The sequence below is a fragment of the Amblyraja radiata genome, chromosome 37 (assembly GCF_010909765.2).
Source record: "Amblyraja radiata isolate CabotCenter1 chromosome 37, sAmbRad1.1.pri, whole genome shotgun sequence".
Taxonomy (NCBI): Eukaryota; Metazoa; Chordata; class Chondrichthyes; order Rajiformes; family Rajidae; genus Amblyraja; species Amblyraja radiata.
This window is the reverse complement of record NC_045992.1, coordinates 20,141,603-20,270,062: the sequence shown is the minus strand read 5'-3', so window position 1 is coordinate 20,270,062 and position 128,460 is coordinate 20,141,603. Positions and strand designations below refer to the sequence as shown.

General features: G+C 46.9%; 1 long non-coding RNA gene and 9 other non-coding genes across 10 annotated transcripts; 8 read left to right on the top strand and 2 right to left on the bottom strand.

The window, feature by feature from the left end:
- Positions 1 to 19,408: 19,408 nt before the first annotated feature.
- On the top strand, positions 19,409 to 19,490 carry trnas-aga. Its single transcript has one exon. It is a non-coding gene; the product is annotated as a tRNA-Ser (tRNA).
- A 960-nt stretch (positions 19,491 to 20,450) lies between these two features.
- On the top strand, positions 20,451 to 20,524 carry trnan-guu. Its single transcript has one exon. It is a non-coding gene; the product is annotated as a tRNA-Asn (tRNA).
- A 2,896-nt stretch (positions 20,525 to 23,420) lies between these two features.
- trnan-guu lies at positions 23,421 to 23,494 on the top strand. Its single transcript has one exon. It is a non-coding gene; the product is annotated as a tRNA-Asn (tRNA).
- Positions 23,495 to 28,728: 5,234 nt separating this feature from the next.
- On the bottom strand, positions 28,729 to 28,800 carry trnag-ucc. The gene has a single exon. It is a non-coding gene; the product is annotated as a tRNA-Gly (tRNA).
- A 15,612-nt stretch (positions 28,801 to 44,412) lies between these two features.
- Positions 44,413 to 44,486, top strand: trnan-guu. The gene has a single exon. It is a non-coding gene; the product is annotated as a tRNA-Asn (tRNA).
- An 18,474-nt stretch (positions 44,487 to 62,960) lies between these two features.
- LOC116966464 lies at positions 62,961 to 81,319 on the bottom strand. The gene is made up of 3 exons (XR_004410031.1): positions 81,309 to 81,319; positions 78,793 to 78,796; positions 62,961 to 62,996 (listed from the first exon to the last, which is right to left on the bottom strand). It is a non-coding gene; the product is annotated as an uncharacterized LOC116966464 (long non-coding RNA).
- Positions 81,320 to 84,881: 3,562 nt separating this feature from the next.
- Positions 84,882 to 84,963, top strand: trnas-aga. The gene has a single exon. It is a non-coding gene; the product is annotated as a tRNA-Ser (tRNA).
- Positions 84,964 to 85,905: 942 nt separating this feature from the next.
- On the top strand, positions 85,906 to 85,979 carry trnan-guu. Its single transcript has one exon. It is a non-coding gene; the product is annotated as a tRNA-Asn (tRNA).
- Positions 85,980 to 92,839: 6,860 nt separating this feature from the next.
- trnas-aga lies at positions 92,840 to 92,921 on the top strand. The gene has a single exon. It is a non-coding gene; the product is annotated as a tRNA-Ser (tRNA).
- Positions 92,922 to 93,990: 1,069 nt separating this feature from the next.
- On the top strand, positions 93,991 to 94,064 carry trnan-guu. Its single transcript has one exon. It is a non-coding gene; the product is annotated as a tRNA-Asn (tRNA).
- Positions 94,065 to 128,460: the final 34,396 nt, after the last annotated feature.

Genomic DNA, 128,460 nt, shown 5'->3' with positions numbered 1-128,460 from the left:
GAAACCGCTGGTGATGGACTGACGTTACATGGTCTGAACAAGTCTTGTGGCGTAGAGGCACCAAACGTCGTGAATAAACGGTTTACTTTATTCAGGCATGATAGGCTAAAATCCATGCACGTTGGTCCCCTAACACAAAGTTGTTGTTGCCTGCTGCGAGACTGTTGCCACGTGGGCTCGAGTTGAGCTCTTGTTGAGATGGCAGGTCACTCACCCGAAGAGAGAAGAGAGCTGGTCAGCTCGAAGTGAGAGAGAGAGAGGTTGAGGGAGATGAGTAAATGGGCCGCCACAGAACCCCCGTCGAGCCGGAGGCAGGAAAACGAGCAGGCCGACAAAACGCGGCAGTCTGACCCGTAAACTTACAGGCAGTCGACAAAACGGGATGAAGCACGCTCACCTTCTACCGGAACGTGCGCAAGTATGGTCGAGGGCGGCTCCAGCTGTGGGCCGGGACCAGGGACATGCGGTCAGGGAGGAAAGGGAGGCAGAGCTTCATCTGTCATACACCAATGAAAATAGCTGGTACGAAAAGTTTAAAAAAATTATAATAAAATAATATAAATATAAAGATTTGCCACTGATCTGTTATAAATGTCATTTCCGTATGGATCCAGTCATTTTTATAGTCAAAATCGCCAAATTGCGGCGCTCCGCAGCAAAAACGGGGAGACGAGAAATGAGGCAGCGATATGCGGAGCCTTCCCCCTGATTGCGGAACCGCTCAGGAAACATAGAAACATAGAAATTAGGTGCAGGAGTAGGCCATTCGGCCCTTCGAGCCTGCACCGCCATTCAATATGATCATGGCTGATCATCCAACTCAGTATCCCGTACCTGCCTTCTCTCCATACCCTCTGATCCCCTTAGCCACAAGGGCCACATCTAACTCCCTCTTAAATATAGCCAATGAACTGGCCTCGACTACCCTCTGTGGCAGGGAGTTCCAGAGATTCACCACTCTCTGTGTGAAAAAAGTTCTTCTCATCTCGGTTTTAAAGGATTTCCCCCTTATCCTTAAGCTGTGACCCCTTGTCCTGGACTTCCCCAACATCGGGAGCAATCTTCCTGCATCTAGCCTGTCCAACCCCTTAAGAATTTTGTAAGTTTCTATAAGATCCCCTCTCAATCTCCTAAATTCTAGAGAGTATAAACTAAGTCTATCCAGTCTTTCTTCATAAGACAGTCCTGACATCCCAGGAATCAGTCTGGTGAACCTTCTCTGCACTCCCTCTATGGCAATAATGTCTTTCCTCCGATTTGGAGACCAAAACTGTACGCAATACTCCAGATGTGGTCTCACCAAGACCCTGTACAACTGCAGTAGAACGTCCCTGCTCCTATACTCAAATCCTTTTGCTATGAAAGCTAACATACCATTCGCTTTCTTCACTGCCTGCTGCACCTGCATGCCCACTTTCAATGACTGGTGTACCATGACACCCAGGTCTCGCTGCATCTCCCCTTTTCCTAGTCGGCCACCATTTAGATAATAGTCTGCTTTCCTGTTTTTGCCACCAAAATGGAGAACCTCACATTTATCCACATTATACTGCATCTGCCAAACATTTGCCCACTCACCCAGCCTATCCAAGTCACCTTGCAGTCTCCTAGCATCCTCCTCACAGCTAACACTGCCCCCCAGCTTAGTGTCATCCGCAAACTTGGAGATATTGCCTTCAATTCCCTCATCCAGATCATTAATATATATTGTAAATAGCTGGGGTCCCAGCACTGAGCCTTGCGGTACCCCACTAGTCACTGCCTGCCATTGTGAAAAGGACCCGTTTACTCCTACTCTTTGCTTCCTGTTTGCCAGCCAGTTCTCTATCCACATCAATACTGAACCCCCAATGCCGTGTGCTTTAAGTTTGTAAACTAATCTCTTATGTGGGACCTTGTCGAAAGCCTTCTGGAAGTCCAGATACACCACATCCACTGGTTCTCCCCTATCCACGCTACTAGTTACATCCTCAAAAAATTCTATAAGATTCGTCAGACATGATTTACCTTTTGTAAATCCATGCTGACTTTGTCCAATGATTTCACCACTTTCCAAATGTGCTGCTATCCCATCTTTAATAACTGACTCTAGCAGTTTCCCCACTACCGATGTTAGACTAACTGGTCTGTAATTCCCCGTTTTCTCTCTCCCTCCCTTCTTAAAAGTGGGGTTACGTTTGCTACCAGCCAATCCTCAGTAACTACTCCAGAATCTAAATAGTTTTGAAAGATTATTACTAATGCATCCACTATTTCTGGAGCTACTCTGGGATGCAGCCTATCTGGCCCTGGGGATTTATCGGCCTTTAATCCATTTAATTTACCCAACACCACTTCCCGGCTAACCTGGATTTCACTCTATTCCTCCAACTACTTTGACCCGCGATCCCCTGCTATTTCCGGCAGATTATTTATGTCTTCCTTAATGAAGACGTAACCAAAGTAGTTATTCAATTGGTCCGCCATATCCTTGTTCCCCATGATCAACTCACCTGTTTCTGACTGCAAGGGACCTACATTTGTTTTAACTAATCTCTTTCTTTTCACATATCTATAAAAACCTTTGCAGTCAGTTTTTATGTTCCCTGCCAGTTTTCTTTCATAATCTATTTTTCCTTTGCTAATTAAGCCCTTTGTCCTCCTCTGCTGGTCTCTGAATTTCTCCCAGTCCTCCGGTATGCTGCCTTTTCTGGCTAATTTGTACGCATCATCCTTCGCTTTGATACTATCCCTGATTTCCCTTGTTATCCACGGATGCACTATCTTTTCTGATTTATTCTTTTGCCAAACTGTGATGAACAATTTTTGTAGTTCATCCATGCAGTCTTTAAATGTCTTCCATTGCATATCCACCGTCAACCCTTTTAGAATTAATTGCCAGTCAATCTTGGTCAATTCACGTCTCATACCCTCAAAGTTACCTTTCTTTAAGTTCAGAACCATTGTTTCTGAATTAACAATGTCACTGTCCATCCTAATGAAGAACTCAACCATATTAGGGTCCCTCTTGCCCAAGTGGGCACGTATAACAAGACTGCTAACTAACCCTTCCTCATTACTCAATACCCAGTCTAAAATAGCCTGCTCTCTCGTTGGTTCCTCTACATGTTGATTTAGATAACTATCCCGCATACATTCCAAAAAATCCTCTTCCTCAGCACCCCTGCCAATTTGATTCACCCAATCTATATGTAGATTGAAGTCACCCATTATAACGGTTTTGCCTTTGTCGCACGCATTTCTAATTTCCTGTTTGATACCATCTCCAACTTCACTACTACTGTTAGATGGCCTGTACACAACACCCACCAGCGTTTTATGCCCCTTAGTGTTTCGCAGCTCTACCCATACCGATTCCACATCCTGCAAACTAATGTCCTTCCTTTCCATTGCGTTAATCTCCTCTCTAATCAGCAACGCTCGCCACCTCCTTTTCCTTTCTCTCTATCCCTCCTGAATATTGAATATCCCTGGATGTTCAGCTCCCAGCCTTGGTCACCCTGGAGCCATGTCTCCGTGATCCCAACTATATCATAGTCATTAATAGCTATCTGCACATTCAACTCATCCACCTTATTACGAATGCTCCATGCATTCAGACACAAAGCCTTCAGGCTTGTTTTTACAACACTCTTACCCCTTATACAATTTTGTTGAAAATTGGCCCTTTTGGGTGGAGCGCGCGCAATAAGCGTGTGCCTGTTACTATCTCTCTGTATGTCACAAATGTAATGTTTGTAGACCCCTTCGTTCCATGTCCTCGCCTTCCATAGTGCCGGTAACTTATTTTACGTATAAATATATTACATTTAGTCTCGCTGGTCTCGTCATAAAACTGCAATGATAAAGCGCCAGGGGAGGCAGCGATCACATCTGCCTCCCTGAGGGAGGCGTGTCTTGAGCCCAGAGGAGGGAGAGCGAACATCAATTACGTAGGCTCAGCCCACGTAATTGACGCTGCCTCGTTCTTCCTCCATGTTAGCGAGCATCAGCAGCGGCGCCGCAATACTTGATTCCACCACTGGCGGCGCTGATTTTCCAGCCGCGGGCGGCGCTGACCTTAACATCGCAGAGCCTAGGATTTCTTGCCGAGGTCGGCAGCGTTTAATCTCCGCCCAGCGTTGAACCTCAAGTCAAGTCAAATCGATAGAGTTTATTGTCATGTGTCCCAGATATGACAATGAAATTCTTGCTTTGCTTCAGCACAACAGAATATAGTAGGCATGAATACAGAACATATCAGTGAGTCCATAATACCATTATATAACTATATACACACATCAATAAATAAGCAGTTAAAGTGCAAATTAACAGATAATGGCATATTAATGTTCAGAGATTTGTTACAATTGAGTTTAATAGCATGATGGCTGTGGAGAAGAAGCTGTTCGTGAACCTGGGCGTTGTAGTCTTCAGGCTCCTGTACCTTCTACATGAAGGCAGCGGGGAGATGAGTGAGTGGCCAGGATGGTGTGGGTCCTTGATGATGCTGCCAGCCTTTTTGAGGCAGCGACTGCGATAGATCCCCTCGATGGAAGGGAGTTCAGAGCCGATGGGGCAGTGTTTACTACTTTTTGTAGTATTTTCCGCTCCTGGGCGCTCAAGATGCCGAACCAAGCCACGATGCAACCGGTTGATGTAAACGGGACTGTGGGTCCGCATCCCACTCGTTCCAAAGTCCACAATCAGTTCCTTGGTTTTGCTGGTGTTGGGGACAAGGTTATTGTGCTGCCACCATAGAATCATAGAATCATAGAAAGTAGGTGCGAGAGTAGACCACCAGGTCCGTCGAGCCCGCACCGCCATTCACTCATGGCTGAACACCAAACAGACACACTTACCCACAAACAGTAGACACAAGACACAGAACACAAGACACTACCCTCCCCTTTATACCGCTATCACCCCTCTCCACCCCAAGAACCGCGTGATCTCCTGGGGGAGGCAAAAAACCGGATAAAAACCCAGGTCCAATTCGGGAAAAAAATCCGGGAAATTCCTCTCCGACCCCAATCCAGGCGATCGACATTTGTCCAGGAGATCACTCAGGTCTACTATACTAACCATACCTAGGTCCATATCCCTGCCCTCTCCCCGTAGCCCCTTATCCCCTTGGCAGCTAAAAAAACATCTATTTTCGACTTAAATATATTTAACGTTTCTGCTTCCACTGCTCCCTGGGGCAGTGAATTCCACAAACTAACCACTCTCTGGGTGAAGAAGTTCTTCCTCATCTCAGTTTTAAAAGAGCCCCCCCCTCACTCTGCAACTATGTCCCCTAGTTCTAGCCTCCCCGATCATTGGGAACATCCTCGGTGCATCCACCCGATCAAGGCCCCTCACGATCTTATACGTTTCAATGAGATCGCCTCTCATTCTTCTAAACTCCAAAGAGTAGAGTCCCAGCTTACTTAACCTTTCCTCATATGTCAATCCCCTCATTGCAGGAATTAATCTTGTAAACCTTCGCTGCACTGCCTCCAGGGCTAGTACATCCTTTCTTAAGTATGGACCCCAGAACTGTACACAGTATTCCAAATGTGGTCTCACCAATACCGTGTACAGCTGCAGCAAGACCTCCGTGTTTTTATACTCAATCCCCCTAGCAATAAAGGCCAAAACTCCATTGGCCTTCCTGATTGCTTGCTGCACCTGCATACTGACTTTTAGTGATTCATGTACTAATACCCCTAGATCCCTTTGCGTTGCATTACAACGCAGCTCCTCCTCATTTAGAAAATAACTTGCCCTATCATTTTTTTCCCCAAAGTGAATGACTTCACATTTATTAGTATTAAATTTCATCTGCCAAGTTGTTGCCCACTCACCTAGCTTATCTATATCCTTTTGCAGACTCTTCCTATCCTCCTCATCCCATACTTTCCCTCCCATTTTCGTATCGTCCGCAAATTTTGATATATTACACTTGGTTCCCTCCTCCAAATCATTTATATAAATCGTGAACAACTGGGGTCCCAGCACCGACCCTTGCGGAACCCCGCTAGTTACCGGTTGCCATCCCGAGTATGAACCATTTATCCCCACTCTCTGCTTCCTATTCGTTAGCCAATCCTCTACCCATGCTAATATATTACCCCCAATCCCATAATTTTTCATTTTTAGCAATAGTCTCTTATGTGGCACCTTGTCAAAAGCCTTTTGGAAGTCCAAGTATACCACATCCACCGGTTCCCCTTTATCCACCCGAGTTGTTACTTCCTCAAAGAATTCGAGCAGATTCGTTAAACACGATTTCCCCTTCACAAAACCATGCTGGTTCTGTCTGATGAAGTCATGTTTATCCAAGTGGCCCGTTAGCGTTTCTTTAATAATTGTCTCCAACATTTTACCCACCACCGATGTTAGACTAACCGGTCTATAGTTACCCGCCTTCTGTTTACTTCCTTTTTTAAATATAGGTGTTACATTGGCCATTTTCCAATCCACTGGGACCGTTCCTGCCTCCAGGGAGTTTTGGAAAATTATCACCAATGCATCCACAATCCCCACTGCTATCTCCCTCAAGACCCTTGGATGTAATCCATCAGGCCCAGGGGATTTATCCTCTTTCAGTCTCATTAATTTCCCTAATACCACCTCCTTGGTGATCTTAATAGTATTTAGCTCCTCCATTCCTACCGCCTCCTGTTTATCCAGCGTTGGAATATTTTTTGTGTCTTCTATGGTGAAGACTGATACAAAATACTCGTTTAATGCCTTTGCCATTTCCATGTTCCCCACCAACAACTCTCCAGTCTCACCCTCCAATGGACCAACGTTCACCTTGGCCACCCTTTTTCTTCTTATATAGCTATAAAAACTCTTACTATTAGTTTTTATGTTGTTCGCTAAATTCCTTTCATAGCCTATTTTCCCCGTCTTAATTAATCTCTTAGTTACTTTTTGCTGACCTTTAAATGCTTCCCAATCCTCTACCCTCCCACTACTTCTGGCTACCTTATATGCCCTTGCCTTCAGCCGAATACTATCCTTTATAGTTTTACTGAGCCATGGCTGACTGTTCTTACCCTTACCCCTTTTTTTCTTCATAGGAATAAATTTTTCTTGAAGGTTATACAGTAGATCCTTAAACGTACACCACTGCTCATGTACCGTCTTATTCTTGAGTCTGCTATCCCAGTCAACTTTGATCAGCTCAGTCCTCATACCTTCATAATCCCCCTTATTTAGACTAAGCACCCTAGCCTGAGTTTCAACCTGCTCCCCTTCTATTTGAATATGGAATTCGAATTTGGTCAGTCGGTCGATCTCTCTTCTATACTCTGACTCGCCGCCATCAGTGATACGTCCGACAACAATGGTGTCGTGCGCGAACTTGATGATAGAGTTCGCACTATGACCAGCTACACAGTCATGCGTATAGAGTGAGTACAGCAGGGGGCTGAGCACGCAGCCTTGGGGTGCTCTTGTGCTGATTGTTATCGAGGCTGACACATTTCCAACAATACGAACAGACGGTGGTCTGTGAATGAGGAAGTCGAGGATCCAATTGCAAAGAGATGCGCAGAGATCCAGATCTGAGAGCTTGTTAACCAGCTTGGAGGGGATGATTGTAGTAAATGACCAGCTGTAATCAATGACTAACAGCCTGGCATATGAGTTTTTGTTGTCCAAGTGGTCCAGAACGGAGAGGAGAGCCAGCGAGATCGCATCCACCGTGGATCTGTTGTGGCGGTAGGCTAACTGGTGGGTCCAGGTTTTTGTCAATGTAGGAGTTGATTTGCGCCATGATCAACCTCTCAAACAACTTCATCACCACCGACGTTATTGAATTGAATTGAATTGAATCCCTTTATTGCCATTCAGACCTTACGGTCTGAACGAAATTTCGTGCCTACAGTCATACATACATCGTACAATAATAAACAACAGTAAACACAAATTAACGTCCACCACAGTGTAGCCACCAATCACCTCCTCACTGTGGTGGAGGCAAAAACATCTTAGGGTGACTGTCTCTTTCCTCCTCTTGTCCCTCTGCGCTGAGGCGATTCCCCACCGGGCGATGGCACAACAGTCCCGCGGCTCACCAAACCCCGCAACGGGCCGGTTCAAACACCGCGGCCCGGGGGTGGTCGAAGCTGCCGCCCTCCAGTCCAGCATACGCAGCCGCTGGCCCGCGGCTGAACCCAGGACTCAGGTCAACGCCGCCAGAACGCCGTCCCAGCCACCGGATCACCGTTCCAGCCCCGAGCCTGATCGCCCTCACGTGAGTGCCGTTCCTCCCTCGAGCTGGGCCACTCCGACGGGAGTGCCGTTCCTCCTTCGGGTTAGTGCCACTGGTCGATTGGCGTTGAGGCACGTCACCGTGTTCTTCTTGGGCACCGGTATAATTGATGCCCTTTTATAGCAGGTGGGAACCTCAGACCACAGAGGTGAGAGGTTGAACATGTCCGTAAAACCTCCAGCCAGTTCGTCCGCACAGGTCTTTAGAACACGACCTGGAATACCATCAGGAGGTGATTGCATTCAGGCCCCGCCACAACTGCCGATCATCTGTCTCAACCTCCAGCTTGGAGCAGAAGTCCCTTTTGGCCTTTTTGATGGCCATACCCAGGTCTCCTCAGATACTAGCCAGTGCCGCCCTAGCCATTGACTTCATCGCACGTCGGAACGAAGCGGCCCACGGGCGCAGTCGACCCTCCGGCTGTGTGCCATCCCGAGTAATGCCGATGCAAGGAGACCAACGTAAAAGCCACAGAACGGACGAGGTACAGATCAGTCACGTCGACCAGCATGGGATCGTATCCTGAGAAAGACTTCGGCAACAATGCAAATACAACAACACAGAAATATCAATAAACTAATATCAATATTAAGTTTGGTGATTACACTATACAATGAAAGAAAAAAACTACATGCAGCAAAGTCAAAAGTGGTCAGATGCCGAAAGTTCTATGGTTCAAATCAAACTGGGTAGGACAGGAAACCAAGGTTCGAATTGTCCAATGTAGGATAATGAGCTGTGCTTAAAACTGGAGGATGAAGTGACGCCATCCGAAGTGAGGTGGCGTTGTTGGCGTCCGTCGGGCTGCAGAGACATCATCCAGCCGGAAGGTGGCGCTGTTGACCGCGTGCGTCGCTTCCGGTCGGCCGCGGCTGCCATTTTTGCAGTCCATATGGCGGCAATGCGGGATTAGGCCGCGGCGGCCCTTTTGGCAGCCGATCGAGGCGGCGTTGACAGGCGGACAACCTAGGCGCTTCCCGGATGACGGGCCTCGCCCCACCGCAGCAGGTAGGGAATCCACCCACCGTCGCTGGTGTCGTCGGAGACCGGCTGCGCTGCCGCGCCCCCGGCGGAGACAGGAAGCTGCCGAGGAATTCGTCGCGGGACCGCCGATGCACGGGGATCGTCGAGGTCAGCAGCCGGGGATCGTCGAGGTATGCGCCGGTGAGGAGCAGAAGGATGTCTTCGGGCATCCGCACCAGGTAGGCCCGCTCCATATCGGGAGGCTAAGCATTGAGCAGCGGCCGGCCGAGTGTCGGGTAGCTGACGGCCGGTGGTCGGTGGGCGGCTCCGGGCGGGCTGTGCCGGAGAGAAAGCGAGGGTCGTTCCCTCTCCGTTCCCGGGGCCGGCGGGCGGCGGTGTAAGTGATACTGGGAGCTCCGGTTGGTAGCAGCTGGAGGGGGAGCGGCGACAGCCGCGGCTTTTCAGCCCCGGTAGTCGGCTCCGGGCTGGCCATGCGGGAGAGATTGACGGCCGTCAAACAAGGCCGGGAACGCGCCCATTGACCCGGGTGGCCTGCGGCTGCTGAGACCAGGCACAGGCGGGAAGCGAGCGGCCGACCGCGGCGGCGGGACCCAAAGCCAGGTGACTGGCGGGAGTCGGCGCCCCGATCCCGGCGGCGGGACAAAAGACTGCTTCCAAGCAGTTCCGGTTACATCCGTTTAGAACAGGGAAAAGCCCCTCTTATGAAATAATTCAACACGTGTATATAGTTGAATAAGTCAATGGATCGCAAAAGAGTCCGAGAGCACGTGAGGAGTCTGAAGAAAGGGTTCGGCCCGAAACGTTGCCTATTTTCTTCGCTCCATAGATGCTGCTACAACCGCTGAGATTCTCCAGCATTTTTGTGTACCTTCGATTTTCCAGCATCTGCAGTTCCTTCATAAAAAGACAGTGAGAAGTGAATGCCTGAAACGTGCAGGTTTCCATTCTAAAGAAAGCAAACAGCATGTACATTGAATTCTCCAAATTTAGGTGACTGACCTACAAACAATTCCCATCACACCCTCAGCCTGTGCCCAGCTGGACTCGCACCCATTACTCCTTCTCCCCCTCCCATTCCACCTACATTCCTTGCTCTGCATCACAATGCTGAGGCCACAACGGTTCCTTGTCTGTATAGTGGTTAGTGGTTAGCATCTCCGCCTGCCAGGTGGGAAACCGTGGTTTAATTCCCAGATGTGGAGACGGTTTACCTCTTTCTAAATTCAATCGGAATCCCAGGTGCTATTTTGGACCTTTGATTTATCAATGGTAACAACAACAAATAATTCAATTAACATTTGGTGTGAGTGCAAAATAGTGCTGCCCAGGTGCAGGCCATATCAGTATGGAACATGATGTCAAATTTATCAAATGTCCTTAGTGGCATCAGCCTCCATCACTACCACGAGCAGCGTGTTCCCGGCAACCACAGCTCTATATGTAACAAACATGTCCCAACATATCTCTAAACCTCTGTTGCCCCCCACCCCGAAATCATCCACGTCGTTAGTTTAAAGGAGATACCAGAACTGAACGCGAGACTCAAAATGAGGCCTAACTAAAGTTTTCGAGACTTCCATAATCTTATATTCAATGTCCCAACCAACGAAGTCTTGCAAACTATATGACTTAGCACCACTCTGGTTTCTTCCGTTGCCACTTTCAGGCAGCTATGGACGGACCCCAGGACCTCTCTGCACATCAATGCTGGGAAACATTTGCCTTTGACTGCATAGTTTCTGTCAAGGCCACTTGGTTGTTTTGCATGTCATTGATGACGGAAAGTGTCTTTAAATTTTAGAATACCCGTTATATGGTGGGTGGGATTTATGGCGTATTATTGGGCGTGCTTGGAGCTATGTCTCTTGCGCAGAAGCTTAGTTTTTAGTTTAGTTTGGAACGAGCATGGAGAAGGTTCAACCTTCGACCATGCGAAGTGTAACGGAGACACGAGGAGCTTTCTAATGTTTGAAGCGATAAGGTGGAGTTCGATGAAGATTATAGTAACGACTTCGAAGAAGTTTGGATGTACCTTATTGTTTTCAGCCACCGACTGTGTTTTGGAAGACTTATCTGTGAAGACGCTCTGAAGGTCTCTGATGCTGTGCTCGCATGCGTACGGAGACTTTCCCCTTAACCATGCTATTAATTTAGTGGCTAGAGGGATTAATCTCTTGAACGATACACTACAGTTTTCGCTTTCATTGGACCTTTCAAAGTGCATCACTTCACACTTGCTCGGATTAACGTCCATCCGCCATTTCACCGCCCATTTCTGTAGATAATATATATCCAGTTGAATGCTTATGCATCCATCCTTACTGGCTGCAACTAAACCAATCCTACTGTCTCTGCAAATTTATCACCAACACATCTATACTTATGTTCAAATAATGTATATATATTGAATATTATGGCGCAGTCCCGACTGCAGTGAGCTCGAAACGCGAGAGTCGCCAGAGAAAAGGCACGTTGTGATCGGAATCTTCCCGAATATCCCCTCAGCATGGCTGTATCTCCGCGCCGTTAGCAGTTAAATTCAGTGACCGAGTCCGTTACTCCGAGTGCATTAAACCGGGACTGTGGCCGTCAGAGTTCCAGCAATATGCCGTCTCCCCCAGAGTGACTACGGCATTGTGTGTGGACGAATTAAACACTTTCAGAGAATGATCTCAGATTGGCCAGATTGACAGAAATGTACGGGAATGGGAAGGGGAGTTATACCTCTGCGGTTCGAGAATTGCATCCAATGATAAGGAACACCCTTCCTTTCCCCTCCCTCAATCCAGACCCAGTACTCCAGCGGGGTGCGCTCCCATTTTTCCCCACTAACTCCCCGCAGAATTACCATTCTTTTCCCCTCCTGCTGCGCTCATTTCCCAGCCCTGAGTCCCCCAGTTTATCACCCCCCCCCCCTTCCATTCCCCTTGTCACCCATCTACATTCCACCACCCGTTTTACATTTCACTTCTTATCTCATTCCCTTCTACATCTTTTTATTTACCTCCTGTAGAATATATCTATCTCTGCCTTAAAAATACCAACTGACTTGGCTTCCACAGCCGTCAGAATGCTACAGAATCACGACCCTCTGACTAAATAAATTTCTCCTCAGCTTCCAAATACGATGTCCTTTAAATCTGCGGCTATGAACTCTAGTCCTAAACTCTCCCGTGGAAACATCCTCTCCACATCCACTCTATCCAATCCTTTCACTATTCTGCATGCTTCTATAATATTCCACTCATTCTTCCAAACTCCAGCGAGTACAGGCCCAGTGCCAACAAACGATCTTGATAGATTAACCTATTCATTCCTGGGATCATTCTTGTAAATGTCCTCTGGGCCCTCTCCAGGGACACGATATTTGTCCTCAACTATGGTGCCCACAATTGCTCAAAATATTCCAATTGAGGCTTTACCAGCACCTTACGGAGTGGCGGCGCGGCCCTGGCTGCAGCGGCTCACCGGAAGTCCCATTTGTTTGTGTTTTTTGTGTTGTTTATTTTGTTTTCGTTAGTCTAGTTTTTGGTTCTTAGTTTGTGTTTTGGTGTGGGGGGGGGGGGGTTAAAACGGGGTTTGCCGTCTCTCCCTGCGGGGGAATGCGACTTTTTTGTCGTATTCCCCTTCTCTGCCTCCGTCTGCGCTGAGGCCTAATGGAGCTAACGACCTCGAGGCTCCGGAGGCAGAGCCCGTCAGGACTCGCCCTGAGCTCGCTCCCGTGAGGACGGTCCGGCTCAGGCTGGAACAGTGCTCCCGTGAGAGGCTGTGACGCTCCCGTGAGGGCGGCCAGCCCGAGGGAGGAACGAGGCTCCCGTCGGAGCGGCCGAGTTCCGCGAGGTGCGGCGCTCGCAGCCCGAGGGAGGTTCGGCGCCCAAGTCGGGGCGGCCCGGCCAGAGGGAGAAGCGACGCCCAAGTCGGGGCGGCCCGGCCAGAGGGAGAAGCGACGACCAAGTCGGGGCGGCCCGGCCAGAGAGAGAAGCGACGCCCAAGTCGGGGCAGCCCGGCCAGAGGGAGAAGAACGCCCAAGTCGGGGCGGCCCGGCCGGGGGGAGAAGCGACGCGCAAGCCGGGGCAGCCCGGCCAGAGGGAGAAGCGATGCCCAAGTCGGGGCGGCCGGGCCAGAGGGAGAAGCGACGACCAAGTTGGGGCGGCCTGGCCAGAGAGAGAAGCGACGCCCAAGTCGGGGCAGCCCGGCCAGAGGGTGAAGCGACGCCCAGGTCGTGGCGGCCCGGCCAGGGGGAGAAGCGATGCGCAAGTCGGGGCAGCCCGGCCAGAGGGAGAAGCGACGCCCAAGTCGGGGCGGCCCGGCCCGGGGAAGAAGCGACGCCCATGTCGGGGCGGCCCGGCCCGGGGGAGGTTCGGCGCCCATGTCAGGGGCGGCCCAGCCCGAGGCTGAAGACGGTACGGTACTCACGTGAGGGTGGCTGGGACGGTGTTCTGGTGGTGGTGGCCTGAGTCCGGGGTTCGGCCGCGGGCCAGCGGCTGCGTCTGCAGGACTGGTGGGCGGCAGCTTCTACCACCCCGGGCCGCGGTGTTTGAGCCGCGGGACTGATTTATAACATCGCCCGGGTGGTATCGCCTGAGCGCAGAGGGAGAAGAGGAGGGAAGAGACTGCAGACCTAAGACTTTTGCCTCCATCACAGTGAGGAGATGCTGGGTGGACTCCCTGTGGTGGATGTTAATATGTGTTTATTGTTGTTTTTATTGTATTATATGTATGGCTGCTGCAATTTCGTTCAGACTTCGGTCTGAATGACAATAAAGGCTATCTATCTATCTATCTATCTATCTAAAAGAGCCTCAACATTGCACCCCTGTTTTTATAGACAAGCCTTTTGAAAACAAATATTTATTTACAACCGATTCGACTTGCAGATTCACTCTTTTGGAATCCTGCACCAGCACCCCAAGTCCTTTTGCATCTCCGATTTATGGAAGAATCCCCGCCTTCACCTGCCGGGGACTTATGTGCCTCCCGCCTACACTAATTTGGTTGTCTAATGCGATCCAGCAAGCCCGTTGGACGGAGGATAGTGAACGCGGTTCGGCCGGTCAGCCTGCAGAATAACCAATCGCCATCACTGCCCGGGCACCGGGTCACGATCCTGGAGTTCCGTCACTGAGAGCCCGGCGGGAGCTCCCTTACCGCATGTAGCGCGCAGGTCCGAGCAGGCGGCCCGTCCCCACATTGTCCAGGGCATTTGGGGAGCGGTAATATCCACCGTCACTACTGCTGCTGCACATATTCAGAGACTGAGTATAAAATGAGTGATTTAGGAATTGTGTGGCGATATGAGGACGTCGTCCGTCCATCTGCCGCCCGGAGTCCAGGTTGAAAGAGCATAGATCTGAAACATAGAAACATAGAAAACAGCAATAAAGGTGCAGGAGGAGGCCTTTTGGCCCATCGAGCAAGCAGCGCCATTCATTGTGATCAAGGCTGATCATCCACAATTTGTAACCCGTGCCTATCTTCTCCACATATCCATTGATTCCGCTTGCCCCTAGAGCGTCCACTGCCTTCTGTAGCAGAAATTCCACAAATTCAGAACTCACTGGGTGAAAAAGATTTTTCTCATCTCAATTTTAAATGGCCTCCCTCTATTTTTCGATTATGGCCCCCTGGTTCTGGACTCACCCAACATGGGGAACATTTTTCCTGCATCTAGTTTGACCAGTCCTTTTATAATTGTACAAGAAGGAACTGCAGATGCTGGAAAATCGAAGGTACAACAAAATGCTGGAGATGCTGCTGCACACGATGAGTGTCTCCAGCATTGTTGTGTACCTTTTATAATTGTATATGTCTCTCCAAGATTCCCTCACATCCTACTGAATTGCAGTGAATACAAGCCCAGTCTTTCCACATATGACAGTCCCGGATTCACGGGGATTAACCTCGTGAACCTACGCCTCAATAGCAAGGATGTCCTTCCTGTTGTAGCTGCAGGTTTACATTCAGTGACTGGTGTACAAGGTCACCCAGGTCCCGCTGCACTTCCCTTTTTCCTAATAGATAATCGACCACACAATAGGTGCAGGAGTGGGCCAAACGGCCATTTGCACCAACACCGCCATTCACTGTGATCATGGCATCCACAATCAATACCCCATTCATGCCTTCTCCCCGCATCCCCTATCTCCGCTATCTTTAAGAGCTCTATCAAACTCTCTCCTGAAAACATCCAGAGAATTAGCCTCCACTGCCTTCTGAGGCAGAGAATTCCACAGATTCACAACCTTCGTGTGAAAATGTTTTTCCTCGTCTACGTTCGAAATGGTTTACCCACTGTTCTTAAACTATGGCCCCTGGTTCCGAACTACCCCAACATCTAGCGTGTCCAACCCCTTAATAATCTTATATGTTTCAATAAGATCCCCTCGCATTATTCTAAATTCCAGAGTGTACAAAACTAGCCGCTCCATTCTATCAACATATGACCGTCTCGCCATCCCGGGAATTAACCTCGTGAACCTACGCTGCACTCCTTCAATAGCAAGAATTTCCTTTCTCAGATTTGGATACCAAAATTGCACACATTACTCCAGGTGTGGTCTCAGTAGTGCCAAGTACAACTGCAGAAGGAAATGTTTGCTCCTATACTCAACTCCTCTTGTTATGAAAGACAACGTGCCATTCGCTTTCTTCACTGCCTGCTGCACCTGCATGTTTAATTTAATTGACTGATGAACATGGACTCCCACATCTCGTCGTCCTTCCCTTTTCCCAACTTGACACCATTCATATAATAAGCGGCCTTCCTGTTTTTGCTCCCAAAGTGGATAACCTCACATGTATCCACATTGAACTGCACTTTCCATGCATCTGCCCACTCACCCAACCTGTTAAAGTCATCCGGCATCGTCATAGCATCCTCCTGCCAATTTACACTGCCAGCCAACTTTGTGTCACCTGCAAATGTGCTCATTTTACGTGTAATCCCTTCATCTAAATCATTAATGTATATTGTAAATAGCTGCAGCCCCAGCACCGAGCCTTGCGGTACCCCACTAGTCACTGCCTGCCATTCTGAAAGGGACCCGTTAATCCCTACCCTTAGCATCCTGTCTGCCAACCAATTTTCTATCCATGTCAGTACCCTACCCCCAATATCATATGCTCTCATTATGCCCACTAATCTCCTATGTGGGACCTTATCAAATGCTTTCTGAAAGTCCAGATACATTACATCCACTGGCCATCCCTTGCCCATGTACCTAGTTACATCCTCAAAAAATTCCAGAAGATTAGTCAAGTATGATTTCCTCTCCGTAAATCCATGCTGACTCGGACCAATCTTGGTACTGCTATCCAAATGTGCCGGTATTTCATCTTATTTAATTGACCCCAGCATGTGATAATAATCTGACACTTTTGTGACAATAATCTGCCTGCTTGTTCTTGCCGCCAAAATGGATAACGTCACATTCACCTACATTATACTGCATCAGCCATGCATCTGCCCACTCACTCAACCTGTCCGCTTCACCTTGCATCCTCCTAGCATCCTCTTCGCAATTCACAGTGCCACCCATGTCTGTGTCGTCTGCAAATTTGCTCGTGTTACTTTTAATCCCATCATCTAAATCATTAATATATATTGCAAATAGTTGCGGCCCCATAACCGAGCCTTGCACCACTCCACTCGCCACCGCCTGCAATTCTGACAGGGATCCGTTTATTCCTACTCTTTGTTTCCTGTCTGCCAAACAATTATCTATCCATTTCAATATCATATGCTCTAGTTTTGCTCAGTAATCCCCTGTGGTACCTTATCAAAGGTTTTCTGAAATTCCAGATACGGTACACCCACTGGCTTTCCTTCATCCATTTTACTTGACACATCCTCAGAAATGCCATAAGATTAGTCAAGCTCTGACTTGGACCAATATGCGCGCGCGGCCGCCAAGAAATTGTATCCCCCAATGTTTTGATAGCGATTTCCGTGCATGCTTCGTGAAGACAGAACCAACGTACCTGTTCAACTCTTCTGCCATTTCCTTGTTCCCGATAATAATTTCACACGTTTCTGCCTTCAAGGGACCATAATTTGTATTTACTTAGCTTTTCTCTTAACATACATAAAGAAGCTTTCACTATCCTTCTTTATATTCTTGGCCAGCTTGCCTTCGTATTTCATCTATTCACCCCGTATTGCCCATTTTCTTACCTCGTGTTGTCTTTTGAAAGTTACCCAATCCTCTGGCTTCCCGCTGCTCTTTGCTATGTTATTCACCTATTATTTTAGTATTATTCAATCCCTATCTTCTCTTGTCAACCAGGGTTGCCTCTTGCTCCCCTTAGAATACTTCTTCCTCTTTGGAATGAAATGATTCTGTATCTTCTGGATGGTGCCCAGACATTCCTGCCATTGCTGTTCCACCGTCATTATTGCAGGGATCCTTTACCAGTCGACCTTCGCCAGCTCCTCTCTCATGCCTTCATAGTCCGTTTGATCAACTGCAACACTGACACTTTTGATTTAACTTTCTGCCTCTCAAATTGCAGATTAAAACTTATCATATTATGGTCACCACCACCTCGCGGTTCCTTTACCTTGAGTTCCCTTATTAAATCTGATTAATTAGACAACACCTAATCCAGAATTGCCTTCACTCTGGTAGGCTCCAGTACAACTTGCTCTAAGAATCCATCTCGGACGCACTCTACAAACTCCCTTTATTGGGGTCCAGAACCAACTTGATTTTCCCAGTCTACCTGCATATTGAAATGTCCCTAACCACAGTGGCATTACCTTTGTTATATGCCAATTTTAACTCATGCTGCAACGTGCACCCTATATCCAGGTTACTGTTTGGGGGGCTGTAGATAATTCCCATTTGTGTATTTTCATCTTTACAATTCCTCATTCCTATCCACATCGACTACATCGGCCGTCCATATGTCACCCCTCGCAAGGAACTGAATTTAATCCCTCACCAAAAGTGCCACCGCACTTACTCGGCCCACCTGCCTGTCCTTTCTATAGGATGTATAACCCTGAATATTCAGTTCCCTGTCCTGACCCACCTGCAGCCGTGTCTCTGTAATCCCCACAATGTCAAATCTACCAATCCCTAACAGAGCCTCAAACTCATCCAATTTACTTCTAATAATAATAATAATAATAATAACAATAATAACAATAATAATAATGATAATAATAATATATTTTATTGTCATTTCACATAAGCGCAATACTTCTAATACTTCTAATAATAATTCTAATAATGCTTCACGCATCCATATATAATAAATGTAATCCATTACTCACCTCACCTTTTACATCGATTCCTATTTCACTTGGCCATACTCTCCTATCCCTTTGTGAGCTTTCTGACCGTTAATTCGGGTGTCTTTATTAACTTTTCCTATACCCTCTTTCCCATCGTTGCATTTCCAATTTGTGTCCTGCCTCCACTATTTAGTTTACTTCCACCCGTGTAGCAAACTTTGACTGATTGGTGTGGGGGGGGGGGGGGGGGACTGAAGGTATTCACGAATAATTTCTTAAAGCTGTCTGATGCGGGTACAATTACCATTTGAACTAATTGGATGTATTGGTGGATGGGAAAGATTTAAACGGGTATCGGATTTAAAGTGGTCAGCTCATTAAGGGCTCAGGTCGAAAGGGTTTCCTGGCTGGCTTGCAGGTAAGTCCCTCATTCACGGTTATTCGCGTTATTTAGTATGTGTTTTCCCCATCTCTCTCTGTCTCTCCCCTCCAAGGTTGGTTCCTCTGTTTGCCTGTATTGGCTTCAATTGAATTTGTTTCAGTGTTATTTATCACATTGTAGCTTTTCAATGATTCAAGTGGGTATCAGCCGATTTCTAAGGGTTGAATCGGCCCGTTCGCGGGACCTTTCATCGCCCGATGCAGCTTAAAATCAAACTGCTGCGTCGAGGCGATCGAGGCTCCCGATGTTGAAGCCCTGCGCGGGCACCAAGAAAGTGAGTCCCTCCCCCCAAATTGTGTCTCCCCTCTCCCCATGTTTTGATAGCGATGTTCAACTAATCTGCCTAGCCTGTTGTGTGTTCCCGGCGCTCTCCAGCTTTGGTTTAGGATCAGTACTACTGCCGTGACACTGCAATCAGCGCAGTCTCAGTTTGTCCCAGGACTCACCGATTATTTCTGGTGAATTATCTTCTTCGAGCGCAGACATTTGGAGGGCAGTGGTCGTGGCCGAGTGGTTAAGGCGATGGACTAGAAATCCATTGGGGTTTCCCCGCGCAGGTTCGAATCCTGCCGATTACGGCGGTAGCAGGTCCGATCGTTTGAACCGACCTGTGCATAATTTTGAAGGGATGTTCACTAACTGCTGTCAGAATTAATATATTCCGCAGAAATAGGTAAGTAAATATGTCCGTAGCCAAAGATTTTGGTCACGCCGTTAAGTCGATTGATTATCTGCTGCGACATGGAACAAATGGCTCCGTTACTCAGCTGTATATTTTCCTAGTTGGCTCCGGTCCTGAATACTGCGGCCCAGAGTATGTGCGGAGCGATAATTCACCTCTCATTCACTGAACGCCCGAGAGTGTCGGCCCACTATGCCACACCTGTGCTTACTGGACATACCCGGTGAATTGTTGCGGCACCCCCGATCACATGTGAAGTTCTCCTCCTCTCTCCGCTGAGAGTACTACAACAACCTCTCCCGCTGCTCCTCCTCTCTGATTATCTGGTGTTTTCACACCTTACATTCTTGTCCAACCCTTCAACATCTCGAGCTTCCCTCACCCCTGACTATCAGTATGAAGAAGGGTCTCTACCCAAAACGTCACCCATTCCTTCTCTCCAGAAATGTTGCCTGTCCCGCACAGTTCCTGCAGCATTTTGTGTCGACCACATGCGCACTCTTTCTCGGGTTGGGGGCGGATCTGTACACAGGAAGCTAAGTGTTTCCATAATGTTCTGCTTGATGAGGACCGTGACTTCCAGCCCAAGTGAACGTTAAGGGGGCTTGGTATAAGGATATTTTATCCACAGAATATAAAACAAATTACTGTATGTGTAAGCGTTGAGAATGTTGGAAGTGATAATGTAATATATGGGGGGTGGGGGGGGGGGGGGGGGCTGAATAACATGTATTTTAGAAAAAATCTTTCTGGCCCAAAACTTTGATGCCGTTTATGAAAAGCAGTGTCCCAACCCTGTCCCTGGTCACCGCTTCCCAGCCCGGGAATCGTCCGTTTATTCACTTTCCGTCCAGATGTCTCTGTGGCGCAATCGGTCAGCGCGTTCGGCTGTTAACCGAAAGGTTGGTGGTTCGAGCCCACCCAGGGACGCTGGCGATCGGATATTTATTTCTGTGCATGCCCTTGGCAGCTGAGCAAATCTGCTCTCTCCAGAGGCTGGCGCTCTCTGCTGTCGCCTCAATCCGCTGATTGGGTATCTCCCTGCGGCGTCTCGTTTCCATTCATTCAAATATTCCTCTTTTCAATAAACAACATCCCAGGAACTGAAGAAGGCTCTTGACTCGTAACGTCGCATATTCCTTCTCTCGAGAGATGCTGCCTGTCTCGCTGAGTTATTCGAGCTTTTTGTGTCTATCCCTGGAACTAGCGGATTGGATTCGCTGCTGAACTGCCGCTGGACAGTTTTAAAAAGTTACAGCGAGACGTTTGGACACAAAAGGCGTCGAGAGATTTGGGGTGGGAGGGGAACAGTGGACTGTGTTGGGATGATCAGCTCAGATCATGTTGAATGGTGGTGGAAATTCGAGTGGCCGCGTGGCGTGCTCCAGATATTTTCAATATCGATGTTGTTCTCACGGAGTCGGGATGCAGCTCTGCAGAAGGGCGCACGTTGTGCATGTTTAAGGCCCCGGGTTCAATTCCCATCACTTCCACGTGGTGACTTTACTAAAGTTGGGGAAATCGCACAAACGGTGTCTGAAGAAATTCTGAATTTAAAATGCAGACTCGATTTTTACCTGGAATCCTAGAGATTAGATTAGATTAGATTAGATTAGATTCGGTTTATTGTCATTCAGACCTTTCGGTCTGAACGAAATTTTGTTTCCCTGCAGTCATACATATAATTTAACAAGTGGCAAAAACACACAATCAACACAAATTTAACAACCACCACAGTGAGTTCACCAAACACCTCCTCACTGTGGTGGAAGGCAAAATCTTAAAGTCTCTGTCTCTTCCCTCTTTGTTCTCCCTCTGCGCCGAGGCGACGGTTCAAACTCCGCTGCTGTTGCTGCCTCCGCCACAACTCCAGGGCCGAGTCGGGTCCCCGCCGCCGCCGCTGCCGCTGCCGCCGCCACAGCTTCGGTGCCGAGTCAGGTCTCCGCTGCTGCCGCTGCCGCCGCCACAACTCCAGGGCCGAGCCGGGCCTCCGCTGCTGCCGCTGCCGCCGCCACAGCTCCAGGGCCGAGCCGGGTCCCCGCCGCTGCCGCTGCCGCCGCCACAGCTTCGGTGCCGAGCCGGATCTCCTCCGCCGCCGCTGCCGCCGCCACAGCTCCAGGGCCGAGCCGGGTCCCCGCTGCCGCCGCTGCCGCCGCCACAGCTTCGGTGCCGAGTCAGGTCTCCGCTGCCGCTGCTGCTACAGCTTCGGTGCCGCCAGCTCCGCCATTAGGCCTCAGCGCAGCCGGAGACGGGGAATACGACCGAAGAAAAAGTCGCATCCCCCCGAAGGAAGAGACCAAAGCATGTTTCTCCCACCCCACCCACACACATACACAACTTAATAAAACAAAATTAACTAAGACATGACAAAGAACAAAACGAAAAAAAAAAACAAAAACAGACGGACTGCAGGTGGGCCGCAGCTGTTAAGCCAGCGCCGCCACTTCCGGAGGACTGGGTAAGTGAAGTTTCGGAGGTACAAACCCCAGTCGATTTGCCCGTTTATATTTTATTTCGTTCAATGTCAGGACCTGGGAACCGCGAGCAAGTATACGCGATAGCAGTGAGCACAAGGATATTAACCCAGGTGCAGAAACCTGGGAACATGGCGAAGTAGTGAGACAGGGATAACAACACTGATGAGCACTCGAAGAAAATGAAGAAAGACAGTGAGAAAGACAACATGGGAAGGGAGCACTCCCTCCCCCTCCTCTTCATCCTCCCTCTTCTTTCCTTCCTGCTCCTCCCCTCTCCAATCCCTCCCTCATCTATTTATCCTTCTCCTTTCCATTACCCTCTCTCCCTCCCTCCCTCCAAAACTCCTCTCCCCTCCTATATCTCTCTACCCCCCACTCCTCACCTCCCCCTATACCCCCACTATCCCTCCTGACCTTCCCCACTGCCCTCCTCTCCCTATAATCCCCACTCCCTACCTCCCCACTACCCCTCCTCTCCCTCTATCACCACTCCTACCCACTCTCCATCCTCATCTCCCTCTTCTTTCCCCTCTCCTCCTCCCCTCCTCCAATCCATCACCTATCGCTCCCTCTCCTTTCCCTTACCCTCAGTCATTCCCTTCCTCCCTCCATAACTCCTCTCCCCTCCCTAATCTCCTCCTATCCTTCCATACCCCCACCTCCCACAATCCTCACCTTCCACCCCCCACCTCCCACACTCACCTTCCTATTCACCACACCTTCCCTCCCCCCCCACCACTATCCAATAGTGAACAATGAGAAACACACCCCTCACCCCCTCCCTCCCACGCCCACACACACCCCTCCTCCTACAGCCCACCCTTGCCCGGCCACACACACCCTCCCCCAAAACCCCCGCCCATACAGCCCTCACCCCCATAACCCCCCCCCCACCGCCCACACAACCCCTTCCCCAACAAACCCCTCCCCTCCCTCACAACTTCCGCCCTACACATCGCCACTCCCGCCCACACACACCACTTCCCCAACAACCTCCCTGCCTTTACACACACCCTCCCCCCACAACCCCCAGGCCCCACACCTCTGATTTATGAGGTTCGTGACAATCTGGCCACATGAGTGGTAAGTAGGCTTGATCTGAATAGACATTGTGAACTGTAGCGGAATATACACCAAATAAATATCTGTATAAACGCTGCAAATGTCGGAAGGGTGCTTGCACTGCTTTGTATATATTTGTCATTTTTCTGAATAAAGTATATTTTTGAAAAAAACAACTCTTTGGCCAAAACCATTGATGCCGCTTGTAAAAAGCTGTTTCTCAGCTATCTCCCAGGTCATCCCTTCCCAACCCGGGAATGCATAATTTCTTACCGCTCTGTCAGGTTGTCTCTGTGGCGCAATCGGTCCGCGCGTTCGGCTGTTAACGGAAAGGTCGGTGGTTCGAGCCCACCCAGGGACGCTCGTGACATTTTGCTATGCATGTCGTTGATAGCTCTGTAACTGCTCTCTGCGGAGACGGGACTGCCTGCTGCCGCCTCACTCTGACCATTGGGAGCCTTCCTGCGGTGCAACTGGAGTAACTCTGCCGGACAGGCAGAATCTATGGAGACACGGAATGCGTGACGTTTCGTGTCGAGAACATTTTTCAAACTTGTCAAGGGAAAGGGGAACGTAAAATACGGACAGTAGTGTCGAACGATATAGAACAAATGAATGAAAGATATCCAAAACAGGAACGACGATGAGGGAAACAGGCCATTGTTATCTGGTGTTGGCTTTTTGTAGTAGGTTGGTTGTGTGAAGGCTAGATCTGAGACAATAGGTATGGAATGGGGAAGGAGATGTGGTTTGACTGATTGATAGATGTTACCTAAAATTTAAGAATTCAAACTTTAAACCTTGTGTCTCACCGATGTTCAAGAGGCCACAATGGGAACAGAGCCTGCAGTAGGCGAGTTAGAGGAGGTGCACATAAACATTAGCCTCACTTGGAAGGACTATTGAGGTCCCTGGATGGAGGCGAGGGCGGAGGTATTGGGGCAGATGTTACACATCCCGTATGTGCAAATAAATGTACCCCCGGAAGGGATGGTGTGGGTGGGAATGGATGAACCGATGAGTTGCTGTGAGCGTCTCTGTGAAGGGCGGGAATATGTGGAGATGGTGGGTTCACTTTGTAGGTGAGGGAAATGACGGAGGATTGGTTTGGACACTTGGTCGGAGGTAGTGTCATCCGGTACACTCTAGAAGTCGGTAGGTATAGAGTAGGCGCCAGTCGATAGTCTGTCATCTGTGGTAGAGATAGAGAGATCATGAAAGGGGAGGGGAGTACTGGAGATAGTATAAATGAGTAGTGGATGCTCGTAATTGCTATGATGTGCCTGCTTCTGTTATGTAGGACTATATTCCATCTATCAGTACAGAGGAATGTGGCGAAGTCCATGCCAGAATGGAGGACGAGAGAGTAGAGGTTTGCCACGGTAAAGCAGAGAACTTGTGGTGATGGACTGACGTCGCGTAGTCTGAACAACTCATGTGGGCATGTCGGGATGCGTCGGAGCTTGATGTGGGAAAATTGAATAGAGTGAGCAGGAGATTGCACTGATCCAGTTGTACATTTACCCGGAAAACTATGAGGGAAAATAATTCCATCCATGATCCATCGAACAGCTCATAATGAACAAAAATTAATGAAAAGGTGATGGCATCTCGCTCAAAAGAAATTATCAAACTCAAGTGGATTCAGGCAGTTGGACGACAATTTGCCTGAGTGGATCAATCGCCCCCACGAGTTCTGTAAGATGTTGGCAATTCCAACATTATGAAATTGAACTCCATTGACTCACAGCCTGAAGAAATCGCGACACGAAACGTCACCTCTTCCTTTTATGCAGAATTGTACACACTATGTTACTCTAGCTTTTTGTCCAACCTTCAGGAAATCGAAATTGATCAAACTGCGCCTTTGCCTGCTCCAGCCCCATTGACCTCATCTCTACACGCCCCGATTCCACTCAATCTCGCTTGTTCAGCCCCACCCACATACACCCGAGACATCACACAAGCCCTTCAACCTCTTCATTAAATTTAAATTTCTCTGCCCCTATTGTCTCAGGTCTACGATGGACGGAGTCTGCCAAAGGATCATCCTGAATCGAAACGTCGCCTTTCCATGTTCTCCAGAGATGCAGCCTGAACCGCGGAGTTGCACCAGCACTTGGTTTCATTTTCTGACTGTAAATGTTGTTTCGAACAACAGGCAGTTGAGCCCAAATGGTATACCTGACCCTGGCCAGTCATTGAACTATATTGGTCTATGAAACGTAAAATAAAATCCAAAACCCCTCCTGTCACACGTTGAACGGGGTATCTGAAAGGTATCTGAAAGGTATCTGCATAATTGATAACGGTTCCTCGTTAATCATGTATTATCTTTCCACTGATTGGTTGGCTCGTAGGGAAAGCTTTTCACATTTCAAAAAACTAAATTAAATGCTACTTAATAGAATGCTAACAAATAATCACAAGTAAGCAATGAGATTAGATTAACTTGGCATTATGTTCGGCATTGAAGTGGGCCGAATGGCCTCTAACTCTGCCGTGCCGTATTAGGTTCGTAACGGATGTTTACAGAAACGATCCCTTGAACAACTAATTATCTGTTCCTATCACCATTTATTAATCACAATGTTCAAAATAGGACCTGAAATTCCGGTGGCATTTAGTAAAAGAAAAACGTCTCTCCGTCGGGGAATTTGACCCCGGTCTCCCGCGTGGCGGGCAGGTATAGTAACCATTATACTGACACGGAACCTTTGGGCATGCGGCATTGTGAAATAGAATAAGGAATGTAGGTGGAAGGGGGGAGGGACATGGAGAAATATGTGTGTGTCCAGGTGGGGCATGGAGAGAGGGGGGAGGGGGGGGCGATAAGGATTGTCTGTAGGATAGTTACTTAGAATTGGAGAATTCAAAATCCATGCCATTACATTTTCTTTAACCGAAAACATACAACTTTCAGCCATTCAATTCTCATTGTCTAACGTGTGCTGTCGGCCTCTTCCGCGATCCAGTCACTTGTTTAAGTACATGCTCGTGTTGAATAGGTTCATAGGGATGCGCTTTGCGTGAGACGGGAACTGCGAGTCCTCTGATGATTTTGCTGTCAAAAAAGCAGCAGCGGATTTGTGGGCGAGCCAAAGAGTCACACCGCACGGGAGACAGTTCCGTTCCTAATTCGCTGGTGGAACAAGGTGCTCAAATGGTGACCACGTCTGCCTTCGGCCTGAACAAGGTCCGCACCCGAAACGTTACCAGAGATCTTGCCCGACCCGTTTAATTACTTCTGGACGATGTGCCTATCTTTGGTATAAACTGGCATCTGCAGTTCTTTGTTTCTACATTTCGTCTGGTTGATGCGGATTCCATTCCCGCCCATCGCTCCAATCGTAATTCTGATGTCCGCACATCCAAACCTCTGGAAATTAATCTGTGAAAGAACGCGGCGTGTGCCGAACTCGATGGACCGAATGCCCTACCCAGCCGCATTCTTCAATTCTTTCACTTCGGTGATTCTCGGTGAGTGTGAAGAGAGATGTATTCAATTATTGTTGGCTATATGGTTAAATGGATCAAGCGTCTGCGGCAAGGAGGCTACAGTTATCCGGTTGTGTGTTTAATTTAATTTAAAATTTGAAACTTCTTGACGTAATGGCAGGAATATTACTGCAGTACGTTTGCTGCAGGTTGGGGCACTGACTACCCGACCTGTGGGAACTGTGTCCAGATGCAGCTCCGCCTGGACGAGCTGGATGACCTGCGGAAGACGAATACTGTAACTCAAACCCTGGTGCTGAGGCTCGACCTGCTCGACCGACTACAGGCAGCCATAGACGACAGGTGGCGCAATGGGCTAAGTGTTCAGCTGGCAACCGGAAGGTAGCCGGTTCGAATCTCGCTTGGAGTGCATACTGTCGTTGTGTCCTTGGGCAAGACACTTCACCACCCTTTGCCTGTGTGTGAATGTGTGTGAGTGATTGGTGGTGGTCGGAGGGGCCGTAGGCGCAGATTGGCAGCCACGCTTCCGTCAGTCTGCCCCAGGGCAGCTGTGGCTACAGAAGTAGCTTACCACCACCGAGTGTGACTGAGGAGCGAATGAATAATGCGATGTAAAGCGCCTTGAGTATTAGAAAGGCGCTATATAAATCTCATCCATTATTATTATTAATATGACTCCATTGTCAGAGGTGCGGACAGGAGCTTCTGTGGCGACAGGCGGAACTCGGAGAAGGTGAGTTGCCTCCCTGGTGCCAGGGCCCATGATGTATCAGACCGACTTAAGAACATCCTCCAGAGGAAAGGTCAACAGCCGGAGGTAGTTTTGGATGTAGGACGTGGATGCGCATGCGTGCAGTTAACGTGAAAGAGAGTGTGGCAATGATCACACCACCCGCTCAGAAAATATAAAAGTTTCTAAAAACGAACTCTTTACACAAAGGTGGTGTTTTGGAATCTGGATCCTTTCGTATGTGATTGCAAGTACTTTCACAATGCCGATTATACTCAGATTCGTTTTGAACGGTGTTGAAGTATACCGACCGCACTGTTCGTGATTAGTATAGACAAATAGAAGGAAGCAACTGCAGATTCTGGTTTACAAAAAAATACACAAAATACTGAGTAACTCCGCGAGTCGAGCAGCAACCCGGGCGCGGTTTCGGGCCGGGACAATTCTTCAGACGGATGTGGCGGGGGTGGGGAGCAGGAGGAGATGAGGGGCAGGTAATACGTGAACACGGATGAGGGGAGCTTATGACAGCCAAATGGTTGCACAGAAGCCAGAGGGTAGGACAAATGCCAGAGCTGACACAAAAGGTGTGAGTCAAAGGCATTGAAGAGCTGCGAATGTATTACAGAGGAAGACATGTGGGCGAAGGAAAGAAATAGGTTCGAGTCCAGCTGCTGCACCTAGGAGGATCGGGGGGAAGAAAGGGGTGTGGAGTGAAGGAGAAGGGGGTTGGGGGATTGTTTGATGTTACCTGACATTAGACAATGCAACGTGCAACAGAAATTGTGGGAAGGATGTTGCGGATTTGAAAGAGGCACACCAGTCGTAATTATAGTCTAGGTAACACGGGAAGTCTATAAGGTTGTAGTAGTCGTCAGTCGATAGTCTGTATTGGAGACAGAGAGATCCAGAAAGGGAAGAAATGTGTATAGATGGTACAGGGGAATAGGCGAAGATCGGTATGGACATGAGGTGTCTGTTTCTGTTCCCTATGACAAAACTACATCTATCAGTGCTGACGAATAGAGCGAAGTCCACGTTCGGGGGAGGGGGTTGAGAGACTACACGGGTATCAAGAGATCCGTTGGTGATGGACTGACGTCATTTACTCTGAACAAGCCTTGTGGGCATGTTGTGATGTGTCCTAGTTTGATCTGGGCAAATGGAAAAAAAATGAGCAGCAGACATCAATTTACCGGGAAAATGACGAGGGAATGAATTCCTACACTGATCCATCCGCAAGTGAACAGGGAATACCAATTAACCAAAATGCGATGGCATCGCCATCCATGGAAATGATCTAACTCAAATGAATGTACGTCAAATTAGCGGAATAGACTTCTCGGCACTTCGAGTTCTGGAAGAGGTTGGTAGTTTCAACATCAGGAAATTAAAATTCTTCAAACTGCGATGGCCGAGAATCGAACCCGGGTCAACTGCTTGGAAGGCAGCTATGCTCACCACTATACCATCATCGCCGCATGATGCTGCGGGAGGTAAGGGAACTGGATAGTTTCTATTGCTGTAGCTCGATCATCAATCCCGGCGCTGATTCCCGAAGGAGCAGTTTTCGACCTCGGCCATTTCTGTCCATTTGATGTCCCCATTCGCCGGGGGACCGGAGTTGCACTGGACCTAGTGATTATTCAACCGGAATCCGACTGAAATGAGAGTCGACATCTGCAACAGATCTCTCTAAATCTGCCTCTCATGTCAGCGACCACGAAATTAAATAATGTTTATCAATGTTGCAACGAGGAACTACAGATGCTGGTTTACACAAAACGACACAACACATTGGAATAATTCAGCGAGTCGGGCAACATCTCCTGAGACAGCGTCAGTTGATGTTTCAGGTCGAGGCCTTCTTCGGACTGAGATTCTACATTCGAGACACGTAACACACACTTCCAAAATAACTATCACTTTCTAGCCCACCATTGCCGCACCTTTACCACGGTGCAACTCGATGATTCAGCCGCTCTTCCCATCCACAGTCTTTAACCTTATCTTCCCTAAGCCCCGCTTTGCCCGCTTCCATATCCTTCTTTGCCCGCTTCTATCTCCAACTTATTTGCCTCTTCCTGTCCAAATGAACCAATCTCCACATACTTCGATTCCACCTTGTCCCCTTGTCCAGTCCCTTACCGCAAACACCCGAGACATCTCTCACTCTTCAATAATTTACAAATGCTAAGATCCCATTGTCTCATCTTTACCATGAGCGGGATCTGTCTGAAGAAACGGTTCCGATGAAAAACGTCGCCTATCGGTTATCCAGAGATGCTTCCTGACTCGTGGAGTTACTCCTGCATTCTCTGTCCTTTTTCAATTATAAATGTTCTTTCGATAAACAGATTAACAGATGACAGAATGGACCCCGTATTCGGCTGGTACTTGATGACTATAAGTGAAAGGTAGATAAAAGGTACAGAGACTTCACGGTGCGGTGGATTTCTGATAGGCGAATGTTACTGTCAAAGCAGCCATGACATTGACATTGACATCTGAACGAGTGATTGCATTATTGATTACAGTTCTTCGCTAATAAAATGGACAGTATGTTGGCCTCTCACGTGGGAGGCACTGATTCAATTCCACGGCACGGAGGCGAGTTTCCTGCTTAACGGCATGCTTTATTTTAAACAGAAAATGGCGTAAAGCGACTATAACGTAGGAGGAAAGAGTTTGGTGTTCATCGGATATGCGAAGAAGGCTTTTCCCAGAATATCCCCTCAACGAATTTGTATCTCGGCGCCATTCGGGGTTTACACTGAGCTCGGCACTCGGAGCACATTAAACCCAGATTGCTGCTGACAGATATATAGCAACTGCCTCAAAGTCCCAACAATCACGACGACTCGCTCAATGCGTCTGCGGGAATGTGTGGGAGGAAAGTGTCGGGAACAGATGAAACACTTTATACGGAAAGATGCAATGCTGAGCTAGTGACGCGGTCGGGTCCAGGATTAACGGCCGCTCTGATCGTCCTTCTGACCTTCTCCGCGAGTGGACAAGGGGCAGAGATGAAATAGGAACAAAAGGGTGTCAGATAGGAGAGATGTGAAATGTGAAGTGACATGGTGGAAAGGTTTCGCGGTCTTGTTCAACTAGAATCTAATAGGATCTAGTGGCTGGATCTCACTCCAGCCACTGGGTCTCACTATAGTTCTCCATCCATGCACCGCCATGTAAAACGACATCTGCAGTTTCCTGTGCCTGTGTCTGCATTCATTCCAAATTATTCGCATGTGTGTCTATATCTATTCATATATCTATATCGTAGTCTGAAGAAGGTTTCGACCCGAATCGTCACCCATTCCTTCTCTCCGGAGATGCTGCCTGTCCCACTGAGTAGGTCCAGCATTTGTGTGTAGTTGGGATCGAAACTCCCGCGTCGGGGCGGTCGAAGCTCCTGCGGCTAGGCGCTCTCGAGGTCGGTCTCTGACTAGACGCCGCGAGGCCCATGATGTTAAAGTCCAAAGGCTCCCGCGGTGGTGCTCAGTGATCGATCCCTGACAAAAGGATCGCGGGCTCCACGACGGGAGGTCGCAGGCTCCCGCGGTGGAGCTACTGAAGTCTGTTTCCAGCAAAGGCCACCAACTACTCGACGTCAGGCCGCAGTGTCGACGGAGATACGGTACGACGGAGATACATTTAACTCACCCCAACAAACAAATAAGGAACGGACAGACAGACTGTTGGCAAGGAAGCCATTGCTAGCGCCAACCAGTCGAATACAAAGTCAAAGTCCTCCATTCTTTCCCTTTTTAGAGAACGAATGTCCAGTAGTTGAGTAAGTTTCGATCTCGGACACCACAAATACGCCAGCACAATGAGCTGGAATGGAACGCGCTCCGTGATACCAAAGTACGGCAAAAAGTGCTGGAGTAACTCAGCGGGTATGGCGGAATCTCTGAAGAAAAATAATGGGTGACGCTACGGCCAGGACCTGCTGCAGATGGAAGGAAGACGTGTTCAGGATTCCATTGGCAATTGGAGAACCGAACCGTCTACAGTGCAGTGTGACTCTGTGACTTGATCACCAGGCCCGCTGTTGCTTTCTAACATAAAAAGCACAATAGGACTCGTAGTTCCGTTTACACTCGTTTAAAAAAGAGAAACCACATCCTTAGGAAAGAATTCAACACGAGCATGTCCTTTAATGAGCGATGTTTCGATGAAGAGGCCGAGAGCAGATGAGTGAGACGGTGAGAAGTGAAAGTCTGAAAGGTGCAGGTTTTCGGTGAATAAAAAACTAAAGGCATGAACATGGAATTCTCACATTTTAGGTAACCAATCACGCCCCCACGCCCCCAACCTGTGCTCCATCTGGACTTGCACCAATTTCTTCCCGCTCGACCCCCCTCCCCTTGCACCTACTTTCCTTGCTCTGCTTCTCAAAACAGAGTGCACAACTTTTTCTCCTTCATAGTGTTTCGTATCCCCGCCTGTCACGCGGGAGACCGGGATTCAATTCCTTGATGAGGGAACAGTTTTTCTCTTTCTAAATATAACCGGTATTCCAGGCCGTGTTTTGAACATTTTGATTGAAAAATGGTGAGAGTCACAAGAATCTAGTTGTTGAGGTGATCGTTTGTTTGAACATTCATAATTAACTTAAAACAGAAAAAGTTTCTAAGGCCCACCATATCAATTTCGTACATTATGCCAAATTAATTTAATCTGTTAGCCTACCTGTTATCCATACCCCTCCATTCCGAGCATATCCATCTACATATATGCAATATTTGTCAACGCTACTATGTTATTTGTCTCCAACACCAGCCCTAGGAGTGCGTACCACAATTATGTGTTTAAAAAAACTGGCCGAATACATATCCATTATATTTTCCACCTCCCACTTCAAAGTGGTACCCTTTCGTCATTGAAACATCCACCCTGGGATAAAGGTTCTGAGTGTCGACAATATCTATATTCTCATAGCTGTATATACGTGTATCAGGACTCAACCTCCAACGATCAGATTAAACAATCCAAGTCTGTCACACCTTTGCATGTAGGCAATGCCCCTATTCCAAGCAGCATTGTAATAAACCTCTTCTGCGCCGCCTCCATAGCCTCCACATTGTTCCTGTAATGGAGCGACCAGAAGTGAACGCGAAACTCAAAATGAGGACCAATTAAAGTCTTCGCGGGCTGCATTGTGACATCCTCATTGTTATATTCAGTCACAACAAAACTATATGCCAACCAATCTATCTATTAGCGTTGCCATTTTCAGGCAGCTAAGTCCACAGGGTTGCTCCGCACATCAGTTATTGAAATTTTCCCGTACTGACACGTTCCACTTTAAATCGACATTCCAAAGTATAACTCACAGTTTCTCGGATTAAACTCCATCTGTCACCCCCTCCCACCCTCCTCCGTACCTGCAGATGATCCTTATCACGCTGAATGCTTTGACAGCTTCACTAGCGGCCACTGCACCAATCCCACTGTCGTCTGCAATCTCACTCACGAACTCATCTGTACAGATGTCAAATTAACTCATACATTGGGCAGTGCGGACTGTAGTGAGTTCGAGACGGTAGATTCTCCCAGTATCTTACCGCAGAATTCATACTCCTTTCCCCTCCTCCCGACACTAATTTCCCCATCTCCTCCCTGCTACCTTCCAACTATATCACCATCCCCCTGGTTTTACATTTCACTCCACTTTACCTGATCTGATTCCCTTTCTGAATCTTGTTTTTTTACCTCTAGTCTAGTTCATTTATTCCACCCGTCTGCCAGTTAAAGCCCCCGCAACTGCAGCCAGTTACCACCTGCCTGGCATATTGCACCCCTTCTTTTTTCCAGTTTTCCCTCCCTACCATAATCAATGTGAAGAAGGGTCACAATCCAAAACGCCTCCTGCCCATTCTCTCCACAGGTGTTGCCCGACACGCTGAGTTCGTGCAAAAGTTGTGTTTCGTCGAGATTCTAGCATCTGCAGTTGTTTGAGTTTCCATCGGTGTCAAAATTAGATCCAGAGATTGCTACCAGCTTCTCTTAATGCACTCCATTCGCTTCACTCCTTCCCCCCCCCCCCCCCCTGACAATATGGTGATAACCACAGCAATGCTACAACGTAGGGTGTGACAATATTTGTGAGCTTCAGTAATTGGCGTTCCGAGCCCCCACACCCCGCATTCGCCGCTACGGGCGGCCCGATGTTCGGGCCCTCTCGCCGATATGAACATCCTCAGCGGCTTCGACTCAGGATCCCCTTTCTACAGGAGTCCGCGTCTCCCGAAGTCCACAGGCCGAGCTGGGCGGAGATTCAACGCCGCGGCCCTCGGCAAAAGGTCCCAGAACTCCGCGATGTTGGTTAGCGCCTCCCGCGCTGGGAGCTCTCCAAACCACATCTCCGCGATGTTGATGCAGCAGGCGCAACACACCGGAGCTTCAAACGGCGATCCCAGGTAAGGCATCGCCCGCTCCGCGATGTATCCAACGCTGCGCCGCCGCTGCTGAAGCTCTGGTCCGATCCCCGGCAGCAAAGGCCGCGCCAATCCAGTTGGTAGGCCGCGAAGAGTGGGGCGAGGACGCGACTCGGAGAATAGTTGCATCCTCGCCAGGCAGTGACTGGGAAACGGTTGCCCCTTATCCAACACCCCTCCCACACATAAAATACTAAAAAGGAAGGTTGATAAGGGAAAGGCCAATGTCAACTGTTTACTGGTTAAGAACGAGAACCTGGATCGACGGTTGGGGGAGGGATGAAGAGAGAGGGAATAAATGGATTACGTGAAGTTAGAGAAATCACTATTCATACAACTAGGTTGTAGCTGCCCAAGCGGAATATGATATACTGTCCCTCTGATTTGCATTTAGCCTCACTCTGACAATAGGGGAGACCCAGGATGGGAAAAGTCAGCATTAGAATGGGAAGAGGAATGAATGAGATTGGCAACCAGCAGATCAGGTAGATCCAGGCGGACTGAGCGAAGGTGTTGAGCGAAACGATCGCCCATTCTCAGCTTGGGCTCGCCGATGTATATGAGTCCACACCTTGAATAACTCACACAGTAGATGAGCTTGGAGGAGGAGCAAGTGAACCTCTGCACTTCCTGTAAGTACTGTAGGGGGTTTTGGATTGAGCTGAAGGAGGTTGTACAGGAACAGTGGTTTCATCTCCTGCGGTGCAGAGGAATGTACCGGGAAATACTTAGTTTGGGAAGGAAAATTATGTTTTAACCAGCGAGGTGCGCAGGGACCGGTCTCTACTTAAGACAATTACTAAGAAATATTCAAATAAGCCCTCGAATTGGCATGGAGTTGAAATATATAGACCGCATTATTAAATAAATTACTATATATGTTTGGAACATATAATAAAATACACAAAGTGCTGCAGTAACTCCGCGGGTTCGCCAGCGTCCCTGGATAACATAGGTAGATGACGTTTCGGATTGGGACACTTCTTCAAACTGATTAGGGCGAGGGGGAGGGGGGGGGGGAGGGGGGGGGATGGAAGAGAGGAGAGACGGGACAAACGGTGAGCACAGGTTGTGGCTGCTTCAATACGTTGGTTTGACAAAGGCTATAGCCGAAACAATAGGTGTGGAATGGGGGAAAGCGATGGGGTTTCGGTGATTGATATATGTCACCTAAAATTTAAAAATTCAAAGTTTAAACCGCATGGTATCACCGATGCACAATAGGCTGTAATGGGAACAGCGCGTGCAGTAGGTGAGTCCGATGAGGTGCACATGAACGTTGGCCTCGCTTGGAAGGTCAGCTGGGGTCCATGAATGGAGGCGGGGGCGGAGGTGTAGGGACACGTGGTACACCTCCCGTAGTTGCAAATACATGGTGTGGATGGGAATGGATTAACCAACGAGTTGCAGTGAGCGTCTCTGTGGAGTGCGTGAATGGGGGGAGATGGAAGGTTCACTTTGTAGGTGGCGGAAGTGCCGAGGGATTGAAGTTGGTTTGGAAACTTAGTGGGAGGAAGTGTCATCCAGAACACACTGGAAGTCGTTAGGAATGCAGTAGGCGTCAGTCGTTGGTCCTGTCCCCCACCCCCCCCCCCCAACCACACAACGCACCCCCGCCCCAACACACCTCCGGCCCCTCACCCCTCCACCCGGCCCCACACCCATTCCCCAAGCCTCACACACCTCAAACCGCCGCCACACCCCTCCACCCGGCCTCACACCCCGTCCCCACACCCCTCCCCACCCCATACTCGTCCCCCTCCCTTCCACCCCATCCCCCCGCCCACACACCCTTTCCGCTCGCCCACACCAACCCCCCACCCCCCGCCCACACACCCCTTCTCCCGCCTACACACAACCCTCCACCACACAGCCCACTTCCCTCCACCCTCACCTTCCCTTCTCCCCACCCACAAATGAATAGGAGGTGGAGGGTGTGCTGGAGAAGGAGCGGAAGTGAGCCACGCCTGCGCACTTAGGGGCTATGGGTGAGTGTTGTAATATTGCGTTGGGGGAACGGGTGAATGGTGGAATATTACGATGGGGAATGGGTTGCGTTGGGGGACCAGTCCTCCCGTGTGACTGGGATACAACGGCCCCCCCTTAGTCTAGTAACATCTTAAAGTGGATGTGTTACTTCACTGTTCACGCTGCACCTGTGGGGAGAGGAACAGGGAAGTGACCGGTCACCGTTCTTTTACAACTGAGTGCACCTGCGCAGCCCCACCAATTCGCCTCAGCCGCTCCCATCCGCTGACTATTGGGGGCTGGGAGAAGACAACCCGCCGCACTCACCCGCTCGAGAGAGTAAGTGAATCCCGCCCATACAGACGTGGTCGCCCGGTGACAATCCTCAGAAGCCGGATTGATCAGCAATTAGGAAAGTAAACCCGGCCGCCCAGAGCGAACCACCCGGCGGAATCCCCGATCGCCATTATTACCTGGTGGCCGGATCATATAAAGATAGAAAAATAGGTGCTGGAGGAAGCCATTCGGCCCTTCGAGCCACACCGACATTCGTTGTGATCATGGCTGATCGTCCTCTATCAATAACCCGTTCCTGCCTTCTCCCCATATCCCTTGAATCCACCAGCCCGTAGAGCTCTATTTAACTCTCCCTTAAATCCATCCAGTGACTTGGCCTCCACTGCCCTCTGTGGCAGGGAATTCAATAAATTTACAATTCTTTGAGTTAAAACGTTTTTTCTCACTTCAGTCTTAAATGACCTCCCCGTTATTCTAAGACTGTGGCCCCTGGTTCTGGACTCGCCCCACATTGGGAATATTTTTTCCTGCATCTAGCTTGTCCAGTCCTTTGCTAATTTTATATGGTTATTTTTATTATTAATTATTAATATTTATAGATAGAAAAATAAAGACAGAAAGAAAGGAAATTAGAAAAATAGAATAAACTGTCAATAATACAACTTAGGAGATAGGTCCGTAGGTCAGATAACATAACTATTCATCTAGTCCTGGAATCAGGTTACAGTCAGGCTTCCGCGCCGGCCCAATCTACCCCTACAAATAATCTATAAATGGGGACCATATTCTAGTATATAATTCTGGTTTGTCAATTAAGACAAATCTAATGTTTTCCAAATGTAAGGTCTCCGTCATCTCCATAATCCACATCTTGATTGTGGGGATTGCTGGGTGTTTCCAAAATGTTAATATTAATTTTTTTCCAATTATTATACTGTAATCAATGACATTTCGTTGGTTTGTTGTAAGTTTTAGGTATTGTTCTGATGTGCCCAATATTATTAATTTAGGATCAGGATCCAGTTGGATATTAACAACTACAGAGATTATTTTAAAACATCCATCCAGTAATTTGTAATTGTTATACAATTTACAAAAGTATGGGTTAAATTAGCCGCGGAGTATTGGCATTTGTCACTGATAGGAGAGATATTAGGAACAGTTCTATTTAATTTTGTTTTAGAACAATGCAGTCTATGTAGTACTTTAAATTGTATTAAAGAATGTCTGGCATTTAACGAATATTGATGTATAGGTTGTAGGCTTTCGTCCCAAATATATTTTGTTATGGGTTGGGTTAATTCCTTTTCATATGCTAGTCTATATAATTCCGTCGACGGAATATCACTGTCTAAAAGAGTATTATAAATGTAAGATTGTGACGGCTCCCAAGGGACGTGCCATCATAGTGTCGAACCCCTCGGCACAGGAGTGGTTCAGTCCGGAGGCGGCCCTTAGCCAGAGGGTTTAAAGGCAGGGGTTCGGATGCCATCTTCCTCTCGTTTGGACTTCCCTACAACCAGGAGGAACATAATAAAAGGTGCCTCTCAAAACACTGTACTTCGTGCCTCCTTTTGAGACCCACGCACTACACTGGTGACCCCCGACGCTCCATTGGCGTCATGATGGAGAGAAGAGAAAGCCCTACCTCCTCACAGGCTGGCCCGGCCCTGTCTCTGGACGCGGTCTCCGTGAAACTGCACAACTTCTGGACCACCCGGCCGCTCATCTGGTCCCAGCAGGCGGAGGCCCAGTTCAACCTGCGGGGCATCACGGTCGATGCCACCCGCTTCTATTACCTGGTGGGGGCCCTCGACCAGGACACGGTTGAAGAGGTCACGGACTTCCTCGCAGCCCCCCCGGACACTGATAAGTATCTCGGCCTTAAGGAGCTCCTGCTCCAGATTTATGGACTAAGCAGAATGGAGCGTGCCGGTAGGATCCTGCATAAAGGGGGCCTGGGCGACCGACGGCCATCTACCCTCCTAAAGGAGATGGTGGCTCTGCTGGACTGGCACACGCCGTGCCTGTTGTTCGAGTATACCTACCTGCATCTGCTGCCGGCCTACATCCGTCTACAGCTCACAGACGTCTCCTTTGCCGACCTCAGGGCCCTCGGGAGGCGCGCCGACGAGCTGTGGATGGCGCGCCCTGATGACGTCAGCGCGCTGGCCGTCAGCAGAGACGGGGTCGCGCTGAGGCCGACGCGCCCTGATGACGTCAACGCGCTGGCCTCGGCAGGCGCGCCGATGACGTCACCCCGGCAGCTCCCGATTTCCTCCGATGGGGCGGGGGAGCTGTGGAAGGAGTGACAGCTCCAGCCCGACGGCCCGCACGATCGCCCCCAGCGGCAGTGAGGGGTACTGCACCTGCAGTCCAGCGCCAGCAAGCTGCAGGCACCACCAGCAGGAGCAAGCAAGCTCCAAATAGCACCAACACGAGGCGCTGGTGCTATTTCCATCACGCTGGGGTGCTGCAGCACGACAATGCCGCCAGCCGTGTACGTTCCCGGGAAACGCCTGGGCCGGCTGCCAATAGTCCCCGCGGCGGCCGGCCAAATTCACCGCCTTTTCGCCTGGGATCGGCGATCCGGGACCTGCTTCCTCGTGGATACTGGAGCGGAGCTCAGCGTCCTGCCCCCTTCGCTGGCCGACATTCGTTCCGGTAAGCGGGGGCCCGTCCTCACCGCGGCGAATGGCAGCCCCATCCGCACATATGGAGTGCGCATGGTTCCAATCGTGTTCGGCTCCTGCCATTTCTCGTGGCAGTTCACCATTGCCGACGTCTCCCAACCATTGCTCGGGGTCGATTTCCTCCGGGCGCATTCCCTCATGGTGGACGTCAGGCGTCAGCGTTTGGTCAACGCCGCTACGATGGAGCCGATCACGTTGCGTTTGGATCAACCGGTGGGACGGCCCCTGGCGTCCGTGGACTCCCGCTTCGCACGGATCTTGGCCGCGTTCCCAGACATTCTGACCCCACAGTTTCGATCATCGACCCCCAGCCACGGAGTGGTGCATTTTATCCTGACTACCGGCCCACCACTCCATGCACGAGCACGCCGACTGCCGCCGGATAAACTGCGTCTGGCACGGCGGGAATTCCGCACAATGGAGACCTTGGGGATCGTCCGCCCTTCGAGCAGCCCTTGGGCGTCCCCACTCCACATGGTCCCTAAATCGAGCGGGGGCTGGAGACCTTGCGGGGATTACCGACGGCTGAACGCCGCAACAACACCGGATCGATACCCGGTACCCCACATCCAGGACTTCACCGCCCATTTGGCTGGGGCCACACTTTTTTCAAAAGTGGATCTGGTACGGGGATATAACCAGATCCCGGTTCACCCGGATGACGTACCCAAGACGGCGATCATCACGCCATTCGGACTTTACGAGTTCATTCGGATGCCGCTCGGCCTCAAGAACGCTGCGCGGGCATTTCAGCGCCTAATGGACGGGGTTTGTCGCGACCTGGATTTCGTGTTTGTGTATCTGGACGACATGCTGGTGGCCAGCCGCTCGCACCAGGAGCACTGCGTCCACCTTCGGCAGCTCTGCCAGCGGCTCAGCGAGCATGGTTTGGCAATCAACCTAGACAAGTGCCGTTTTGGTGTAGCCGAGATTGACTTCCTCGGCCACCGCGTGACTGCGCAAAGGGCAGTTCCCCTGCCTGACAGGGTCGACGCCATCCGTCGGTTTCCCCGCCCACGCACGGTGCGTGGCCTGCAGGAGTGTGTCGGCATGGTGGCGTTTTATCATCGTTTCGTGCCATCCGCGGCCCATTTCAAGCGGCCTCTGTCTCAACCTCCGGCGGGTGGGCAGGACAAGAACGTTGAATGGACCCACGAGGCAGGGGCAGCTTTTGACGGCTCGAAGGAGGCCCTTGCTCGGGCCGTACTGCTGGTGCACCCGCGGGAAGATGCCCCGACCGCTCTCACGGTGGACGCCTCGGAGTCGGCGGTTGGTAATGTGCTGGAGCAACTGACGGGCGGAGGTTGGCGGCCCCTGGCCTTCTTCAGCCGGCACCTCACCCGTGCGCAGACAAAATACAGCGCGTTCGATCGCGAGCTCCTCGCTCTGTACCTGGCAGTGCGCCATTTTCGCTACTTCCTGGAGGGCCGCCCGTTCACCGCCTACACGGAACACAAGCCGCTCACTTTCGCCCTGGCGAAGGTTTCCGACCCCTGATCCGCACGACAGCAGCGGCAATTGGCCTACATATCGGAGTATACGACATCCATCCGCTACATCAAGGGGAAAGAGAACCGGGTGGCCGACGCATTGTCCCGCCCCGCTATCAACGCCGTGTTCGAGGTGGCGCCCGGAATTGACTAATCTGCACTGGCAGAGGCACAGCTCACGGACGATGAGGTGCCCGCCTACCGGACTGCCATCTCCGGCCTCCGCCTTGAGGATGTCCCTCTCGGTCCTGAGGGAGTGACAATCCTGTGCGATGTGTCGTCAGGGCAGCCGCGCCCCGTCGTCCCTGCCACCTGGTGCCGGAGGGTGTTCGAGGTGATCCGCGGACTGGCTCACCCATCAATCCGGGCGACAACGGCACTAGTGGCCACTCGTTTCATGTGGCACGGTCTGCGCAAGCAGGTTGGCCATTGGGCTCGCACCTGCATTCCGTGCCAGACGGCAAAAATCCAGCGCCATGTCCGTGCGCCTTTCCAGGAGTTTGGTTTACCGCACCGGCGATTCGACCATCTCCACATAGACATTGTAGGGCCTCTCCCGCCGTCCCGGGGCATCACCCACCTTCTGACAATGGTGGACCGCTTCACGCGGTGGCCGGAAGCCATTCCGTTGGCCGATACATCAACGGTTACGTGTGCTCGTGTGTTGTCCGCGCACTGGATTGCTCGCTTCGGGGTGCCGGCGCACATCTCCTCAGACCGGGGGCCACAGTTCCCCTCCGAGCTGTGGTCAGCCATGGCTCGCTTGCTGGCGGTGCGGCTACACCACACCACGGCTTACCACCCGCAAGCTAACGGTCTGGTGGAGAGGTTCCACCGGCAGCTAAAGGCAGCACTGAAGGCACGACTCTCCGTCCCGGACTGGATGGACGAGTTGCCGTGGGTCATGCTGGGCATCCGGACTGCTCCCAAAGAGGACTTGGCCTCATCATCGGCGGAGCTCGTGTACGGGTCGCCACTCACGGTGCCCGGGGAGTTCGTGCCGTCGGCGCCGGGGCAGCAGGGAACGCCCTCCTCCACCCTAAAGCGCCTTCGCGAGCAAGTTGGCAGGCTCGCACCCGTCCCGACATCCCGCCATGGGACACTTCGCCCACACGTGCCATCAGCCCTCAAGGACTGCCCTTACGTCATCCTGCGCCGTGATGCCCACCGGACGCCACTCCAGAGGCCGTACGAGGGCCCGTTCCGAGTGCTGGAACACGGGCAGTCGACCTTTGTCCTGGACATGGGGGGCCGACCGGAGGCAGTGTCAATTGACCGTTTGAAGCCGGCACACCTGGACATTGACCAGCCGGTGCTGGTTGCCCAACCTCGGCCTCGAGGGCGCCCCCCTTCACGGCTCCCTCCGCCTGTCACTCCACCTGTCCTCCAGCCGGTCCCTCGACCTGTCCCTCCACCTATGCCTCCGCAAGCCCCACGAGCGGTTGACTTCCGCACGCGGGCCGGCCGGGTCGTGCTCCCGCCAGTGCGTTTCGTGCCTCGGGTTCTGGCGGGGGGTCCTATGGCGGCTCCCAAGGGTCGTGCCATCATAGTGTCGAACCCCTCGGCACAGGAGTGGTTCAGTCCGGAGACGGCCCTTAGCCAGAGGGTTTAAAGGCAGGGGTTCAGGTGCCATCTTCCTCTCGTTTGGACTTCCCTACAACCAGGAGGAACATAATAAAAGGTGCCTCTCAAAACACTGTACTTCGTGCCTCCTTTTGAGACCCACGCACTACAAGATATTAATTTGACTGTGTTAGGGTGTTTATTGAAACATTCATCCAGAATCTCTGGTTCTCTAGTTCTGTATTCTTGTGTATGTGATTTAACATGATCTTTAAGTTGTAAATATCTAAAAAAAAATATTTGAATGTAATCCGTAATTCTGTTGTCACTCCTGAAACGAGAGAAAAATACCAATTCTATAAAGATGTCCCATCTGTTTAATTCCATGATTTTTCTATTGTACAAAACCTTGATCTAACACTGAGGGTTTAAATGAAGGATTATTTGCAATGGGGAGAGAAAGTGATAAATTATCCAATGTTATTATCTTTTTTAGTTGTTTCCAAATTCGAATACCGCTATATATTATATGGTTTTCACGATAGATTTTTTAATTCATTTGTGTCCGAGCTAATAGAAGCGGACCAATTTCAAAAGGCAACCAATCTACCTTTTCCATCGTTAACCAGTCTGGCTGTTGATCCGTATCTTCCAACCAAAAATTCATATTTTTGACATTGACTTTCCAAAAGTAAAATAAAAAATTGGTAAAACTAATCCTCCTTTGGTCTTCAATTTGCAGAAGTGTTTTTTGCTGATTCGATGGTTCTTATATTCCCAAATAAAACTTGTCACTATAGAATCAATTTTTTAAAATATTTTTTTGGGGAGATATATAGGAATTGATTGTAAAATGTATAGCAATTGCGGAAGGAAAATTATTTTTCTAGCATTAATTCTACCGAGCATTTAAATTAGAAGTGTTTTCCAATATTGAATATTCTTATGCAATTTATTAAGTGAAGGCATGAAATTTAATTTAAATAAAGAAGTATATTTCTTGGTCACATAAATTCCTCGAAATTTAAAATAGTCATGGACTATTCTAAAAGGTGATTGTTGCAATACGTATAAATAAGTTCCGTTATTGGCATAATCTTACTGTTATTCCAATTGCTATTTCCTGAAAATAAACCAAATTGAATTATAATATTTAACACGTTTGGAATGCTGATTTCTGGGTTTGTAATATATAGTAATACATCATCTGCATATAGAGAGATTTTATTAACTGTATTTTTAGTATTATACCCATATATTTCTAGATGTGCTCTAACATTTTCCGCTAGTGGTGCAATAGCAAGGGCGAATAATAACGAGGATAATTTTATAGGTTTCTATAAGTTCCTCCCTCATCCTTCTAAATTCCAGTGAATACAAGTCTAGTCTTTTCAATCTTTCCTCATATGAAGTCCCGCCATCCCCGGGATCAATCTCGTGAACCTACGCTGCACTGACTCAATCACAAGGATGGCCTTCCTCAAATTAGGAGACCAAAACTGTACAAAATACTCCAGATGTGGTCTCACCAGAGCCCTATACAACTGCAGAAGAACCTCTTTACTCCTATACTGAAATCCTCTTGTTATGAAGGCAGTATCCTGAGGCCCCATCAATGGCAGACCAACGGGAACTCTCTCACCGCACGGAGCGCAGAGCCTGGAGCAGGAAGCCTGTCCTAGCCTTGCATGATTGCATGTTTCCGGCACTTTCTCGCGTTAGGTCACGATAAGTCGTGCTTCCCCGAGCCTGGGATCAATACTGTCCTCGTCCCTCTTAGGACATACAGATCACATCCACTGCAATATGCCCTTGGTCGAGCGCGGTAGACGTGGGCCGAGTAAGGCGATCGGCATGAATTCCATTGGGGTCTCCCAGCGCAGGTGCGAAGCCTGACGACTACGGCAGTGGCAGTCCGCCATGCGAAACTGAGTTGCGCGTAATTTTGAAGGAGTCGTGATTGGGTGCAGCCTAAATGAATAATACGCGGAAATAAGTATGGGGGAAAAAAGTGACAATACAGCAAAGCTTTTGTTTACACTGAAAGGTCGGTGGATGATCTGCGGAGACAAGTAAAAATTGCCTCATTACTGATCTGTAAATTTGCCTCATGGCTCCGACCCCGAGTATTGCGGCCCAGATTGGGCACAGCGCGATGAGGCAACACTCATCCACTGAACGCCAAAGAATGTCGACACACGTTCCTTAACCGCTCCTCACTGCACAAACCTGGGGAGTCGATGCTGCACTAGCGCCATTACATGTGTATCCTTTCTTTAAGATGGTCCGGATCTGTACACAGGAGGCTGAGTGATTCCGGGATTTCCTGGTTTATGATGTCCGTGACAATCTGGACACGTGAGTGATGAGGGGGCTCGATATAAAAAGAGATTATGAACAGGAGCGGAATATACGCCGATGAATGTCTGTATAAACGCCGCAAATGTCGGAAGGGTGCTTGCACTGTTTGTATATATTTTTTGTCATTTTCCTCAATAAAGTTTATTTTGGAAAAAATACGACTGTCGGGCCAAATTCATTGGTGCCGTTTGTGAAAAGCCGTTTCCCAGCTATGTCCCAGGCCACCCATTCCCAACCCGGGAATGCATCATTTCTTGCCGCTCTGTCAGGTTGTCTCTGTGGCGCAATCGGTCAGCGCGTTCGGCTGTTAACCGAAAGGTTGGTGGTTCGAGCCCACCCAGGGACGCTCGTGATATTTTGCTATGCATGTCGTTGACAGCTAAGTAACAGCTCTCTACGGCTGCCGCCCCACTCTGCTCTTTGTGAGCCTTCCTGCGGTGTAACAGGTGTAACTATGCCGCACAGACAGCATCTTTGGAGAGAAGGAATGGGTGACGTTTCATGTCGAGACCATTCTTCAGACTTGGAAAGAGAAAGGGAAACGGGAGATATAGACATTAATGTAAAGGATATGGAAAAAATGATTGAAAATTAAGCAACAAAGGAACGATGATAATGGAAACAGGCCATTGTTAACGGTTAGCTAGTGAAGAACGAGAACTTGGTGCGAATTGTGTGGGGGAGATAAGAAGAGGGAGGGACTGCAGGGGTTATATGCAGTCGTCAATTTAACGGAGATAGAGTTCGGGGAAAGGGGCAGCAGGGATCGGGTACGTCGAACAGGGATTGTTCGACGTACCGGACAAAGAGGCAGGCATAGATGGGGTCCATGCGGGTGCCCATAGCTACGCCTTGGACTTAGAAGAAGTGGTAGGAGTCGAAGGAGAGGTTGTTAAGGGTGAGAACCAGCTTCGCAAGGCAGAGTAGAGTGTCCGTAGCGGGAATGGGTGGTTCTGCGGTCGAGGAAGAAACGGAGGGCTTTAAGGCCTTCCTGTAGGGGGGGTTAGAGTGACTGAACGTCCATAGTAAAGATGAGGGAGTAGAGACACGAAAAGTGGAACTCATTAAAGAGGCGAAGGGCGTGAGAGATAGCTTGGACGTAGGTCGGAAAAGATTGGACCAGGGGAATAGAGTGGAGTCGATGTACGTGGATATAATTTCAGTGGGACAGGAACAGGAAGAAACAATGGGTCTGCCATTGTTTATGAATTTTTGTTCATGGATTTTGGGGAAAAGATAAACCCGGGTTGTGCGGGACTAGTTGAAGATCGGAATGGACATGATATTCCTGCATCTGTTCTGCATGGCTATATTGCACATATCAGTGCATACGGACGGGGCAATTGCCAGACCGGAATGGAGGAGAAGTGAGGTGGGATATTCCACGGGGTAAAGAGGGGAAACTGCTGGTGATGGACTGACTTCTTGTGGTGTAGAAGCACTAAACATCGTAAATAAACGGTTTACTTTATTCAGGCATGATAGGCTCGAAATACATGCACGTTGGTCCTCTAACACAAAGTTGTTGTTGCCTGCCGCGGGACTGTTGCCACGTGGGCTCGAGTTGAGCTCTTGCTGAGATGGCAGGACACTCACCCGAAGAGAGAAGAGAGCTGGTCAGCTCGAAGTGAGAGAGAGAGGAAGAGGGAGATGAGTAAGTGGGCCGCCACAGAACCCGCGTCGAGCCGGAGGCAGGAACACGAGCAGGCAGACAAAACGCTGACTCGTAAACTTACAGGCAGTCGATAAAAGGGACGGAGCACGCTCACCTACTACCGGAATGTGCGCAAGTATGGTCGAGGCGGCTCCAGCTGGGGGTTGAGACCAGGTACGTGCGGTCAGGGGAGGCAGAGGAGGCAGAGCTTCATCTGTCATACACCAATGAAAATAGATGTAACGAAAAGTAAAAAAAATTATAATAAAATATTATAAATATAAAGATTTGCCACGGATCTCTGTTATAAATGTCATTTCTGTATGGAACCAGTCATTTTTATAGTCAAAATCGCCAAATTGCGGAGCTCCGCTGCGAAAACGGGGAGACGAGAGATGAGGCAGCGATATGCGGAGCCTACCCCCTGATTGCGGAACCGCTCAGGAACTGGGTGGAGCGCGGGCAATAAACGTGTGCCTATTACTATCTCTCTGTATGTCACAAATGTAATGTTTGTAGACCCCTTCGTTCCATGTCCTCGCCTTCCATAGTCCCGGTAACTTATTTTACGTATAAATATATTAAATTTAGTCTCGCTGGTCTCGTCATAAAACTGATATGATGAAGCGCAAGGGGAGGAAGCGATCACATCTGCCTCCCTGAGGGAGGCGTGTCTTGAGCCCAGAGGAGGGAGAGCGAACATCAATTACGTAGGCTCAGCCCACGGAATTGACGCTGCCTCGTTCTCCCTCCGTGTTATCGAGCTTCAGCAGCGGCGGCGCAATACTGGATTCCACCACTGGCGGCGCTGACTTTCCAGCCGCGGGCGGCGCTGACCTTAACATCGCAGAGCCTAGGATTTCTCGCCGAGGTCGGCAGCGTTTAATCTCCGCCCATCGTTGAATCTCGTCGTCAAATCGAGAGAGTTTATTGTCATGTGTCCCAGATATGACAATGAAATTCTTGCTTTGCTTCAGCACAACAGAATATAGTAGGCATGAATACAGAACTGATCAGTGAGTCCATAATACCATTATATAAATATATACGCACATCAATAAATATGCAGATACAGTGCAAATAAACAGATAATGGCATGTTAATGTTCAGAGATTTGTTACAATTGAGTTTAATAGCCTGATGGCTGTGGAGAAGAAGCTGTTCATGAACCTGGACGTTGTAGTCTTCAGGCTCCTGTACCTTCTAGCAGACGGCAGCGGGGAGATGAGTGAGTGGCCAGGATGGTGTGGGTCCTTGATGATGCTACCAGCCTTTTTGAGGCAGCGACTGCGATAGATCCCCTCGATGGAATGGAGTTCAGAGCCGATGGGGCAGTGTTTACTACTTTTTGTAAAATTTACCGCTCCTGGGCGCTCAAGTTGCCGAACCAAGCCACGATGTAACCGGTTGATGTAAACGGGAATGTGGGTCCCCATCCCACTCCTTTCAAAGTCCACAATCAGTTCCTTGGTTTTGCTGGTGTTGGGGACCAGGTTATTGTGCTGCCACCATTTGGTCAGTCGGTCGATCTCTCCTCTATACTCTGACTCGCCGCCATCAGTGATACGTCCCACAACAATGGTGTCGTCGGCGAACTTGATGATAGAGTTCGCACTATGACCAGCTACACAGTCATGAGTATAGAGTGAGTACAGCAGGGGGCTGAGCACGCAGCCTTGAGGTGCTCCTGTGCTGATTGTTATCGAGGCTGACACATTTCCACCAATACGAACAGATTGTGGTATGTGAATGAGGATGTCGAGGATCCAATTGCAGAGAGATGCGCAGAGATCCAGATCTGAGAGCTTGTTAACCAGCTTGGAGGGGATGATTGTATTAAATGCCGAGCTGTAATCAATTACTAACAGCCTGGCATATGAATTGTTGTTGTCCAAGTGGTCCAGAACGGAGAGGAGAGCCAGCGAGATCGCATCCACCGTTGATCTGTTGTGGCGGTAGGCTAACTGGTGGGTCCAGGTTTTTGTCAAGGTAGGAGATGATTTGCGCCATGATCAACCTCTCAAAGCACTTCATCACCACCGACTTTAGTGCCACTGGTCGAATGGCGTTGCGGCACGTCACCTTGTTCTTCTTGGTTACCGGTATAATGTATTCACTTTTATAGCAGGTGGGAACATCAGACCTCAGAATTGGGAGGTTGAATATGTCCGTAAAAACTCCAGCCAGTTGGTCCACACAGGTTTTTAGAACACGACCTGGAATACCATCAGGTCCAGCCGCGTTTCGAGGGCTCACCGCTCTGAACGATTTTCTGATGTCGGCCTCTGTGACTGAGACTGAAATACCATCACATCGAATGGGGGCTCGAGAAGGCACATCAGTGTTTCTCTCATCGAAGCGTGCGTAAAACGCATTGAGCTCATCAGGGAGTGATGTTTCACCGACATTCGAGCAACCTCTTCATTTTGCCTTGTAGGAGGTGATGGCATTCAGGCCCCGCCACAGCTGCCGAACATCTGTCTCATCCTCCAGCTTGGAGCAGAAGTCCCTTTTGGCCTTTTTGATGGCCATACCCAGGTCTCCTCAGATACTAGCCAGTGCCGCCCGAGCCATTGACCTCATCGCACGTGGGAACGAAGCGGCCCACGGGCGCAGTCGATTCTCCGGCAGTGTGCCATCCCGAGTAATGTTGATGGGTGGTAAGGAGACCAACGTAAAAGCCACAGAACGGACGAGGTACAGATCAATCACGTCGACCAGCATGCGATCGTATCCTGAGAAAGACGTCGGCAACAACGCAAATACAACAACACAGAAATATCAATAAACTAATATTGTGCTGGACCACATTCTGTTTACAGTTATTAATGCCACCTGCTGGATGTTCAGGTCCCTACAGCTTTGAGTTACCTTTCCTGTTAGGCAGGAAGTTGTCATAAACCAGGAAGCCCAGCCCAGGGAGAGTACCGCATGGTGTAGACTGTCATTCCTGTGCGTAATCTATTGCCTTCCTACCGCACCAGTTTGTTAGACGAATTGTCTGTGAGTAATTATGTTTGTGTAACAGCATCATTATACGTTATTGTGCAGGATTGCTATTATTAACACAGTTAAGAATGTTTCATGTGCCCTGGCTGTTTTCTGACATAACAACACTGTATTTAGTGGTGGCAACATAGTTTATGTTGCTATATCAAATGTATAACGTTACTAAATATGCGGTTTCCCTTTCTGCTTGTAAGTTACAATTACACAGTTGAATACAGTAAAGAATCAACGACATCTCGTGTCTACGGGTCTTTATTGGATTAATTATTTAACTTGCTAGATAGCTGGATAGGGACATTCAGCGAGTCCATTATAAATATCAATATTAAGTTTGGTGATTGCACTATACAATGGAAGAAAAAAAACTACAGTGAGCAAACATACAGCAAAGTCCAAAGTGGTCAGATGCCGAAAGTTCTATGGTTCAAATCAAGCTGGGTAGGACGGGAAACCAAGGTTCGAATTGTCCAATGTAGGATAATGAGCTGTGCTTAAAACTGAAGGCTGTAGTGACGACATCCGAAGTGAGGTGGCGTTGTTGACGGCCGTCGGGCTGCAGAGGCAGCATCCAGCCGGAAGGTAGCGCTGTTGACCGCGTGCGTCGCTTCCGGTCGGCCGCGGCTGCCATTTTTGCAGTCCATGTGGCGGCAATGTGGGAGTAGGCCGCGGCGGCCCTTTTGGCAGCCGATCGAGGCGGCGTTTACAGGCGGCCAACCTAGACGCTTCCCGGATGCGTACGGAGCGGTCGGCATCGACGGGCCTCGCCCCACCGCTGCAGGTAGGGAATCTACCCACCGTCGCCGGTGTCGTCGGAGACCGGCTGCGCTGCCGCGCCCCGGGCGGAGACTGGAAGCTGCCGAGGAATTCGGCGCGGGACCGCCGATGCACGACTGGCCGAGGCTTCACCCCGCTGCTGGGCTGACCACAGCCCGACTGGACAGGCAGCCAGCAGCCGGGGATCGTCGCGGTCCGCGGCGGTGAGGAGCAGAAGGATGTCTACGGGCAGCCGCTCCAGGTAGGCCCGCTCTACATCGGGAGGCTAAGCATTGAGCAGCGGCCGGCCGAGTGTCGGGTAGCTGACGGCCGGTGGTCGGTGGGCGGCTCCGGAGGGAAAGCGAGGGCCGTTCCCTCTCCGTTCCCGGGGCCTGCGGGCGGCGGTGTAAGTGATACTGGGAGCTCCGGTGGGTAGCAGCTGGAGGGGGAGCGACGACAAAGGCGGCTTTTCAGCCCCGGTAGGCGGCTCCGGGCTGGTCATGCGGGAGAGATTGGCGACCGTCAAACAAGGCCGGGAACGCGCCCATTGGCCCGGGTGGCCTGCGGCTGCTGAGACATATTTTTGACATTGACTGCCCAAAAGTAAAACAAAAAAATTGGTAAAACTAATCCTCCTTTGGTTTTCAATTTGCATAAGTGTTTTTTGCTTATTCTATGGTTCTTATAATCCCAAATAAAACTTGTCACTATAGAATCAACTTTTTAAAAGTTTTTTTGGGGAGACATATCGGTATTGATTGAAAAAGGTATACCAATTGCGGAAGGAAAATCATTTTTATAGCATTAATTCTACCGAGCATTGAAATGAGAAGTATTTTCCTATATTGAATATTCTTATGCAATTTATTAAGTAAAGGCATGAAATTTGATTTAAATAAACATAGAAACATATAAATTAGGTGCAGGAGTAGGCCATTCGGCCCTTCGAGCCTGCACCGCCATTCAATATGATCATGGCTGATCATCCAACTCAGTATCCCGTACCTGCCTTCTCTCCATACCCTCTGATCCCCCTAGCCACAAGGGCCACATCTAACTCCCTCTTAAATATAGCCAATGAACTGGCCTCGACTACCCTCTGTGGCAGGGAGTTCCAGAGATTCACCACTCTCTGTGTGAAAAAAGTTCTTGTCATCTCGGTTTTAAAGGATTTCCCCCTTATCATTAAGCTGTGACCCATTGTCCTGGACTTCCCCAACATCGGGAGCAATCTTCCTGCATCTAGCCTGTCCAACCCCTTAAGAATTTTGTAAGTTTCTATAAGATCCCCTCTCAATCTCCTAAATTCTAGAGAGTATAAACCAAGTCTATCCAGTCTTTCTTCATAAGACAGTCCTGACATCCCAGGAATCAGTCTGGTGAACCTTCTCTGCACTCCCTCTATGGCAATAATGTCCTTCCTCAGATTTGGAGACGAAAACTGTACGCAATACTCCAGGTGTGGTCTCACCAAGACCCTGTACAACTGCAGTAGAACCTCCCTGCTCCTATACTCAAATCCTTTTGCTATGAAAGCTAACATACCATTCGCTTTCTTCACTGCCTGCTGCACCTGCATGCCCACTTTCAATGACTGGTGTACCATGACACCCAGGTCTCGCTGCATCTCCCCTTTTCCTAGTCGGCCACCATTTAGATAATAGTCTGCTTTCCTGTTTTTGCCACCAAAATGGATAACCTCACATTTATCCACATTATACTGCATCTGCCAAACATTTGCCCACTCACCCAGCCTATCCAAGTCACCTTGCAGTCTCCTAGCATCCTCCTCACAGCTAACACTGCCCCCCAGCTTAGTGTCATCCGCAAACTTGGAGATATTGCCTTCAATTCCCTCATCCAGATCATTAATATATATTGTAAATAGCTGGGGTACCAGCACTGAGCCTTGCGGTATCCCACTAGTCACTGCCTGCCATTGTGAAAAGGACCCGTTTACTCCTACTCTTTGCTTCCTGTTTGCCAGCCAGTTCTCTATCCACATCAATACTGAACCCCCAATGCCGTGTGCTTTAAGTTTGTAAACTAATCTCTTATGTGGGACCTTGTCGAAAGCCTTCTGGAAGTCCAGATACACCACATCCACTGGTTCTCCCCTATCCACGCTACTAGTTACATCCTCGAAAAATTCTATAAGATTCGTCAGACATGATTTACCTTTTGTAAATCCATGCTGACTTTGTCCAATGATTTCACCACTTTCCAAATGTGCTGCTATCCCATCTTTAATAACCGACTCTAGCTGTTTCCCCACTACCGATGTTAGACTAACTGGTCTGTAATTCCCCGTTTTCTCTCTCCCTCCCTTCTTAAAAAGTGGGGTTACGTTTGCTACCCGCCAATCCTCAGGAACTACTCCAGAATCTAAAGAGTTTTGAAATATTATTACTAATGCATCCACTATTTCTGGAGCTACTTCCTTAAGTACTCTGGGATGCAGCCTATCTGGCCCTGGGGATTTATCGGCCTTTAATCCATTTAATTTACCCAACACCACTTCCCGGCTAACCTGGATTTCACTCAATTCCTCCAACTCCTTTGACCCGCGGTCCCCTGCTATTTCCGGCAGATTATTTATGTCTTCCTTAGTGAAGACGGAACCAAAGTAGTTATTCAATTGGTCCGCCATATCCTTGTTCCCCATGATCAACGCACCCGTTTCTGACTGCAAGGGACCTACATTTGTTTTAACTAATCTCTTTCTTTTCACATATCTATAAAAACTTTTGCAGTCAGTTTTTATGTTCCCTGCCAGTTTTCTTTCATAATCTATTTTTCCTTTCCTAATTAAGCCCTTTGTCCTCCTCTGCTGGTCTCTGAATTTCTCCCAGTCCTCCGGTATGCTGCTTTTTCTGGCTAATTTGTACGGATCATCCTTCGCTTTGATACTATCCCTGATTTCCCTTGTTATCCACGAATGCACTACCTTCCCTGATTTATTCTTTTGCCAAACTGGGATGAACAATTTTTGTAGTTCATCCATGCAGTATTTAAATGTCTTCCATTGCATATCCACCGTCAACCCTTTTAGAATTAATTGCCAGTCAATCTTGGCCAATTCACGTCTCATACCCTCAAAGTTACCTTAAGTTCAGAACCATTGTTTCTGAATTAACAATGTCACTCTCCATCCTAATGAAGAACTCAACCATATTATGGTCACTCTTGCCCAAGGGGGCGCGTACAACAAGACTGCTAACTAACCCTTCCTCATTACTCAATACCCAGTCTAAAATAGCCTGCTCTCTCGTTGGTTCCTCTACATGTTGATTTAGATAACTATCCCGCATACATTCCAAAAAATCATCTTCCTCAGCACCCCTGCCAATTTGATTCACCCAATCTATATGTAGATTGAAGTCACCCATTATAACGGTTTTGCCTTTGTCGCACGAATTTCTAATTTCCTGTTTGATACCATCTCCAACTTCACTACTACTGTTAGGTGGCCTGTACACAACACCCACCAGCGTTTTCTGCCCCTTAGTGTTTCGCAGCTCTACCCATACCGATTCCACATCCTGCAAACTAATGTCCTTCCTTTCCATTGCGTTAATCTCCTCTCTAATCAGCAACGCTTCCCCAACTCCTTTTCCTTTCTCTCTATCCCTCCTGAATATTGAATATCCATGGATGTTCAGCTCCCAGCCTTGGTCACCCTGGAGCCATGTCTCCGTGATCCCAACTATATCATAGTCATTAATAGCTATCTGCACATTCAACTCATCCACCTTATTACGAATGCTCCTTGCATTGAGACACAAAGCCTTCAGGCTTGTTTTTACAACACTCTTACCCCTTATACAATTTTGTTGAAAAGTGGCCCTTTTTGATTTTTGCCCTGGATTTTCCGGCCTGCCACTTTTACTTTTCACCTTGCTACCTATTGCTTCTACCCTCATTTTACACCCCTCTGTCTCTACGCTCACACATTTAAGAAACCCTTTCCCTTTAACTCCATCCTCCACTAGCCCATTCGACACCCCACCCCCCTTATTCAGTTTAAAACCACCCGTGTAGCAGTGGCAAATCTGCCTGCCAGAATGCTGGTCCCACACCTGTTAAGATGCAATCCGTCCCTTTTGTACAGTTCCCCCATACCCCAAAACAGATCCCAGTGATCTAAGAATCTAAATCCCTGTCCTGTGCACCAGTTCCTCAGCCACACGTTCAGGTCCCGTATCTCCCTGTTCCTGCTCTCGCCAGCACGAGGAACTGGAAGCAAACCGGAGATAACAACCCTGGAGATCCTGCTTTTCAGCATTTTTCCGAGCTCTCTAAAGTCACGCTGCAGAATATTCATCCCCTTCTTTCCGACATCGTTTGTGCCGACATGCACTACCACTTCCGGATGTTCACCTTCGCCCTTGAGGATTTTCTGCACTCTGTCCGTGACATCCTGGATCCTGGCACCAGGAAGGCAGCACACCATCATCGCATCCCGTCTGTTGCCGCAGAAACCCCTGTCCGTACCTCTCACAATGGAGTCTCCTACTACAATGGCGTTGCCTGCCTTAGGCCTTTTTGGTTTTGGCTCAACAGCCCTATTCGCATCACAAGCCAGTCCGCCGCCCAGTGTAAACACCTCTTCTGTCCCGACAGCTTCTAAGTGGGTGAACCTGTTCACAAGAGGTACAATACCCGGGGACGTTGGCATTCCATGCTTCCCTCCCGTTCTCACTGTCTCCCACCTTCTCTCTTCCAGTACCTTAGGTGTAACAATCGTACTGTAGGACTTGTCGAGGAACGACTCCGTTTCTCGGACGAACCGGAGGTCATCCACTTGCTTCTCCAGTTCCCCAACACGGCCCTTCAGGAGCTCTACCTGGATGCACTTTTCGCATTTGTAGCAGCCAGAGGCACCAGCGGTGTCCTTGACCTCCCACATACTGCAAGCATCACACTGAATAAGCTTGCCTGACATCTCATTCTTTCGTCTCTCCCTCTGCAGTGTTTTGCGTAGTCTCCTCTCCTCAGCCTCCTCTCCGAAGACTCTCGACCCAAAGACTCACACTTTTCTCACAGGGCACTTGACTCTCGAGCCAAAGACTCACACTTTTCTCACAGGGCACTTCCCTCACAAGACCGCTCACTCACTGCCGCTCCCTAAGAGCAGTCTTACTTAAATTGACTGATAAATTGCCTGATTTACCAATTTACAAACCAAATTCCTCAGTTTTCCCAGCACTGACTCACTTCTCTCCTCCCACTTGGGCTAGAGCCAATCAGTCGTATCTCTTGCTAAACTCCTCTTGCTGCTGCTGTTGTTGCTCCCAAAGCTACAGCAGTTACAGCTAAAGAAGTATATTTCCTGGTCACATAAATTCCTAAAAATGTAATTTTTTAATAGACTATTCTAAAAGGTGATTGTTGCAATATGTATAAATTAGGTTCCGTTATTGGCATAATCTCACATTTATTCCAATTAATTCTATATCCTGAAAATAAAACAAATTGAGTTATAAGATTTAACATGCTTGGAATGCTGATTTATGGGTTTGTAATATACAGTGATACATCATCTGCATATAGAGAGATTGTATTAACTGTATTTTTAGTATTATACCCATATATTTCTATATGTGCTCTAACACTTTCTGCTAGTGGTACAATAGCAAGGGCGAATAATAACGGGAATAATGTTATATGTTTCTATAAGATCCTCCCTCATCCTAAATTCCAGTGAATACAAGTCTAGTCTTTTCAATCTTTCCTCATATGAAGACCCGCCAATCCTGGGATCAATCTCGTGAACCTACGTCGCACTGACTCAATCACAAGGATGTCCTTCCTCAAATTAGGAGACCAAAACTGTACACAATACTCAAGATGTGGTCTCACCAGAGCCCTATACAACTGCAAAAGAACCTCGTTATTCCTCTTCTGAAATCCTCTTGTCAGGAAGGCAGTGTCCTGCAGCCCCGTCAATGGCAGACCGAAGGGAATTCTCTCACCGCACGGAGCGCACAGTCTCGAGCAGGACGCCTGTCCCCGCCTTGCATCGTGGTTGGTATTCAATTAGATATTAGGTATTGAATTAGGTATTCAATCAATACCTAATATTGCATGTTTCCGGCACTTTCTAGCATTAGATCACGATCAGTCGTCCTTCCCCGAGTCTGGGATCAATACTGTCCTCGTCCCTCTTAGGACATACGGATCACATCCACTGCAATATGCCCTTGGTCGAGCGCGGCAGTCGTGGACCGACATGAAATGCATTGGGGTCTCCCAGAGCAGGTGCTAATCCTGACGACTACGGCTGTATTAATCCGCGGAAATAAGTATTTATTTACACAAATTTCATAGTCACCAATGTCTCCAAAAAAAACTCACATTATCTTAACCATATAACAATGACAGCAATGAAACAGGCCACCTTGGCCCTTCTAGTCCTTGCGAACACTTACTCCCACCTAGTCCCATCTACCTGCACTCAGACCATAACCCCCCATTCCTTTCCCGTCCATATACCTATCCAATTTATTTTTAAATGATAAAATCGAACCTACCTCCACCACTTCCACTGGAAGCTCATTCCACACAGCTGCCACTTTCTCAGTAATGAATGAATCTCTTTATTGTCATTGCACATGGTACAACGAAATGTAAAAGCCAATCCCACGGTGCGATTCACAAGAGCAATTTTAAATGTATAAGAAAAGGTAAAAATATATACATATAAAAAAAATAAAAAATAAATAAAATAACAATTACAGATAAATAACAATATCAGCTGAGGTAGAACCATTCAGTTGAATGTGTGTGTTATTTCTTATTTTGCATTGTTAAGTTCACGTATGGCTATGGGGTAGTAGCTGTCTCTGAGTCTGTTTGTTCGAGTTTTGAAAGACCTGTACCGTCTGCCAGAGGGCAGCAGGTGGAACCGTTTGTGTCCAGGGTGGGAAGGGTTCTTCAGGATGTTGGCTGCCCTGCCAAGGCAGCGAGAGCTGAAGATGTCCTTCAGGGAGGGCAGTGGGCAGCCAGTGATTTTTTGTGCGGTGTTGCTGACCCTTTGAAGGGCTCTCCAGTCCGCTGTAGAGCAGCTGGCATACAACGTGGTTATACAGTACGCCTGCACACTCTCGATGGAGCAGCGGTAGAAGGACACCAGCAGCTTCTCCTCCAGGTTGTTTTTCCTGAGGATTCTCAGAAAATAGAGTCGCTGCTGGGCCTTCCTGACTGCCGTGTGGTGTTTGTAGTCCAGGAGAGATCCTCCGTAATTTGTGTGCCCATGAATCTGAAGTTTGAGACCCTTTCCACACAGTCCCCATTGATGAATAGGGGTTTGGTGGCTGCACTGTTCTTACGGAAGTCTATGATAATTTCCTTTGTTTTTGTGGTGTTTAGGATGAGGTTGTTGTCTGAACACCACGCTGCCAGTCTTTGGACTTCCTCCCTGTGGGCTGTCTCATCTCCTCCTGAGATACGTCCAACCACAGTCATGTCGTCCGCAAACTTGACGATGGTGTTGGTGGAGTGGGCGGGGGCACAATCGTGGGTGTAGAGGGCGTAGAGGAGGGGGCTCAACACACAGCCCTGTGGGGAGCCGGTGCTGAGTGTGATGGGGGTGGAGAGTTGATGGCCCAGTCTGACGGTCTGTGGGCGGTTAGTCCTTGACCCAGAGGCAGATGGGTTGGGAGAGTCCTGAATCCATGAGTTTGGTGCCCAATCTGCTGGGGATGATGGAATTGAAGGCGGAGCTAAAGTCAATGAAAAGCATCCTCACATAGCTCCCCTGGTGTTCGAGGTGGGTCAGTGTAGTGTGAAGCGCAGTGGCGATGGCATCCTCAGTGGACCTATTTGCTCTATAGGCAAACTGGTGTGGATCGAAGGTGGGCGGGAGGCTGGCTGTGATGTGCTGCTGGACCAGCCTCTCGAAACACTTCATGATGACTGGTGTGAGAGCGACCGGTCGGCAGTCGTTAAGGCCGCTGATAACAGGCTTTTTTGGTAGTGGGATGATTGTGGCAGACTTCAGGCACGGTGGGACGATGGATTTGGACAGGGACAGGTTGAAGATTTTCGTGAAGACCTCGGAGAGCTGGTCTGCACATTCCTTCAGAACCCTTCCTGTCACGCCATCCGGGCCGGCAGCCTTCCTCGGGTTCACCGCCCTGAGCACCCGCCTCACTTCATGCTCCTGCACAGTGAAGGTGTAGTTGTTGTTGTTAGGGGCTGGTGGGAGAATGGTGACGAGCTCTTCTGGTTTTGCCTCGAAGCGAGCAAAGAAGCAGTTCAACTCCTCTGCCAGTGAGGCGGCGCCGTCGGCCGTCGTGCTGTTGCTGGGCTTGTAGTTGGTGATGTGCTGGATGCCCTGCCACACCCGCCGTGAATCGTTGTTGTTAAAGTGGTCCTCTATCTTCCTCTTGTGGGCTGCCCTGGCATCCCTGATGTATTTCATCAGGTTGGCTCTAGCAGCGCTGTACAGGGCTCTGTCGCCAGACCTGAAGGCGGTGTTGCGGTCATTGAGGAGAGTTTGGACCTCTTTTGTCATCCACCGCTTCTGGTTGGGGTACACCCGGATGAGTTTGTCGACGGTGACGTTGTCAACACAGTTCTGGATGTAAAAGAGTACCGTGGATGTGTACTCCTCCAAGTCCTGATTTCCAAAAATGTCCCAGTTTCTCCTTTCAAATCAGTCCTGTAGCTGTGAGGAAGCTCCTTCAGGCCAAGTTTTAACAGTCCTGGTGGTGGGTTGAGCTTTTCTCCTGAGGGGGGTGTATGCTGGTGCTAAGTGACTGGATAGGTGATCCGACTGGCCGAAGTGTGGTAGTGGTGTGGCTCTAAACCCCTTCTTGATGTTTGAGTAGGCCTTGTCTGATGTATTTTCTCCCCTGGTTGCACATTTGATGTGTTGTTCAAACTTGGGGAGAGCTGATTTTAAGTGTGCGTGATTGAAATCACTAGCTATGATATGGGTTGCTTTGGGGTAGGTGTTCTCTTGTTTGCTGATAGCGCTATGGAGGTAGCCTAGGGCTATGCTAGCATTAGCATCCGGTGGGATATACACAGCTGTAACTATGACCACGGTAAACTCACGTGGAAGGTAGAAAGGCCTGCATCTAACTATCAGGTACTCCAAATCAGCAGAACAGTGTCTGTCTATGATTGTGGTATTTGTGCACCAGTTGTTGTGAACGTAGATGTATAACCCCCCTCCTTTGCTCTTACCGGAGTCTTTGTTTCTATCCCAGCGAAATGCTGTGCGGCCTGCTAGCTCAATGGCTCCGTCCGGTACAAGTGCGTGTAGCCACGTCTCTTTTATTAGCAGAATGCAACTGTCCGCGATGAATTTGTTTGCGGCGACCTGTAGTCTTAGTTCGTCCATTTTGTTGGTGATAGATCTGGCGTTGGCGAGAATGATGCTGGGTAGCGATGGTTTATGTGGTTGTTGCCTAGCCTAGCGAGTAGCCCGGACCGGCGACCACGCTTTTGCTTCCTGTGCCTCCTCCGTCTCCGGCGTTTGCTGGAGCCGACAACAATCCACGGAGAGCCCGGTGTCCTGGCTATCTCCTCCGGTATGTTGCGTGAATGCAGAAAACACACTTAACTGCCTGTTTACACTGTAATCCGATAATCAGAAGATCCTGTCGGATGAAGGTAAGATTCGCACTACAAAACGTAACATTGTCAAACAGACATACAAACTAAAACACACAAAAAAATGCACCGAAAGGGAGAGCTTCGAGCCGCTGCGACTGTGCGCGACGCCATCTTGGTGTTCAAGAAGTAAAGAAGTGCCCCTTCATGTTACCCCTAAACTTCCGTCCCTTAGATCTCAAATCATGTCCTCTTGTTTCAATCTTCCCTACTTTCAACGGAAAAACCTTATCTACGTCAACTCTGTCTATCCCTCGCATAATTTTAAACACCTCTATCAACCCCCCTTAACCTTCATCCTCTCCAAAGAATAAATACCAAACTTGTTCAACCTTTCTCTGTATCTTAGTTGCTGAAACCCTGCCAACATTCTAGTTAATCTCCTCTGTACTCTCTCTATTTTGTTGACATCTTTCCTATAATTTGCCTACCAAAATTATACACCATACTCCACAATTGACCTCACCAATGCCTTGTACAATTTTAACATTACAACCCAACTTCTACACACAATGCTCTGATTTATAAAGGCCAGCACATCAAAAGGTTTCCTTACCACCCTATCTACATGAGATTTCACCTTCAGGGAACAATGCACAATTATTCCTAGATCCCTCTATTTAACTGCATTCCTCAATTCGCTACAAATTACCATGTACGTCCTATTTTGATTTGTCCGTCCAAGATGTATCACCTCACACTTATCAACATTAAATCCATCTGTCATCTTTCAGCCCACTTTTCCAAATTACCTAAATCTCTCTGTAGACTTTTAAAATCTACTTCATTATTCACAACACCACCTATCTTAGTATCATCTACATACTTATTAATCCAATTTACCACACCAGCATCCAGATTATTGATGTACATGACAAACAATAGTGGACCCAACATACATCCCCGAGGTATCCCTCTAGTCACCGACCTCCAACCTGACAAACAGCCATCCACCATTATTCTCTGTCATCTTCCATACAGCCACTGTTTAAGCCATCTTTCTACTCCTTACTAAACATTCTTAAACAACCTTACTTCCTAATTGAACCTTGTCAAAGGCATTACTGAAATTCATCTAGACAACATCCACCACTTTATAATCAATGTCCCTAATAACCTTCAAAAAATTCAAGATTGGTCAAACATGACCTTCTAATCACAAATCCATGATAATTCTTCCTAATCCTACCCTATTTATCCAAATTCTTATATATATTATCTTTAAGTATCCTTTCCATTAATTTGCCCACCACTGATGTCAAACAACGTTCTTGTTAAAACTCTACTCTTTTCTCACTTCTTTGTCCTCCTGTTCACTTACCTCAGGGCTATTATCTATTCGTACCTGCGGGACAGCCCTCATGTAATGATTGAAATGGTACCAGGTATATCAACCTTCTACCTGGACATCGGTCGGTGGTTTGGACAACTCATACATACACGTTGTCTTGAGGTTTAAAGGGTCTTTCTTCCTGGTCCACCTCCAACTGCTTTTACTTTACCTGTTCATAAATAGACTTGTATATCATAATTAACTGTTGCATATACGTCTTAAATTCTATCTCTAATTGGTCCAAACTCGGTCCCTTGTAAGGACCTCTCCAGTGTGCCACCTACATAGGTCGGCCAATAAACATCTCATGTGGTGTTATGTGGGTTATTCGGTTAGTTTGCATGCAACATCTCTTCAGTGCCAATGGCAGGGCATCGGTCCAATTCAACTTTGTAATTACACAAATCTTATTTATATTAACCTTCAATGTTCCATTTATTATTTCCACCATGCCCGTGACTGCAGGTGTTACACACCCACATCTGTGTTTTACTCTTAGGGCCTGTATCGCCAACTTGACTACTCCCTAAATGAAAACAATCCGTTGTCACAGCTGATTTCTGTAGGTCTACCAAACCTCTTAATAAACCTTATTCATCATAAACGACACTACAGTGCTCATACCCAAATCTATACAAAGTTACCCTAGACGTAACAACAGCTTATCATCCTCCAGATGCTGTTCTGGCTGCTTCGTCTGCACTTTAATTTACCTTCTTATGTGCTTAATATTTAATGACAGCTAGTACCCCTGACTTCAATATTGCTCTTATCAGGTCTAACTTTACTGCTAACGTTTGGTTTCCGTTGCGTTTCTCAAAGCCTTTCTATTTCCCTACTACTCTAAACATAAGGCAAACTCCATAATCATATGCTTAGTCGGTATAAACTTCATCATTCTCACTTTCCCTCATGTCACATGCTTCTCTTAAAGCTTTAATTTCTGCCAACTGAGCTAAGCAAGGTTACAGGTTTCTAATTTAATTACCTTAAAGTCTAATTCATCCGTATACACCATTTCAAACCCTACATACTTGCTATTATGATCCCTTTTAACAATAAACATTCACAAACAAAGCCTTTTTGTCTCCATCATTCCAAAGTTCTAACTGTAAAACGTTCTTTAGGCTTGTTTGTCCTTCTTCCTTCATTATCTTTCTTCATGTCGTCACAATTTCAACATATTTTCCAATCTAGTCTGAACTATATCCTGCCTTTCCCAATGTCATCATCCTCTGTCCTACATTCTGAATTTTTTTAGACTTAAAATGTCTCTCCCTCGTACATTGCTTCTCACTTGTGGAACAAACCAACAAATCATGCACATCATCAAATACTTTCTAAGGGTACACTTTCCAACTCTGCCTTTATCATCTGATTAAAACATGGGGCTAGTATTCAAAACCCTACCTCATCCTAGCCTTTCTTGACATCCTCCTTTAAATCCCTCCCTTCCTTGGGGACCCCAGTCCTATTAGGGCTTATATCCTGATTAAATTCACTCCTGATAGGACATTTTGAGGAAACGCTCCCCCAAAGACATTTATTATTGGCATGTAATTCTCTGGACCTGCTTGGTTTTGTCATAGGACTCACTTGTGTCAGTTCATCACTTATTTCAGTCTTTTCAACCAGGTCCGTTGTTATTGACAACATTGTCTTTCTTTTTTCACGCACTTTCTTTTTTTCTTCATGCTTGTTTGCAAATCTTTTTCCTATCTTTGCGATATTTCTCGACCGCAGAGACCAACTGATCGCTGAATCGGGGGTGGGAAATAAATGACAATCCCACCACTTCCTCCAATCTACTTGACTTTAAGAGGAATGACATCCACCACAGTAGTTCATAATATAATGTTCATTAACTGGTTGCCTCCTATTTCTTGTTCATTTTCAACTCTCCACCTTTTCAGCTGGTTTTCCAGATAGGCTGCATGATAATTTGCCTCTCCCAGTGTATCTACCCTTTATTCATTGGGGTTCACCTTAAGTGGGTAACATTGTCTCAGGGCCTGCCATACCCTATGCCTGACTGTGTCAAACAGCATGCCATTGCTTATTACATTGTTCGCATCGTTTTATACCATCCAGCTTCCGTAGTCCTGTCAGTTTAGTGATTCCTTTCACTTTCACCAACAGTGCCTTCAAATCTCCCATAGCCAATGTCCCACGTTCTCCTCCTCCAAAGCCCTAATCCATTTCCTCCCCCATCAGGGATATAGCGTGGGGTATTTTTTAGCCCTCTCAGTTTATGGGTGCCCCAAGGGATAAAATGTGTCTGTCCTGCTCTTTTCTTTTTAAAGCAGGCTCATCAATTTATCCCTATGCTTCCCACCTTAATCCTTTCTGGTATGCCTTCTTTCTTATTCTAAATTCATTTTCTTGCTTCTCAAATATTCTAGCCTCCTTGCAAATGCATTCACCTTTCTTTTTAAATCTTCCACTGACTCCTCCTGCTTTATTACTTTCACACCTGTCGTTTCCTACTTCTGTTATCTCCTAACTGCCTCTCGCTCCTTTATTACTAAACTGCCTAAGTATATCTAATTCCTTTCCTTACCACTTTTACCACTTTTCCAACTTATCTGTGGCCATATAATTCATAATTAGCACTTTCATCTTGTCACACATTCACCTTAAAAATTCCTTCCTTACGTCACTTCCTCAAATCTCAGCAAATTCTTAAAATCTCAGCAAACAATCATTACCCTTCTCCAACCAGAATGTTTACCATAAAACAACAAACCATGAAAGCTGGTCATGTTTCATCAATTAACTTATTTCGAATTATTTCAATCCATTCTCACCACTATTTTAAATGTCCAATTCCTAGTACTAGCAACAATTTTCCAAATTAACTTTACTGAAAAGAAATCTAAAAGAAACATCAGAAAAAAACAAACAACCTACATTTTCCAACTTCCCCTTTTAGGTTACGAGGACACAAACAGCTACTCGTTATCTTACAGCTGTTCGTAACCTTCCCCCATTGCTTCCAATTTATTTAAAAGAACGTAAACCTACCCACAGTGGAAATATTTGATTCTGCTGTGGGGGGACGTTTGTGTTCAACTCTGTAATTTGTTGTGTTCCATGTTATTGTATTTATTTGTTTTAACCTTTTTCTCTGGTTGTTATGGAATGAGTATCTATTTATGTAAAACAATTTGGTGTCAATGCGAGTTGACTTAAAACGTGCTATATAAATAAGACGTACTTACTTACTTACTTAAGTGGCTTTTTCACGGGGCGACTTGACGCAAGAGTGAACCAGAGTTTAACATCGTGGGAACCTCGTGCGATAACAGTACGGCATTCGTGGACCACCGTGGACCACCGTGGCGCTAACGGCAGGTAGTCGTGTAACTTGGTCACTCGGGAGAAAATTCAAGAACGTTTGAATTTCTCCAAGAGTGACTTGTATACTTGTGGTTGAGCATTGCAACATTGGATGAACATAGTGGCCAGTGCGATATCCGTAATAACTCTCGCGGGTACCGTGGGAACCCCTGCTAACGGTGAGTAACTGAGCAGTTTGATTGTCAGTGCTTGTTTTACCTCATTGTTAAATAAATATATGTTTTACTATCAGATTGATGTCTGCAATTCTTCATTAACACATCACTACAAGATGAATGTCTCTAATGTTATAATCCCTCTCATGCTGAAACACAAAATAGTTGAAGGGAGGTGAAATAATCACATTTTCATTCTTTTTCATTTTTGAGTGTTCAGGTACCTCACTTGCTGAGCTATTTTACTCCAGCAGTTTGTGTCTCTTTTTGTCTAAAGCAGTTTCTAAGACTGTAGGAACTCCGCGGGCCAGGCAGCAACTACGGAGGGAAATGGACAGGCGTCTACATTTGAGCACTTATGTAACTGAACCATCCTAACACCAACCACAGAGCATTCCTGAACTACTACCTACCTCATTCGAGACCCTCGGACTATCTTAGATCGTATACTCACTGGCTTTATCGAGTTACAGTGTGGAAACCGGCCCTTCGGCTCAACTTGCCCATACCGGCCAAAATGTCCCATCGAAACTAGTCCCATCTGCCTGCGTCTGGTCCATATCCCTCCCAACCTGTCTTATCCATGTACCTGTCTAAATGTTTCTTAAATGTAGGGATGGATCCAGCCGCAACTACCTCCTCTGGCAGCTTGTTCCATACACCCACCACCCTTTGTGCGAAAATGTTACCCCTCACTCAGATTCCTATTAGATCTCCCCCCCCTCACCTTGAACCTATGCCCTCTGGTCCTCGAATCCCCTCTGTGGGCAAAGGACATATATTACCCTGGACTCTGTCTATTTCCCTGCCTGTTCGTCTCATGGATTTGTACACCCCTCAGCCTCTGTCCCCAGTGCGGAGTTAAGGGTTGTTTATGGGCGCCCTGGGCTGAGAACTCTGGAGGATGGGTTTTAGACTTTATCGGGAATCGAGATAGACCCCGTAATGCAGGAGCAAATAATCGCAGACGCTAATCTGCATTGGAAAGACACAATATGCGGGAGTAACTCAGCGCTGAAGAAGAATCCCGACCCGAAACATCATCTATCCATGTTGTCTAGCGATGCTGCCTGACGCGCTGAGTTGCTCCAGCGCTTTGTGTCTTTCCACTAGACCTGTAATAAGTCTCGGCTGGGTGTTTACTGGGATCTCTGGTGTTTAATAGACGTCCTGATGTTGTTTTTGATCGGGTTTACTACTGACAGTATTTAATCAGATCCATATTAAATCATTTCCCCTTTACCTTAAACCTATGTAATCTGGTCCTCGATTCGCCTACTCTGGGCAAGAGACTGTGCATCTACCCGATCGATTCCTCGCATGATTTTAAACATTATCTTGCACACAGCGTTGTTCCCTTCACCATGTATACACCATTTATGGCTCGATTGTAACTATTTATTGTCTGTCTACTGACTGGTTAAACGTTTGAAAGTTTCACCTCTCAGTAGATAATAAAATAAGACAACCATCACGGTCAATGTGAGACAAAGTCTTTATTCCTATTTGACAAAATAAAAAGACGACTTCTTGCACATATTGAGAGAAGGTGCATCACACCAAACAACATTTGTCTAAAAAAACCCAGATTATTCTTCAGCTCATTAAAGAGCTCGGGTGAAATTCTGACAAAGTTTGTGAATCCACTTTTATCCTCTTCGCACAGCACATTAAGCAGCTGATCATATTGTCCAAATTGAGATCTCCCTTGAAAGATGGGCTTCACCCAGTGAGACTTCCTCTTAATTCTCTTTTTAATTAATCTCACCCTTCTGCCTTCACGCAAGCGTTCTCGATGCACATAGAGGGCTGCTGCATACAGCGCGTCAATGAAAATAACCACCATCCTGTACTCGAAAATACTTAGTATAGGCATGTCTCCAAATGAGCCAATTCAACCAAGGGAGGAATATAGTGTGTGAAAAAACCAATATAGTGTGTGAAAACAAAGTAACATCATTTGTGCCACGTGATTAACAACACTACAGTTCACGATGTTCATTCAAGATTAACGGGAAAGCTCGGGAGACGGACAAGTCACTCGCACAAATAACAGAAATGCCGAGTACCGTGGGAACTCTTTATCTACCCCCCGTTATATCGTGCGAAACTCGTGCTGGACCACGACCACTTCACTCTGGTGACATCTTGCGTCAACTCGCCCCGTGAAAAAGCCCCATTACCCTTACAATATGGTCTACAAATACCGGAAGTGGCGGCGCTGTTGAACAGCTGCGGCTCGCCTGCAGTCCGTCTGTTTTTACTTTTTGTTGTTGTTTATTTTCTCTTGTTTTAGCTAAATTTTAGTTTATTAGGTTGTGTTATGGGGGGGGTGTGAAACATGTTTTTTTGTCTCTTCCTTCGGGGGAATGCGTCTTTTTACTTGTCGTATCACCCTCCTCTGCCTCCGTCTGCGCTGAGGCCTAATGGCGGAACTGGCGGTCTCCAACCTGCGACCGACCTCGAGGCTCCGGAGGCAGAGCCAGCCAGGACTTACAACGCGAGGCTGGCGGACTTCGAGGCTGAGGCGGCGGCGGCCCGACTCGCTGATGCGACGTTCCAGCTTTCGGCAGCGGCCCGGAGCTGAGGCTGCGGGGTTCTGAGCTGAGGCTGCGGGACTCGGAGCAGAGGCAGCGGGACTCGGAGCTGATGCAGCGGTGGCTCGACTCTCTGAGGCTGCGGGACTCGGAGCTGGGGCGGCGGGACTCGGAGCGGAGGCAGCGGTGGCCCGACTCGCTGAGGCAGCGGGACACGGAGCTGAGGCAGCGGGACTCGGAGAGGAGGCAGCGGGACTCGGAGCGGAGGCAGCTGGACTCGGACCGGAGGCATCGGTGGCCCGACTCGCTTAGGCGAAGTTCCAGCTTTCGGCAGCGGCCCGACTCGGAGCTGAGGCTGTGGCGGGCCGACTCGGAGCGGAGACGGCGTTCCGGCTTTCGGCAGCGGGGACATCACCACGGAGGTCCGCTGGACTGGAGGGCGGCATCTTCGGCCTGGATCGCCTCAGGAGAACAAGGAGGGAAGAGACAGAGACTAAGACTTTTGCATCCGTCACAGTGAGGAGGTGCTTGGTGAACTCACTGCGGTGGATGTTAATTTGTGTTTATTGTATGTTTTGTTATTTATTATTATTGTGTATGACTGCAGGCAACGAAATTTCGTTCAGACCGAAAGGTCTGAATGACAATAAAGGAATCAAATTCAAATTCAAATTCAAATACAATAAACAAAATAATTATCTAACCACACACCACTCCCATTAATTTCCAGACAAAGGAAACGCATTTATTTTCTGATCTCTCAGCTTAAAGAATGATGAAAGGTTTTCTCCACAAACAGTTAAGACACTCAGTCCTTAAACCATATACTATTATTATTGATATTCTACTTTCTGCTATTCTACAATATTCTATCACAGTGTACACCTTCTGCCACGCACCTACCCCAAATTCGTATTTTGCCCGGATGACCCCTGGTCACCCAAGGCGTTGTTCACACAATACTTGCCTCGCCCGTACAACCCCCTGATTACTCAGGGTGGTAACCACGAGGTCTTAATACCTGCCTCGCCCGTACAAACCCCTGATTTCTCAGGGTGGTAACCACGAGATCTTAATAAACTCTAAATACTATCACATTACTTTCTTATCACAACTATTATTACTCACCACGCACAGCGCGGCCTTCTTGGACAAACCACCCGGTCCTCCTCTTTAGAACAATTTAGTGCCAGATTCTTGGGTCGTAGAGACCTTCTAACTACCTAGGCACTTCTGTGTCCCCAATGGCTTATCATGAACAATAGATTATTAGTCCAAATGAAGCGGAAAACCGCATAGTTTTTAGGTGGCGACCTTTGTCCTGTTGTCCTTAAGAGCCACATTAGGGGCTGGGAAGACCCTGGGCTACTTATCTTTTAATTAATGGTCTCTTACCGACCATGCTCGCAGCGCCAATTTGTCGTGGTTTACCAGACTCAAATTAAAGATAAGATGACACAGACACGGTTAATTCTTCAAGAAGACGAGAAGCCTTTAATTTGCCCAAATCTGGGCCTGGAACATTCAGAGATAGTACAGCTCGGCCACTCTCCAAATGTTCTCTGATCCATAATTTCAAGCAGCATTTTATTATAATTTCAGTTCTTATCTTTGGCTGCTTAGCATGCATGTTTTTACTAACCTTAACCTCTCACGGTCCTTGCCCTTTATCTCCAATCTCTGAGTTACCATGGTGTTCTAACTGAGGCAAAATAAACTAAGCAATAACATGGTTTTGGGCCTTGACTTCTGGTCACATAAAAATAGCTGACATCTGCGAGCGTTACTAAATGTTTTTAAACATATCGGGTATATGTCTACACACAAAGATGCAAATGGTGCAGAAAGTAAAAGTGAGAAGTAACCTTTTTAATCTTCTATATTACTTCGATATAGTCTTCTATATAGATCGTCGCGGTCCGCGCCGGTGAGGAGCAGAAGGGTGTTTTCGGGCAGCCGCTCCAGGTAGGCCCGCTCTACATCGGGAGGCAAAGCATTGAGCAGCGGCCGGCCGAGTGTCGGGTAGCTGGCGGCCGTTGGTCGGTGGGTGGCTCCGGGCGGGCCGTGCCGGAGAGAAAGCGAGGGCCGTTCCCGGGGCAGGCGGGCGGCGGTGTAAGCGATACTGGGAGCTCCGGTGGGTAGCACCTGGAGGGACAGCGGCTCCTCAGTCCCGGTAGTCGGCTCCGGGCTGGTCATGCGGGAGAGATTGGCGGCCGTCAAACAAGGCCGGGGACGCGCCCATTGACCCGGGTGGCCTGACGCGCCCATTTGACCCGGGTGGCCTGCGGCTGCTGAGACCCGGCACAGGCGGAAAGCGAGCGGCCGACCGCGGCGGCGGGGCCCAAAGACAGGTAACTTGCGGGAGTCGAGGGCCCCGATCCCGGCGGCGGGACCAAAGACTGCGTCCAAGCAGTTCCGATTACATCCGTTTAGAAAAGGGAAAAGCCCCGCTTATGAAATAATTCAACACGTGTATATAGTTGAATAACTCACTGGATCGCAAAAGGGTCCGAGAGCACAAAAAACATCAGACAGTGAGGAGTCTGAAGAAGGGTTTCGGCCCGAAACGTTGTCTATTTCCTTCGCTCCTTAGATGCTGCTGCACCCGCTGAGTTTCTCCAGCATTTTTGTGTACCTTCGATTTTACAGCATCTGCAGTTCCTTCATAAACAGACAGTGAGAAGTGTAGGTGCAGGTTTCCATTCTAAAGAATCAAATTGAATTCTCCAAATTTAGGTAACTGACCGACAAACAATTCCCATCACACCCTCAGCCTGTGCCCCAGCTGGACTTGCACCCATTTCTCCTTCTCCCCCTCCCATCCCACCTACATTCCTTGTTCTGCATCACAATGCTGAGGCCACAACGGTTACTCGTCTGTATAGTGGTTAGCATCTCCGTCTGGCAGGTGGGAAACCGTACTTTAATTCCCTGACGTGGAGACGGTTTTCCTCTTTCTAAATGCAATCGGAATTCCAGGTGCTATTTTGGACCTTTGATTTATCAATGGTAACAACAACAAATAATTAAATGTGGAAGTGATAGTTTCAATTAACATTTGGTGTGAATGTAAAATAGTGCTGCACAGGTCCAGGCCATATCAGTACGGAACATGATGTCACATTTATCAAATCTCCTTAGTGGCATCAGCCTCCATCACTACCACGAACAGCGTGTTCCCGGCAACCACAGCTCTATATGCAACAAAAATGTCCCACACATCTCTAAAGAAATTACCGCAGAATTACCACTCCTGCTGCGCTCATTTCCCAGCCCTGAGTCCCCCAGTTTATCACCCCCTCCCCCCTTCCATTCTCCTTGTCACCCATCTACATTCCTCCACCCGTTTTACATTTCACTTCTTATCTCATTCCCTTCTACATCTTTTTATTTACCTCCTGTAATAAGGTCGTACGGAATAGGGGTCGAATCAGTCCATTCGTCGCTTGAAATCTACTCCGCAGTGCATTCATGGCTGATCCACATGACCACATTCCCCTGTCTTCTACCCATAACCTCTGACACCTGTACTAAACAAGAATATATCTATCTCTGCCTTAAAAATATCAACTGACTTGGCTTCCACAGCCGTCAGAATGCTACAGAATCACGACCCTCTGACTGAATACATTTCTCCTCACGATGTCCTTTAAATTTGCGGCTATGACGTCTAGTCCTAAACTTTCCCGTGCAAACATCCTCTCCACTCCCACTCTATCCCATCCTTTCACTATTTTGCATGCTTCTATGAGATCCCACTCATTCTTCCAAACTCCAGCGAGTACAGACCCAGTGCCAACAAACGATCCTGATAGATTAACCTATTCATTCCTGGGATCATTCTTGTAAATGTCCTCTGGACCCTCTCCAGGACCAGCACATTTTTCATCAACTATGGTCTGAGTATAGAAGCTGGGATGTAATGTTAAAATTGTACAAGGCATTGGTGAGACCAAATCTGGAGTATGGTGTACAATTTTGGTCGCCGAATTATAGGAAGGATGTCAACAAAATAGAAAGAGTACAGAGGAGATTTACTAGAACGTTGCCTGGGTTTCAGCAACAAAGTTACAGAGAAAGGTTGAATAAGTTAGGTCTTTATTCTCTTGAGCGCAGAAGGTTAAGGGGGAACTTAATAGAGGTCTTTAAAATGATGAGAGGGATAGACAGAATTGATGTGGCCAAGCTTTTCCCGTTGAGAATAGGGAAGATTCAAGAGGACATGACTTCAGAATTAAGGGACAGAAGTTTAGGGGTAACATGAGGGGGAACTTCTTTACTCAGAGAGTGGTAGTGGTGTGGAGTGAGCTTCAAGTGGAAGTGGTGGAGGCAGATTCGTTGGTATCATTTAAAAATAAATTGGATAGGCATATGGATGAGAAGGGAATGGATGGTTATGGCATGAGTGCAGGCAGGTGGGACTACGGGAAAATAATTGTTCGGCACGGACTTGTAGGGCCGAGATGGCCTGTTTCCGTGCTGTAATTGTTATATGGTTATATGGTTATATGGTGCCCACAATTGCTCAAAATATTCCATTTGAGGCTTTACCAGCGCTTAAAAGAGCCTCAAAATTGCATCCCTGTTTTTATAGACACGCCTTTTGAAAGAAATTATTTATTTACTACCGATTCGACTTGCAGATTCATTCTTTTCGAATCCTGCACCAGCACCCCAAGTCCCTTTGCATCTCCGATTTATGGAAGAACCCCCGCCTTCATCTGCCGGGGACTTATGTGCCTCCCGCCTACACTAATTTGGTTGTCTAAAGCGGTCCAGCAAGCCCGTCGGATGGAGAATAGTGAACGCGGTTCGGCCGGCCAGCCTGCAGAATCACCCATCGCCATCACTGCCCGGGCGCCGGGTCACGATCCTGGAGCTCCGTCACTGAGAGCCCGGCGAGAGCTCCATCCCCGCATGTAGCGCGGCGGTCCGAGCAGGCGGCCCGTCCCCTCCTTGTCCAGGGCATTTGGGGAGCGGTAATATCCGCCATTTCTCCTGCTGCTGCACATATTCAGAGACTGAGTATAAAATGAGTGATTTAGGAATTGGGTGGCGAGGTGAGGAACCATGCACGCCGTCCGTCCATCTGCCGCCCGGAGACCAGGTTGAAAGAGCATCGATCTGAAACATAGAAACATAGAAAACAGCAATAAAGGTGCAGGAGGCGGCCTTTAGGCCCTTCGAGCAAGCAGCGCCATTCATTGTGATCATGGTTGATCATCCACAATCTGTAACCCGTGCCTGTCTTCTTCCCATATCCATTGATTCCGCTAGCCCCTAGAGCGTCCACTGCCTTCTGCAGCAGAGAATTCCACAAATTCCGAACTCACTGCGTGAAAAAAAAAAATTATCATCTCAGTTTTAAATGGCCTCCCTCTATTCTTAGATTTTGCCCCCCCCCCCCCCCCCCTGGTTCTGGACTCATCCAAAATGGGGAACATTTTTCCTGCATCTAGATTTTCCAGTCCTTTTATAATTGTATATGTTTCTCCAAGATTCCCTCTCACCCTACTAAATTGCAGTGAATACAAGCCCAGTTTTTCCACAAATGACAGGCCCGGAATCCCGTGGATTAACCTCGTGAAACTACGGCTCAATAGCGTAGGTTCACGAGTTGTACCTGCAGGTTTTCATTCAGTGTCTGGTGTACAAGGCTACCCAGGTCCCGCTACATTTCTCTTTTTCCCAATAGATAATCGACCAGCAATAGGTGCAGGAGTAGGCCAATCGGCCATTTGCACCAACACCGCCATCCACTGTGATCAAGGCATCCACAATCAAGTTCATGCCTCCTCCCGGCATCCACTGGCTCCGCTATCTTTAAGAGCTATATCAAACTCTCTCCTGAAAATATCCAGAGAATTAGCCTCCACTGCCTGCTGAGGCAGAGAATTCCACAGATTCAACACCTTCTGTGTGAAAATCTTTTTCCTCGTCTCCGTTCCAAATGGTTTACCCAATATTCTTAAGCTGTGGCCCCTGGTTCCGAAATACCCCAACATCGGGAACGTTTTCTGCCTCTAGCGTGTCCAACCCCTTAATAATCTTATATGTTTCAATAAGATCCCCTCTCATTCTTTTAAATTCAAGAGTGTACAAAACTAGCCGCTCCATTCTATCAACATATGATCGTCCCGCCATCCCGGGAATTAACCTCGTGAACCTATGCTGCACTCCTTCAATAGCAACAATTTCCTTTCTCAAATGTGGATACCAAAATTGCACACATTACTCCAGGTGTGGTCTCACTAGTGCCATGTACAACTGCAGGAGGAAATGTTTGCTCCTATACTCAACTCCTCTTGTTATGAAAGACAACGTGCCATTCGCTTTCTTCACTGCCTGCTTCACCTGCATGTTTAATATCATTGACTGATGAAACCGCCCTCATTCGGTGCAAGCAGGCGCCCTGTCAGCAGCGTGTCTGTTTTTTTTCACTTTTTTTGTTTTTGTAGTATGTTTTCAAGTATGTTTTTAATGGTTCTGTGTGTGTTTTGTGTGGGGGTGGTGTGGGGGGTGAGGGGGAAACCGTTTCGGTCGCCTCCTCCACGGAGAGGCGACTTTTTCCAGGTCGCCTCCTCCGTGGCCTAACAACGAGGATCGGGCGGCCTTCCCCGGAGACGGGGCCGGGGCTTCAGCGGCGGGCGCAGCGTGGACTCTCGTCGTGGAGAGGGTGAGCCCTCGCTGGGGCTCGCTGGAGGGGAGCGCTCCGTTTCGCTGGCCCGCGGCAGCCGGCAGCTTGAAGCCGTGGTCTGCACAGCTCCAGCTGGCGCGGCGTCTGCAGCGCGGGATCCCTCGTGGGGGACCCGGGGGAAGAAGGAGCTTCCACCGCCGGCCCGCGGCCAACTTCTACCGTGGGCCCGACATGGACTTACCATCACCCCTGGAGGGGAGCTTCGACAGCCGGCCCTGTAGTCTGCGGTGCTTCTGGCTGCGGCGCGGCGGGGACTTTAAAACTTCGACCGCCGGCCTGCGGCCTACACCATCCTGAAGCCGCGGTCTCCGGCGGGGAAGAGCCGACTATGGACTGGCTCTGGACTCTGGTCCCGACCACAGGGGGAAATGGAGGAGCACGGGCCAATTGTTGTGCCTTCCACCACAGTGATGAATGCTATGGTGGTTGTTTGTGTTAAATTGTTATTGTGTATTGTGTGGTCTTTCTCATTGTTTCGCTGCTAACATAATCATTTCATTTGCACTGTATGTGCAATGTGACGAATAAACCCGTATTGTATTGTATGAACATGGACTCCCAGATCTCGTCGTCCTTCCCTTTTCCCAACTTGACACCATTCAGATAATAATCGGCCTTCCTGTTTTTGCTCCCAAAGTGGATAACCTCACATTTGTCCACATTAAATTGCACTTTCCATGCATCTGCCCACTCACCCAACCTGTCCAAGTGATCCTGCATCCTCATAGCATCCTCCTGACAGTTTAAACTGCCACCCAACTTTGTGTCACCCGCAAATGTGCTCATTTTACTTGTAATCCATTCATCTAAATCATTAATGTATATTGTAAATAGCTGCGGCCCCAGCACCGAGCCTTGCGGTACCCCACTAGTCACTGCCTTCCATTCTGAAAGGGACCCGTTAATCCCTACCCTTTATAACCATATAACCATATAACCATATAACAATTACAGCACGGAAAGAGGCCATCTCGGCCCTACAAGTCCGTGCCGAACAATTTTTTTCCCTTAGTCCCACATGCCTGCACTCATACCATAACGCTCCATTCCCTTCTAATCCATATGCCTATCCAATTCATTCTTAGATGACACCAACGAACCTGCCGCCACCATCCCACTGGAAGCTCATTCCACACCGCTACCACTCTCTGAGTAAAGAAGTTCCCCCTCATGTTACCCCTAAACTTATGTCCCTTAATTCTGAAGTCATGTCCTCTTGTTTGAATCTTCCCTATTCTCAAAGGGAAAAGCTTGATCACATCAACTCTGTCTATCCCTCTCATCATTTTAAAGACCTCTATCAAGTCCCCCCTTAACCTTCTGCGCTCCAGAGAATAAAGACCTAACTTATTCAACCTATCTCTGTAACTTAGTTGTTGAAACCCAGGCAACATTATAATAAATGTCCTCTGTACTCTCTCTATTTTGTTGACATCCTTCCTATAATTGGGCGACCAAAATTGTACACCATACTCCAGATTTGGTCTCACCAATGCCTTGTACAATTTTAACATTACATCCCAGCTTCTATACTCAATGCTCTGATTTATAAAGGCTAGCATACCAAAAGCTTTCTTTACCACCCTATCTATATGAGATTCCACCTTCAAGGAACTATGCACGGTTATTCCCAGATCCCTCTGTTCAACTGTATTCTTCAATTCCCTACCATTTATCATGTACGTCCTATTTTGATTTGTCCTACCAAGGTGTAACACCTCACATTTATCAGCATTAAACTCCATCTGCCATCTTTCAGCCCATTTTTACAAATGGCCTAAATCACTCTGTAGACTTTGGAAATCCTCTTCATTAACCACAACACCCCCTATCTTGGTATCATCTGCATACTTACTAATCCAATTTACCACCCCTTCATCCAGATCATTGATGTACATGACAAACAACAAAGGACCCAACACCGATCCCTGAGGCACCCCACTGGTCACCTGCCTCCAACCCGACAAACAACCATCCACCATTACCCTCTGGCTTCTCCCATTCAGCCACTGTTGAATCCATCTTGCTACTCCTGCATTTATACCCAACAGTTGAACCTTCTTAACCAACCTTCCGTGAGGAACCTTGTCAAAGGCCTTACTAAATTCCATATAGACAACATCCACTGCTTTACCCTCGTCAATTTCCCTAGTAACCTCTTCAAAAAATTCAAGAAGATTAGTCAAACATGACCTTCCAGGCACAAATCCATGCTGACTATTCCTAATCAGACCTTGTTTATCCAGATGCTTATATATATTATCTCTAAGTATCTTTTACATTAATTTGCCCACCACTGAAGTCAAACTAACAGGCCTATAATTGCTAGGTTTACTCTTAGAACCCTTTTTCAACAATGGAACAACATGCGCAGTACGCCAATCCTCGGGGACTATTCCCGTTTCTAATGACATTTGAAATATTTCTGTCATAGCCCCGGCTATTTCTACACTAACTTCCCTCAATGTCCTAGGGAATATCCTGTCAGGACCTGGATACTTATCCACTTTTATATTTTTCAAAAGTGTCAGTATTTCTTTTACTTTGAAACTCATAGTATCCATGGCTACTCTACTAGTTTCCCTTACCTCACATAATTCAATATCCTTCTCCTCGGTGAATACCGAAGAAAAGAAATTGTTCAATATCTCCCCCATCTCTTTTGGCTCTGCAGATAGCTGTCCACTCCGTCTCTCCAATGGACCAATTTTATCCCTCGTTATCCTTTTGCTATTAATATAGCTGTAGAAACCCTTTGGATTTACTTTCACCTTACTTGCCAAAGCAACCTCATGTCTTCTTTTAGCTTTTCTAATTTCTTTCTTAAGATTCTTTTTACATTCCTTATACTCCTCAAGCACGTCATTTACTTCATGCTGTCTATAATTATTGTAGATCTCCCTCTTTTTCCGAACAATATGTCCAATTTCCCTTGAAAACTAGGGCTCTTACCACTTTTTACTGTTTCCTTTCAACCGAACAGGAACATAAAGATTCTGTACTCTTAAAATGTCCCCTTTAAATGTCCACCATTTCTCTTCTACATCTTTCCCATAAAACAAAATGTCCCAGTCCACTCCTTTTAAATCATCTCGCATCTCATCAGTTAGCCTTTCTCCAATCAAAAATCTCAACCCTAGGTCCAGTTCTGAACCCGAAGTGGACCCGAAGTGCTCCCCTAACGCATACCTCCGCCACCTCCGCCACCTGTCCCGTCTCAGTTCCTAACAGGAGGTCCAGCACTGTCCCTCCTCTAGTAGGGGCAGTGCTGGACCTCCTGTTAGGAAATGAAATGAAATAACCTTTGCATCCTGTCTGCCAACCAATTTTCTATCCATGTCAGTACCCTACACCCAATACCATATGCTCTCATTATGCCCACTAATCTCCTATGTGGGACCTTATCAAATGCGTTCTGAAAGTCCAGATACATTACAATCACTGGCCATCCCTTGCCCATGTTCCTAGTTACATCCTCAAAAAATTCCAGAAGATTAGCCAAGCATGATTTACTCTTCGTAAATCCATGCTGACTCGGACCAATCTTGTTACTGCTGTCCAAATGTGCCGGTATTTCATCTTATTTCATCATTGACCCCAGCATGTGATACTAATCTGACACTTTTGTGACAATAATCTGCCTGCTTGTTCTTGCCGCCAAAATGGATAACGTCACATTACCTACATTAGACCGCATCAGCCATACATCTGCCCACACATTCAACCTGTCCAATTCACCCTGCAACCTCCTAGCAGCACCTTCGCAAGTCACACTGCCACCCATGTTTGTGTCGTCTGCAAATTTGCTCGTGTTACTTTTAATCCCATCATCTAAATCATTAATATATATTGCAAATAGTTGCGGCCCCATAACCGAGCCTTGAACCACTCCACTCGCCACCGCCTGCAATTCTGACAGGGATCCATTTATTCCTACTCTTTGTTTCCTGTATGCCAAACAATTCTCTATCCATTTCAATACCATATGCTCTAATTTTGCTCACTAATCTCCTGTGGTACCTTATCTAAGGTTTCCCGAAAGTCCAGATACAGTACGCCCACTGGTTTTCCTTCATCCATTTTACTTGACACATCCTCAGAAATTCCATAAGATTAGTCAAGCAGGATTTCCCCTTCATAAATCGATGCTGACTTGGACCAATCCTTTTGCTGCTGTCCAAATGCGCCGTTATTACTTATTTAATAATTGACTCCTGCATCTTCACCGCCACCGATGTCAGGCTAACAGGTCTATAATTACACGTTTCCACTCTTGCTCCTTTCTTGAAAAGTGGGATAACATTAGCTACCCTCCAATCCACAGGAACTGATCTTGAATCTATTGAACGTTGGAAAATGATCACCAAAACGTCCACCTAAAGCCATCTCCTTGAATACCCGGCATGCAGACCATCAGGCCCTGATGATTTATCAGCCTCCAGTCCCATCAGCCTACCCAATACCCACCTATTGCAAATTTATTTCAGTTCCTCTGTCTGTTTTGTAATCAGGACTTTCTCAGACGCTTTCTAAGCGCTGAATCGGCCTGTTCGCGGGCCTTTCAGCGCCCGGCGAGGCTTAAAATCAAACTGCTGATCGAGGCTCCCGAAGTTGAAACACCCGCCGGCCGTGAAAGGCCCCGCGAACGGGCCGATTCAAGCCCCATGATTCGGGGCAGACGAAGCTGCTGTTGCTGGAGTTCGGAGTCGGTCACCAACCAGGTCAGCTCCCGATGTTACCGTCCACATGGCCCACGCGTGTGTGTGTGTGCATATGCGCGCGCGGCCGCCAAGAAATTGTATCCCCCCATGTTTTGATAGCGATTTCCGTGCCTGCTACGTGAAGACAGAACCAAAGTACCTGTTCAACTCTTCTGCCATTTCCTTGTTCCCAATAATAATTTCACAAGTTTCTGCCTTCAAGGGACCCTCATTTGTATTTACTTAGCTTTTCTCTTAACATACCTAAAGAAGCTTTCACCATCCTTCTTTGTATTCTTGGCCAGCTTGCCCTCGTATTTCATCTCTTCACCCCGTATTGCCCATTTTCTTACCCCACGTTGTCCTTTGAAAGTTGTCCTCTGGCTTCCCGCTGCTCTTTGCAGGTATTATCCAATCCCTATCTTCTCTTGTCAGCCAGGGTTGCCCCTTACTCCCCTTAGAATACTTCTTACTCTTTGGAATGAAATGATTCTGCATCTTCTGGATGATGCCCAGAAATTCCTGACATTGCTGACCCACCGTCATTCTTGCAGGGATCCTTTACCAGTCTTCCTTATCAGCTCCTCTCTCATGCCAACATAGTCCGTTTGATCAACTGCAACACTGACACTTTTGATTTAACCTTCTCCCTCTCAAATTGCAGATTAAAATTTATCATATTATGGTCACTACCATCAGGCGTTTTTTTTTACCATGAGTTCCCTTATTAAATCTGATACACTAGACAACACCTAATCCAGAATTGCCTTCAATCTGGTAGTCTCCAGTACAATTTGCTCTAAGAATCCATCTTGGACGCACTCTGCAACCTCCCTTTCTTGGGGTCCAGAACCAACCTGGTTTTCCCACTTTACCTGCGTATTGAAATGCCCCTAACGACAGTGGCATTACCTTTGTTTTATGCAAATTTTACTTCGGAGTCACGCGAATGACTACGTGAAGAAGGCCCGTTCAACCGCACGTGCGTTATTACGTCAGAGACATTGGTGCAGACGACCGGTTGGGGAGCAGGGCTCCTCCAGTAGGCCGGGAAGGCTTCCCCCCGATATGAGTAGATCTGGAGTCGGGAGGGGGTTTCCCCTCCGACAATATAGAGGGCTTTTCCCTCCGATATGAAAGTTAATCCTGGGGTTCTCGTGGACGGGACCTCTAGTAGGACGGGATATAAATATATATGCCGTGTGTCGGGAGGTTTTTTCCCCGATATACATATAGAGGCTGGGGTTCCCGGATACGGGAATCCAGTAATTATGCGGGTTTCAGACCGCAGGGGTCCCCAGGGACGGGGTTAAACGGACCGGAATGGTCAGCCTGGGGCCGGTAGGGGTTTTCCCTCCGGTAATATACAAGGGTGCTGGGATTCCCGGGGGAGGGGAAATCCACCAGCTATGCGGTGCCTAGACCGCAGAGGTCCCCAAGATATGGGATAAATTGACCCAAGTGGTCAGTCCTGGTGCCGGGAGGGTTCCTTTCCGTTAAAAATAAATAATGTGGAAGTTGGCCTGGATGGAGCCTTATTGAGAGGAGGCTCAAGATAGATACCCCTAACATCAGGAGATATGGCAGTGTTGGGCAGATGGGGAGCCCTTGCCAGCAGCGCCTTGTAACAGGGCTGCATAATGGGGATGTCGAATATAAGGCAGCGCCGACCTATTGCTCTAAGCCGTGTCAGCAGCGCCTTGTATAGGGCTGTTTAAATGTATGGCTCACTCAACCCTCACGGTCCCTCAGATCCACATCAGCCGGTCTCCTCTCCATCCACAAGTCCAACCTCCGCAGTTTTGGGGACAGAGCCTTCTCCAGGGCAGCTCCCAGGCTCTGGAACTCCCTCCCTCAACTGATCCGCAATTCCGTGTCCCTCACCATCTTCCAGTCCCGCCTCAAGACCCATCTCTTCACCTCTGCCTATCCTTAGCCCCACGTCCCCGTCCCTTTTCATCTGTGCATTAATTGCCTCATACTGTGTTTTGTACTACTTTGTGTACTAGTCATGTCTCTACTATTTATTTCATTCCCCTTACATGTTTTTCCTCTACCTGCTCAATTTTTGTAAGGTGTCCTTGAGACTTTTGAAAGGCGCCCATAAATAAAATGTATTATTATTATTATTATTATTATGGCAGCAGCACCTGGAGAAGGGCTGCAATGATGTCTCCCTCATGGAGGAGGTGAGCTTACCGGGGCATTTTCTGACCCTGAAGGGTGGACCTGTTGGAGAGGTCATGCCAGCAGCGCCTTGTAGTAGGACTGCTTAATGTCTCCCTTATGGAAGAGGAGAACATGCCGGGTCAGTGTAATATGTTGCCTAGGCTGAGGGTATAGCGTGGAGCATACCTCAAGGAATGAAGGGCACATGTCAGAGGTACGATTCTGGCAGCAAGTTTGCCATTACAACAATGCAGTGAACACCGCTATCAGGGGAGTTAGAGCCACCCGCCGAATATTCTATTCAGGTGAGACATATTCCACAGGCAAAACCTGAAGGGCGAAGCACATAGTTTAGGGGGAAAACGCACCCCACGGCTTCATCGGCCGGAAGCGGTTCACTGAAGCTGGTAGCAGCATTAATCTGATCAGAGTTACTCTACAACTAAGTGACCACGAACAAGTTAGTAAGGTTTACAATTGGTTGGGCAACACACAAATAACTGAGACATTGTCATCTACTCAGAGGCATTTTAACCAGGTAACTGGACAATACTAGTATTCGAAGACGGTTGGAATTTGGCCAGAAGAGTGTTGAGCCAGGTCCAGTATTTTTAGCCAGGTTGCCTTCGAGACAGGCTCGGAGATATGGGGAATTGTCTTTCAAGGCAAGGTCAGAATTATGGCCAGAGTTGTATTGGGACATGTGAGAATTATCAGAACCGGGCCAGAGTTGTTGTCAGGGCAGACTCGAAATGATGGCAGATGTGGCCTGTTCATTAAGAAAGAAGGGTGATCAAACTGATTTCCTAGGGGGGTTTCCATGTACACAATGATCATCAGAGGTGTTTGAAGGCATTGTTATGATGAGGCAAGTTAAACAGTATGATAACAATAAATCATTCAAAGGACTACTCAGAGTTCAAAAACAATTGTGATATATTGTCTGGATTATATGTTGATGCTGTATTTGACTAAACTCCACTCAGTTGAGGAATTGGTTTCTCCTATCCAATAAATTAGGTTGCTATCAAATGGATAGTTGCCATGTGACTCCGCCCTTGGCAATATATTGGAATCAATAGAAACCTGGAACAGCCTTGTGGTTATAAAGGAGTTCATATTCATTAGACTAACTGCCAATGTAATAGATGCGATGCAGCTGTGCATTTGGGAGAACTGACAGCATGCTTAATGACAAACAATAAGGGCCATGAAGATCATTGATAATACAACTTGCTATTGTCACTGAAGCTAAGAAAGCCACTATGATGGACAAACAGTATTCAGCATTGTTCCAGTAGTTGATCAATAAATATGTCATTATATTGCAAAAAAGATGCTATGGCTTAAGGTGGGAACTTGCGAATGTCATCTCTAGTTGGAGGTGCAGGAAATTTGCAATGAGTTATTCACTCTTCAGTATTGGTATCAACTATCTATAGACCATGAGTGCATTATGGGTTAAAGAGTGATTGAGTGAATATGCATAGGTGCATGCTCAACTTCAGGTTGATACACTAAGATGTGGCATATGATAAGCACGAGGGTGCAATCAGGAAAAGGATCCTGTAAAAGGTACATCATCTAATTTGCCACTGGAGTAACATTAAATACAGATCAATGACAACACAGATGGGTGTTGGACCATGCAGTATTTATGAAATTCTAATTTAATGCAACACCAAATATAGATATATTGTTTTCATGCTAATTAAAGGTTGCAAAAAATGTGTGGCATAACAGTGGCGAAAGATACATTCTAGCTACAAGCATGAGGAATGGTCTTTATGTCTTCCTCCAATTTGCTTTATGAGTCGGGTCTTGAAATAGAGTCATCAAGAGTCGCTTTCGGTTCCAGCTGTGGTATTGGCCTATGCAGTTTGATTTCCGATTTGTCGGGAATAATAATAATGCAACATGATATGGTTATTTAAACGTAACTTGCTGGTCTAGCCTGCGGCTTGAAAATTCAGCAGTTGCATGATAAAATCAATATATGTTCTACATATTCTCAATAGACTGCTTACGGCTTGGGTTTGTCATGCCTATTTTTGTATGTATTCACAGTGCTGGAATGGTACCAAGAAATAGGTACTTTGCTGCTTCGGAGATGGGAAGCGTTCATGTTATATTTAAAATGGTACAGATTCTGAGTTTTTGCAGTTAATTTAAATGGTCTTTGACAATATTGAATTATAGGATCATTAGCTGTGCCAAGGAGCTTTCCATCAGACTTACTGCAGCTAACGAGGGCCAAGTTATTGGGTTCACCTCGTATATCGAGTTAGTAAAGGATATCTGTTACACAGGTTTCTCAGTACAAGTACAATGCAGTATGGGAGATTGACATTTTATAACACTATTTGAACGAAGAGGTTCCAGCTACATTCTTCGCTTTCATCGGACCTCATTAGGTAGTTATCCTCCTGGCCCTGATTAGCGCAACAGGTCACTCGCTACATTATTGTGACAGGAGAGGATGATTACATCTGCAAATATATGTACAGTATTTTATGCTATAACTAATTTAAGGAGAGCAGTAGGGGTGTCGGGTTTCAAAATAACTCAAGACATGCCCAGGGATTTTTCGTTATGTGGGGACACACATATACAACAATACGTCAAGGTCACCGAGAGTCTTTGAGACTCTGAGCTAACTATGATTGTTAATTACAAAATACGTTATAAGAACCTATCTGCTCAGATCTTGTCAAGTGTTAAAACGGAGTTGAGGTATGCAGAAGTAGATACTGATCTGGATCTCGCTCCACCAAGGCTGCTATAACAGCAGCAGCAAGGGTTAATTACGTTCCGCTGGACCGCATCATAACGGCTGGTGTGTGGTCAAACGAACAATATTTCAATCATGTTATAATAAACCGTTGCTAGACCAGAGGTATTCTCAATTTATTTTATGTTCTGTTATGGGTTCCATCCGGATGAGAGATGTGACTATTGTAATTGTTTATTTAACAGCATAAGCATGTTTAAATCTATGTCATGACTGTATGCATTATGAATGTTTTCCCTCATTTTGTCAATGAGGCAGTTGTGGTTGTGTAGACTTGTTTTCTCACGGCATGAAATCACAGAGCTTTGAAATCTCCACGTAGTCACTCACGTGACTCCGAAATAAAATAGTAAGATTAAACGAGAACTTACCAGTTTGAAGTTTGATCTTTATTTTATGAGGAGTTACCATGAGGGAATACGTGCCCTCCGCTCCCAACCCTCGTTAAACTCATCTGGTAGTTCTAATCTTCTTTCATCTTACTTTCATACTTCAGTCACTGTTATTATTATCTGTGATTTCACACCGCTGCTTTGAAGATTGACGCACGTGCGGCTGAACGGGCCTTCTTCACGTATTCCCTCATCGTAACTCCTCATAAAATAAAGATCAAAGTTCAAACTGGTAAATCACGTTTAATCTTACTATTTTAACTCATGCTGCAACTTGAACCCTATATCCAGGTTACTGTTTGGGGGCCTGTAGATAAATCGAATTAGTATATTTTTATCTTTACAATTCCTCATTTCTATCCACAGCGACTCTACATCGTCAGTCCATATGTCACCCCTCGCACGGAACTGAATTTCATCACTCACCAACGGAGCTACCGCACATACTCGGCCCACCTGCCTGTCCTTTCTATAGGATGTATAACCCTGAATATTCAGTTCCCTGTCCTGACCCACCTGCCTCCGTAATCCCCACAATGTCATATCTACCAATCCCTAACTGAGCCTCAAAAACATCCAATTTACTTATAATACTTCACGAATTCATATATAATAAATTTAATCCATTACTCACCTCATCTTTTACATCGATTCCTATTCCACTTGGCCATACTGTCCTATCCCTTCGTGAGCTTTCTGTGTCTTTATTAACTTTTCCTGTACTCTCTTTCCCATCCTTGCCATGTTTTGTAATCCGGATTTTTAAATTCGGTGGAAAATATTCTATTAAAATCTCCGCTTTCCGCGAGACAGTGGGGATGTCACGGTTAAGCGCTTGTTAAATGTCTCTATTACCATCGAATGTGTCATTAATTGTGTTGTGACCTACAAGTATTACTGAAGGTATTCACGAAGAATTTCGTAAAGCTGTCTGATGCGGGTACAGTTACCATTTGAACTAATTGGATGTATTGGTGGATGGGAAAGATTTAAACGGGTAACGGATTTAAACTGGTCAGCACATTAATGTCTCAGGTCGAACGGGTTTCCTGGCTGGCTTGCAGGTAAGTCCCTCATTTACGGTTATTCACGTTATTTAGTAGGGCTGTCCCCCATATATCTCTGTCTCCCCCCTCCAAGGTTGGCTCTTCCGTTTGCCTTTATTAGCTTCAGTTTAATTTGTTTAAGTGTAATTTATCACATTGTAGCTTTTGAAAGATTCAAGCGGGTGTCAGACGATTTCGGCCCGTTCGCGGGGCATCGCCCGCTGCAGCTTAAAATCAAACTGCTGCTTTGAGGCGATCGAGGCTCAAGATGTTGAAGCCCTGCGCGGATACCAAGAAAGTGAGTCCCTCCCCCCAAATTGTGTCTCCCCATCCCCCCACGTTTTGATAGCGATTTTCAACGAATCTGCCTGGTCAGTTGTGTGTTTCCGGCGCTATCCCGCTTTAGTTTAGAATCAGTACTACTGCCGTGACACTGCAATCAGTGCTGTTTCAGTTTGTCCCAGGACTCACCGATTATTTCTGGTGAATTATCTTCTTCGAGCGCACGGATTTGGAGCGCAGTGGTCGTGGCCGAATGGTTAAGGCGATGGACTAGAAATCCATTGGGGTTTCCCCGAGCAGGTTCGAATCCTGCCGATTACGGCGGTAGCAGGTCAGCTCGTTTGAACCGACCTGTGCTTAATTTTGACGGGATGTTCACTAACTGCTGTCAGAATTAATATTCTGCGGAAATAGGCAAATAAATATGGCCGTAGCGCAAAGATTTTCGACACACCGGTAAGTCGATTGATTATCTGCTGCGACATGGAACAGATGGCTTCGATACTCAGCTGTATATTTGCCTAGTTGGCTCCGGTCCAGAATACTGCGGCCCAGAGTATGTGCTGAGCGATAATTTACCTCTCATTCACTGAACGCCAGAGAGTGTCGACCCACACTGCTACACCTGTGCTCACTGGACATACCCGGTGAATTGTTGCGGCACCCCCGATCACAGGTGATGTTCTCCTCCTCTCTCCGCTGAGAGTACTACAACCTCTCCCGCTGCACCTCCTCTCTGATTATCTGTTGTTTTCACACCTTACATTCACTTTCAACCCTTCAGCATCTCGAGCTTCCCTCTCCCCTGATTCTCAGTCTGAAGAAGGGTCTCTATCCAAAATGTCACCCATTCCTTCTCTCCAGAAATGCTGCCTGTCCCGCACAGTTACTGCAGCATTTTATGTCGACCACATGTGTACCCTTTCTCGGGTTGGGGGCGGATCTGTACACAGGAAGCTAAGTGTTTCTAGAATTTTCTGCTTGATGATGACCGTGGCTTCCTGACCAAGTGAACGTTAAGGGGGCTTTGTTCAAGGATACTTTATCCACAGAATATAAAACAAATTACTGTATGTGTAAGCGTAGAGAATGTTGGATGTGATCCTGCACTATATTGAGGAAGTATGAATAACATTTATTATGGAAAAGATCTTTCCGGCCCAAATCTTTCTGGCCGTTTATGAAAAGCAGTGTCCCAACCGTGTCCCAGGTCACCGCTTCCCAGCTCGGGAATCGTCCGTATAATCCCATTTCCGTCCAGTTGTCTCTGTGGCGTAATCGGTCAGCGCGTTCGGCTGTTAACCGAAATGTTGGTGGTTCGAGCCCACCCAGGGACGCTGGCGATCGGATATTTTTTGCTGTGCATGTCCTTGGCAGCTGAGCCAATCTGCTCTCTCCAGAGGCTGGCGCTTCCTGCTGTCGCCGCAATCCGCTGATTGGGTGTCTCCCTGCGGCGTCTCGTTTCCTTTCATTCAAAAGGTCCTCTTTTCAATAAAGAACATCCCAGGAACAGAAGAACGGTCTCGACCCGAAACGTCGCCAGTTCCTTCTCGCCAGAGATGTTGTTCTCACGGAGTCCGGGATGTAGCTTTGCAGAAGGGCGCACGTTGTGCGTGTTTGAGGCTCCAGGTTCAATTCCCGTCACTTCCACCTGGTGACTTTACAAAAGTTGGGGGAAATCCCGCAAACGGTGTCTGACGAAATTATGACTTTAAAATGCAGACTCGACTTTGCCCCGAATCCTAGAGAACTGGGAAAGTGACATTTCGGAGGTATAAATCCCCGTCGATTTGCCCATTTACATGTTATTTCGTTCAATGTCAAGACCTGGGATCCGCGAGCAAGTATACGCGATAGCAGTGAGCACAAGGATATTAACCCAGGCGTAGAAACCTGGGAACATTGCGAAGTACTGAGACAGGGATAACAACACTGATGAGCACACTAAGAAAATGAAGAAATACAGTGAGGAAGAAAACAACCCGCCTCTTCATCCTTCCTCTTCTTTCCCGTCTGCTCCGCCCTTCCCTCACCTATTTCTCCTTCTCCTTTCCATTACCCTGTCTGACCCTCCCTCCCTCCAAAACTCATCTCCCCTCCCATATGTCTCTATCCCCTCCCCCAACTCTTCACCTCCCCCTATTCCCCCACTATCCCTCCTGACCTCACCCACTGCCTCTCCTCTCCAAATAATCCCCACTCCCTACCTCCCCCACTACCCCTCCTCTCCCTCTATCCCCACTGCTACCCACTCTCCATCCTCATCTCCCTCTTCTTTCGCCTCTCCTCCTCCCCTCCGCCAATCCCTCACCTATCGCTCCCTCACCTTTCCCACACCCGCAGTCAATCCCTCCCTCCCTCCATAACTCCTCTCCCCTCCCTACCAGCCTCCTATCCTTCCATCCCCCACCTCCCACACTCCTCACCTTCCACCCCCTCACCTCCCACACTCATCCTCCTATTCCCCCCACCTCCCCCCCCCCCCCCCCCTACCCCCCACTATCCAAAAGTGAACAATGAGAAAACTAAAACCTTGCAAAAATCCTGGGGAAAGAGTTCTTCATCCTGCAACCCGATAAAAGACCCATGAAAGACAACTGGGTGTGGCTGAGACTCTTTAAATTACATTGATCCATACACAAAATCTGGAAAGGCCACAACTGCGCAGGCGTGGCTGAGGAGCCGTCGGGTGCCCTTTGCGACACCAGTAAAGACGTAAAGACGCCCACGGGAACTCTCCCCCAACTGCGCTGTTTTAAGTTTAAAAAGAAAACGTTAATAACTTTTAAAATATGCCATCGATCTGAACAAAACGCATTTCATTTATATCACAGGAAAATGTGAGTAGGGTGGTGCAAAAAGTGCACGGTTTTTCCACAAATACAAATCCGGCAAACAAACAAGATGACAGTTTTTGTGATGTATAGATAGATCGATATAGATAAATATGCAAAGCACACAATAAAGGATATAATGATGCCGGCAATCTGGAATACACTTGGAGTGATTGGAGCGGTGTGAGTGTGAATGAGAGGTGGTATGGGGGGGGGGGGGGGATCCATCAGAAAGGGGCGAGTCTGGGCAGAAAGGTTTATTTTCCTGGAACAAAGGAAGCTGAGGCGGACCTGATCGGGATTTACCCAATAATGAGGGTCTTCGAGAGTAGAAATTTATTTCCCATAACACCCCCACAGTCTAGCCGCCCGGAAGCTAGAAAGTATCAACTGTAGTACGTTTTACACGAATGTGGTGTGTGGTATCTGGATCCTACGCCATGTAGGAGGCTGGTGGATCTAGGTACTATCACAATGTTTACGAAATGCTGGACTAAGTGGGACCCGTTGGGTCACACGGATCCCTATCTTCCCTTGTCAGCCAGGGTTGCCGCTTACTCCCCTTAGAATATTTCTTTTTCTTTGGAATAAAATGATCCTGCATTTGCTGGATGATGCCCAGAAATTGCTGCCATTGCTGTTCCACAGTCATTCTTGCAGGGATCTTTTACCAGTCGACCTTGGCCAGCTCCCCTCTCATGCCTTCATAGTCGGTTTGATCAACTGCAACACTGACACTTTTGATTTAACCTTCTCCCTCTCAAATTGCAGATTAAACCCTATCATATTATGTTATTCATTAGACAACACCTAATCCAGAATTGCCTTCACTCTGGTAGGCTCCAGTACAATCTGCTCTAAGAATCCATCTCGGACGCACTCTCCAAACTTCCTTTCTTAGGGTCCAGAACCAACCTGATTTTCCCACTCTACCTGCGTATTGAAATGTCCCTAACCACAGTGGCATTATCTTTGTTATATGAAAATGTTAATTCGTGCTGCAACTTGCACCCTATATCCAGGTTGTGTGGGGGCCTGTAGATAATTCCCATTAGTGTATTTCTAACTTTACAATTCCTCATTTCTATCCACAGCGACTCTAAATCGTCAGTCCATATGTCACCCCTCGTAAGGAACTCAATTTATTCCCTCACCAACAGAGCAACCCCACCTACTCGGCCCACCTGCCTGTCCTTTCTATAGGATGCATAAACCGGAATTTTCAGTTCCCTGTCCTGACCCACCTGCAGCCGTGTCTCTAACTGAGCCTCAAACTCATCCAATTTACTTCTTATAATTCGCGCATTCATATATAATAAATTTAATCCATTACTCACCTCACCTTTTACATCGATTCCTATTTCACTTGGCCGTACTCTCCTATCCCTTCGTGAGCTTTCTGCCCCGTTAATTCGGGTGTCTTTATTAACTCTCTTTCCCATTCTTGATTTCCAATTTGTGTCTTGCCTCCACTATTTAGTCCTGCCTCCCTTGTTTTGTGAGGTGGGGGACAATCCATCCCATGATTGTGGGAGATTTCAACTTTCCACACATAGACTGGGAAACACATTCGGTAAATGGGCTGGATGGTTTGGAATTTGTAAAATGTGTGCAGGATAGTTTTTTGCAGCAATACATAGAGGTACCTACTAGAGGAGGGGCAGTGTTGGACCTCCTGTTAGGAAATGAGACGGGACAGGTGGCGGAGGTATGCGTTGGGGAGCACTTCGGGTCCAGTGATCACAATACCATTAATTTCAATATAATTATGGAGAGGGTCAGAACTGGACCTAGGGTTGAGATTTTTGATTGGAGAAAGGCTAACTTTGATGAGATGCGAGATGATTTCAAAGGAGAGGACTGGGACATTTTGTTTTATGGGAAAGATGTAGAAGAGAAATGGTGGACATTTAAAGGGGACATTTTAAGAGTACAGAAACTTTATGTTCCTGTTCGGTTGAAAGGAAACAGTAAAAAGTGGTAAGAGCCCTGGTTTTCAAAGGAAATTGGACATATTGTTCGGAAAAAGAGGGAGATCTACAATAATTATAGGCAGCATGAAGTAAATGACGTGCTTGAGGAGTATAAGGAATGTAAAAAGAATCTTAAGAAAGAAATTAGAAAAGCTAAAAGAAGACATGAGGTTGCTTTGGCAAGTAAGGTGAAAGTAAATCCAAAAGGTTTCTACAGCTATATTAATAGCAAAAGGATAACGAGGGATAAAATTGGTCCATTGGAGAGACGGAGTGGACAGCTATCTGCAGAGCCAAAAGAGATGGGGGAGATATTGAACAATTTCTTTTCTTCGGTATTCACCAAGGAGAAGGATATTGAATTATGTTAGGTAAGGGAAACTAGTAGAGTAGCTATGGATACTATGAGTTTCAACGTAAAATAAGTACTGACACTTTTGAAAAATATAAAAGTGGATAAGTCTCCAGGTCCTGTCAGGATATTCCCTAGGACATTGAGGGAAGTTAGTGTAGAAATAGCCGGGGCTATGACAGAAATATTTCAAATGTCATTAGAAACGGGAATAGTCCCCGAGGATTGGCGTACTGCGCATGTTGTTCCATTGTTTAAAAAGGGTTCTAAGAGTAAACCTAGCAATTATAGGCCTGTTAGTTTGACTTCAGTGGTGGGCAAATTAATGGAAAAGATACTTAGAGATAATATATATAAGCATCTGGATAAACAGGGTCTGATTAGGAACAGTCAACATGGATTTGTGCCTGGAAGGTCATGTTTGACTAATCTTCTTGAATTTTTTGAAGAGGTTACTAGGGAAATTGACGAGGGTAAAGCAGTGGATGTAGTCTATATGGACTTTAGTAAGGCCTTTGACAAGGATCCTCGCGGAAGGTTTGTTAAGAATGTTCAACTGTTGGGTATAAATGCAGGAGTAGCAAGATGGATTCAACAGTGGCTGAATGGGAGAAGCCAGAGGGTAATGGTGGATGGTTGTTTGTCTGGTTGGAGGCAGGTGACTAGTGGGGTGCCTCAGGGATCGGTGTTGGGTCCTTTGTTGTTTGTCATGTACATCAATGATCTGGATGAAGGTGTGGTAAATTGGATTAGTAAGTATGCAGATGATACCAAGATAGGCGGTGTTGTGGATAATGAAGAGGATTTCCAAAGTCTACAGAGTGATTTAGGCCATTTGGAAGAATGGGCTGAAAGATGGCAGATGGAGTTTAATGCTGATAAATGTGAGGTGCTACACCTTGGCAGGATAAATCAAAATAGGACGTACATGGTAAATGGTAGGGAATTGAAGAATACAGTTGAACAGAGGGATCTGGGAATAACCGTGCATAGTTCCTTGAAGGTGGAATGTCATATAGATAGGGTGGGAAAGAAAGCGTTTGGTATGCTAGCCTTTATAAATCAGAGCATTGAGTATAGAAGCTGGGATGTAATGTTAAAATTGTACAAGGCATTGGTGAGACCAAATCTGGAGTATGGTGTACAATTTTGGTCGCCCAATTATAGGAAGGATGTGAACAAAATAGAGAGAGTACAGAGGAGATTTACTAGAATGTTGCCTGGGTTTCAACAACTAAGTTACAGAGAAATGTTGAATAAGTTAGGTCTTTATTCTCTGGAGCGCAGAAGGTTAAGGGGGGACATGATAGAGGTCATCAAAATGATGAGAGGGATAGACAGAGTTGATGTGGATCAGCTTTTCCCTTTGAGAAAAGGGAAGATTCAAACAAGAGGACATGACTTCAGAATTAAGGGACAGAAGTTTAGGGGTAACATGAGGGGGAACTTCTTTACTCAGAGAGTGGTAGCGGTGTGGAATGAGCTTCCAGTGGAAGTGGTGGAGGCAGGTTCGTTCGTATCATTTAAAAATAAATTGGATAGGCATATGGATGAGAAGGGAATGGAGGGTTATGGCATGAGTGCAGGCAGGTGGGACTAAGGGAAAAAGGTAGTTCGGCACGGACTTGTAGGGCCGAGATGGCCTGTTTCCGTGCTGAAATTGTTATATGGTTATATGGTTCTATGTTTTGTAACCCGGATTTTGAAATTCGGTGAAAAAAAATCTATTAAAATCTCCGATTTCCGCGAGACAGTCACGGTTCAGCGCTTGTCAAATGTCTCTATTAACATGATGTGTCATTAATTGTGTTGTGACCTTCAAGTAATACTGAAGGTATTCTGGAAACATTTCTTAAGAGGGAGAAGAGGTGGGAAGGGACTGTAGCCCTAAGAATTTTGCCTCCATCACAGTGAGGAAGTGCTTGGTGGACTCACTGTGGTGGATGTTAATTTGTGTTTACTGTCTGTTCTGGTATGTATTATTGTATGTATGGCTGCAGGTAACGACATTTCTTTCAGACCGTAACGTCTGAATGACAAATAAAGGATCTAATTCTAATTCTTAAAACAGTCTGATGCGGGTACAGTTACCATTTTAACTAATTGGATGTATTGGTGGATGGGAAAGATTTAAACGGGTATCGGATTTATACTGGTCAGCTCATTAAGGGCTCAGGTCGAACGGGTTTCCTGGTTGGCTTGCAGGTAAGTCCCTCATTCACGGTCACTCACGTTATTTAGTAATTTTCCCCCCATCTCTCTCTGTCTCCCCCCGCCAAGGTTGGTTCTTCTGTTTGCCTTTATTAGCTTCAGTTTAATTTGTATGTGTTTTTTGTATGTGTTATTTATCACATTGTAGCTTTTGAAAGATTCAGGCGGGTATCAGACGATTTCTAAGGGCCGAATCGGCCCGTTCGCGGCGCCTTTCATCGCCCGATGCAGCTTAAAATCAAACTGCCGCGTCGAGGCAATAGAGGCTCCCGATGTTGAAGCCCTGCGCGGGCACCAAGAAAGTGAGTCCCTCCCCCCAAATTGTGTCTCACCTCCCCCCATGATTTGATAGCGATTTTCAACGAATCTGCCTGGCCTGTTGTATGTTTCCGGCGCGTTCCAGCTTTGGTTTAGTGTCAGCACTACTGCCGTGTTATTTATCACATTGTAGCTTTTGAAAGATTCAGGCGGGTATCAGACGATTTCTAAGGGCCGAATCGGCCCGTTCGCGGCGCCTTTCATCGCCCGATGCAGCTTAAAATCAAACTGCTGCGTCGAGGCGATAGAGGCTCCCGATGTTGAAGCCCTGCGCGGGCACCAAGAAAGTGAGTCCCTCCCCCCAAATTGTGTCTCACCTCCCCCCATGATTTGATAGCGATTTTCAACGAATCTGCCTGGCCTGTTGTATGTTTCCGGCGCGTTCCAGCTTTGGTTTAGTGTCAGCACTACTGCCGTGACACTGCAATCAGCGCTTTCTCAGTTTCTCCCGGGACTCACCGATTATTTCTGGTGAATTATCTTCTTCGAGCGCAGGTATTTGGAGCGCAGTGGTCGTGGACGAGTGGTTAAGGCGATGGACTAGAAATCCATTGAGGTTGCCCCGCGCAGGTTCGAATCCTGCCGATTACGGCGGTAGCAGGTCCGTCCGTTTGAACCGACCTGTGCATAATTTTGACGGGATGTTCACTAACTGCTGTCAGAATTAATATTCCGCAGAAATAGGTAAGTAAATATGTCCGTCGCGCAAAGATTTTGGTCACGCCGGCTAGACGATTGATTATCTGCTGCGACATGGAAGAAATGGCTCCGTTACTCAGCTGTATTATTGCCTAGTTGGCTCCGGTCCTCAATACTGCTGCCCAGAGTATGTGCTGAGCGATAATTCACCTCTCATTCACTGAACGTCAGAGGGTGTCGACGCACACTGCCACACCTGTGCTCACTGGACATACCCGGTGAATTGTTGCGGCATCCCCGATCACATGTGAAGTTCTCCTCTGAGAGTACTACAACAACCTCTCCCGCTGCTCCTGCTCTCTGATTATCTGTTGTTTTCACTCCTTACATTCTTGTTCAACCCTTCAACAACTCGAGCTTCCCTCGTCCCCGACTCTCAGTCTGAAGAAGGGTCTCTATCCAAAACGTCACCCATTCCTTCTCTCCAGAAATGCTGCCTGTCCCGCACAGTTCCTGCAGCATTTTGTGTCGACCACATGCGTACCCTTTCTCGGGTTGGAGGCGGATCTGTACATAGGAAGCTAAATGTTTCCAGAATGTTCTGCTTGATGAGGACCGTGACTTCCTGACCAAGTGAACGTTAAGGGGGCTTTGTTCAAGGATACTTTATCCACAGAATATAAAACAAATTACTGCATGTGTAAGCGTTGAGAATGTTGGATGTGATCCTGTACTTTATGCGGGAGGGGGGGGGGGGGGGGGGGGGGGTGGGTACACAAAAATGCTAGAGAAACTCAGCGGGTGCAGCAGCATCTATGGAGCGAAGGAAATAGGTGACGAAATAAACCCTTCTCAGACTGATTTCTGACTATATGGGGGGTCTGAATAACATTTATTTTAGAAACAAATCTTTCTGCCCCAAATATTTGATGCCGTTTATGAAAAGCAGTGTCCCAACCGTGTCCCTGGTCACCGCTTCCCAGCTCGGGAATCGTCCGTTTAATCCCATTTTCGACCAGTTGTCTCTGTGGCGCAATCGGTCAGCGCGTTCGGCTGTTAACCGAAAGGTTGGTGGTTCGAGCCCACCCAAGGACGCTGGCGATCGGATATTGTTTTATGTGCATGTGCTTCAAATCTGCTCTCTCAAGAGGCTGGCGCTCTCTGCTGTCGCCTCAATGCGCTGATTGGGTGTCTCCCTGCGGCGTCTCGTTTCCTTTCATTCAAATGTTCCTCTTTTCAATAAACAACATCCCAGGAACTGAAGAATTGTCTCAACCCGAACCGTCGCCTGTTCCTTCTCTCCAGAGATGCTGCCTGTGCCGCTGAGTTATTCAAGCTTTTTGTGTCTATCCCTTGAACCAGCGGATTGGATTCTCCGCTGAACTGCCGCTGGACAGTTTTAAGAAGGTACAGGGAGACGTTTGGACACAACAGGCGTCGATAGATATGAGGAGGGAGGGTAACAGTGCACTGTGTTGGGATGATCAGCTGAGATCATGTTGAATGGTGCAGGAAACTCGTGTGGCCGCGTGGCCTGCTCCAGCTATTTTCAATGTCGATGTTGTTCTCACGTGACGTTTCGGAGGTATACATCCCCGTCGATTTGCCCGTTTATATTTTATTTCGTTCATTGTCAGGACCTGGGAACCGGGAGTAATTTTACGCGACAGCAGTGAGCACAAGGATATTAACCCATGTATAGAAACCTGGGAACATGGCGAAGTAGTGAGACAGGGAAAACAACACTGATGCGCACACTAAGAAAATGAAGAAAGACATCGAGAAATACAAAAGGAGAAGGGAATTTAAGGAAAATAAAAGAAACAAGATATTAAAAATGCTGGAATATCGAACAACTATTAAACTGCCCCAGGGTTCAATAATGCAAGCCCATGTTTCGAGCCAAGGCTATTGAAGGGAAATAAGTCACACTCGCAAAAATGAGGCCAGCAAGGGAAACAATGCAACGTTGGAAAGCAAAAGACAACGAAATACCTCAGGGAATGCCCGATGTCATAACAGCGCAACAACTTGTTTGTGTGTTCCCAGGCAGCAGCGTGACACAGCGGGAGCGTGATAGGCCCAACTCAGATGGATCGAAACCATTATCTGATATTTTGATTTGCTTCTGCAACTATTTGCCTTTCACGCATTTCCCAACAAAAATCTAATTAATTTTAAACTAGACTAAGTGGGACCCGTTGGGTCCCTATCACACGGGAGGCCTGGTCCCGCAACGCAACGCAACGCGTTCCTCATCGCAATATTCCACCACTCACACATAGCCCCCAACTGCGCAGGCGTAGCTCATTTTCCCTCATCTCCAGCACTCCCTCCCCCTCCTCTTCATCCCCCACTTCTTTCCCCTCTGCCCATCTCCTCTCCAATCCCTCCCTCATCTATTTCTCCCTCTCCTTTCCCTTACGCTGTCACTCCTTCCCTCCCTCCAAAACTCTTCTCACCTCCCATATCCCTCTGTCCGCAAACTCCCCCACTCTGGCAGACGGGAAGCAAAGATTAGGAGTGAACGGGTCCATTTCAGAATGGCAGGCAGTGGCGTGTGGAATGCCGCAAGGCTCGGTGTTGGGGCCGCAACTGTTTACCATATATATTAATGATTTGGAAAAGGGAATTAGGAGCAACACTAGCAGGTTTGCGGATGATACAAAGCTGGGTGACAGTGGGAGGTATGAAGAGGACGTTCGGAGGTTGCAGGGTGATCTGGACAGGTTGTGTGAGTGGACAGATGCGTGACAGATGCAGTATAATATATATAAATATGGTTATCCACTTTGGTGGCAAATACAAGGGGGCAGATTATTATCTCAATGGGGTTAGGTTAGGTAAGGGGGAGGTACAGCGAGACCTGGGTGTCCTTGTACAACGGTCACTGAAAGTCAGCTTACAGGTACAGCAGGCAGTGAAGAAAGCTAATGAATGTTGGCCTTCATATAAAGAGGATGTCAGTATAGAAGTAGAGAGGTTATTCTGCAGTTGTATAGGGCTCTGGTGAAACCACATCTGGAGTATTATGTACAGTTTTAGTCTCCTAATTTGAGGAAGGACATCCTTGTAGCTGTTTGCCGTGTAGCTTCTTGCAGTGTAGCTGCTGCTTGCGCCGACGACGGCGGCCACGGTGTACCGCTCCTTGCTGTTTTGTATGTGTTTGTTCGTTTGTTTCGTCTGTGAAAACCCTGCAAAGATTAATTTCATGAAAGAGGTACTGACTCAGAACTGCTGTAGCTTTGGGAGCAACAACAGCAGCAGCAGTAGGAGATTAGCAAGAGATACGACTGATTGGCTCTAGCCCAAGTGGGAGGAGAGAAGTGAAAACAGTTTAAGTACAGGTCAAGGACAGGCAGACTTGACTCAGAACTGCTGTAGCTTTGGGAGCAACAACAGCAGCAGCAGGAGGAGTTTAGCAAGAGATACGACTGATTGGCTCTAGCCCAAGTGGGAGGAGAGAAGTGAAAACAGTTTAAGTACAGGTCAAGGACAGGCAGACTTGACTCAGAACTGCTGTAGCTTTGGGAGCAACAACAGCAGCAGCAGAAGGAGATTAGCAAGAGATACGACTGATTGGCTCTAGCCCAAGTGGGAGGAGAGAAGTGAGTCAGTGCTGGGAAAACAGCTGAAAACTGAGGAATTTGGTTTGTAAATTGGTAAATCAGGCAATTTATCAGTCAATTTAAGTAAGACTGCTCTTAGGGAGCGGCAGTGAGTGAGCGGCCTTGCGAGGGAAGTGCCCTGTGAGTAAAGTGTGAGTCTTTGGCTCGAGAGTCTTCGGAGAGGAGGCTGAGGAGAGGAGACTACGCAAAACACTGCAGAGGGAAAGACGAAAGAAGGAGATGTCAGGCAAGCTGATTCAGTGTGATGCTTGCAGTATGTGGGAGGTCAAGGACACCGCTGGTGCCTCTGGCTGCTACAAATGCGAAAAGTGCATCCAGATAGAGCTCCTGAAGGGCCGTGTTGTGGAACTGGAGAAGCAAGTGGATGACCTCCGGTTCGTCCGAGAAACGGAGTCGTTCCTCGACAAGTCCTACAGTACGATTGTTACACCTAAGGTACTGGAAGAGAGAAGATGGGAGACAGTGAGAACGGGAGGGAAGCTGGAATGCCAACGTCCCCGGGGGTTGTACCTCTTGTGAACAGGTTCACCCACTTAGAAGCTGTCGGGACAGAAGAGGTGTTTACACTGGGCGGCGGACTGGCTTGTGATGCGAATAGGGATGTTGAGCCAAAACCAAAAAGGCCTAAGGCAGGCAACGCCATTGTAGTAGGAGACTCCATTGTGAGAGGTACGGACAGGGGTTTCTGCGGCAACAGACGGGATGCGAGGATGGTGTGCTGCCTTCCTGGTGCCAGGATCCAGGATGTCACGGACAGAGTGCAGAAAATCCTCAAGGGCGAAGGTGAACATCCGGAAGTGGTAGTGCATGTCGGCACAAACGATGTCGGAAAGAAGGGGATGAATATTCTGCAGCGTGACTTTAGAGAGCTCGGAAAAATGCTGAAAAGCAGGACCTCCAGGGTTGTTATCTCCGGTTTGCTTCCAGTTCCTCGTGCTGGCGAGAGCAGGAACAGGGAGATACGGGACCTGAACGTGTGGCTGAGGAACTGGTGCACGGGGCAGGGATTTAGATTCTTAGCTCACTGGGATCTGTTTTGGGGTAAGGGGGAAATGTACAAAAGGGACGGATTGCATCTTAACAGGTGTGGGACCAGCATTCTGGCAGGCAGGTTTGCCACTGCTACACGGGTGGTTTTAAACTGAATAAGGGGGGTGGGGTGTCGAATGGGCTAGTGGAGGATGGAGTTAAAGGGAAAGGGTTTCTTAAATGTGTGAGCGTAGAGACAGAGGTGTGTAAAATGAGGGTAGAAGCAATAGGTAGCAAGGTGAAAAGTAAAAGTGGCAGGCCGGAAAATCCAGGGCAAAAATCAAAAAGGGCCACTTTTCAACAAAATTGTATAAGGGGTAAGAGTGTTGTAAAAACAAGCCTGAAGGCTTTGTGTCTCAATGCAAGGAGCATTCGTAATAAGGTGGATGAGTTGAATGTGCAGATAGCTATTAATGACTATGATATAGTTGGGATCACGGAGACATGGCTCCAGGGTGACCAAGGCTGGGAGCTGAACATCCAGGGATATTCAATATTCAGGAGGGATAGAGAGAAAGGAAAAGGAGGTGGGGTAGCGTTGCTGATTAGAGAGGAGATTAACGCAATGGAAAGGAAGGACATTAGTTTGCAGGAAGTGGAATCGGTATGGGTAGAGCTGCGAAACACTAAGGGGCAGAAAACGCTGGTGGGTGTTGTGTACAGGCCACCTAACAGTAGTAGTGAAGTTGGAGATGGTATCAAACAGGAAATTAGAAATGCGTGCGACAAAGGCAAAACCGTTATAATGGGTGACTTCAATCTACATATAGATTGGGCGAATCAAATTGGCAGGGGTGCTGAGGAAGAGGATTTTTTGGAATGTATGCGGGATAGTTATCTAAATCAACATGTAGAGGAACCAACGAGAGAGCAGGCTATTTTAGACTGGGTATTGAGTAATGAGGAAGGGTTAGTTAGCAGTCTTGTTGTACATGCCCCCTTGGGCAAGAGTGACCATAATATGGTTGAGTTCTTCATTAGGATGGAGAGTGACATTGTTAATTCAGAAACAATGGTTCTGAACTTAAAGAAAGGTAACTTTGAGGGTATGAGACGTGAATTGGCCAAGATTGACTGGCAATTAATTCTAAAAGGGTTGACGGTGGATATGCAATGGAAGACATTTAAAGACTTCATGGATGAACTACAAAAATTGTTCATCCCAGTTTGGCAAAAGAATAAATCAGGGAAGGTAGTGCATCCGTGGATAACAAGGGAAATCAGGGATAGTATCAAAGCGAAGGATGATGCGTACAAATTAGCCAGAAAAAGCAGCATACCGGAGGACTGGGAGAAATTCAGAGACCAGCAGAGGAGGACAAAGGGCTTAATTAGGAAAGGAAAAATAGATTATGAAAGAAAACTGGCAGGGAACATAAAAACTGACTGCAAAAGTTTTTATAGATATGTGAAAAGAAAGAGATTAGTTAAAACAAATGTAGGTCCCTTGCAGTCAGAAACGGGTGAGTTGATCATGGGGAACAAGGATATGGCGGACCAATTGAATAACTACTTTGGTACCGTCTTCACTAAGGAAGACATAAATAATCTGCCGGAAATAGCAGGGGACCGCGGGTCAAAGGAGTTGGAGGAATTGAGTGAAATCCAGGTTAGCCGGGAAGTGGTGTTGGGTAAATTAAATTGATTAATGGCCGATAAATCCCCAGGGCCAGATAGGCTGCATCCCAGAGTACTTAAGGAAGTAGCTCCAGAAATAGTGCATGCATTAGTAATTATCTTTCAAAACTCTTTAGATTCTGGAGTAGTTCCTGAGGATTGGCGGGTAGCAAACGTAACCCCACTTTTTAAGAAGGGAGGAAGAGAGAAAACGGGGAATTACAGACCAGTTAGTCTAACATCGGTAGTGGGGAAATTGCTAGAGTCAGTTATTAAAGATGGGATAGCAGCACATTTGGAAAGTGGTGAAATCATTGGACAAAGTCAGCATGGATTTACAAAAGGTAAATCATGTCTGACGAATCTTATAGAATTTTTCGAGGATGTAACTAGTAGCGTGGATAGGGGAGAACCAGTGGATGTGGTGTATCTGGACTTCCAGAAGGCTTTCGACAAGGTCCCACATAAGAGATTAGTTTACAAACTTAAAGCACACGGCATTGGGGGTTCAGTATTGATGTGGATAGAGAACTGGCTGGCAAACAGGAAGCAAAGAGTAGGAGTAAACGGGTCCTTTTCACAATGGCAGGCAGTGACTAGTGGGGTACCGCAAGGCTCAGTGCTGGGACCCCAGCTATTTACAATATATATTAATGATCTGGATGAGGGAATTGAAGGCAATATCTCCAAGTTTGCGGGTGACACTAAGCTGGGGGACAGTGTTAGCTGTGAGGAGGATGCTAGGAGACTGCAAGGTGACTTGGATAGGCTGGGTGAGTGGGCAAATGTTTGGCAGATGCAGTATAATGTGGATAAATGTGAGGTTATCCATTTTGGTGGCAAAAACAGGAAAGCAGACTATTATCTAAATGGTGGCCGACTAGGAAAAGGGGAGATGCAGCGAGACCTGGGTGTCATGGTACACCAGTCATTGAAAGTGGGCATGCAGGTGCAGCAGGCAGTGAAGAAAGCGAATGGTATGTTAGCTTTCATAGCAAAAGGATTTGAGTATAAGAGCAGGGAGGTTCTACTGCAGTTCTACAGGGTCTTGGTGAGACCACACCTGGAGTATTGCGTACAGTTTTGGTCTCCAAATCTGAGGAAGGACATTATTGCCATAGAGGGAGTGCAGAGAAGGTTCACCAGACTGATTCCTGGGATGTCAGGACTGTCTTATGAAGAAAGACTGGATAGACTTGTTTTATACTCTCTAGAATTTAGGAGATTGAGAGGGGATCTTATAGAAACTTACAAAATTCTTAAGGGGTTGGACAGGCTAGATGCAGGAAGATTGCTCCCGATGTTGGGGAAGTCCAGGACAAGGGGTCACAGCTTAAGGATAAGGGGGAAATCCTTTAAAACCGAGATGAGAAGAACTTTTTTCACACAGAGAGTGGTGAATCTCTGGAACTCCCTGCCACAGAGGGTAGTCGAGGCCAGTTCATTGGCTATATTTAAGAGGGAGTTAGATGTGGCCCTTGTGGCTAAGGGGATCAGAGGGTATGGAGAGAAGGCAGGTACGGGATACTGAGTTGGATGATCAGCCATGATCATATTGAATGGCGGTGCAGGCTGGAAGGGCCGAATGGCCTACTCCTGCACCTAATTTCTATGTTTCTATGTTTCTATGTTACTCATAAACATCGGACATACGGTACTTTCAAACAACGTTCCGGATGTCTCTCACGCGCTGGATAATTTGGACATACTCGGCGGCGGGGCTGTGGCTGCGTTCAAGGTCTTCAGACGGAGGAGTATGCGCTCTGGAGCACTCATCCGACTCCGGCGACGAAGATCTCGCACACCACTCCCGAGCATATTTACGGCAAACATACGTTCTCTCAAGAACAAAGTGGTCGAACTGCAACTCCTGCATCGGCCAAACAAGGACATCTCTCGAGCCGCTGCCCTGTGATCACCGAGACCTGGCTTTGTGAGTCGACAGCGCGCTGGAACTGGCTGGTTCCCACTTTACAGAGCGGATTGCGAAGTGGAGGCGGCGGGGAAATCAAGAGCGGATTGCGATGTGGATACAGAGCGGATTGCGATGTGGAGGCGGCGGGGGATATCCACCGGAATATGCTTATATACCGACCAGGACTGGTGCAGAAACATCACGAAACTGTCTAATTTTTGTTCTCCCAGCCTAGAATCACTCTTTATGAACCGCAACCCCTTCTACGCACCTTTATAATCGCTGGACTTTACATTTCCCCCCGAAGCCTGCGTACGTGAGGCACAAATGCAACTCGCTGACCAGGTAATGAAGATAGAGAGTGACTTCCCGGACTCCATGGTCATTGTTTTGGGGGACTTTAACAAAGCTAACCTCAGCCGTGACCTTCCAAAATACAGACTTCATGTTACCTGCCCCGCCAGAGGGGAGAGAACACTCGATCACTGTTATACGGCAATCAAGACGCATATCGCTCTGTTCCCCGGACGGGTCTGGGTCTCTGATCATTGTCTAGTTCACCTTATTCCGACCAACAGGCATACACTAAAAGCTGCTAAGCCTGTGGTCAGAACAACAAAAAGGTGGACAAGCGAGGGCATTGATAACCTACAATCCTGCTTTCACTGAACGGATTGGAATGTGGTCAGGGAAGCAACCACAAGTCTCGATAAGCATACGGACACTGTATCGTTATATAGAAACATAGAAATTAAGTGCAGAAGTAGACCATTCGGCCCTTAGATTAGATTAGATTTTACGTTATTAATCCCCTTATTCAGGGGAAATTCAGATGTTCAACACCGAAACAACATTCAAGAAGTTCAACACCGAAACACAAAAACATCCCCCCATATTGGTTCCCACTGTGGGGGAAGGCACAAAGTCCAGTCCCCATCCTCTTGTCCACCCAGTGTCTGGCCTATTGAGGCCTCCACAGTCGCCGCCACGGCGCCCGATGATCTCGCCGGGTGATGGTGCTCCGGCGTCGGGGAAAACCCCCAGCGGCTTGGGGTGCCAGGAACGGCCGCCTTCCCACCGGAAACCGCACCTTCCAAGCCAACAGACCGCGCCGGACGGAGCTCCACACACTGGCGATCTCGGGGAGAGATCCCTGGCTCCGGGATGTAAAGTTCAGCGCCGCAGCTGGCCGCTCCACAGAACCGCGGCTCCACAATGCTTTCATCGGCGGTCCCAGCATACTGGAGTTCCAGCGCGGCGACCCAAGAAATGCATCGCCCGCTCCGCGACAGCGCTCCAGCGCTGCGCCGCCGCCGCCGCCAAAGCCGAGGTTCTGGACAGGTCCCCTCAGGGAAACGTCGCTCCAGGACCCGCTGGTAGGCCACGAGGACAGGTCGAAGACGCTGCTCGGAGGAAGGCAACCCCTCCGACCAGGTAGGGACTTGCAAAGCCTGCTTTTTTCGAGCCTGCACCGCCATTCAATATGATCATGGCTGATCATCCAACTCAGTATCCTGTACCTGTCTTCTCGCCATACCCCCTGATCCCTTTAGCCACAAGGGCCACATCGAACTCCCTCTTAAATATAGCCAATGAACTGGCCTCAACTACCTTCTGTGGCAGAGTTCCAGAGATTCACCACTCTCTGTGTGAAAAATGTTTTTCTCATCTCGGTCCTAAAAGATTTCCCCCTTATCCTTAAACGGTGACCCTTTGTTCTGGACTTCCCCAACATCGGGAATAATCTTCCTGCATCTAGCCTGTCCCGCCCCTTAAGAATGTTGTAAGTTTCTATAACAACCCCCCTCAGTCCTCTAAATTCTAGCGAGTACAAGCCGAGTCTATCCATTCTTTCTTCATATGAAAGTCCTGACATCCCAGGAATCAGTCTGGTGAACCTTCTCTGTACTCCCTCTATGGCAAGAATGTATTTCCTCAGATTAGGAGACCAAAACTGTACGCAATACTCCAGATGTGGTCTCACCAAGACCCTGTACAACTGCAGTAGAACCTCCCTACTCTTATGCTCAAATTATTTTGTTATGAATGCTAAAATAGCATTTGCTTTCTTCACTGCCTGCTGCACCTGCATTCCTACTTTCAATAACTGGTGTACCATGACACCCAGGTCTCGTTTTATCTCCCCTTTTGCTAATCGGCCACCATTCAGATAATAGTCTACTGTCCTGTTTTTTTGCCACCTCACATTTATCCACATTATCCTGCATCTGCTATGCATTTGCCCACTCACCCAGCCTATCCAAGTCACCTTGCAGCCTCCTATCATCCTCTTCACAGCTAACGCTGCCCCCCAGCTTCGTGTATTCCGCAAACTTGGAGAAGTTGCATTCAACTCCCTCGTCCAAATCATTAATATATATGTAAATGGCTGGGGTCCCAGCACTGAGCCTTGCGGTAACCCACTAGTCACTGCCTGCCATTGTGAAAAGGATCCGTTTACTCCTACTCTTTGCTTCCTGTCTGCCAACCAGTTCTCTATCCACATCAATACTGAACGCCCAATACCGGGTGCTTTAAGTTTGTATACTAACCTCTTATGTGGGACCTTGTCGAAAGCCTTCTGAAAGTCCAGATATAACACATCCACTGGTTCTCCATCATCCACTCTACTAGTTACATCCTCGAAAAAATGTATAAGATTCGTCAGACATGATTTACCTTTCATAAATCCATGCTGACTTTGCCCTATGATTTCACCACTTTCCAAATGTGCTGCTATCCCATCTTTAATAACTGACTCTAGCAGTTTCCTCACTACCGATGTTAGACTAACTAGTCTGTAATTCCCCGTTTTCTCTCTCCCTCCCTTTTTAAAAAGTTGGGTTACATTAACTACCCTCCAATCCCCAGGAACTACTCCAGAATCTAAAGAGTTTTGAAAAATTATCACTAATGCATCCACTATTTCTTCGGCTACTTCCTTAAGTACTCTGGGATGCAGCCTATCTGGTCCTGGGGATTTGTCGGCCTTTAATCCATTCAACACCATTGTGCCAGAGCTGCTACACTCCAAACCTTCTGAGTTGACTGTGCCTGAACCCCTCTGTCAGTGGATCACCAACTTCCTGACAGACAGGAAGCAGCATGTGAGGCTGGGAAAGCACATCTCGGGCCCGCAAACGCTCAACATAGGAGCACTGCAAGGCAGCATACTCTCGCCTCCCCTCTACTCTCTCTGCACCAACGACTGCACCTCCGCAAACACCTCTGCCAATATTCTCAAGTTTGCGGACGACACAGCCCTGATTGGACTGATCCAAGAAGGGGAGGAAGTTGCCTACAGACAGGAAGTGTCACAGCAGGCGTCCTGGTGCCGTAGCAGCAACCTAGAGCTCAATGCTCTCAAGACAGTGGAATTGATTGTAGACTTTAGGAGAGCTCCCCCTCCCCTCACCTCCCCTCACCCCACAGTCACATCTGTGGAGTCTTTTAAGTTTCTGGGAAGCATCATCTCCAAGGACCTTAAGTGGGGGGCGACCATCGACTCCACAGTCCAAAAGGCACAACAGAGGATGCACTTCCTACATAGAAACATAGAAACATAGAAACATAGGAAAGAGGTGCAGGAGTAGGCTAGTCGGCCCTTCGAGCATGCACCGCCATTCTATATGATCATGGCTGATCATCCAACTCCCTCCCTTCTCTCCATACCCCCTGATCCCTTTAGCTACAAGGGCCACATCTAACCCCCTCTTAAATATAGCCAATGAACTGGCCTCAACTACCTTCTGTGGCAGATAATTCCACAGATTCACCACTCTGTGTAAAAAATGATTTCTCATCTCAGTCCGAAAAGACTTCCCTCGTATCCTTAAACTGTGACCCCTAGTTCTGGACTTCCCCAACATCGGGAATACTCTTCCTGCATCCAGCCTGTCCAACCCCTTAAAAAATTGTAAATCTCTATAAGATCCCTCTTCACTCTTCTAAATTCTAGCGTGTACAAGCCGAGTCTATCCAGTCTTTCTTCATATGAAAGTCCTGCCATCCCAGGAATCAGTCTGGTGAACCTTCTCTGTACTCCCTCTATGGCAAGAATGTATTTCCTCAGATTAGGAGACCAAAACTGTACGCAATACTCCAGATGTGGTCTCACCAAGACCCTGTACAACTGCAGTAGAACCTCCCTACTCTTATGCTCAAATTATTTTGTTATGAATGCTAAAATACCATTTGCTTTCTTCACTGCCTGCTGCACCTGCATTCCTACTTTCAATAACTGGTGTACCATGACACCCAGGTCTCGTTGCATCTCCCCTTTTCCTAATCGGCCACCATTCAGATAAGTCTACTTTCCTGTTTTGCCACCAAAGTGGATAACCTCACATTTATCCACATTATACTGCATCTGCCATGCATTTACCCACTCACCTAACCTATCCAAGTCACCTTGCAGCCTCCTAGCATCCTCCTCACAGCTAACACTGCCCCCCAGCTTCGTGTCATCCGCAAACTTGGAGATGTTGCATTCAATTCCCTCATCCAGATCATTAATATATATTCTAAATAGCTGGGTTCCCAGCACTGAGCCTTTCGGTACCCCACTAGTCACTGCCTGCCATTCTGAAAATGACCCATTTACTCATACCCTTTGCTTCCTGTCTGCCAGCCAGTTCTCTATCACATCACTACTGAACCCCCAATACCGTGTGCGTTAAGTTTGTATACTAACCTCTTATGTGGGACCTTGGCGAGAGCCTTCTGAAAGTCCAGATATAACACATCCACTGGTTCTCCCTTATCCACTCTACTTATTACATCCTCGAAAAATTCAATACGATTCGTCAGACATGATTTACCTTTCATAAATCCATGCTGACTTTTTCCAATGAATTCACCACTTTCCAAATGTGCTGCTATCCCATCTTTAATAACTGATTTCAGAATCCCCCCCCCCCCCCCCCCCACCTATGTTACACTAACTGGTCTGCAATTCCCCGTTTTCGCTCTCCCTCCCTTTTTAAAAAGTGGAGTTACATTAGCTAACCTCCAGTCCTCAGGAACTACTCCAGAATCTAAAGAGTTTTGAAAAATTATCACTAATGCATCCACTATTACTGAGGCTACTTCCTTATGTACTCTGGGATGCAATTTATCTGGCCCTGGGGATTTATCGGCATTTCATCTATTCAATTTACCTAACACCACTTCCCGGCTAACCTGGATTTCACTCAGTTCCTCCATCTCATTTAACCCCCGGTCCCTTGCTATTTATGTCATCCTTAGTGAAGACAGAACCAAAGTAGTTATTCAATTGGTCTGCCATGTCCTTGTTCCCCATGATCAATTCGCCTGTTTTTGACTGCAAGGGACCTACATCTTTTCCTCTTTACATATCTATAAACATTTTGCAGTCAGTTTTTATGTTCCCTGCCAGTTTTCTTTCATAATCTATTTTCCCTTTCCTAATTAAGCCTTTTGTCCTCCTCTGCCGGACTCTGAATTTCTCCCAGTCCTCTGGTAGGCTGCTTTTTCTGGCTAATTTGTACGCTTCATCTTTTGTTTTGATACTATCCATGATTTCCATTGTTATCCACGGATGCACTACCTTCCTTGATTTATTATTTTGCCAAACTGGGATGAACAATTGTTGTAGTTCATCCATGCAGTTTTTAAATGCCTTCCATTGCATATCCACCGTCAACCCTTTAAGAATCATTTGCCAATCAATCTTGGCCAATTCACGTCTCATACCCTCAAAGTCTCCTTTATTTAAGTTCAGGACCCTTGTTTCTGAATTAACAATGTCACTCTCCATCCCAATGAAGAACTCAACCATATTATGGTCACTCTTGCCCAAGGGTCCACGCCGAACAAGACTGCTAACTAACCCTTCCTCATAACTCAATACCCAGTCTCTTTCGTTGGTTCCACTACATGTTGGTTTAGAAAACTATCCCGCATACATTCCAAGAAATCCTCTTCCTCAGCACCCCTGCCAATTTGATTCACCCAATCTATATGTAGATTGAAGTCACCCATTATAATAGTGTTTACCTTTGTTGCGCGCATTTCTAATTTCCTGTTTGATGCCATCCCCAACCCCACTACTGCTGTTAGGTGGCCTGTACACAACTCCCACTAGCGTTGTCTGCCTCTTAGTGTTTCGCAGCCCTACCCATATCGATTCCACATCCTCCAAGCTAATGTCCTTCCTTTCTATTGCGTTAAACTTCTCTCTAACCAGCAACGCTACCCCGCCTCATTTTCCTTTCTGTCTATCCCTCTTGAATATTGAATATCCCTGGATGCTCAGCTCCCAGCCTTGGTCACCCTGGAGCCATGTCTCCGTGATCCCAATTATATCATATTCATTAATAACTATCTGCACATTCAACTCATCCACCTTATTACGAATGCTCCTTGCATTAAGATAAAAAGCCTTCAGGTTTGTTTTTACAGCACTCTTACCGTTATACAATTATGTTGAAAAGTGCCTCTTTTTGATTTTTGCCCTGGATTTGTCTGCCTGCCACTTTTACTTTTCACCTTGCTACCTATTGCTTCTACCCTCATTTTACACCCCTCTGCCTCTCTGCTCTTGCACCCATCCCCTGCCACATTAGTTTAAATCCTCCCCGACAGCACTGCCAAACACTCCCCAAGGACATTGGTTCCATTCCAGCCCAGGTGCAGACCGTCCTGTTTGTACTGGTCACACCTCCCCCAGAACTGGTTCCAATGCCCTAGAAATTTGAATCCCTCCCCCTTGCACCATTTTCAAGCCTCGTATTCATCTGCAATATCCTACTCTGACTAGCCCGTGGCACTGGTAGTTATCCAGAGATTATTACCTTTGAGGTCCTACTTTTAAGTTTATCTCCTAGCTCCCTAAATTCACCTTGTAGGACCTCGTCCATTTTTTTAACCTCTATCGATGGTGCCAATGTGCACCACGACAACTGGCTGTTCACCCTCTCCCTCCAGAATGTTCTGCAGCCGTTCAGTGACATCCCTGACCCTTGCACCAGGGAGGCAACATACCATCCTGGAGTCTCGTTTGCTGCCGCAGAAACGCCTATCTATTCCCCTTAGAATTGAATCACCTATTACTATTGCCCTTCCTCACGTTTTTATCCCCTCCTGTGCCGCAGAGCCACCCATGGTCCATGAACTTGGCTGCTGCTGCCTTCCCCTGATGAGCCATCTCCCCCAACTGTATCCAAAATGGTATACCTGTTTAGGAGGGATATGACCGCAGGGGACTCCTGCACTACCTGCCTACTGCTCTGCTGGCTATTGGCCACCCGTTCCCTTTCTGTCCTCTTACATTTTACCTGCGGTGTGACCAACTCACTGTCCTTGCTATTCGCGACTTTCTCAGCATCGTGGATGCTCCAGTATGAATCCAGCCGCAGTTCCAATCGTTCAATGCGGTCTGCCAGGAGCTGCAGCTGGACACACTTCCTGAAAACGTAGTCACCAGGGACACCGACCATATCCCTGATCTCCCACATGTTGCAGGCTGAGCAAACCACGGGGCCAATCTCCACTGACATAGCTTACTCCCAAATTAAATCAACTCCCTCACACTATAAAAATCTTTATCCTTTAAACTGTACCTTTACTAATAAGTACTGTACCCTTAACTCACTGAACCCTTAACCTGAAAGCAGAAATGTAAACCTGGGGTTGCACCCAATCAGCTGCTTCCTCTGGTCCTCTTCCACCAATGAGAGGCTTCCACCAGACACCTTCTCTGGAAGTGAGATGGGACGATGCAGATTGGGTTCCTCCTCTCGGTCCAGCGGCTCCCCGGGCCTCTGTGAAGGTATGCCCCGCGCTCGATTTTAACTCACCACCCAGGTAACTCCTCCTCTCGTTCCAACGGCTCCCCGGGCCTCTGTGAAAGCAAGCCCCGCGCTCGATTTTTAACTCACCGCCCAGGTAACTCCTCCTCTCACCACGGCTCCCCGGGCCTCTCAGCTATTACTGCAGCTGAGGAAGCACAATCTGCCACAGGCAATGATGGTCCAATTCTACACGGCCATCGTAGAGTCTAGTCTCACCTCCTCCATCGTGGTCTGGTTTGGCTCAGCCACCAAGCACGACACCTGGAGGCTGCAGCGATTCGTCCGATCAGCAGAGAAGGTTATTGGCTGAAACATTCCCTCCCTTCCCTTCCCTTCATTGATGAACTGTAAACTGCAAGGGACAGGAAGCGAGCGGGAAAGATCATCTCTGAACCCTCTCACCCTGGCCACAAACTCATTGAATCACTTCCCCCTGGAAGGCGACTCCGGACTGTCAAAACTACCACAGCCAGACATAAAAACAGCATTTATCCACGATTAGTTGCTCTGCTCAATAACCAAACATCTGTAGCCTCCCTTTGATCTGGTATTTTGTTGGTTCACATGCTTGATCAATGGTGTTTTATCATTAATGTTTTATTATTATTATTATTATTATTATTATTATTATTATTATTATTATTATTATTATTATTATTATTATTATTATTATTATTATTATTATTATTATTATTATTATTTTTTTATTATTATTATTATTATTAACGTTTAGAATGTTCTGAGTCATTCGTAACTGTCACTGTGAGTCATGTTGTTACTTGTGGGCGGAGCACCAAGGCAAATTCCTTGTATGTGAATACTTGGCCAATAAAATTACTTACTTACTTACTTGTGATTGAGGCAGTGCAGCGTAGGTTTACGAGATTGATTGCTGGGATGGCGGGACTGTCATACGAGGAAAGATTGAAAAGACTAGGCTTGTATTCACTGGAGTTTAGCAGGATGTTGGGGGATCTTATAGACACATATAAAACATTTAAAGGACTGGACAAGCTAGATGCAAGAAAAATGTTCCCAATGTTAGGCGACTCCAGAACCAGGAGCCATAGACGAGGCATTCACTAGGGTCTCCTCGATATCCCGCAGGTCCGCTCTTGCTCCAATCCCCCCATTCGCAACAAGGACAGACTACCCCTTGTCCTCACCTTACACCCCATCAGCCGTCGCATTCAGCATATAATCCTCCAACCCTGTCGACAGCCCCAACGCGATCCCATTACTGACCCCATTTCCCGCTTTCCGCAGCAACTGCCTCATCAACTCGTCCCTTCACACCAAAACCACTCCCTCCGCCAGTGCTTCCCCCTGCAACACCTGTCCCTTTACCTCCCCCCTCGACTCCATTAAAGGACCCCGACAGTCTTTGTCAGAGTGAGGTCCTGCGCAAATTGGAGGAACAGCATCTCATATTTCGCTTGGGTAGTTTACACCCCAGCGGTACCCGAACCGAAACGTCACCAATTCCTTCTCTCCACGTCAAGTGGCTTGCAAAAGTATTCATACCCCTTGAACTTTTCCATATTTTGTCACGTTACAACCACAAACGTAAATGTATTTTATTGGGATTTTATGTGATAGACCAACACAAAGTGGCGCATAATTGTGAAGTGGAAGGAAAATGATACATGGTTTTCAATTTTCTTTACAAATAAAAAACTTAAAAGTGTGGCGTGCAAAAGTATTCAGCCCCTTTTACTCTGATATCCCCTAAATAAAATCCAGTGCAAACAATTGCCTTCAGAAGTCACCTAATTAGTAAATAGAGGCCAGTTGTGTGTAATCTAATCTCAGTATAAATACAGCTGTTCTTTGAAGACCTCAGAGGTTTGTTAGAGAACATTAGTGAACAAACAGCATCATGAAGCCCAAGGAACACACCAGACAGGTCAGGGATAAAGATGTGGAGAAGTGTAAAGCAGGGTTAGGTTACAAACAAATATCCCAAGCTTTGAACATCTCACGGAGCACTGTTCAATCCATCATCCGAAAATGGAAAGAGCATGGCACAACTGCAAACCTACCAAGACAAGGCCGTCCACCTAAACTGGCAGGCCGGGCAAGGAGAGCATTGATCAGAGAAGCAGCCATGGTAACTCTGGAGGAGCTGCAGAGATCCACAGCTCAGGTGGGAGAATCTGTCCACAAGACAACTATTAGTCGTGCACTCCACAAATCGGGCCTTTATGGAAGAGTGGCAAGAAGAAAGCCATAAGAAGTCCCGTTTGCAGTTTGCCACAAGCCATGTGGGAAAAACAGGAAACATGTGGAGGAAGGGGCTCTGATCAGATGAGACCAACATTGAAGTTTTTGGCCTAAATGCAAAACGCTATGTGTGGCGGAAAACTAACACAGCACATCACCCTGAACACACCATCCCCACTGTGAAACATGGTGGTGGCAGCATCATGCTGTGGGGATGCTGTCCCTACAGCAGGGACAGGGAAGCTGGTCAGAGTTGATGGGAAGATGGATGAAGCCAAATACAGGGCAATCTTGGAAGAAAACCTGTTAGAGTCTGCAAAAGACTTGAGACTGGGGCGGAGGTTCACCTTCCAGCAGGACAACGACCCTAAACAGACAGCCAGAGCTACAATGGAATGGTTTAGATCAAAGCATATTCATGTATTAGAATGGCGCAGTCAAAGTCCAGACCTAAATCCAATTGAGAATCTCTGGCAAGACTTGAAAATTGCTGTTCACAGACGCTCTCCATCCATTCTGACTGAGCTTGAGCTATTTTGCAAAGAAGAATGGGCAACATTTTCAGTCTCTAGATGTGCAAAGCTGATAGAGACATACCCCAAAAGACTTGCAACTGCAATTGCAGCGAAAGGTGGTTCTACAAAGTATTGGCTCAGGCTGAACACTTTTGCACGCTACACTTTTCAGTTTTTTATTTGTAAAAACATTTGAAAACCATGTATCATTTTCCTTCCACTTCACAATTATGCACCACTTTATGTTGGTCTATCACATAAAATCCCAATAAAATACATTTACGTTTGTGGTTGTAACGTGACAAAATGTGGAAAAGTTCAAGGGGTATGAACACTTTTGCAAGCCTGTCCCGCAGAGTTACACCAACATGTTGTGTCTACCTTCGATTTAAACCGGAATCTGCAGTTCTTTCCTTCAGGTATGTATTGACTTGGTATGTGTATAAATTTTCCCTGGTGTGTGTAAAGTGCAGGGATTGTCGGTAGGCGCGGACCTGGAAGGCCGAAGGTCCTGTTTCCGCGTTGTATCTCTAAATCGGAAAAAAAAAACCTGAAAACTTCAAATGGTGAGATTGTGGCAAGATGTCCAAATTAAGTCAGGGTCAAAGGTTCGCAGGCAGCTGCTGCCACTAATCAGGAATGCTGATACCATGCTAACGTTTATTGTAAGGGATTTGCATTTCAAGGTCACTGCCGAGACTATGACTGTAGAACGGTTTACACATGAGACTCCTCGCTGGAAGAAAAAACATGATTTGCAGGCTGCGTGGGTGATGTTCCCCTGGTTGGTTTTCAGAATGGAAAGGATGGAAGAAGATATAAAAGTTGAGTCAGTTGGACTGGAATCTCACTGCTGGAAAGAATAATGTTGAAATTATGCTTCTCCCACGGAATGCTGATGAACGGGATATGCAACATAAAGCACTTCACAGTTCACCCACATTTGGCGTCATTCACATTGAACACAAAAAGGATAGCTGTTCATTGCTAACTCCTTCATTTTTCTGTTCATCTTTTTCGATGTTGTAGCTTTCTTACTAGATAAGTTAAACAACTATTCTCCCTGTCGTGTCGATGTGACTCATATTTTCGATTTATATTTCCATATTAAATACAATGAGTATGATATATTCAGGTGCATAACTTTGTTATAGATCTTGTTATTTGTTCAATGACTGAAATTTAACTCGTTGTAATGAAGCCTAATGATGTCACCTGGGATTCATTCCTGTCCGTATAGTAGATATTATTTTCTGTATTAAATGTATCTTATAGAACCTGTATTTGAAAGTAGTTTAAGAAGTGTGGCCGTTCTCAGGTTACAGGCCGTTCTCAGGTTACAGGTCATTTGGTCAGTCACAGACCACATGCTTTTTCTCAGGAGACATTCTGTAATACAAAGGGCTCAGCATTTACGACTGGCAATTGGTATGTGACCTTTGTATGTTGACTTTCTTTTGTTTATACAAACTAAGGGAATTAAGGTTTTAAGAAAGAGATGGTGGTCTAGAAATGTACCAATCTTTGAATAATGTTGTCAGTGTGAATGCAAGGTCGTAAAGAGGCCCCATGGAATGTCTCTCCCTAGAGAAGGGGGATCCCTACAAGGAGGAGGAGGGAAGTGTAAGATAGCCAAGAGACAATTATCGTTTGTCACCTGGGACAGTTTTATGATCCTGGCTATAGGAGATGTGGGTTTGCAAAGACAGAGTGAATTCCTATTTTAAAGTGTGTAACGTAAGATTATGTTAGTTTAAATATGATTTATAAAGAAGATCATCTGGGATATATATATTGTCCTTTAATTAGGGAAATATATATGGTATTTTTATTTCACATTAGATCTTTGTGTTTGGATCTGTAGTTTGAGACGTTACATTATTTCCCAAGATGTATAGGTTTAATTGGAGCAATGTCTTGTATATACAACTTGTGTAATCACTTTATCTTTGGTATTTTGAGAAGTGGGATCTGGGAAGTATCTATTTTTTGTGAGTTTCACTTTGTTGGAATGAAATCTGAACAAAGGAGTTACGCGCACATGGCAAAGAAGGGAAGAAGCCACGAGGCGAGCAAGGGGCCATAAAGGGGAGTCATGTGACTTATGACTGTGGTTATTGTGGAAAAGTACTGGTAAGAAGGGCATAAGAGGAAGCGAGTGATTGGCTGGAAATAAGGGAATGTTAGCAAATGATTGGATAAGGAAATATAACAGGGGTGGGGCATGCTGATTTGAAAATGGTATAAGAAGCAATGATCCTTTGTATTGAGGAGAGCGCGGGAGAAAGCTCCACGTGATTTGATGTGTGGAAAAGTAGTAGCCTTTATTTGCAAATAAAGTTTGAACTTCTTGAAGAATTCTCCACGTGCTCTGAATTCATTTGAGCATCGGAAAACCACAACATAATTGGCGCAGCGAGCAGGGTCGGTAAGAGACTATCGATTAAAAGTCAAAAAGTTTAGGGTGCTTCCAAGCCCCTCATTGGCTTTCTACGACAACAGGAAACAGGGTGGCCACCCAAAACAAAAAAATTGGCGGTTTTCCGCTTTATTTGGAAAATAGCCTGTTGTACATGGAAAGCCATTGAGGACACAGAAGTGCCTACATAGTCAGAAGGTCTCTCCGACCCAAAAATCTGGCACTAAATTGTCTAGGAGACGTGGAGGATTTATCGAGAAGTCCGCGCAATAGGGTACGTAGAAAATAGTTAAGCTAAGTAGTATTTTGTACAGAATGTATATGCGACTATACAGAGACCACCTGTTGAGAAGAGTGCAGGCTTGCCTAGGTAAGGAAAGAATCCTAAGGCATGAGTAGATTAGATCGTTGAGAAGTGGGCGAGATCCAAGGAGAAAAGAGTGGATTAGATCGTTGAGAAGTGGGCGAGATCCAAGGAGAAAAGAGTGGATTAGATCGTTGAGAAGTGGGCGAGATCCAAGGAGAAAAGAGTGGATTAGATCGTTGAGAAGTGGGCGAGATCCAAGGAGAAAAGAGTGGATTAGATCGTTGAGAAGTAGGCGAGATCCAAGGAGAAAAGAGTGGATTAGATCGTTGAGAAGTGGGCGAGATCCAAGGAGAAACGAGCGGATTAGATCGTTGGGAAGGGGACGAGATTCACGTTGAAATTAGTGGATGAGACCGTTGAGAAACAGGGGCGGTGTCCACGTGTGTAGGAAAGTATTAAAAAAATAAAAAAAAAATAAATAAAATAATAAAAAATACTAAAATAAAAAATGATAAAAAATAATAAGATAAAAAATAATATAGAAAAAGGATAGAACAGAAGTAAGGATTACGACTGGATTGATTGATAAAGTCTGGGGAAAAGTTTTACGATGAGTAAGGTAACTGCAGTCGAATTGTTAAGTAAAACGTTCCCTGTATCTAAAGAGGACATTATAAAACATTCTGAGAAATGGGAAACAAGGACGGAGAAATTAGTGACAAAATGGCCCAAGGAAGGTACTTTCGATATAAATTTGTGTGATGAGATGGAAATATTAATCAAGAATTATATGTCTGAAGATAAATCAGAAACACGGAAAAAGAAGAGAGAAAATGAGTTAGAGGTAATTAAGCTGTTCAGAGTAGAAGGAGAAAGGTTGAAGAAAGTATACCAGGAGGTAAAGAAGACAAAGGAAGAAGGTGAGAAAACAGAATGGCAGAATGAGAGTCAGAAAAACCCGGTTAGAAAGTCGACCTTATATCCAAGCTTGAGAGACCATGAGTCTCCCCCTCCCTACCTGAACCCGGACGGTGTTAAACAGTGTCCCATGGTAAGGGGAACAGTAGAGATAGAAGGAGATGATGAGAAGGAAATAAGAGAATTTAAGTACAGAAGGGCAGGAAGAGAAAGGGAAAGGATGGAGCAAGAACTGATGGATTTAGAAGAGGATGTTGAAAGATTGCGGAGCCTGAGGAATGAGAGGGATCTTCAGGTATACCCTGGTGAAGAAATGGGGAACCAAGAAAGAAGCCGACAGGATTGGAGAATGATAGATGAATGGCAACCGAGAAGAAGGCGTGGCATGGAGGAGGGAGCAGATGCAGACAGTGACAGAAGAGGTGAAAAGGGAAGAAGGGAGGAGATCTGGGAAGAAATAAGACGAGAAGCGAGAAAATCTGAAAGGCAAGAGGTTGAGCGTGGAATAAGAAAGGAGACACTGCAAAGAGAATTGGAGTGGCAAGAGATAGAAATAGAACAAGAAATACAGAAGGAAAAAGTGATGCCATTGCTTATAAAAAGAGCAGGACAGACACAGTATATTCCTTGGGGGACCCAGGACCTGGAAGGACTAAAAAGTAGTCTGCCCAATATTTATGAGGGGGCAGGAAAATGGATTAGGGCTTTTGAGGAGGAGAATGCATGACGCTTATTGGCTATGGGAGATTTGAAGGCACTGTTGGTGAAAGTAGTAGGAACCACTAAACTGACAGAACTTTTGAAGATGGCTGGTACAAAAAATGCGGTGGATAATGCAATGATCAATGGCACGCCATTTGACATAGTCAGGCAGAGGGTATGGCAGGCCCTCAGACACTGTTTCCCACTCAAAGTGGACCCCAAGGCACTAAGGGGAGATCCGCTGGGGGAGACAGAGAATCCAGCAGCCTGTCTGGAAAACCATCTGAAAAAGTGGAGACTTGAAACTGAACAGGACATAGAAGGCAACCAGATAATGAACACTTTGTTCCGAACCGCTGTGGTGGATGCCATGCCTCTTCAAGTCAAGTCTAGACTGGAGGAGGTGGTGGGATTGTCATCTATGTCGCACTCTCAATTTAGGGATCGTCTGGTCCACGCGGTTGAAAGGTATCGCAAGGAAAGAAAAAATATTGTAAACCAGCAGGAAGAGGTGCAGAGAAAAGTGATGCAAATGCAACTTGAAGAGCTAAAAAAAACGAGAGCGTGAAAAAGGAAAGAAAATGTTGTCAGTAACAACAGACTTGGCTGAAAAGACTGAAAAAGTGATGCACCGACACAGAGTGATTACTATGAAAGAGCCAAACAGGGGCCAGAGAATCCCATGCCAATAATTAATATATTTGGGAGAGCGTTTCCTCAAATGCCCTATTAGGAGTGAAATAAATCTGGACATGAGCCCTGACAGGACTGGGGTCCCTAAGGGAGGGAGGGATCTCAAGGAGGAGGTCAAGGAAGACTAGTAGAGAGGCAGGTAATGGATAAGGTATATTGGGGATGTGAACAGGTATGGTAATCAGGAAATAATTATTATATGAAGATAGTGGTGAACATAGCTATGATAGGAGCATTAAGAAGAAATGTTGAATCCACATGGCTAGGATGCCGCAGGGACTTAAATACTTGCCTCATGTTTTTAATCAGATGTTAAAGGTAGATTTGGAAGGTGCACCAGAGATGCCAGAGAGTAATGGTGGATGATTGTTTGTCAGGTTGGAGGCGGGTGATTAGTGGGGTGCCTCAGGGATCTGTGTTGGGTCAACAGTTGTTTATAATTTGTATCAATGATCTGGATGATGGTGTGGTAAATTGAATTAGTAAAAATGCTGATGATACTACGATAGGTGGTGTTGTGGATAATGAAGCAGATTTTCAAAGTCTACAGAGAAATTTGGGCCATTTGGCAGAGTGAGCTAAGAGATGGCAGATGGAGTTTAATGCTAATAAGTGTGAGGTGCTACATCTTGGCAGGACAAAATCAAAATAGGACGTACATGGTAAATGGTAGTGAATTGAGAAATGCAGTTGAACAGAGGGATCTAGGAATAACTGTGTATAGGTCCCTGAAGATGGAATCTCACATAGATAGGGTGGCAAAGAAAGCTTTTGGTGTGCTGGCCTTTATTAAATCAGAACATTGAGTATAGAAGTTGGGAGGTAATGTTAAAATTGTACAAGGCATTGGTGAGGCCGATTCTGGAGTTTAGCGTACAATTTTGGTCGCCAAATTATAGAAAAGCTGTGAACAAAATAGAGAGAGTACAGAGGAGAATTACTAGAATGTGGCCTGGGTTGCAGCAACTAAGTTACAGAGAAAGGTTGAATAAGTTAGGTTTATTCGTTGGAACGCAGAATGTTAGGGGGACTTGATAAAGGTTTTAAAAATGATGAGAGGGATAGACAGAGTTAAGGTGGATAAGCTTTTTCCATTGAGAGTAGGGAAGATTCAAACAAGAGGACATGATTTGAGAATTAAGAGACAGAAATGTATGGGGTAGAATGAAGGGGAACTCATTTAATCAGAGTGTGGTAACTGTGTGGAATAAGCTTCCAATTGAAGTGGTGGAGGCAGGTTTGATTTCATCATTTAAAATAAATTGGATAGGTGTATGGACAGGAAAATAATGGAGGGTTATGGTCTGAGTGCAGGTAGATGGGACTAGGTAAGAGTGAGTGTTCGGCATGGACTAGAGGGGCTGAGATGGTCTGTTTCCGTACTGTAATTGTTATATGATTATATGGTGTACCCTGAGAAAGTATTTCAAACAGTATGTGGATGATTTATTGGTTTGTTCCATAAGTAAGAAGCAATGTGAGTGAGACATTTTAATTTCTTGGAAAAGCAGGAATAGGAGGTCATAAAGTATCCAGGAAGAGGTGGCTGTTTTGTCAGCAGCAGGTAGAATATTCAGCACGTAGTATCCAAAGAAGTGAAAGCTGTAGCACAGGATCAAATTGAAGCAATAATTAAAGCTCCTAACCCTCAGACAGTAGGACAGATCGTGATGATTTTGGGAATGGCAGAATATAGTTTAGACTAGATTGGAGAGTCTGTTAAAATTGTGAAGTCATTAAGAAAAATAATGAAGGAAGTAGGACACACAAGTCTGAGGAATGTTTTACAGTCAGAGTCGTTGAATGAAGATGACAAAGGTCTTGTTTGTGGATGTTTCTGGTTAAAGGGATCATAATAGCAAGTCTGCAAGGTTTGCAGGGATGCGACAGGATGAATTAGAATTCAAGGTAATTAATTTGGAAGTTTGCCTGTAAACTTGCTCAGTTCAGTTGGCAGAAATTAGGGTTTTAAGAGAATGATTAGAAAGGGAAATCAAGGTGCAGATAATGCAGCCAGAACAACATCTGGAGGATGTTCGGGTATTACTACGCCTGAGGTAAGTTTGGATCTGGACCCCACAGAGGACATAATTCAAATGCAAGGTAAGGTAATCTAAGCAGAACTTAAAGGGCATGTGGATACTGAAGGATTATTGATAGTACCTACACCATTGCTGACCATTCTTATGACAGAAGTACATGGGTTAGATTATTGCACAAGGGTGGAAGTTATAAGGAGGGTAAAAAGTATGGGTTTTGGTCACTTTACTTGAAGGTGTCGGTGGACCACGTTTCATCCCAGTATGAGGTATGTGATCTAAACAAGATTATGACAATGTCAGAAGGGGAATAACAATACCTATAGGTCACATTCCTGTGCCTGAAGGTCCATTTAGGCACCTGGTGATCGACTATGTCGACATAATCAAGAAGGTAAGAGGAAAAGGGTATATGCTAGTAGTGAGTGAGCGGGTGTGTGGAGGCAGTACTGTCCAATGATTTAGATGCAAGGACTGTAATAATGTTTCTGACGAATGAGGTAATCTCAAGGTTTGGTGGGCCTACAGAAATCATAATGATAACGTATTGGTTTTCATTCAGTGAGTAGTCAAGCTGGTGCTACAGTCTTTAGAGTAAAACAAAGATTTGGGTGTGTGTGTCATCTGTAGTCACAGGGCATGGTGAGAAGAGTAAATGATACATTGAAGGCTAAGAGAAATAAGATTTGTGTACTACAAAGTTGAATGTGTTGGTGCCCTGTAAGTGGCACTGATGAGATGTTGCATGAAAAATAACCAAATAACCCACATAACACCACATGAGATGCTTACTGGCTGACCCATGCAGGTGAGTCAAAGGAGAAGTTCCAATAAGGGACCGAGTTTGGAACAGTTAGAGGTAAAATGTAAGCAGTGTATGCAACAGTTAACTATGATACACAAGTCTATTTATGCACAGACAAAGCAAAAGCAGTTGAAGGTGAACCAGGAGGAAGGATCCTTTAAACCTGAAGACAAGGTGTATGCATGAGCTTTCCGGATCACCCACCGCTGTTCAGGTGGAAGGTTGATCTACCTGGTGCCATCTCAATCTGTACATGAGGTCTGTCCCACAGATATGACTCGATAATAGCCCTGAGGTAAGTGAACAGGAGGACAAAGAAGTGAGGGGAGAGCAGAGTTTTAACAAGATAATAAGTGAGGTTTTTGGAGACATTAGTGACTCTAAGAATGGTGTAAATAAGGTCAGAATAAGGGGGTGTATGTGTTTTGGTTTGGGGAACAATTCTTCACCTTCATACCTAATAATACTAGCCCAGAGGGGTTTTTCACTAAAGCAATGGATAGATTGAGAATTTTGAAGAAAGAGAACGAGCAGAGTGTGGGTTTTGGACATGACGTCTTTAATTGGCTGGGGAAATTTGGCAGTTGGGGATCATGGCTGATTAAGATAGGGGTGAATATTGGAGTTGCATTGCTGGGGGTTATTGTGGTGTTATGTTGTGTCTTACCTTGTATTACTAGTTTTTTCTAGTAAGAGCCACTGCTAAGCAGCTTTCATTGATCCAGTATAAAGGTTTCCCCTAAGAAGCAGACACGGAGGATAGAATACTACGATGATGTGCAGAACATGCCAGAGATGTTGAACTATAGATTGTGCGGAGAACTGGGTCTTTTTCCCCACCCTAGTATAATGGGGGGGGGGGGGGGGTTTGGCCCAGACATCCAGGTTTTTAGAGAAAGAAATAGTGTTCTTTCTCTAAAAACCTGGATGTCTGGGCCAAACACTGAGCATTACAAATTTAAGGTCCCTGAAATTGGTCGTAGTTTAATTTGACAACCAAGATGTGGAGCTTGTGGTGTTCTTTTTCTATGAGACTTAAGAAGTCTCAGAGGGGGGATATATAGTAGATATTATGTTCTGTATTAAATGTATCTTATAGAATCTGTATTTGAAAGGAGTTTAAGAAGTGTGGCCGTTCTCAGGTTACAGGCCGTTCTCAGGTTACAGGTCATTTGGTCAGTCACAGACCACATCCTTTTTCTCAGGAAACATTCTGTAATACAAAGGGCTCAGCATTTACGACTGGCAATTGGTATGTGACCTTTGTATGTTGGCTTTCTTTTGTTTATACAAACTAAGGGAATTAAGGTTTTAAGAAAGAGATGGTGGTCCAGAAATGTACCAATCTTTGAATAATGTTGTCAGTGTGAATGCAAGGTCGTAAAGAGGCCCCATGGAATGTATTTCCCTAGAGAAGGGGGATCCCTACAAGGAGGGGAAGGGAAGTGTAAGATAGCCAAGAGACAATTATCGTTTGTCACCTGGGACAGTTTTATGATCCTGGCTATAGGAGATGTGGGTTTGCAAAGACAGAGTGAATTCCTATTTTAAAGTGTGTAACGTAAGATAATGTTAGTTTAAATATTATTTATAAAGAAGAACATCTGGGATATATATATTGTCCTTTAATTAGGGAAATATATATGGTATTTTTATTTCACATTAGATATTTGTGTTTGGATCTGTAGTTTGAGAAGTTACATTATTTCCCAAGATGTATAGGTTTAATTGGAGCAATGTCTTGTATATACAAATTGTGTAATCACTTTATCTTTGGTATTTTGAGAAGTGGGTTCTGGGAAGTATCTATTTTTTGTGAGTTTCACTTTGTTGAAATGAAATCTGAACAAAGGAGTTACACGCACATGGCAAAGAAAGAAAGAAGCCACGAGGCTAGCAAGGGGCCATAAAGGGGAGTCATGTGACTTATGACTGTGGTTATTGTGGAAAAGTACTGGTAAGAAGGGCCTAAGAGGAAGCGAGTGATTGGCTGGAAAGAAGGGAATGTTAGCAAATGATTGGATATGGAAATGTAACAGGGGTGGGGCATGCTGATTTGAAAATGGTATAAGAAGCAACGATCCTTTGTCTTGGGGAGAGCGCGGGAGAAAGCTCCACGTGATTTGATGTGTGGAAAAGTAGTAGCCTTTATTTGCAAATAAAGTTTGAACTTCTTGAAGAATTCTCCACGTGATCGGAAATCATTTGAGCATCGGAAAACCACAACACCCGCTTTAAGCAGCCGCGAGTACCTTACCTTGTCATTAAGTGAGCGTTGTATTTTCGAGACGTGCTGTCCTCCTCACCGTTGTGAAGCCACAATGTCGACCATTCTTATTGATACAATTCGTGAAATGATGCGGTTAAAAATAATATATCGTGATATAGAAAAGGTCATCTATCCGATTTTCGCGCTACTCAGTATCCCTGGTAAGTAGCAACGACAAGATATTGCTGTTACATTATCTTTACAATATGATTTTCATTTACTTCGCAGCAGTCGATGATTAATAATTCTGAGTTTGAACTGTTTATTTCTGATATTTATATCGCAGCAAGAGTTGTGGTGATTCTGTACATGTCAAGATATCTATTATGTGAATGTTACCCACTTCTGCTTCTCGTCTAATCCTTTTCTGTCTCAAAAACTCTTCGCCGTCGATCCTCTTTCTCATCGTGTTTCTTTGCTACCCTTAAAATGGTTTATTTCTCCCTCCACACCGAATTTGGCAAATTGTCTTGTTTGCATCACTCTGATCGAGCGCTGAGCACAGACGTCAGCTCCAATGAATGTTTGTTGAATCTGTGGGAATTCTATCTGCTGACGAATAACCACAGACAGAAAGGTTGTCATTATCTCGTTCCACTCACTCCCGTCAGGATTTCCTCACACTTCTGATCTCACTGTCTGTTTCCACCCTGCGCCATATTTCCGTACATTGCCGGCATGATGCTCTGTTATTAAAACTTGCTAGATTATATAATAGCTCAAAAGACGGAAATTAATTAACATTATACAGATTATGTTACCTTCTACAATACAATACAATACAATACAATACAATACAATTTATTTGTCATTTTGACCTCTTGAGGTCCAAACGAAATGACGTTTCTGCAGCCATACATTACAAAACAAAAAACCCGAGACACAACACAATTTACACAAACATCCATCACCTCGCTGTGATGGAAGGCAAAAATACTTATCTCTCCACTGCACCCACCCCGATGTCAGAGTCAAAGTCAAAGCCCCCGGCTGGCGATGGCGATTGTCCCGCGGCCATTAAAGCCACGCCGGGTGATGCAAGGTCGCACACCGGGTCTTGTTGTTAGAGCCCCGGCGTGCGCTCGCAAAGTCCCGCGGCCATTCCAAGCCGCGCGGGGCGATGGTAAGTGTCCCCGCTCCAGGTGCTCTTCAACCACGCAACTCGGGCGGGAGAAGTCGCCGTTGCGGAAGCCCCGAAAAGCGGTCTCCCAGCAGGGACCCGCGGGCTCCCGGTGTTGCCGTCCGCCAGACCCGCAGTTGCAGCCTCCGAAACTCCGGGAGTCGGGCCGCAGCAGCACTCCACCACCGCTCCACCCGCTCCGGACTCGGCCAGCTCCGCGACGGTGAGGTGAGTAGTCGGCAGCTCCGCAACTGGAGCCCCAGGTCGTTCCTGTTGGAGGCCGCTCCACGTTGCAGCCCCAACGACAACGGAGACCCGACAAAGAAAAGGTCGGGTCTCCCGTGCAGGGGAAAGATTTTAAAGTTACCCCCTCCCCCCCACCCCCCCCCCCCCCCCACACACACACATACCCCAACAAACAAAATAACAAAAACTGCATAAAAACGAGACAAAAAAAATAATAATATATATATATATAAGAGACCCAGTTCTGCGAGTTTGGTAACCAGTTTGGAGGGGATGATTGTGTTAAATGCCGAGCTGTAATCAATGAATAACAGCCTGACATATGAGTTTTTGTTGTCCAAGTGGTCCAGTGCGGAGTGGAGGGCCAGCGAGATCGCATCCACAGTTGATCTGTTGTGGCGGTAAGCGAACTGCAGTGGGTCCAGGTTTTTGTCGATGTAGGAGTTGATTTGCTCCATGATCAACCTCTCAAAGCACTTCATCACCACCGGCGTAAGTGCCACTGGTCGATAGTCATTGAGGCAGGTCACCTTACTCTTCTTGGGCACCGGTATAATTGATGCCCTTTTAAAGCAGGTGGGGACCTCAGACCTCAGAAGTGAGAGGTTGAAAATGTCCGTAAAACTCCCGCCAGTTGGTCCGCACAGGTTTTTAGAACACGGCCGGGTATACCATCAGGTCCAGGTGCCTGATGGTATAGACAATAATGTAGTATTGTCTATAAAAGGCAATTTCTGGTCGTGGTATGATTTCATTCTGACATTTTGGAGGAGACACAAACCCAAGAAAATGAAAGAGGCCTCATTCGGATATCGGTGGAAATACGACAGGAATAGAAGCACAGGCTCCTAGCAAACTGCAGATGTAAAAGCTATATATATATATATATATATACAAAAACTGCATAAAAACGAGACAAAAATTATTATTTTTTTTGTCTCGTTTTTATGCAGTTTTTGTATATATATATATATATATAGCTTTTACATCTGCAGTTTGCTAGGAGCCTGTGCTTCTATTCCTGTCGTATTTCCACCGATATCCGAATGAGGCCTCTTTCATTTTCTTGGGTTTGTGTCTCCTCCAAAATGTCAGAATGAAATCATACCACGACCAGAAATTGCCTTTTATAGACAATACTACATTATTGTCTATACCATCAGGCACCTGGACCTGATGGTATACCCGGCCGTGTTCTAAAAACCTGTGCGGACCAACTGGCGGGAGTTTTTACGGACATTTTCAACCTCTCACTTCTGAGGTCTGAGGTCCCCACCTGCTTTAAAAGGGCATCAATTATACCGGTGCCCAAGAAGAGTAAGGTGACCTGCCTCAATGACTATCGACCAGTGGCACTTACGCCGGTGGTGATGAAGTGCTTTGAGAGGTTGATCATGGAGCAAATCAACTCCTACATCGACAAAAACCTGGACCCACTGCAGTTCGCTTACCGCCACAACAGATCAACTGTGGATGCGATCTCGCTGGCCCTCCACTCCGCACTGGACCACTTGGACAACAAAAACTCATATGTCAGGCTGTTATTCATTGATTACAGCTCGGCATTTAACACAATCATCCCCTCCAAACTGGTTACCAAACTCGCAGAACTGGGTCTCTGCGCATCCCTCTGCAACTGGATCCTCGACTTCCTCGTCCACAGACCACAGTCTGTTCGTATTGGTGGAAATGTGTCAGCCTCAATAACAATCAGCACGTGAGCACCTCAAGGCTGCGTGCTCAGCCCCCTGCTGTACTCACTCTATACCCATGACTGCGTAGCGAACCACAGTGCGAACTCCATCATCAAGTTCGCTGACGACACCACTATTGTGGGGCGTATCACTGATGGGGATGAGTCAGAGTACAGAAGAGAGATCGAGCAACTGTCCATATGGTGCCAGCGCAATAACCTGGCCCTGAACACCAGCAAAACCAAGGAACTGATTGTGGACTTTGGAAGGAGTAGGAGGGGGACCCACAGCCCCATTTATATCAACGGGTCGATGGTTGAAAGGGTCAAGAACTTCAAATTCCTGGGGGTGCACATCTCTGAAGATCTTTCCTGGTCCGAGAACACTAACGCAAGTATCAAAAAAGCTCATCAGCGCCTCTACTTCCTGAGAAGATTACGGAGAGTCGGATTGTCAAGGAAGACTCTCTCTAACTTCTACAGGTGCACAGTCGAGAGCATGCTGACCGGTTGCATCGTGGCTTGGTTCGGAAATTTGAGCGCCCTGGAGAGGAAAAGACTACAAAAAGTAGTAAACACTGCCCAGTCCATCATCGGCTCTGACCTTCCTTCCATCGAGGGGATTTATCGCAGTCGCTGCCTCAAAAAGGCTGGCAGTATCATCAAAGACCCACACCATCCTGGCCACACACTCATCTCCCTGCTACCTTCAGGTAGAAGGTACAGGAGCCTGAAGACTGCAACAACCAGGTTCAGGAATAGCTACTTCCCCTCAGCCATCAGGCTATTAAACCTGGCTCGGACAAAACTCTGATTATTAGCAACCACTTTCTGTTATTTGCACTACCAGTTTATTTATTCATGTGTGTATATATTTATATCATGGTATATGGACACATTTATCTGTTTTGTAGTAAATGCCTACTATTTTCTGTGTGCTTAAGCAAAGCAAGAATTTCATTGTCCTATACAGGGACACATGACAATAAACTCACTTGAACTTGAACTTGAACTTGATATGGTTAGCAGAGTAAATGTTTTCTGGAAGTGTTCGGCTATTCATATGAGGTTTCTCCAAAGTAAAGCGGCCTTTTCACGGGACGACTTGACGCAAGAGTTAACCAGAGTTTAACATCGTGGGAACCTCGTGCGATAACAGTACGGCATTCGTGGACCACCGTGGACCACCGTGGACCACCGTAGCGCTAATGGCAGGTAGTCGTGTAACTTGGTCACTCGGGAGAAAATTCAAGAAAGTTTGAATTTCTCCAAGAGTGACTTGTACACTTGTGGTTGAGCATTGCAACATTATATGGACGTAGTGGCCAGTGCGATATCCGTAATAACTCTTGCGGGTACCGTGGGAACTCCTGCGAACGGTGAACCCGGAAGCTGGACAGAGGTGACAGAAGGTGAGTAAAAATTGTCTTCTGTGGGATTGAATTTAAATAATAAATAAAAATAAAGATTTGCATCCGCATATGGACATCAACTTATTCATGAGTTATGTTAATGAGATTCAAGAAAATAACTATAATCTTTAAAAGGGACTTTAAAAGGGACTTTACTGAAAGGTTACGCATTTTTATGGTACGTGAGAAATTTTTCACATGTACTTCTTTGAGAGATACAGGTCGGAGTCCTCGCCGACTAGCGATCGATGCCTTTCCGAAGCAGGGCCCGGAACGCTACCAAGCAATGTTGTACAGAGACCCGTGTAAGGAGTGAGCTGCACATGCTGGTTTAAACCGAAGACAGACACAAAAAGCTGGAGTAACTCAGCGAGTCAAGCAGCATCTCTGGAGAAAAATAGCTGATGTTTCGAGTCGAGACACATCTTCAGACTCAATTCCGATTAGGCTGTCTGAAGAAGGGTTCCGATTCGAATCGCCACCTATTCTTTTTCTCCAGAGATGCTGCCTGACCCGCTGACTTACTCCAGCTTTTTATGTTTTTCTTCCCAGATCTGACTTACCTGCTGAGTTACACCAACATTTTGTGTCCTTCTGTGCGTATTAACCAGCATTAACCAGCGTCTGCAGTTCCTTTAGACATTACCTAACTTCAGATTTTAGAGATATAGCGCGTGGGAACTCCTGCGAACGGTAAACCCGGAAGCTGGACAGAGGGGACAGAAGGTGAGTAAAAAAAGGTGGTCTCAATATCGACAAGGGAACATGTGTCCTTCGAGGACGTCCCACCTAATTGTCATTGTTGGATAATCTTTTTAACAGGAACACTTGCAGAGATGGCTCCCAGAAAATCTCAAAGAAAGGGGGTAAAGCGTGTCAGAGATGTTTTTGCCATGTTGCTCTATTCAGTTTCTATATTGTTTCAGTTTCTATATCTATATTGTTGCTCTATTCAGTTTCCCAGGGGGTCGGGACGGGACTGGAGTTGGGAGGGAAAGGTGGGGGAGTCGAGGGAGAGGAGGGGGAGTAAGATGGGGGTGTCTTCATTTACTGGCGGCGGGTGTCTGTCACTGAAACAGGCAGGTGAGATTTCACATCCACCTTGTGTGTGCCTCTCTCTCTCTCTCCCTCCCTCTTACACAGGCTGAGAGACTCTGCCTCTGTGAGTGTACGTCTCTTTCTCCCCCTCTCCCACACACAGTAAGACCGAGGTACTGTGCTCAGTCCATCTGTGTCTCCCACATACACAGTAAAACATGTCTCCAAATGAGCCAATTCAACCAAGGGAGGATATTTATAGTGTGTGAAAAAAAAAGTTACATCATTTGTGTCACGTGTAGTTCACGATGTTCATTCAAGATTCAACGCGAAAGCTCGGGAGACGGACAAGTCACTCGCACAAATAACAGAAATGCCGAGTACCGTGGGAACTCTTTATCTACCCCCCGTTATATCGTGCGAGACTCGTGCTGGACCACGACCACTTCACTCTGGTGACATCTTGCGTCAACTCGCCCCGTGAAAAAGCCCCATAACTGCCAATTGAAAATGTAATTCCCCATGAACACGGAGCAGTGGTCTGTGTTATATGGAATATAAAGCGCGGCACTGTGACAAAGGTAGTGTGCTCATTGCTTCGCAGGTCCAGCACCTTCCTGTCTGTGTGCAGTTTGCAGGACCTTCCCCTGACAGCATTGATTGCCACAGAGTGGAAGGTGTGCAGACTGCAGACTATTTAGCAGAGCTATTTAGCCGCTGTGCGTTTTCAACAGTAGAATCTGATAGGCGTTGGTAGGAATATGGGTAGAATAATGTTTAATTATAGTGGGATTAATGCGAGGCGCGGATATGATAGTTGAAAGTGTTTAGTCGCGCTATCGGACACTGCTTAGCTGTCATGTACAAATTATGTAATTCCTATAGACGTATATTTTAAATAACAGCAATGCAATTGCAATTATTGCCCATTATGTCATTTGAAAAATAATTTTGAATATAATTGTGGAATATCGCTGCATGTGCATCTTCTATTGTCGTATGTTTAATTTTCGAAGGATTATTTGTATGTACTCAGTTTAGTTTAGTTTTTAATTCAGAGATACAGCGCGTGTATTGCAACTTTTTGC